A 122599-nucleotide genomic window follows, 5' to 3' on the forward strand; every position below is an offset into this window, starting at 1 on the left:
AATGAGCCAACTCATCGGGTTGGCTCGTAACCCGACTAAAATGAGCCGGGTTGAGTTAGGAAAAATGAGTTAATAACTCGAGTTAGCCCGACTCATTTCAGCTCGAAAAAAACCGAGCCAACCCACGGGTCAAAAGAGTTGGCTCGCGAGTTATGATTTTTTTAAATATAAAAGTATAAAAATTAATGAACGTAAAGTGGAAAGCTAAAACCTAAAATTCCAATTCCAGACCCAAACAAAAATACCATGTAGCTGTCAATAAGTCCAAAACCGTGCATTAGGGACTTTTTTTATAATATGTGACAGTGTGAATATGGTGCCAACCAAGGTTGTTAAGATCGAGATCTTACTTAAGATCGGAAGGGGATAAAAAATCATAAATCGTAGGATCGACACAGATCGTAAGATCGTACCTGTACATATAATATATATATATATATATATATATATATATATATATATTTTGGTACATACATATAAAATATTAAATTTACACAAATTTTAAAAGGAGTTTTTTCCTAAGAATATGGTAATAACCTTTTATATTTTAAGACGGTAACCTTATTATATTTTATATTTATGTTTTTTACTCCAGAGATTCTTAAATTACTTTTAATAAAAAATCTTACCAAAGTAACTATTATTATATCATATATAATATAACTACATCACGTTCAGTTTGATTGCATGCCTTTCTTAAGTCCCAAAATCATCCCAAAAAGTAATACTTGATAGAAAATATTGTCCACAAATGCCTTTCAATATGGTCCACAACTTTAAATACGGTCCACAAATGACTTATTTTAATAAAAAATAGTGTTGTCCTTCTCCAATCTCCAGTTCTCCTTCGTATGTGAACATTAAGCTTTGCTGTGAATTTAATTTAAGATTCCCGTATCACAAACTCAAACGAAAAACAAGAAGAAAATGAAGGAAGAGATTAAGAGACTCACAGACACAGTCGCACAACAGCTTAACACTCCAACACCGGTGAAACTCACAGACGGCGGCAGCGGCACTGTCACACAACTTGAGCTTAGGGTTTTTGATTTGGGGAGAATAAAAAAGCTGACTGAGTGTCTTAGACAAAGTTGTGATTTTTCAACTGTGAGCTTTTTTTCAGATGGGCTTTGCCTTTTGTTGTAGAACTGTTCATAATTTTTCTTCAATCGCAAACACGCACGTTTCTACGATTCTACGATTATTAACGTCGTTTTCATAAAATCAGACACCAAAACGATAGAGCATACGAGTTGACTCGTGAGAATATAAAAACTCGTAAAATCGGTCGATCTTACGTTTTTTCGCTCGATCTTAGCAACGATCTTAGCAACCTTGGTGCCAACTGCCAATAAGTCCAAGTCCAAATGTAAAAGGAATTTTCTATGATTTATCTGTATAATATCTTTGTATTGAATGAATTAACAATTTAGGAAAAAAATTTAAAAGTTACAGCATCAATGAATTTTTTTTTTTATTTTTATTTTTTCGAGCCAACCCGCGAGCCAACCCTAACCCGACTCGGGTCGGATTAGGTTGAGTTTTCTGGCTCGTTTATTTTTCGAGCCAACCCTAATCTGGCTCGTTTTTTCCGGGTTGAATGCGGGTTGGGTCGGGTTGAGCCGGATTGACCCGTTTTGCCAACCCTACTGAGAGGTATAGAGTACTGCTGACTATTCTATTGCAAAGTGTGTGACCACCCTGGATAAGATTGAAGATGTTGCAGATGACATCTACGCAAGAGCTTTGCAAAAATTTATGAAGCCTAAATGGAGGGAAGTGTTTCTTAGCATGTTTACTGATAGGAAAAATACATGGCTAGACACACTTCTATGAGAAACTTTGCATGTATGACCTGTTCTTTTTGGTTGGGTCATATTATGCCGTAGTATGCCACAACTTTAGTTTTAGTTAAGGTGTTGCTCTAGTGTAGCTTTAGTTTTTGTTTTGCATTTTTGGTATGATCAGATTAACTTTATTGTGGCTATAGTTTTTTGTTTTGATGAAACTTTGATCTGATCATTTTTGTTAATATGGATATAAATATGATGACTTTGGTATGATCAGATTCAGTTTCATTAGGAGCTCTCTTGTATTTGCTGAACTTATTTTGAGTATATCCTGAATTATCCTATTAGTAGTTTAGTTGTATCTGTCCAATACAGATTTCCATTGATGAATGTTTTTACCACACAAATATGTTTTTACTTGAGAGACAGAATTCAACCACAAAGCTTTTATATGTACATTATTTTGTTATAGCTCAACTGTGAAAGCTTTAAATTGAGGATGGTGGTTAAAACTAATATGCATGCATGTTATGTTTTTGTTAGAGAAGAGCATCACCAACACATAACTTTGTGTAAGCTTTATTCAAAAGAATTGAAAAACAGATAAATACTAAATAATAACAAATTTCACTAGCGTCAAATTGATAATTGTTAACAAACTCAAGGTATAAAACCAACCAAATGCACTTAAAAGCAAAATCTGGAATTTTCACTGCAGTATAGATTTCTTTAACTTGTAAAATAACATACATTAGCTTATAAAAAAATTATTTGTAATATAATTTGCTTTGGTCTTGAAATTTCCCCCCCTAAAATGTATCTAAAACTTTACATATAATTAAAGAAATCGTAAAATAAAATTAACAAAAAAATAACCAATCAAACAGGTTTTTTTATTTTTTTTTTATTCTGAAAACATGTTTTTTAGAACAAATTACCAAGCAAAGTTTTTTATTTTGTTATTTTTGAAACTCTTTTAAAAACAATTTTACCAAATGGATTTTTTTTCTTTTATTCTCAAAATCAAATTTTGCAAATTATTTTATAAAATAATTTTAACAATAAAAAGGCAGAACACGATTAAACATGCTCTTAATTTTCTATTTTTCCTTCTATGAAAGTGGTGATGTATGTGGCTTTGTACATGAGTACTCTGAAGTCTGAACTTACTTACATTGACAGAACTATACGACCTTATAATTGGGAGCATTTTCGGTACACTCCATATATTTATGACTTTCATTCAAAAATTAATATTTGGATTAATTTTTTTTTCTTTTTCGTACATATATCGCATAAATATTATATTTTAAGTGGTCCGTCATACCGAGTCAATGGTGTGATTGATATACCAGTAAGTTTTTCGCTTATAATTATATTCTACAAATCGAGTGCTGACTTTACCATGGTTATTGTATGTTCAGTATGGAAATTTTCCTTTAAATCATGGGAAAGTGAAGTGGGCTAAATTTATTTCTAACATTTGATATGAGAAAACTAAATATAATCTTAGGAAATTTTTTTTTCATTATTTCATTTTACACATCATATTCTCAAACAAAAATACCATCTGATATATGATATTTTTATTTTCCTATAACATCAGTAGAATTAATCCAACATTCTCAGAAAATTTTTGAATCTACCAAACATCTTTTCGTAACTTACCTTCCAGAATTTTTTTTTCCCAGTAAAAAAAAACTTTTCTACCTTATGTTGCACAGACACTGACACGAGACACGGGACACGGGATACGACACGACACTCGTTAATTCTAAAAAATATTAAATTTTGACACGTTTTGATATTATATAATATTTTTAATTTATGTAGTGTATATTATATTTAGTATTCAATAATTTAACAAAAAACTAAAACAACTTACAATACCCATCAATTTTGTAAAGAAACATAATATATTCTAAATATTTATATTAAACTCAATAAAATCGTAATCTAACGAATTTAATAATTAGAACTCAATATGCAACACAACGTAATATTTGAATATTTTTTGAGCCTTTGCAATGAGTATTGGAGTGTCCGACATGACACGTTTGAATTTTAAAATAAACAAGGATAAACAAAAAAAAAACCTGTAGAAAGTAACTTTTGGTGGAAACAAAAAGGATAAACAAGGGAGAAAGTAAAGGAAAAGTAACTTTGTCTATCACCATGCAGACAATTGGAAATTTGGAACCGTTACAGCGATATATAAGTTTAGCACACCATGATTAAAACCAACCCGTGAAATTACATATTTGTTACCAAAAAAAAAAAAAAAAAACCAACCTGTGAGGTAGTGTTTGCTTTCAACTGCAATGTCGAAATTTAAGTTATTTCAATTCTTCTTTATTATATATTGGATTTAATATTTCTCCAAACTTTTTTCTCTCCCTGCAGTGAGTGGGTAGTCCCTGTGAGGAGGAAGAGAGAAAAAAAAATAGACTCCATTCACTCTCACAATAAACATTAATTAAATCCTTAATTATTATGTTATTATTGGTCATTAATTATATTAATCTTAGATATATAATCCTACCCTTTAAACGTTGGACCATCCCAGAAATTCGATTATGGACATTAAGAGATGTATCTTCTAGACAACAATTTATTTTCGAATAATATATAACGTGTTAATGAAGAAAATATTTTTGATCCTCCATTCTTTTATCAAATATAGTGAAAAATAATTTTTTTATACTACTTTTACCTTTTTATATTTATTTCCCTCAATATCCCATATTTTTTCATTTTTGACAATGGAATATATACTGATTATACTCCCAGTCCAGTATACTGAAAATGAGCACCCTAATGAATCCCCTCAGTAATCTTTTTAATATTTAAAAAAATTTAAAATTTTCAAGACATGAAGTATTTTTACCATTTTATTAAATACTTGTGGTTTAAGTAATTAAAAGATGTAAAATATCAGATTTATTAGGAACATAAAATGTTATTCTTTAGTTCTTATACGATAAATATATTTTAGGTTAAATTATTCCTTAATTTAGTAATTAAATTAAATATTATATTATTAAGATTTAAAATTTTTTACTTAAATAAAAAGTTTTGAAATATTTGTTTTACGTGTTTGTAATTATAATGTGATCTGTGGAAACTGATTATAATTCTTTTAAATTGTAATTATTATCCGAGATATTTTAAAATGGAAAGCAATAGTAATTAATAAAAAAATATTTTAGTTATTATAACCAAAAAATTCACTTTCCTAATAATTAATTTTATTTCATACACTTCTAACTGTTTATACAACTAATAAGAAAAATTAAGTAAAAAAAGTTAAACATAATTCGCAATCCACCCTTATATATTACGTTAGAGTATACTCTTTTGAGAAAGGTTTAATTTTAGTCTACCTTCATGTAAAAAATACCACATGTCATTCTTAACTTTTATTTTTATAAATTTTCCATTTAAATTATTTTAAATTAATTATATCTATTTTTACAAGTTAACAAAAAAATTCTCTTTAAATACCTAGTTTTTAAATTACATATACTTAAATTGATTATATGAATTTTTTAACATTATATTTTCGTATTTTCAAATACTTAAATTGATTATATGCGCTTTTAAATTATTTTCAAATTTTTTCAAAATTATATTTTTCATATTTGACCTAAATTTAAAAATATCTATGTACGTAATACATAGATTCTTGTTACTTAACAAATAATGTTAACATTATTTACGTAAATTTATAGTTTATGTGCGAAATGTAAAAGCCGTCAAGCAAAGCCCATCATTATAAAGTGAAGTTTCCAATTGTAATCGAGTGTCGCAACGGACACACGGTGCTGCCTTTGAATTTGGTGGAAGCTCATCACTCGCCGGAATTAATCTCTACTCTGTCTTCCTTGACCCGAACGAGGTCGTTTTTTCAATTTGCTAAAACCTCATGATCAATAGTGCAGCTCTTGTTCTTGAAACCTTTACAGTACTCACACATCTTTTCATGTGAGTCGGCGGAACATGGCCCCAAATTCCCCTTTCAATGCATCCATCATATAGTCCATTGATCATGATCTCCCGAACGTTGACATTATGCCATACCTTTTTGCTAACTTTTTCTAGTATTACATAATTAGCATTTTGGGATATTACTTTCACAATAAAGGACTATGCTTTGACTGATTAAATATAATATATAGACATGAGCTTATTATGAAAAAATAAAATAAGAATCTTACTTTGCTAATAATACAAACTAAGTGGGTCCACCCCACTACAAAACCAAACCCCAAAGGTTCGCAAGCAACGAAGGAAGGAAGGAAGGAAGGGATTTGGTGCTTTATGTGTCGGCATAGTTATCCTCTCATAACATAAATTTAACAAGAAACATTCTCGCCGTACCTTCATATCCATCAATGGGAAACTGCGTGTGCAAAGGGATCACAAGTGATGAAGGCGTTTTGGATGACATGATGGTCAAGGTGGTAACCTCGCACGGAGGCATCATGGAGCTTTACACTCCCATAACCGTGGAGTGCATAACCACCGAGTTCCCTTGCCATGGAATCTTCCGAAGCAACCGCACCATGTTCTCGGAGCCTCTTCACCACAACGAAGAGCTTCAAGCTGGCAAGGTCTACTACCTCCTCCCTCTAAACCCTTCTTCTCGGTTGTCATCTAGCAAGACCATCACCAGACAACTGTCCAACACTGCTGCCACCTTAACGCCGTATCGGGTGTCTACCTTGGACAAGAACAACAACAACAACAACAACAATAAGATGTGGTCGGAACCGGAGGTGTTTCCAAGGTATAACAGTACGGGAGTGTGGAAGGTGAAGTTGGTAATAAGCCCGGAGCAGCTGTCGGAGATTTTGTCGCAGGAGTCGCGGACGGAGGCGCTGATAGAAAACGTGAGAACGGTGGCCAGATGCGGCAATGGGGTGCCTTCGATGGCCAATTCCGACCACTTGAGTGTCTCCAGTGGAAAGGGTCTTATGAACGAGAATCTAGGTTTAAATAGTTAAATTACTTTTCTCTTTTCTCTTTAATTAATAACCCAGATTTGTGCATCGAGATGTTGATTTTTTTTTTTTCTCCACTTATTCTGTTTCCCTTTAATCCTATCGTAATTCGTATATATGACACCCAAAAATAAAATAAAAAAATTGCATCCTATATAAGCATATATATATATATATGTGTGCATGCAAAATGATACTTTCATGTCAGATTTTTTATTTTTTTTTAAAAAGTTGCATGATATAATTGGGCCTTCATGTTTGACTACAAATATCCCTTTAGCCTCGTTGGAATTGTACCTTTCATTTATTTATTTTTAATTTAGGGAGTGTACAAATACTACTGGATTTAGTTGCTGATTAGATGAGTATTTCTGGATTTTTGTTTTTGTTATTATTACGCATTTGACATTGCTTTAAAATATTTCAAGGAGGTGATGAAGATGGGAATGGGTAATTTTACATTAAAATATTTCAGCAACATTATTGATGCAACAATTTTTTCTTTTCTTCTTTTTGTTTTGATCTTCCTAGAGAATCTATGCAAGCCCATTCCTTAATTAAAATGAAGTTTAATTTTGAGCACCAACACAGGGTGAGAGAATTCACGAGCTGAATTTTGGCAATGGCTAAAGCAATGGAACCAGTGCAACACCCCTAATTTTTTCTCCATTTCATTGATTTCTTATAAATATTTTTTTTGGTACATATTATAAATAATTTTTCTGTCTGTATGTTATATATAATCCTTAGTTCTTGGATTTGGATCACTCACCGTTTAATTACAAGTGCAATTAGAGAGAAAAATAAAGAGGACATGTGAGTCTCACATTTTTAAAAATTGTGGATTCTTCTTATTTTTTCTTTCTCCTCTCTCCAACTGGAGTTCAACAAGAGCCAGTAATCTAAATCGTAATTATTAAAACCGGACTGATCCGGCCGGATCAACCCGGAAATTGATAAACCGGTCATATAACCGGTCCGGTTGAAGCAACGGACCGGTCATGTATCAAAATTGGTGCGACCCAGTTTGACCCTGCCGGTTTTCATGAAAACCGATGACCCGGTCAGTTAACCGGTGACCCGTCCTAAAAAAAAATTCCAATTTTTTTTTTTCAAAAAAAAAAGTTCATAATGGACATATTTGAATATTTTTTTGCTTATTGACTTACATAAGTTACGTACCTACAACATTAATATTATCTCAATCATGCATTATGCAGAAAATTTTGATTTGATTTATAGTTAAAGATGTCATTTTCTGAATTTAAAGCTCCGTATCACAATCATTATATGTTTATTTGATCACTTATTGGATAATAGTATGTGATTTATTATTTTTTATATTAAAATATTTGAAATTTTTATTATTATTTTTAGATATTTGAGTATGTTTATAATTTTTTAATATAAATTATAAAATTACATATAATTATCGAGTCATGCGGTTGAACCAGTGACCTACTGATTGAACCAGTGACCCACTGACCCAGTACATCGACCGGATCAATAACCGGGTCGGTTTTAATAACATTGATCTAAATCCTTAACTTTTAGCTTTTAATTCAAATTATTTTGTTTAGTTATTTAAAGACTTATTTTCAACTATCTAAATAATAATATAAAATTTTACCAAATTGGAATCAATTCCCCTTACAATACTAGTCATAGAAACTAAATTGGTTAGATATATTTTATGATGGGAACAACGTCTATCATATCTTATTCACTAAATTTTAGGCTAAACATAGATAAATTCTTTAAGTGCTTATATATATGTAGTTTTTTAATGTAATATTTTATTATTTTTCAGTCATATATAGCATCATTATTATTATTTTGAATTTTCAAAATCAAAATATAAAATATAATAAACGTTATATTTTGTTTAAATAATGTGAAGTAGAAGTGTCATATTACATGACACAAATTCTTTTTCCTACACACTTAAAAAGGTGAGGAATCCACTCCAATTTTTTTTCTCTTTTTCTATGCAGTAGGAACCACAATATTTATATTTATATGTTTATGACATAGCGCAAGAAGTTTCATACAACATTATATTCATAAAACCCTTAAATAATATTATAAAACATATAAAAAAAAACTTTATACAATTTGGTCCTAATTATTGCGCTTAGATGAAAAAAGGCCTAATTAAGCCCATCCCTTAGACAGTGTCCTGAAGCCCTAATAATCAATATTTGGACCAATGCTGTATAAGGGAATGGCCCATACTTGGCAAAGAAAAAGTTGGAAAGGCTGTGCTCTAAATTAAAAAAGTAAAAAATAAAATGAAAGAACGTTCATATAGCCTGAAACTTTCTTAAACGTCAAACGGGACTAAAGTTCATTTTTTTATTAATGTCTGAAGCTTTCTCCTGTGCTCCTTCGGCAAATGTATATCCCGGGGAAAAGATTGGAAAGGCTTCCATTTAGGAAGACAATATATATATATATATATATATATATATATATATATATATATATATGGGTAAATATTTTTATCGCCACTTTAGATAAGATTATTTACAGCTATCTAAAAATTACGTCGTTTTGATTTATAAAGGGTGTTTATGTAATTTTAGGTGAATTAATGAAGGATGTTTCTGTAAAATGCATATGAAAAAAAAAATTACGGAAACATCATTCATTAATTCACTTAAAATTATAAAAACATCATTCATTAATCAAAATGACGTAATTATTAGGGTAACTGTAGATAACTGTATCTAAACTGTCTGTAGAAATATTTACCATATATATATATATATACATATATATATAGGTAAAATTATTTCTGCAGCCGCTCTACGTACAGCAACGACAGGTGTATCGTTATGATTCCTCATATTTAATGCTTTCATCCTTTGTATGATTATGATTCCCCGCATTTAATGCTTTTTCAAGTATATATATGATAAGTATTTGATTGCTGCATGTACAACAGCTGTAGAAATATAAACCCCTTTATAATATTAAAGAATTCGGTTTTTCTGCAGTTACTACAGATAAGTTATCTGCAGTAAGCCCAATACAACGTCGTTTTGGGGCAGAAATCATAGAGTTTTTGTATTTTAATTTATTTCAGGGTTATAATAGTCTTTATATTTATATTTTTGTAATATTTCATTTCCAAAATGACGTCGTTTTGGGAGTAAATGCAGATAACTTATTTGTAACGACGTCATTTTGGGATTGAAATATTAAAAAATTATAAATATAAAGACTATTATAACACTGAAATAAATTAAAATTACAAAAACTCTATAATTTCTGTCCCAAAACGACATCATATTGGACTTACTGAAGATAACTTATCTGCAGTAACTGCAGAAAAAGTGAACTCATATATATATATATATATATATATGGAAAAATATTTCTGCTGCCACTTTAGATAAGGCTGTCTACAGCTATCCCTTTTTAATTAAGTACGACCGGTCGTACATTAGAAATGCATTTTCTCTCTCCGCCACGTCAGCCAACAGTGTATGAGGAGAGAAAAAAAAGAGAGCAGCTTTATTGTTATAACTAAGTACGACTGGTCGTACTTCGTTAAGAAGGAGTAGCTGTAGATAACCTTATCTAAAGTGGCTGTAGAAATTCTTTTTCCATATATATATATATATATATATATATATATATATATAGGGTCAGGATCATTTTACACCGGTGTAAGTTACACTCTCAATCTTGTCCATTAATCTCACTTATATCTAAGGGCTCTAATTTTTTAGTAATATTAGCCATTGAATACAAGTGGATCAATGGTCAAGATTGAGTGTAAGACTTCCAACTCTTACACCGGTGTAAGAATATCCTGGCCCATATATATATATAGGGAAAAACATTTCTCAAGCAGCTTGAGATAAGTTTATCTCCGGCTATCCCAAAATTACGTAGTTTTATTTATTTATTTTCTTATATTGATTGATTCACCTTTGAATGGTTATGATTTCTTTTTTTTCTCTCTTCCTTTATCACCATTGATCTATCTTTGTACGATTATGATTTAGTAGCCGGAGATAAGATTATCTCAAGCAGCTTGAGAAACGATAAGTATATATATATATATATATATATATATATATATATATATATATATATATATATGGATATGGGGAAGGATCCGTTTACAAACTTTTTTTACAAATACACTAAGTTCCCGGGAGAAGATAGTGTGACCTAGTGTTCTCTCGGGAGAAGATAATGTAGTTTGTAAGAGTTTGTAAACAAAAAAGTTTGTAAATATAACCCTCCCGTATATATATATATATATATATATATATATATATATATATATATATATATATATATATATAAGAAGGAACATATTGGCTTTTTAAATAGAGTGAGGATATTCTAACTACCAAAAACTCTTACTACTAACTTACTACCCATCACATCACCATTGTATCAAAGAGAGTGAATGTTAAAAAGTTTTGGAAGAGAGAGAAAATGTTAATCTAATGGTGATTAGATAAGTAGTAAGTTGGTAGTAGAAAATTTTAGCAGTTAGAATATCACTCCTCTTTTAAATAAAGGTGGAACATACACACCTACTTCACGTGGAACTGGTAGTACTGAGATTTGAAGGGGTATCCTTCTTTCTTTCTTCAGTTCACAAGGAACACAGATCCTTAAGCCCCGTAAATAAAGTAAATCTAACAGTCCATTCCCTTCTGAAAAACCACAGTACCACAAAAATGTCATGAACCTTTTCTTGCTCTATACTCAACCAACATATCTATATATACTTGTGAGCTAGCGAAAGGCATGTACGGTCTAAAAGATAATAAACATTGAGGTTTCAAAAGTTGCAGGCTTGCAGCCATGCCTTTGTTATGCTCAAAGCGGATATCACAGCTAACCTTCACACCCATTCTTCTCTTTCTATTTTTCTATGTGGCGCTCCCTATTCCGGAGGATCCCATAAAGTGCTCTTCAAATAACACAAGCTGCACTATCACAAACTCCTATGGCATCTTCCCTGATCGAACCATATGTCAAGCAGCACAAGTGTTGTACCCTACAACAGAAGAAGAGCTTGTGAAAGTGGTTGCATATGCAAATCAAAACAAAAGGAAGATGAAAGTTGCCACCCGTTTCTCCCACAGCATCCCCAAGTTGGTCTGCCCTGAAGGCCAAAATGGGTTGTTAATAAGCACCAAATATCTGAACAAGATATTGAAAATTGACGTGGAAGCAATGACAATAACGGTGGAGAGTGGTGTTACATTGAAGCAGCTCATCAATGAAGCTGCAAAGGCCAATTTGGTATTGCCATATGGGCCATATTGGTGGGGCTTGACAATTGGGGGCCTTATGGGAACAGGTGCTCATGGAAGCACATTGTGGGGTAAAGGAAGTTCAGTTCATGATCATGTCGTGGAGCTTAGAATTGTTACGCCCGCAGGCCCTGAAGATGGATATGCTAAGATTCTGAGCTTAACTGAAGAAGATGAAGATCTCAATGCAGCAAAAGTATCACTCGGCGTGCTCGGAGTGATTTCACAGGTATAGTATTATATCGTTCTCCTTCACTGTTCATATCATCGTAAATTCGTAATCGTCAATTAAGTTTCATATGTTAGTATCTCGCTTTTATATATATGACTAAATCCTCACACAACATGCAAACGGTAATAATCAAATCAAATCAGTCTCCAGAAAAAAAATAAAAATGCTCGATCCAGACTCTAATCCTACTTTTCTCAAGAAGGATGTGCCGAAGAATCTTCAAAAAGAAGCTTCCTGTTTCACCCAAAGGTAAAAAGTATAACCTGACTACCACTTAAAAAAATAAAGTATAACTCACTAGTCTAACGGAGCAAAGTGTCCCACTCTTTCATTATAGAAACTTCTAGGTATCTTCCTTTAGATATATTTGTTTTTTTTTTTTTAACTTTATTATTGTTTTCAACAATAAAAGATAAAAATAATTCAACCAAAAAATTTAAATTAATAAGTGAAAAGCAATTAAATGATTGGAATATCTAAAAAAATAAAAATCAAAAATCAAAAACGATAGTACATTAACTTGTTATTAAAACAAATGGGTAATTGTGGTTCGACTGAAATAGTATTTTATTATGAGATTCAGATTAACCATCTTTTTAAGTACAATTAGAGTCTCTAAAATTTTAATTAACTCACATTTTAATACAATAATATATTTCTTTACATGTATTAGTTTTTAAGCATCAAGTTAATTTTTACTAAACATTAAAATGAAAAAATCATGATTGATATAATACAAGTTTTATGGATTTAGAAACTCATTCAGAAGTATAAATAAATCTAGAAAATATACTACATACAAGTAGAAAATAATTCTAAAGACAAAGTTTTTTTTTTTTTTTTTTTATCATAGTTTGGTTTCAACATTTGACGTTTGCTGGCAGGATATACCCTTAATTCTAATAATTAATAATGCTTAAGGAATTTGGTATGCATCAATAAATAAGTAAAAAATCTTTGTACTTTTGGATCCCATTTTTTAAAAGTAAAATTATATACGATAACGTTTTATACTACAAAATCTATTATTTGTATGAAAAATTACACAATTTGTATTATTTCACTCTTACAAAAAAATAAGTTCCACACTTTTTTTTTTATCTACTCTTTTTTCCCCATGATTGATTTTTTTTTCTCACTGACACAATTTTACATACCTTAAAATAACACCCACTTTTCTCTATTTGTATATACATTTTGGGTAAATAATTTCTCCAGTTAATGGAGATAACTTATAGCCCAAAACGATGTTGTTTTGAAACAAAAATCAAGGTTTTTTTGTAATTCTAATATATTGCAGGGTTATATTAGTCTTTATCATTATAAGTTTTTAATCTTATAACTCAAAATCGCGTCATTTTGAGCTCAATCGAAACCAGAGAAATACTTTTCCAATACATTTTTAGTTTTTCTAATTGTGGAATCAAACAGGAAAAAAAAAAACTGAATATTATATTACTATGCTAATTGCCTATGACTTTAAGCAGATTACTCTGAAACTGGAACCTCTTTTCAAGCGATCCATTACCTATTTGACAAAAAGCGATTTGGATTTGGGAGGTCAAGCAGCTGTATTCGGACAGCAACATGAGTTTGCAGATATAATTTGGTACCCAAGGCAACGCAAGGCTGTATACCGTGTTGATGATCGTGTACCAACCAATACATCAGGCAGTGGTATCTATGATTTCATCCCTTTCCGTTCCACTCCTTCACTTGAATTGGCATTCATCAGAAGCACAGGTCAGCTTTGCTTTATTGACATGACAATGTAAACTACATTTACTCTTTTTATTTATTTAAATAAAAAGTGTTTTTGGTTGAGTAAATGGAAAGTGTAAATGTGAAAAAGTGATTTCAACCAAACAGAGATATGAAGTAATTTATAAATATTTTTGTTATGCCAAGCAAATATAACTTAGTTTTTGTTTTGAAATTTTCATTTTAACAATTTGTAACTTTTCAACCAACCACACCTGTTTTTACAGTTTACCCTTTTTGGCTTTTGGGTATGGGCTGCAGAGGATTTTCAGGAATCCATTGGTGATGCTAACGGAAAGTGCTTACTTGCAAAGGGAGTAATGCATGCCCTTGTAGCAACTGCTTATGGACTAACTAACAATGGTGCTGATTTTTTTATTTTTATTTTATATATATGCCAGTCAAATAAGCACTTTTTAGAATTACTTTTCATTTTTTTTTCCATTAGTTAAATATACGTAACTTCGATTTCAGAAGCTGAAGCACTTGTTTTATTTTTGGTACTTGCAGGTACAATCTTCAGTGGATTCCCTGTTATTGGATTTCAAAACCACCTTCAGTCATTTGGGTCATGCCTAGATGGACTTAAGGATGCAATGCTCACATCCTGTCCTTGGGACTTTAGGGTGAAAGGAGAGTTCTTTCACCAAACCACATTTACCATTGGCTTGTCTGTTGTAAAGAATTTTATTGAAGATGTGCAAAAGCTAGTTGAATTGGAACCAGAGGGATTTTGTGGCGTAGAGATCTACAACGGAATTCTAATGCGTTATGTCAAGGCTTCAAGTGCCTACTTGGGGAAACAAGAGGATGCTATAGACTTTGATATCACATACTACCGTAGCAAAGACCCGATGACTCCAAGGCTTTATGAAGACATCATTGAAGAGGTTGAGCAGTTGGGAATTTTCAAATACGGAGGTCTACCCCATTGGGGTAAGAACAGGAACTTGGCATTTGAAGGAGTAATCAAGAAGTACAAAAATGCTGGGAAATTTATTAAGGTTAAAGATGCGTATGATTCACAAGGTCTATTCTCTAGTGAGTGGACAGACCAAGTTCTTGGTTTAAAAGAAGGGTTAACAATATCAAAGGATGGGTGTGCACTAGAAGGGCTGTGCATATGTTCGCAGGACAACCATTGTGCACCAAGCAAAGGCTACTTTTGCAGACCAGGCAAAGTCTATAAGGAAGCAAGGGTTTGTACTCGCTTATGAGCTAAACAAATGTAACAAGCTTCCTATGTATGTTTGGGACAAGAGGAGATCTATGCCTTTTAAGCGTTGCGAGTTTTAAATATGTAAAAAAGAAAAGAAAAGAAAAGTGAATGAGTGTATTTTTTGCAATAAGAAAAGAGAAAGTGGATAGTTAAAACAATAACGGAGTTAAGACTAAGAAAATAGATATGAGTGGAGGGAGAAATTTGTTACTTTATTCTGAAATATAAATGAATTATTTTAAAATAACTAGAGGAATGTATCACATCTTCAATGAAACCGCTTTTACCTTTCCATTCTTTTCCATTCTTCGTGACATATTTATTCCAATATTCTGCAGATAATTTGCATTGATCGTCTTCTTTATAAAACAACATACGTCCATTAGGGCAACAATGTATCTTCTTTCCTCCAAGATTGAGGTTTTTCACCAATTTTTTAACTCTGTAAAAAAATTTGGGCACGGCAGATGTCTTTTTTTGCGAAGCAGATGTCTCCCTATTTAAGTCATGGATGTATAAAGTGATATACATCTAAACATTGCTTTTTTAATAAAAATTATGAAAAAGTTGTATTTTGGAATCTATTTACGAATTTGTAGCAACCAGTCGTGCACGAAATGGGGCGCAACCGGGTTGTATTCCATTTTGGACGCGACTTACACTATGATAACACGTGAAATAAAATTTTTAACAATTTTATTTTAAAATTTTGAAAGATCATAACTCTTGACTCAGATATCTGATCAGATAATTTTTTTTATTCTATATAAGTTTTTGAAATGTATGCACTGACAAATTTCTGTAGGTATCTATATCCCATATAATCAGCATATTTATTTCATCTCTATTCAACAACATTCCTCACCGCATCTTCTGCATTATTACTGAAGGGACTGTGTAATATGCGTCTTCATCATTACCCTTTATAAAAAGTTTTACATCTGGTGAGTGAAACTTAAAAAATACATATTTTATTGTAAAAACAACTTTAAAACCCTTTTATTTTATTATCTATTTTTTTCCGTTGGAAAAGCCATATAATCATCACTAATCAGTTCTCAAACGTCAAATTTGAGTTGAAGTTCCGTCTCCTACAAACACGATTTGAATTTGCAACAATAACTTTAAAATTTTGAGATACGGATATCTATTTTCTAATGAGTTGAATAAGTTTTACATAATTTCTCTTGTCCATTAAAATAATAAGTCACGAATATTTGTTAGTGTTGGAAAATAAAAATAAGCATAGAAATTAAATAACGTTATTCACATTCACAGATATAAAATGTGGCAAATAGGGCACAAGGAAGCATTTTTTTTTTACCAAATCCACTGTGAAAATTTTTTGCGAGTAGATCTCGAAAAATTACGTGGAACAAAAAAAATCACCTAATTCGAACATTCGAATCACAGAGATATTGTCTTTTTGCGACCAAACCCCCTAGCGTGCCTGGAATTAGGCACAACTGATTGCTTCCTATTTTGAACGCCACCGGTTGCTACAAATTAGTAATTAGATTTCAAAATGCAACATTTTCAAAAAAATTAATTAAAAAATAATATTTAAATTTTTTTTGGCCTACGACTGTCCGTTGAATTCCTTCGAAACTGCCGAACTCAGTACTATTATTTTACAACTCTTTTTTTTTGAATGTAGAATTATGTCAATATGTCAATGTCCATCGGCTGCAATTCATATGCGAAATAGTCTTTTTTTTATAATTAATTACCAAATTGACCCTGTTTATAAATTATTTCAAAAATTTAACCTCTTCAGAAAACATAACACCAATCTGCCCATGTTTGACCGTTGACCATGAAGCCTACCCGGGTACACCCCTCCCTACCCGGGTATATTCTGAAGTTTTTTACATACCCGGGTACACCCCTCCCTACCCGGGTATATTTCTTGAATCTAGAAAAAGTTTGAATTATTTACCCGGGTAGGGAGCGGTGTACCCGGGTAAATAATTCAAAGTGTTGTAACTGGCCATTCCTTTGGGATTCTTCATAGCCAAGTCTCGTGTTGTTGCCATCTCCAACAGAGAAGATCAAGGGTCCTACATTACTGACAAAATTTTAACTGTTCTCTACTCTATATGCTTGTCATGCATATAGATAATGAGTGGTCCTATATGCTCTGGATTTTCTAGCTTGTTCTTTTGAGTTTGAAGTCTTTCTTTTAATGGTTTATGTAAATGAGGGATAGAAAAACAGAGGGCTTAAGTAGGAGACAAGAAAGAGGGCATGGTAGGTACCTCAGTCTCCATTCTGCCACCCACAAATATTATCATACTTTCACAAAAAGCTTGGTCTCTGATCTCTTCAACAGACCTCGCAAAGCTCTCTCTCCTCACCTCAGAGTTGATATAGGCATATAGCAATTGTGTATTCCATCAAAAATTCACTTCTCAGTTTTCAGATCTCGACCACAACTCAGTTTGCACAGATCTCAATAGCAAGGAATGCAAGCCCAAATTATTATGCCAAATTGGCACTGATTGCAAGTGGTTCTTATTCTTCCATTATCCCCTAATTCAAATTAAGAATCCACACTTTTCAAGATTACAAGCAAGTATGAATTATTTACCCGGGTACACCACTCCCTACCCGGGTAAATAATTCAAACTTTTTCTAGATTCAAGAAATATACCTGGGTAGGGAGGGGTGTACCCGGGTATGTAAAAAACTTCAAAATATACCCGGGTAGGGAGGGGTGTACCCGGGTAGGCTTCATGGTCAACGGTCAAACAGGGGCAGATTGGTGTTATGTTTTCTGAAGAGGTTAAATTTTTGAAATAGTATATAAACAGGGTCAATTTGATAATTAATTATTAAAAAAAAGGCTGTAGTGGTCAAAAAGCTTCGAAATGCCGCATTTGCGCTCCATGGACATGAAAAATGACTAATGCGGGCACGCTTCACGCCATTTATTATTGATCAAATATCAAACTTATTTAATCCATAATAATTGAGTCCGGTGGTAGTTATTTTATTCGTCAAATAAAATTTAATAAAAAAATAATATGAGATGATGTGCGTGCATTAAATTGCCTGTACATCACTGACCACGCCATAATTCGCTCATAGTCAATGATATTTTCTTCAAGCCACCAACGACGTCCATATCCCTCTCAGTGCTCTCACTCTATAAATAGCATAATGCTGGGTTCAAGGAGATAAAATAAGACAAAGAAAAAGAGAGAGTAAACTATGAGAATGCTATGCTCTAAAAAGATGAGAGAACAAGTAGTATTCAAATCCACTCTCATCTTCCTCTTCATCTATAGTGTGATTTCAACTCTTCCCGAGGATCCGATTAACTGTTCTTCAAATAATACAAACTGCACTATCACGAACACGTACGGGGTCTTTCCTGACCGAAGTATTTGCCAGGCTGGTGAGGTTATGTACCCAACCACAGAGGAAGAGCTCATATCCATGGTTGCATCAGCTTCTAAAAACAACATAAAAATGAAAGCTGCTACACGCTTCTCTCACAGCATCCCTAAGCTTGTTTGCCCTGATGGCCAAAATGGGTTGCTGATAAGCACCAAAAATCTCAACCAGATATTAAAAATCGATGCGGAAGCAATGACAATGACAGTGGAGAGTGGTATAACACTGAGGCAGATCATCAGTGAGGCTGCTAAAGCTGGATTGGCGTTGCCATATACACCATATTGGTGGGGTATAACCATTGGTGGCCTTATGGCTACAGGTGCTCACGGAAGTACATTGTGGGGTAAGGGAAGTGCAGTTCATGAGTATGTTGTGGAGCTTCGAATTGTTAGCCCCGCAGGACCTGAAGATGGTTATGCTAAGGTTCGGGACCTTAACGAATGTGACGAAGATCTTAATGCAGCCAGAGTTTCTTTAGGTGTTCTTGGAGTCATTTCTCAGGTAATTTGTCTTTATACCTTTTCTATTTCTAGGTATCAAGAAAAAATAGATTATAATTAATATGAAACATTTTTTTAATAAATCTTGTTGGTCATAATTTCAATAGGTTTTAAACATAAACTAAATGCTTTCTATATTTCACACATTCTTCAGATATATAAAATCATTAATGTAGTCTCGTCCAATAGCTTAAGTTTTTGGATTGAATTGGTTGTTTACATGGTATAGAGCTTCGGTGTACCGGGTTCAATCCTCACCGCCCCTACTTTCTTTCAAGCCCAGTGAGCTCTCGTGTGAGGGGGCAGTATATAAAATCATTAATGTAGCCTCATCTAATAGCTTAAGTTTTTGGGTTGAATTGTTTCTTTAGATACATGATTAATAAATATAGTGATAGTAACTTTAAAACTTGGGTTAACGGTCCAATTGATATGTTTGGTTATCATTTTTTGACAGGTTACCCTGAAATTAGAACCACTCTTCAAGCGATCTCTTACCTATTTGAAGAAAAATGATTCTGATTTAGGAGATGAATTGATTAATTTTGGAAGAAAGCATGAGTTTGCTGATGTAACATGGTACCCAAGTCAAAAAAAGGCCGTGTATAGAATTGATGACCGTGTCTCCCTAAATAAATCTGGCAATGGCTTATATGATTTCATCCCATTTCGCACTACACTCTCAGCCGAATTAGCAATTGGCAGATCTACAGGTTAACTTCCTTTACATATTAAAAACAGAGGATTTTTTTATTTTTTTTTAAATGGCACGATTCATATTAAAAGAGGATTAATAAATGCTGCTCGCACAATCATTCAGGTCATAGAAATGGACAACCATCTATAAATAGAACTAATTCGTTGGGATATCATGAAGTGTCATATTAATTGGCAATATAAGTGAGAGAACTGATAAATCTAATGTGTTAAGGTTTTGAATTTAGACACGGTCGACCAAAATGATATGCAAACAAGATGGATCTCTTAATAAAATTAGAAAGTTTTCTTGAAGTTAAGTTTCTATAGTAGAGTGGAATATTGTTCTGTTTAAAATAGTTTAACTTTCTATATTTTCTTACGGTAGAGGAGTTTCAAGAAGCAATACAAGATGCTAATGGGAAGTGCGTTAGTGCAAAATTGACAACCGCAACACTGGAAGTCGCTGGTTATGGATTGAATAACAATGGTACTTATATGTAATTTGTTTTACGCATTCTAAAATCAGTAGTTTCCTTGTTCTCTTTAATATGTATAATTTAAACAAAAGGGTAAATTTTGACTTTCAAATAAGAAAACTTTCAATTTAAAATATAAAAATATTAACTACGTTGACAAATATATAATAGGACTCTTCTCTGGGTACCCTGTCGTTGGATTTAACAACCGCATGCAGTCATCGGGAACATGCTTGGATAGTTTAAATGACGTAAAGATCACAGCATGTCCATGGGACTCAAGAATCAAGGGAGAATTCTTTCATGAAACTGCATTTAGCATTCCCTTGTCTGTGATAAAGAACTTCATTGAAGATGTGCAAAAGCTTGTCGAGTTGGAGCCAGAGGCACTGTGTGGCTTAGAGCTATATAATGGAATCCTTATGCGCTATGTTACGGCTTCCAAAGCATACCTTGGAAAAAAAGATGATGCTGTGGATTTTGACATCACATACTATCGCAGTAAAGACCCATTGGCTCCTAGGCTTTTTGAAGACATACTTGAAGAGATAGAACAAATTGGATTGTTCAAATATGGAGGGTTACCCCACTGGGGAAAAAACAGAAACATAGGGTTTGTGGAAGCAATCCAGAAGTATCAAAATGCAGACAAATTTTTGAAGGTTAAAGAGGTGTATGATCCACGAGGACTTTTCTCCAGTCAGTGGACGGACCAAGTGCTTGGACTTAAAGAAGGGTTGACAATATCGAAGGATGGGTGTGCATTGGAAGGGTTGTGTATATGCTCACAAGATAGTCACTGTGCACCCGACAAAGGCTACTTTTGCAGACCAGGCAGAATTTATAAGGAAGCAAGGGTTTGTACTTTGTGCACCTGATGTTCAGAATACCAAAGGAGAAAATGATGAGAAGAACGAGCTGTGAAGTTATGACCTTTTGTGGCAGATGTTCTTCTTTGTTGCTTTTTTTTTTTTATAGTATTTCTTTTAGCAAAAATATTCTCAATTGTCAAAAAAGTGAGTATATTTTTGAGGTAAAATTGTTTTGAGTGTCATGGGATTTATTATGTTATAATTTGCTCTATTTGTTGGAATTATTTATAATTCTTATGTGCTACACTCAATTGTGTTTTTATTATTTTAATAAAATTTAGATAAGTCATTGTATATATGCCGGTGCATAATCTTAACGTGCTTCATCAAATGATTTTTTTAGTTTGACTTAGATGTTCATAACGCTGATTAGTATTAATAACGTAGGCCTGACTTATCTATCTATCTATATATATTCTAAAGTTAAACCAAAGCAAACTCTCTTTATGTTCACACTTGAAATCCTCTAAAACGCTGAGGTGTCAAATTCTAATTCATGCTCAGCTGTGTGCTCACACTTGTGTTCACACTTGCATTAACATTTAAAAAAAATAAAATAAAAAATCGTAATAATGACTTTTTATGAAAAAATAAAAAATCAAAATGGATGATTAATGACCCATCATCATTAATTGTTGTATGAAATGAAAGGTTTTTAAAAATTGCATTGGAAGATTAAAAGTTTTTGCAAAAATTTATTGAACCTTATTGGAAGCTGAAAAGTTTTTTTAAATTGAACCTTAGTGGAAGCAGAAAAGTTTTTTTAAATATTTAATGTGCAAGCCAAATTTAATGGTGTATAAATAGAAGACATATGGGATGGGGGAGTTGTTCTTTGGGAAATCGTCTGTGCTCATATTTTTCATCTCCACTACTTTCTTCATCTTCTCAACCTATTCTTCTACGTTATCTATTATTATATCGTTATTTATGTACTCGAAATATGATTTTATAAAGGATCTTAATCCATCTAAGGAGGGATGGAGGATTAAGGTTAGGGTGGTTAGGACTTGGAATGTTCCTAATTTTCAGAATAAAGGTTTCGACGATAACATGGAGATGATTCTTTTGGATGAACATATAATAGTTTTTCTCTTACCATTTGCAATTCTATTGTGATATGCTTTTTTTAACTATTATATGTATGCGTTTTGTAGGGTGGAAGAATTTATGCTATTGTCAAGTTGTTCTTCTATTAGATGAACATGTAATATTTTTTGTTTTTTGTTTTTTTTTGCAGCTCTGTTGTAGAGCAATGTCGACGAGATGTTTTAGAATCACTAAAATATGTACTTCTGTACTTCCTCGGACGAAGGTATGACATTCTTCTCTATATGTTTTTTCTTCTACAAGTATTTTCTCCATAATTCTTTTCATTTTTTGAATATTATAAAATAAATAAATTGCACAATTGAGTTGATATTGTTCTAGAAAAGTATCTTTTGGCATGATATATTATATAAAAGTAAATTTTTTAATATATACAATGATTTCCCACAACCACTACGAAATATGGATCACAAGAAAGAGTGTACTTTTTGGGAGCGGTATATAGATCAAGTACAAATTTTCTAGGCAAATAATTAATCTTATCAATGAGAAAAAAGTGAAAAAGGCATAATAGTGGAAAATTAAAAGATTAAGGCTTTATAACAGTGAAAGCAAACAATCTACTATAAAATCAACATCATCAATGAAATTAGGGTTAAGAAGAAGAAGAACGGTTTGTGAGTATATTAGATGGAAGAAGAAGATATGAGTTACCCTCTTTTAGGGCCTGTTTGGTGTGACGTATAAGGCATGATAGTATAAGCTTATACTATACGTTATGACATTTTCAGTTGTTTGGTGTGACCATCGTATAGTATAAGCTTATACAGCATAATCCCTTAATACATCAAAACGATGTATAACTTAATCCGGCCTAAGGGTGAGGGATAAGGCCTGATAAGAGATTGATGTATTAACATCGTTGACCAATGTAATTCTCAAAAAATAATATATTATTTTAATATTAATCTATTAAAATAAAAATTTATTTTTCAATATATTAATTTTTAAAATACTAAATATTTTTATTTTTATAAATATTAATTTATATTTTGGACACACTGATCAATAAAATTTTCTAATAATTAATATCATATGACATTTTTTGAAGAATTATATAAATTATTTATTAAAGGATATTTTTATTAATTTTTTATCATATATAGTATTATACAATGCATTACCAAATACTAGATGATATTATCTTATACAATATATTATTTTATACAATACCGTGCCAAACGCTGGATAGTATTAAAATTCAATCAGGTCTTATACAATCAGGCCTTATACTATCAGGTCTTATACTATCAGGTCTTATCCTATACTATGCACCAAACATGCCCTTAGATTTTTAACTTTGCAGCTTCTTATTTTATTGGTGGCTGTTATAATTAGCAATAAGTTGTATGCATTTTTCTTTTTTTTTAGCCATCCTCATTTTAACATAGTCTACTATGACGTATTTTTTTATTTTCATAACTCATCGAGTAGATAACTATATTTGATTTGTATAATATTGATCACTCAGGATAGCAGATTTTTGTTTATGGTTGATATTTGCAAAGTTCTGTGTCAATGTTGTAATTTTTCCACTTGAAATATAGAACAAGATAGTAACACAGATTTTTGTAAGTATAAGGTTTGCAGTGTAATTAACCAACCACGACGGACGAAAAATATTTTAATCTTTTTTCTCCGTGCATCGCACGGATAATACACTAGTAAGTTTATGATAGAAAAATGGTAATGGTGTTAATAATTATAGCTATGACTTGTCTGAATTTATTTATATAACTAAAAACGATGGCTGCACAGCTTGCCCCATAATATTTGTGAACAAAAAATGGAATGGACTGTTGAGGAAGCCCTGTCCTTCCTTTTTGCATAACTGTCTAAGGACACGTTTGGATGAGTTTTTTTTCAGAAGTTGCTTTTTTTTTATAAAAAAAGCAATTTTCATTTTTAGTCCGTTTGGATGTCTACTTTTAAAAAAAGCAGAAGTCACAAAAAAAGTCAAAAACTTATTTTTTTTCTGAAGCTAAAAATTTTAACTTCTAAAAAAAACAAAAGTCAAAAGTCAAATTTTTTTTTCAAAATCTAAATATTTTTATAAAAATATAAATAGCTTTAACTTTTGTAAAAAGGACTTCTAAAATATGGAAGAGATAAAAGTTACTTTTTTCAAAAGTGCAAACAAACGGGCTCTAAATCGCTCGGCGGAAATTTCTTGAATTCTATGTCCACAATTCAGATTTCGTATAATCTCATTAATTTAATTTTTTTTCACTATTTCAATTAGGGGTGTTCGGGTCTGAATAGAATCGATTTTGGAAGAAAAAATTATCTGATGTAATTCCTTCGGTTTGGATTTTTTTCAAATTCGATCCAATCCAATTCAATTTTTTTGGGTTTGGATTAGATCGGTTTTTGATTTTTTTTTTTAAATCTAAAATTTGTTTGATGAATATTGTGCAAATAACATACTTTTTATATGTATCAGTAAAGGATAATCTAATTTTTTTTGGCAATAAAATATAAAGCTCTACATTGACGAAATTTTGCTGATAGGGTGTAGCTAAGTTTTTTTCTTAGGTTTAGCTGATAGTTTAATGGGTCTTGGATTTAGAATTTTTTTGCTATACTAGAGAAAAATCCAAGTAAGTAGAGAAAAATTAATATATTAGATCATTTTAGATTGGATTGATTTTCACTAACCAAATTGAAAACTGATCCAATCCAATTAAAATTTACAAAAAAAATTATTTTATTTTTGATTTTTAAGTTATTGATTAATTCAATTATCAAATTTTTAATTCGATCTTGAATCGATTTAGATAGATTCATCAACAGCCTAGTCTTAATATTAAAATGGGTTTGTCTACTCTCATGTTGGAGGAGAGAACATATCTCATGCTAAGACACAAAATGATGGGACCCACCACTAAAAAAAAGAAAAAGAAAAGAAAAGAAAATAGTAGCACATTTATCGAAGTGTCTATGACATAAGATAGTAGTCTTCTACAACATGAGACTCCTATTTTCCTATTAAAATTTATGGATTGTCAATAGTCAAAGGTTGTGAAAGAAAGAGATTGTACAACACCCAATCAAATGGGATTACGTTATCTCCTTGAACTAAGTAGTCCACATGTGACATGTGTTGTTTATTTCGTGTAGTTGTTCTGGATGACCGTGGGTAAGTATGAAATTTTCACCTTTGACCAAAAAACTATTATTCCTGTCTATGAGATATAAAATGAGTAATGCGGGCTCCCTTCACACCAATTCCTATTAATTAAATATCAAATTTAATGGTATTTAATTAATCCATAATTTTATATATTTGACCGAGGACTTAATTTGCTGTAAGGATTGTATCTTAGTACAAGTGGTTTTTATTAATTAAACAAGCAATATTTATTTAGTAAAAAAAGATAACGTGCGGACGTTGAGTCTTATTGTCTTTTGCGTATACTTGTTGTAAAACTAATGTTATAGGCATTCATTTAATCATGATCTTAGCCAATGGCTATATGCGCATCCGTTCTTAGTCAAATCTTTTTTCATCAAGCCACCAAGGTCGACCATATCCCTCTCCCTCTATAAATAGCAGCACAATTACTTCAAGACTCGAGGAGATTAAAAACAAAAAGTCAAATATGAGAATGCTATGCTCTAAAAAGATGAGAGAACAAGTAGTATTCAAATCCACTCTCATCTTCCTCTTCATCTATCGTGTGATTTCAACTCCTCCCGAGGATCCGATTAACTGTTCTTCTAAGAATACAAACTGCACTATCACGAACACGTATGGAGTCTTTCCTGACCGAAGTATTTGCCAGGCTGGTGAGGTTATGTACCCAACCACAGAGGAAGAGCTCATATCCATGGTTGCATCAGCTTCTAAAAACAACACAAAAATGAAAGCTGCAACACGCTTCTCTCACAGCATCCCTAAGCTTGTTTGCCCTGATGGCCAAAACGGGTTGCTGATAAGCACCAAAAATCTCAACCAGATATTGAAAACTGATGCGGCAGCAATGACTATGACGGTGGAGAGTGGTGTAACACTGAGGCAGTTCATCAGTGAAGCTGCTAAGGCTGGATTTGCGTTGCCATATACACCTTATTGGTGGGGTATAACCATTGGTGGCCTTATGGCCACAGGTGCTCATGGAAGTACATTGTGGGGCAAGGGAAGTGCTGTTCACGAGTATGTTGTGGAGCTTCGAATTGTTAGCCCCGCAGGACCTGAAGATGGTTATGCTAAGGTTCGGGATCTTAACGAATCTGACGAAGATCTTAATGCAGCCAGAGTTTCCTTAGGTGTTCTTGGAGTTATTTCTCAGGTATTTTATATTCTCCACACCTTCTCTATCTCTGGTATTAAGCACAAAAAGGTCGAGATTGTTAGACAAATCACATAACACAACACAATCATGCAATATAATTTAAGGAATAGCATATAATCTTGGTATAAAATAACGTTCCATTAAAATATACATTCTAGATCTTTCAAGCTAATTGTGTTATGGGTTAGTAGAGAGCTTAAAATTGATTATGTAATTGTATCTTGAATGAATACAACATGAAAAAAGACAAGGATTATTCACCCCACACACACGTAGATATCAATCTACCAAAATAATATTGTAATTGTATCTTGAATTAATGCAACATATATAAAGACAAGGATTATTCACCACCCACACACACACACTCTGCCAAAATAATATTGTAACTGTATTTTGAATTAATGCAACATAAATAAAGACAAGGATTATTCACCACCCACACCCACACACTCTACCAAAATAATATTGTAATTGTGTCTTGAATTAATGCAACATAAATAAAGACAAGGATTATTCACCACACTCTACCAAAATAATATTGTAGTTGTATATTTAATTAATGCAACATAAATAAAGACAAGGATTATTCACCACAAAAAAAGAAAATAAAAGACAAGGGCCAGTTTGCTAGTCTAATTTTGTTTTGATAGAAGAAAATATTTTTATAATTCCAGATCGAGAGTGATGGCATGTAAAATCCTTTAGGTAGTGTTTGGTTGAGGTGAAATTTTTTAATACTAGGGAAATGTAAATACTAGGGATCTGCAGGGAAAGTGAGTTAGATAGGAAAGTTTTAAAAAAGTTGTTTGATTGGGCAAAATTTTATCAAGAAAATTGAATGAAATTTCTGTAATGTGTGTTTGGTTGAAGATAAAATATTGATGAAAAAAGTTAATCAAATTACAAAATTATCCTTATAAAAACATCTTGGTTTTATTGCAACCTTCGTGTCTTGTCTTCCTTATTACAACCCAGAACTTGAATCAAGAAAGTGTGTCTGAATAATCAAAGGCTGTCAGCATATTCACTTGAAGATTATTAAGTTGTTCACAAACATGATTGGGTCCCTTGACTGCAATGCTTGCCTCAAATCATTCCTCAAGTTGAAAACAGTAACCATCCAAGTGGTTCTGTCTTAGCTCCCTCAATGAAGATCTCATTTCACAAAGTGAATAAACATAAGGCCACATCTCTGTTCTCCTTTGCTTCCATAAATATACAATTTCTTCGATGTCTCGTTTGCTTCCTTTTAAGAAGCTGACAAACATCCTCAGATTCTGCTTGCAAGGAGGGTAAATTTGTCATATTTTTCATCCCAAAAAAGAGTTGTCCGGTATTCACAACAATACCACCATCCAAAAGGGCTTCTTCAACAGTGCAAAACTCTAATTTTTACACGCGGATGTCGATTGTTAGGGAAGCTACTTTGATGGACAAATTTCAGCTTATCCCTCAACCAAACGTGGAGAAATGAGATATCCATATACACTTTGCTGGGATAATCTCCAGAAGGCCCGAACCAAACGCTACCTTATAAAATTGTAACGTCAATATTCAAATCCCTAACATTGTCCTGCAGCCCACTACCGATCAACGACAGCTGCCTTATTAAAGTCTAATTGATATGTTTGGTTATCATTTTTTGACAGGTTACCCTGAAATTAGAACCACTCTTCAAGCGATCTCTTACATATTTGAAGAAAAATGATTCAGATTTAGGAGATGAATTGATTACTTTTGGAAGAAAGCATGAGTTTGCTGATGTAACATGGTACCCAAGTCAAAAAAAGGCCGTGTATAGAATTGATGACCGTGTCTCCCTAAATAAATCTGGCAATGGCTTATATGATTTCATCCCATTTCGCACTACACTCTCGGCCGAATTGGCAGTTGTAAGAGCCACAGGTTGGTTAGCTTCCTTTACATATTGAAAATGGAATATCAACCCCTCCCAAAAAAGGACAACCATCTATAGATATCGTTTAATTTAACTTGTATTGTCATCTGCTTTATTCTATAATACCATGCGCAAATAAGACCACTCATTGAAGTTACAAAGTTTTCTTAAAGTTAAATTTGTAGATAGTAGAGTAGAAAATCACTCTGTTTTAAATAGTTTAACTTTCTATATTTTCTTATATTAGAGGAGCTTCAAGAAGCAACACACGATGCTAATGGAAAGTGCATTGGTGCAAGGTTGATAACAGCGACACTGGCAGGCACTGGTTACGGATTGACTAACGATGGTACTCATTTTTTTATTTTTTTTACGCATTGTAAAATCATTTTACTAGTTTATTTGTTCTCTTTGTCTGTAAAACAAAAGGGTAAATTTTGACTTTGAAATAAGAAAACTTTCGATTTCTAATATAAAAATATTAACTTCGTTGACAAATGATAGGATTCTTTCTTGGATACCCTATTGTTGGATTTAACAACCGCATGCAGTCATCGGGGACATGCTTGGACAGTTTAAATGATGCAAAGATCACAGCATGTCCATGGGACTCAAGAATCAAGGGAGAATTCTTTCATCAAACTGCATTTAGCATTCCCTTGTCTGTAGTAAAGAACTTCATTGAAGATGTGCAAAAGCTTGTGGAGTTGGAGCCAGAGGCACTGTGTGGCTTAGAACTATATGATGGAATCCTTATGCGCTATGTTACGGCTTCCAAAGCATACCTTGGAAAACAAGAAGATGCTGTGGATTTTGACATCTCATACTATCGCAGTAAAGACCCATTGGCTCCTAGGCTTTTTGAAGACATACTTGAAGAGATAGAACAAATTGGATTGTTCAAATATGGAGGGTTACCCCACTGGGGAAAAAATAGAAACATAGGGTTTCTGGAAGCAATCCAGAAATATCAAAATGCAGACAAATTTTTGAAGGTTAAAGAGGTGTATGATCCACGAGGACTTTTCTCCAGTCAGTGGACGGACCAAGTGCTTGGACTTAAAGAAGGGTTGACAATATTGAAGGACGGGTGTGCATTGGAAGGGTTGTGTATATGCTCGCAAGATAGTCACTGTGCACCAAACAAAGGTTACTTTTGCAGACCAGGCAGAATTTATAAGGAAGCAAGGGTTTGTACACGTGATGTTCAGAATACCAAAGGAGAAAATGATGAGAAGGACGAGCTGTGAAGTTATGACCTTTAGTGGCAGATGTTCTTCAATTGTTACTTAACAAATAACAAGCAATATGTTTCTTCTGAAAAAAAAATAAACTTCACAATTCTCAAAAAAGAATTGATTATCTTTTTTGAGATAGAATTGTTTTCAATGTCATGTAATTTGTTGTGTTATAATTTGCTCTGTTTCAATATTAAAATTTATGGATTGTCAGTCATCAAAGGTTGTGACAGAATGATATTGGACAACACCTGATCAAATGGTTTTGTTTTTAAAGTTGAAAAATGGGGTTTATTTATTTTGAGATCATGTTATCCCCCGCGTACTCAGTAATCCACAGGTGACTAGGTGAGGACGTACGGTTCATTTCGTGTCCTTGTTCTTGATGACAATTACATAAGTATTAAATCCGTGAAGCCAAAAACAAATAAACCGTGAAGCCATTTCATCTCGTTCCTAACTAAAACTATCAAATTAGTAAGGGAGACAGTTAAAACTCGTCATGCACAAGACTACAAACCAGAGGCACGCCGAGAATTCTAATGGATCAACAAGAATTAGCTTAAAATGATGAAATGAACATGAATAATTTTATGCTATGGAACTAAGCATTGTGCAGGTAAAATGATGCACAACTAAGGCAATGAGTGCATAGAGTAGTGCCCATTACCTCTGCTACTGAAACACTGATCGGCTACGGCAGCTCTACAATGGAAATACAAGTTTGTTTGTTTAACTAACTGCAGCATCCTGCAAGCCTATCAAGCTAATTTGAAATTCAACCATGTAGAGCTGCAAGAATTTCAAGATGTCAAACAACATAATACCAGCTGAATGGCTTTACTTTGCTGTGTTATATGCATATTTTATTTCTGAACTGATCAAATGAAGGACTGAGTCAATTTCAGGATTTTATGGCGAACTGATCAAATGATTTATTTAGAAATATATGACTGCCAAATGTATTTGTCAACAGATGTTCCAAATCTGCGTGCATTTTTTGTTAAAGGCAAGAATATAACAAGAAATCCGATCTCAGAGAAAAACATGAATAAAACAGACAGACAAGGAATATGGATTAGCTTGGAAATTCCAATGTTAACACGTACTCTAGTTCCATATAGAGACACACATCAACATAGCAGTTCAGTGGAATCAACCTAACAATTAAAATTATGTCCCAAATATAACAGAACAATAACCAATAAGGCAAGCATGTAAATTAAACTACGAAATTCTGTCATTTTCGGTTAATTTATCAATAAGCAATTTAAATATGCCATTATATATAAAATTAACAGAAAATCCAAAGCAAAAATTAAAAAAAAAAAAAAAAAAAAACATATTTCTCATATTAACAATGAAAAAAAAACATATTTCTCATATTAACAATGAAAAAAAAAAACTGTTGTAATGTAAAATAACAAGACTGAAAATCAAATGGTATGTGAAAGCTCGCAAAGACGTTTCTCCAAGTCATCCAATTTAGCACCCCAGTGGTTATTTATGCAAAGTGGGCGAACATTGCTGTAGTCCGCAGCACTTTCTTCCATGCGACTGACCGCAGAGGATGATCCCCTCCGTTGCTCCTGCTTATTCTTCTTCTTCTTATGAGCACTTGCTCTCTGCAACGCCCAAAGTACATCTGACCCTCTAATCTGCGCTTCCCTGCCTTCTTGCTTTTGTTGTTGTTGTTGTTGTTTTGGAATTGGAAGTGGATTGGATTGGAGAGTGCCAAGGAGGGTGTGACCTAACTCCTCGGCTTGTTGGGTGGTGGAGACGTCGGGGAGGGGCCGCCGTGGGAGAGACGTGGCTGAGACGGAGGGAACAACAGGCTTGTTAAACGGCGTGGCGTGTTTTGAGATGACAAGGTTGCAAGGCCTCGTTGGACCGACGAACAAACACCAACACTGCATCTTTAATCCTTATCTTGTGTTCTCTTCTACGCTTCAACAACCTTTGCACCTTTTTTTTTTTTTGGTTCAAATATTAAATTTCAATTATTATATAATTTATTCTTTTTAATTTTTTTTAAATATTGCTATCATTAAATGGACGTTATTGACATTTAGCCATTACAACATCCTCACGCAAACAATTGCGAATAACGTATGGCGTTTAGTATATAAGGGGGGGCCTGTATCATTTTGTTGGGTGCGAATGAATTCTCAATTGCTTTCTTAACAATGTATTGGGTTGGGCCGCAGCATTTGTGGTCTACAATATGGTAATTGTCTATTCATGTCAAGTCCTTAATAAGAGTCCATAAAACTTTAGGAGGAAAATATTTGTCATTTTTTTTTTTTGGTTAACAAATATTTGTCATTTTAAATTATATAATTTTGTGTTGTTTTTAATGAAATTATGTTGTTTTGATGTGTTTTTAATATATTTTTTAAATCAAGAAGAAAAAAAGAAAGTGAAGGAGAGAGAATATAAAAACACACCAAAACGACATAGTTTCATTAAAAATGAAATAAAAATGTGTCATTTAAAATGACAAACACTTTTACAAAAAAACACATTCGTTTTGATTTCAAGAAAATTGAAACACAGTGATTTTTCACTTTTCATACTCATTTTTATGAGTAAAGTATCTTTTGGATTCTTAACAAAAATTACGAGACCTATTTTAACTCTCTAGGACAAAAAAGTCAACTTGTGGTTCATCTGAAATTCAAAATAGATTCAATTAATCTTTTGTCTATTTTGAATTTCAGAAAGATCAAGTGTCAAACGTCTTTTTAAGAGATTAAATGGAGCCCCCGTACTTTACACTTTTTATATTACAAAGTTATAAATTTTAGAATAAAATAGTTCTCAATAAAAATTATGGACTTAATTTTAATCTTATAGCCTGTTATGTATTGACGATGTGAAATTATGAGGGTGGTGTGAGTAACGGTGAGTAGTGTACTATAATTTTGATGGTTTGAAATTTTCCAAACTCAAGCCTACGTTTATTCCATCCAATATACTCCCAATCCCCATACACTTCCATCCCCAATATTCTTTTTAAAAAAAAAAAATCATAAAACCATTTTTAAATTACTTCACTGAATAAAAATATTAAAAACTTATTTAATAAATTTTATTTTAGGAATAAGTTTAAAAAACTTGAAGGCATATTCTCTTTCTATTTTAAAGTTTTGTCATCCTTTACGACAAGAATCTATTTTTCTTCGGAGACAGTAGACTATTCAGATAAATTTATTGGTTCACATTTATTTATTTATTTATATAAATTGGGTAAAAAAAATAACAATTTCAAATAATTTATATAATTAAGTTTTAATAATTTATTAATTATTTTTCTTAAAGATTTAAAATTAATTTTTAATTTAAATAAATAAGCATTTATTTTATACATAACATTAGGTAACAATAAAAAAAAAGGAAATACAGTAAATATAATGGTCATTTTTGACAATTTTGAACGTATGGGTGAGCCCAGGTTACTTTAAATTTGTTTGTGTCAGGCTACACCACATAAAACAAACAAAAAAACAAAAAAAAAAATTCTTTAATTTTGGTGAGTTCACATATTTTGTAAGTTATCCGGGTTAATCCCTTAGGTTCAATGCATTTTGACACTCCTATAGCATTCCTCTTTAACAAATAAGGACATTGTGCAAGAGGGTATGTTCAATTGTAAATTGAATACTACTTTGATAATGTTGTGAGTTGAAAAAGAATTTGTTGGTTGCTAATTATATTTAATAAACTCCCAAAAGATTTATTGTGCAATTAACGATGAATATATATATATATGGGTAATGTTTTCCTTCTTTTACATGACACAGGCAATCTTTCTACACAAACATAAAAGTGGGCCCATCAATTCTTTTACTTTTCTTTTATTTTAAAAATAGTGACCCCACAATCTCATGTCTCTATAACATGACCTAAGAACTTTCCTACAACATAATATTAGTTTTTCCCTATATATATATATATATATATATAAGATTTTATAAGGGTTATATTGTAGGAAAAGTGATTGTGTAATGTTATAGAGATTCGTTTTGCGTGCCGTAGTTTTTTTTTGTTTCGAAAAGTGTGGGCCCCACAAAATGTTGTGTGTGTAGGAAACTTTTTTATGTCATGTGAAATGATAAATGCAAACCCTATATATATATATATATATAGTTCACTTTTTCTATCATCAATGTAGATAACTTATCTACATTGAGCCCAAAACGACGTCGTTTTGTGGCAGAAATCAAGGTATTTTTGTAATTATAATTTATTTCAGGATTATAATAGTCTTTTTCATTATAGTTTTTAACTTTTTTACCCAAAACAACGTCGTTTTGGGTAGGGGTGTTCGCGGTCTGGATTGGATCGGTTTTGAAGCAAAAAACCATCCGATCTAATTCCTTCGGTTTGGTCATTACATCATCCGATCGGTTTGAATTTATTTTCAAATCCGATCCAATCTGATCCAATTTTTTTCGGTTTGGATTGGATCGGTTTTCGGTTTTTTGAAAAACCAAAAAAACAGAACTTATAAGAATTATTTTTAGAAAAATGAGTAGTATTATTTGTCATGGATCTTTTTGTATTGGTAGTAGCAGAAAATTTTGACAATACCGTAGTAATAAATCTTCCAAAATCACTAATAAAAAAAATTATTGATCGATGTTCTAATAAAAAAAAGTAATGAATTCTTTTACACAAATCACTGTTTTACTACTTATAAATTATAATGGATGCAAAAGTGGCCACTATGAACACTGGCCAAAACACAGCTTCTACAAAAAACTTAACCATGTATACTAGATTAACGAAAGTAATCCATAAATTCCATAACATAGTAAACTTAACACATAAAACTGAATTCTTCTTACCCATACCTAGATCATTGGCATGAATACTACATTAACAAAAAAAAAAATTGGTAGAAAATAAGTTTGGATCGGTTTTCAACATCCAAACCGAAAACCGATCCAATCCAGAAAAATATTTGCGGTTTTTTTCAGTTTTTGGTTTTTCGGTTTTCGGTTATTTCGGTTTTTGGTTTTTCGGTTTGGTTTTTGCGGTTTGGATCGGTTTATGAACACTCCTAGTTTTGGGAACGAATGCAAATAACTTATCTACATTCACTATAGAAATGTTAAAGCATATATATATATATATATATATATATATATATATATAAGATTTTAATATTTTTATTTTTATTTTATAATTTTTTTTCTATCACATTCATATAAAAGTGAATAAGTGTCATTATAATGAGAAAAAAGAAAAAAAGTTAATATATAATATTGAAATCTATTATGAAGAACTTAAGTGGTTCCCACTTCCTATCCAGAGCATCTCATTCCACCACTCTCCCCTGACTTCTATCCACTACAAATAATCATTCACTAAACATTGCATCACACCATTAAGTCACCAGCAAGCTATCCACTGGGGGCACAACCTCCTAGTGCATTTCATTTATATATAACCCTTTATAGCTAATAATGAGGGAACTCATCTGATAACCTATCTTAGTATTTACAAAATTTGCCACCATGGCTACAATCTATACATCTGTGCTCAGAGCACATCCTATCTACTAAGCAGATGACTCACACACAATCTATACATCTGTGCTCAGAGCACATCATATCTACTAAGCATATGACTCACACACAATCTATACATCTGTGCTCAGAGCACATCCTATCTATCTACTAAGCATATGTCTCACACACACCCATTGTCTGACATCTTTACCATAAGTTCCGTAGATACAAATACTAACTATCCTGCTAAACATTAATGTTCACTCTAGAACAAAATCCTTTCACTTTTATGAGTGAATAAGTGTCATTATAATATTTTTCATATATATATATAGGCTTATCATTTCTCAAGCTGTTTGAGATAATTTTATCTTCAGCTACTAAATCATAACCGTACAAAGATGAATTAATGGTAACAAAGAAAAAGACAAAAAATGAATCATAACAATTCAAAGGTGAATCAATTAATATAAGAAAATAAATAAATAAATAAAATGACGTAATTTTGGAGTGGCTGAAGATAAACTTATCTCAAGCTGCTTGAGAAATGTTTTTCCACACATATATATATATATATATTACAAAACACGCGCGCACTACCTTAATTTTATAAACTCATCTTAAAATGAGATTTCCTATTTTTTTGTGAAAATCTTAAAATGGGAATATAACCTTCGTCAATATTGACATTAAATTTTATTAATATTATTTAAATTATATAACTTTTGCCCTCTTTCGGGTGAGGGTTTTGAAAAACCCGCATCCATTCACTTTTATTAATATTTTTATAAAAATATGTTGATAAGAAATTAAAATTATATGGTCCTATTAATCTTACAATATTTTATAACAAGACAATTCTAAATGGTCGAAAGACACATTAGGAATTATTGCTATTGACATGACACCGAAATACTCTAGATACTAAAAATAGACTAAAAATTTTATTGGAAATGCAAACGGACAACACAAAATTAATTGTCAAATCCATGGTTGATATATTATATCACCTTCACAATATAAATAAAAATATTTGTTCCTTAATTCCTTTTGCGTAGATTAGATAAGGTTGATGAGTTTCTAGTAGCAAAATAGAACACAGAGTACGACCACTGACATTAAGCAATGATGTACTTAAGTAACAACACTCGCCCCAAAGAGGTTAAAAATTATATAATTTAAATAAAATTCATTTCTAAGAAGCAGCGGCGGGGACAGTAACAGGGTAGTCATGGACGGAATCATCCCACGGGTTGCCCCGCCAGTCCCCAACCACAGGCATGTCCCTCACCGCCTTCCACACGGCGCTGTTGCACTTGAAACCCGACCCGAATGCAATCTGCCAGATCCGATCCCCCTTCGCGACCCGACCCTTTGCCTCCGTGTACGCCAGCTCATACCACAGGGAGCTGCTGGACGTGTTCCCGAAGCGATGCAGAGTCATCCGAGACGGTTCCATATGCCACTCACTGAGTTGAAGGTTCTTCTGCAACTCGTCCAGCACCGCCCTTCCCCCAGCGTGGATGCAGAAATGCTCGAAAGCAAGCTTGAAGTCCGGAATGTAAGGCTTCACCCTCGACCCCTTCAGCAACTTCCTCCGAACCAACGACACGAAGAACATTAACTGCTCCGAAAACGGCAGAACCAGCGGCCCCAACGTTGTTATGTTTGTCTTCAATGCGTCACCGGCCACCGCCATTAGTTCCCTCGCCAAACACACCCCGACTTTCCCCGTGTCGTCCTCTCTCTGGTAAACGCAGTTGTAGTGCTTGTCGTCGGCACCCTTATGGGTTCGAACCGTGTGGACAAGCTGGTACTTGGACCGGACCCGGTCCGAGGATTTGTTGGAAAGGAGTATAGCGGCACCACCCATGCGGAAAATGCAGTTGCAGAGGAGCATAGAACGGTCGTTGCCGAAGTACCAGTTGAGGGTTATGTTCTCTGTGCTCACCACCACAGCGTAGGAGTTTGGGTTCGCTTTCAGAAGGTCCTTCGCGAGATCAATGGAGATAAGACCAGCGCTGCAACCCATGCCGCCAAGGTTGTAGCTTTTTATGTTGGTCCTGAGCTTGTAGTGGTTGACAATCATTGCAGAAAGAGATGGGGTCGGGTTGAACAAGCTGCAATTCACCACAAGAATGTCAATGTCTCTGGGGTTAACACCTGTTTTGGCAAAGAGATCATCCAATGCTCCGAACATAACGGCCTCTGCTTCCAAACGCGCTTCCTTCATGCACAGATTTGGTGGCTTCGACATGATTCCTCTCGATAGGTACGTCTCGTCTCCCAAACCGGCCCTTGTTGAAATTCGCCTCTGGAATTGAAGGCTCTCTTCCTCGAAGGCACCACTCTCCTCTGTCATTTTCAGGAACGATTCCACTGAGATTTTTCGCTCCGTCTCTGGCTTGTAACAGGCAAAGTCCACGAGGTAAACCGGCGTGGACCGCTTCGCCCAATACAGGCCGATGAGGAAGAGTAGAACGGCTGAACCGGTGACCGTATCAGGGTCGAGTTGGACCGTGCGGTTGGACCAAAATTGGGACAGGTGGTGGAGTTTGAGACCGGTTAGTTGAACCAAGAGGTACAGGAAGAGAGGGACTATGACGGCAAACATGAGAACGGTGGCAGCGTTGCATGTGTACCCGTACCCTAACTTAACATACTTGAGCTTCACCGACTGTAGGAAATCCGGCAACCGTCGCCGGATTTTGATGACGGCGGAGGATGAGTCCTTGAAGTCCATCTCAGCCGTTAATCTCTCCTTATCCATGTCTATGCTATCGCGACCCATTATTTTTTTATTTTATTTTTTCTCACCCGTGTTTTGTGTTTGTTTCTGTCAGCGTGTGTGCGAGAGAGAGAGGCTCGCTCTGTTTGAGTCTATAGAGCTTGTGAGGGACTTGCGTTGGTTTATAAAGGAGGGGACTGAGATGAACAATAATTACCCTCTTTGAAAAAAAAAACAAATGCGGCTATACTTGCACGCTACATGGGGCCTAGGATATTAACCGCAAGAAAGCTATTATTGTTTTTATTCGTGTGATTTAATTTTGGAGGAAGTAGTTTCAAAAAAGATGGATGGATAGCTCAACCACTTATAGAAAACCATCCTATTTTTAAAGCAACATACATATTATATACACATAATCTTAGCTGGATTTTGCGTTTTGTAATTTGTGTTCTTAATAATATATGTAGCGTGATTTGTATATAATCTTAGCTGGATTTTGCGTTTTGTAATTTGTGTTCTTAATAATAAATGTAGCGTGATTTGTATATAATCTTAGCTGGATTTTGCGTTTTGTAATTTGTGTTCTTAATAATAAATGTAGCGTGATTTGTATATAATCTTAGCTTGATTTTGCGTTTTGTGATCTGTGTTGTTAATAATAAATGTAGCGTGATTTTTATATAATCTTAGCTTGATTTTGCGTTTTGTAATTTGTGTTGTTAATAATATATGTAGCGTGATTTGTAGTGGATAGACAATTGAGATTTGAGACTATAAGAAGGGGACGAGAGGGTTTTGCTCAGTAATTTCTATTTGTGTTATTTTGCGTGTGCCTTTGAAATAAAAAAAATGGGGTAATCACACGCAAATGTGAACTGAAAAATATTAGTAGGGTCCAAGATGAAGATCACTAATGCGGGGAGAAATCGTGTATCAGTCAGCAAGGAAAAGGGAGATGGGGAAAGAGGGGAAATTTTCCTAAATTGATGGAAAGCCGGTAGTTGTTGGTGGCTGGTCGTCTAGGAACAATTAATGGTCTTGTGCTAATTTGTCAAAAGTTCAACCCCATTAAAAAAACTTGAAAATAAATAAATCAGTTTTGAGTTAAATGAATCCGGTCACAGGAACTTTTGTTTGCACTTAAAATTGATGATATTTACTGAAGATTCGATTTGTTTTTGTCTCTCTTTAGCAAAGGTCAATATCCTTCATCACTATCCAAAGATGTACTGAGGCAACAAAATTAAGGGGTATTAAGTGACTTCAACATGTTCACGGGGATAATAAGTCAATCTCTTTGTACTGCCATGTTTTTCTTAAAAGAAGAATTCATTTCAATCTTTTCAAAACAATCAAAACTGATAGGATACAGAAAGTAGGAGAGAGGAAACCAAACAAAACAATAATATGAAATGTAAGTAGCTGATCTAAATTATTAAACTGTTGCGCCGAATCCAGAAATGCAAGGAAGTTTGGTGGTGGATGGTGGAGCTAAGAAACTATTTGACTTTTCCGAGTAAAGTTGGTATATATTTATCTAAGTTGGTGGAGAAATGGTTTAGGCCAACAAATCGAAATGGCATAACCTAGTCTACCTAGTTTTACAAATTCATTCCTCAGTCAGCTCAAAACAGTAATACCTGCATTCCTACGGTTCAATGTCTCAGCTTATGTAATGTTACCCATTTTTTTGAGTTTAATTTTACAAAAGTTTTGGTATGTGGTTGAAATTTCAGCACACCGAGAGAATGGCAAAAAATAGCTCTGTTGAGATATATAGTTTCACGTTGATTGGTGGGAAATTAATATGGCATTTATAAGGCCTTGAGCACTCCTACCCTTGAGCTAGCTTTTAGAATGGTGTATCCCAAGATTCTTTACATAGTATCAGAGTCTCATTGTCCCCCGTTTTAAAAAGTGAAATTAAAATAAAAAAAACACAAGAAGGTAAACAAAAAATGGGTCTGTCTCTTGCGTGAGGGGGCGTGTTGAGATAAATAGTTCCACATTGATTGGATGAGAAACTAATATGGCCTTTATAAGGCCTTGGGCACTCTCACCCCTTGAACTAGCTTTTCAGGTGGTGTATCCCAAGGTTCTTTACACAAAATTAGAATTGGCCCCAATATTAGGATTAGATGTACCCAAGTGAATATATCAGATATATTAAAAAAAAATTCCCAATATTACGGGCACTGATCATAAAGTCCTCATTGGAAATTGCAAATCGTTGAGTCTTTATGCTGTCATGCTTCAATTCCTTTTTCAACACGACTTACATGCTGAAGCCATACCTGAGGCATGTAGCTCACCGACCTCGTTCAACTGCTCTTGCATTTCGGATTTGGTTGACCACAAAGTATACATTTTACGGTCATTGGTTCAGCTAATATGTTAAGACTTGTGCAGCATTTAATTTCTTTAATATAAATTTGATAATCTTTGATAAAATAAATATAAAAATCACCTGCTCATATTTTTGCGAGTTACAAGCGCTAGTATAATGAATCTTGAATCTGTTAAAACTCACCCGTCTGATTTTTTTCATTTTCGATTATCATCTCACACTTTACTTTATGAAGTATATTTTTGACTTAATTGTTGGGCATCAAATGCTGAAAACAGGTGTATTAGGATTGAGCATGTGATGTGATAGATTATAATCAAGTTTATCTTTGGTGATACGTATATATTTAGTTTCAATTCTAAATGGAGTAGAGGTGGTAAACCGTTGTCAAAAGGGATGAAAACAACATATCCTTGTAGATGCTGGCTTGATCCCTAAGGTAGGACCCTTTGAACTGGCAACTTGACAATGGTCCCTCTAAACGTACCGCAATGGATTTATGTACTTAGTTAGCAAGTGAGATTAAAGCTTTTGGGTCCCATTCTCGTATGTGTATATGGTGACATAGACAGGGAGTTTCGCCCATCACATCACATTTGAATCTTGCTTTTCCAACTAGAAACTGATTCAATCAATGTTTTTTTAAATAATGGCGTTGATAATCAATGTGGTCCGTGGTTGGTTCCAATAAATCAATCAAAATAATCATGTGGTCGGTGTTTATCATGTTTTCCAAAGTTATTTTTAATACAAAATTTATCATTTTTTTTTAAATTCTTATTCTGTAAAATAATTTTAAAACATAATTTATCAATTAAAAATTTTCAAAATTAAAAAAGAAGAAGATATTTTAACATTGTTTGAATTTATTTATTTATTTTAAAAAAGCCATAGGAATAGAAAAAATATAAAAGAAAATTTGGGAATGAAAAAAAAAATCTTCACAGAGTTAACCCTTGGCTAAGGGTGTAAATGAGTCCTGCGAATCTACGATCCGACTTATGTCATGTCAATTTTTTTTTTTCTTTTGATACAAGTCAGACCAAATTTAACATAGTATATTTAATAAAATAGAATACACTTAAATCTTAAAAATAGCTCATTCAGAAAATATGTCATATGTCTAGTTTTACAAGGTCTAGTCTATAAGCATATAGGTCGATCGATATTATATATTTATTTTAATTAAAATAAAATATATATTTGATAATTTTAATTAACAAAATGATATTATTATATTTATTTATTTTAATTCTTAACAAATATTGAAGGGTTAAATAGGTTAACAAATCTAGGTCAAATCTTTTGATTCTTTGATATAAGTCAAGCCAAACATATAATTTAACTTACACCAGGTTAACAAATTCTATCAGTTTCAAAATATTTTGCATAAACCTAATTTATTTATATCAAAATCTATCTGACCATCCATTTACATCCCTAGCCATGGTCAAGTTAAGTTTGAACCAAATTAATCGAATAATTGTTGGACTAGTTAAAAAATTATAAAATATAATTTATTTATAACTTGTTTTTGTTTTAAAAACTTATTATCTATAATTTATATTTAGGGGTTTTACTTCTCTAGAGAGAAATTATTTTATATTAAGAGACATCTTTTTATGTGAGTGTATTATAAAAGATAAATCTCATGCAACATAATAATATAATTTTTCTTTATTTTTAGAATAAAAAACATAAACATTTGTTCAGTTATCCCTGCTGTCATTTGAAATGACAAGATTGTTGTGATTACTAAGGCTGCCAGAGCATCATCAAATTTTAAAATTTTATTCTGAAAATAAAAGTTATCAAATAAGAGTTTTAATTGTTTATTAAAACAGTTATATGAAAAAATTTCCAAAAACAAAAATAAAATCAAACAGACTCTTTTATTTCGTAAAATAAATCTTAAAAAAATACATCAAATAATTTTTTTAAAAAGTTGAAAAAAAAAAACAATAACACAATTAAACAAGGCCTTAAGCCCTTAACTTTTCTTTTTGGGTTATTTTTTCTCTCTATAGGACATCGAAACAGACTCGATTTAGCAAGAACCACAAGAAGTGCATTGCACTAGAAACTGCAGCACAACAAACGAACTACGAATCAATGAAGAAATGACCCTAATATGATTGTCCTTCAGCTTGACGCGGACAGAGGTGTAAATAGGTCAAAATGTGTTCTTTCATATCATATAGCACATGGCATGGGGAAATAGAGGAAAATGATACCTAATTCTTCATTTTTTTTCCCTTTCAATATGCCACAATATATGTCTTGCAACCCTGATGACAAGTTTTTGTGGAACTGGTATGAATCAGAATCAAAGATGGGGTAGCATGTCAATCACAAGAGAACTTGGATCCGGAAATGATGACATTGTTCTTTCCTTGTAAAACAAAGGAAAAGAGACAAAGAAAGAAATGTAAAACTTAGAGCTTGTTTGAATACTTTTTTAAAAATACCTTTTTTTTATACCAAAAAAAAAAAAAAAAAAAAACTTGTTAGATAAGTCCTGTTTTATAAAAAAAAAAAATTATAACTTTTTTTATTTTTTAAATCAAATTTAAAAAACATATCTAAATTACTTTTGTTTTGTGTTTCAACTTTTAACTTTAAAAAAAATAAAATAAAAAACACCTATTTTATTAACTATTCTACAAAATAATTAAAAAAATATAAAAATAAAACACAATCAAATATACTCTTAATAATTTTCATTTGTTAACTTAACTAGACACAAAGGTTCAACCAAACTGAGCAGTAGTAAGAAACCCAAATGAATTAAACTTGGGTTGCAGATTTCCAAATATGAAAACTGGATTTTTACTTTTTCTTGTTCTTCTGGAACAGAAGCGACACTAAAGGAGCATTTGGTACGCGGAATTTTTCAGAATTATTGAGAAACTAATTTTTTTTAAATATTATATTTTCGGATATTATCGTAAACTAATTATAAAAATTATATTTTTAAAAATCGAGATTTTTGAATAAAAAAAAATTTCTCCTTTACCAAACGCTCCGTGAGAATTTTCACATGTGCAAGGAGGGAGCCACTTCAAAAACCTGAAGCCAAGGACAATCATTTAATTTTTTTTTTAATTTTACTTTTAATAGTCAGTTTAGCTCAATCAATTTATTTATATATAAAGTTTAGTATTTCTCCTTATAACTTTATCTTTTGCAATAAGATAAAAACTTTTTGTATATATAATATAGAGTTTAAAATTTGTCATGTGGGACTATGCGAGGAGAAGATAGAGAAAAAGAGAGTAGGTCTTACATATTTTTATGGGTGTACATGTAAGAGATAAAATTATCTCATACAACGTCAGAATTTTAAACCCTGTAATATATTAAGATGCAGTGGTTAAACCAAGTGGTTAAACCAAATTATCATGAGGAAGGTTATACTTACAACTTTTTTTTTACAACCTCTTACAACCATATCTTAATATCGTTGATTTCCGTCAATCAACGGTTATCATTTATTGTGAATTAATAATTAATTAATGAATTTAATTTGTAAAAATTATAACCGTTGATTGGCGAAAATCAACGGTGTTAAGATATGATTGTAAGAGGTTGTAAAAAAAAATTGTAAGTATAACCTTCCTCAATTATAATTGTTTGTTGTTTATTTTTCTTCAGTTGCGTTGAGAAGTTAGTTTCAATTAAACTAATTGAACATATTTTTATTGTAATGATTACAACATTGGGAAGCCCAAATTGAATTATCAATGGTAAAACAAAAATTGTATTTTCATTTTTCAATAGAGGGAAAAATAAGAAATAAAATTATGAACATTATATAAAAAAATGGCCCAATAAAATTGGATAAGGCGAAAGGTCACAGAAACTTTGTATGGACCAAATTGGATCATATATGGATCAAATTGATATATGAAGGCCTGCTAATAGCTATTTTGGAATTATGGACGGAATTCAGATTTAGCCTTTGGGCCATACAAATAGCTAATGAGATGGCTTGCTTGACGCAGGGGTTTGCAAAATGTTTAAACAAACATTAAGGTAAAATTTTAATTCACCAAATTTTTTTAAAAAATTCAATTGATAATAAGTGAGTAATTATATATCAAATAATTTAATTTATTAGTGGATGATTATGGATAAGTCCCTATAAGTTTTGTCTTTTTTATTAGAGCCCTAAAGAAAGTAATTTCATCGTTGACAGGCTCAAGTGAAACTTACTTTAAAGGGAAATATAAGAGTTATGTAACATGAAAAAAAAAAAAAATTCCTGCACTCACAAGTCTCTTCGATAAGAGTGCCTCATTCTCTTCCTTTTTTTTAAACTCGTGGATCCCACCAAAAGCTATTTCTGTAGGAAATTTGTTCTCCTTCATGTTACATAACTCTAGCATTTCCCTACTTTAAAATATTGGTCCCGTAGAATGAAGATATACAACACATATATTGTAAATATTTAATTTGGATGCCAAAGCGCTGGTGTTATGGGGAAATTATTTGTGCTTTAAAAAGATATAAGTTGTGTTTTTTTTAGTTTTTTTACTCTGTATACTTCCGGTAGTATATAATTATAACATAAAAAGTTTTTTTTCTCTCCTCAATTATATCAGCTGACGTGGAAAGTAAAAAAAAAAGTAATTTTTCATGTTATAACTATTAGAGATGTATGCGGTCTAGATTGGATCAGTTTTGAAAGTAAAAATCATCAGATCTAATCCCTTCGATTTAATCATGTAATCATCCATTTAGTTTGAATTTTTTTTCAAATCCGATCCGATCCAATCCAATTTTATTCGGTTTGGATTGGATCAGTTTTTGATTTTTTGAAAAGCCTAAGATTTGTATGATGATTATTTGGCAAATAATATATCTTTTATATGTATCGGCTTTGTAAAGTTTGTATGATGATTATTGTGCAATCTAGAAGCATTGTACAACAAAAGGTTAAATTACCATCTTTTACTTTCAACAAAAAATTTATAATATGGTTGTGTGAGATACGAAGTAACCCAAATTTTCATCCTATAGAGAAGCTGTCGTACAACAATAACCTATGTAATAAAAATATATTATGTATCTTACAAAAAAAACATAACATAGATCAAGCACAATCCACTTTCTCCAATGTGATGGGTTAATGGGTCTTGGATTTAAAATTTTGCTAATGGTTTTTGGGTTATGATTGAGGAAAGGCTCGAGTAAGTAGATGGTAAGGTTGGGGAATAATTGGATCGGTTTGGATTAGATTGGTTTTTACCAATCCATCCAAAAATCGATTCAATCCAATTAAATTTTGCGATTTTTTTTATTTTCGATTAATTTGGTTTTTGATTTTTCGATTCGATGACCGTGATTTGAATTGGTTTGGATTGGTTGATGAACATCCCTAATAACTATATACTACGAAAAATATATAGAATAAAAAATTAAAAGTACATAACTTTCATATTTTAAAAAGATACACACTGAACGCATAAAACAATGTTTTTGTATTCTATCAAGTATCAACGGTTTAGTTATCGTAAGCTTTTCAATTTGGTGTTACTTAAAGTGATACCATCATTCATTAACGAAATGAATATCTCCTCGTAATGCAACTCCATTATGGACAATGATTAATTATGTTTTATACGCAAGTTCAAGTTCCCATCCAATGGCGCAGTCGCGGAGAGGCACACAAGTCAAAATCCACCCATTTTAGCTATGGTTTTAGGTATGTAGAAGATACACTGCTGGTTTAAAGCTTATCACTTGACCCCATTAGTTCTTGTATGTTTACTAAACAAATTAGGTTAATATTTTCTAAAAGCCTATTGAATTAACAAAAATAAGTTTCATGATATTTTAAAGATCTATTACTAAATAATAATTATAATATTGTTATTATTATATTAAATCTTTATAATAATATCTTTAAATCATATATTTATTTAAAGTCTTAGGTCGACAAAGTTACATAAATGGTTAAGCTATTAACCTATTTAGGTATATACATATTGGTCTATTAAGTTATTCATTACAACATGGATATCAAATAAAATTTCAAGTCAGGCTTTACTTTTAAAAAGATCAAGTCAGATCTTAAAAAGAAACTTATATATTATTGTCATGTAAATAGAATAAATTTAAGTCTTGTGTTTAAAACTTGTCACGCCTGTTTAAAGTAAAGTCTTGCTTGAACTATTTAATAGAATGATTGAATATTTTTCAACAATGTATGAGCAAGTAAATAATGATATAAGATTCTACACACACACAATAGTGATATAAGAGTTTAATTTTAAATTAAATAAGAAATAAACTTATTATTAGTGTTGAAATAAATGAAAATATAATTTTTAATGTTTACATTGAGTTTGTAAATGTTCAATATATACCACCACTTAAGCATGTAATAGTGTAGACTTTGATCAGAGTTTAATTTTAATGCAGTGTTTATTTAATTAATAATTTTAATTATGTTAACAATTACATGCATGAAGTGACAAATTCATTTAATATGACAATATATTATTAAATTAAAGTACAAAATATTTTTATTAATAGTGCATAAAAATTATATTCTTTTAATGATATTGGAAATTTTTATCATTCAATATAAGCTTAGCAAAAGCTAATACAAATATGATCAAAAGAAAAAAGAGACAAAGAACACAAAAAACTTAAAACAAAAATTTAAATAAAAAGATTCGAGGTTAAGAAGATGATAAAATTTAAAAATAAAAAATTACTATTCTTAAAAAAATATAAAAACTGTTAAAAACAAATACTATTCTTAAATTTTTACTTAATAATCAAAACTTTTAAAATGTTTTTTTTAAAGTACTTATTAAATTTAGGGATTAATATATCTTATGTTATAGAAAATTATCTGTTAGACACATAAAAATACATAGGGTTCATGTAAAAAAAAGAGAGAGAAAAAAATATGAATCTTACACATTTTTTTTTTTTTTGATAACAGAATCTTACACATTTTTATGTATGTGTAATTGTGTAGGGAAAAAAATATCTCTTAGGAAGACATTAAATCCTTAAACTTGTTACTTTTTGCAATGAGTACAGATTTTGCTCTGATTGTGACAAATTTTAAGTTTATTTTTATACTTAATTTTGTCACTTAAATTATTTATTTTTTTAATTTGGCGGGGGCCAATTTGGAAAGCTAAGCCACCGCCAGCCATTAGGCACTTCGAGTTCCCAAACAACAAACCAGTTGTCAAAATTGCAATTGTATTATCAACCTATATATATATATAGAAATGGCAATTAAATAACGAACCTCTATATATATATATATAGAGAGAGAGGATTAGTATGCATCACCGCAAAATTTACTATTTTTACACTATTTAATAATTTCATATAAATGTGGCTTAAAAGTACTTATAGTTTTAATTATTTCTTATAAAATTTAACAGCAATAAAAATATAATCAAATTATTTTTACCTTTCATATATTTTAAAATATACATCACTTTAGTATTAAATAAAGTATTAAATAATTTGAAATTAACATAATATTTCACAAATATGATTTATATCATAAAAATTTTTAATTCAATAATGGATTCAATTCGAAAGAAAACTATATAATAAAAAGTTATTAGAGAGAGAGAGAGAGCAATCTACCCCAGATAATTCCGCCATTTAAAGTGTCAAAAGCCTGAGACGTAATCATTATATCAATAGCAATCTGCCCCAGATAGCCTTCCCCCGTGAAGAGTATCAAACCCTGAGACGTAATCAATAGCAATCTTTAATAAACGTTAACAACTTTTTTAGGTAAATAAACGTTAACAACTTTGATATTAAAGAATATATTCCCTTAATACAACTAAGGAAGTAGAGTTATGAAACATATATATAAACTTTTAGTTTTCTTCCTCCTCATTCCCGAAATTTCCCCGTAGACTTTTCCAACGACCCACCCTCTTCCCATAAAAAAAGAATGACCCCTTAATTATAGCTCATCAATAGGAACTTGCTTTGTTCGTATGACTCTTTTAGAGAAGCAGAATCCCACGTCATGGACCTCTTGCCCTCTTAGCTTCCCAACACTTTTGCTTCTTCCATAACACTTGCAGGTAAGTTTTATTGTTTTGTTATTCATATTGGGTCTGATCCTTTTTAATTTAAAACAAATGAGAAATTAGTTTATCTTTAATTTTCAGTTTCAGGGCAAGTCTCTCCTCTTCTATCTGGGGGCTGCAATTAGATGGGATCAAATGAAGGAGAAGGAAATGGAGACTACAAGAAAAGCAAGTGGATAACAAAGCCATACTTGAGTGTTTTCTTAGTGTCCTTTTTAATATGCATAGGTGGAGGTTCTGTGCTTGGATGGTGGCTATACAAATTTCATGCAACAAATAGGCAGCTATGGATGGTGCCCTTTGGCTTCGTCTTCTTCCTCACCCCACTCATTATCTTGATCTCTATAATCATTCCTGATCAGGGTATTTCCAAAAGTGATGAAGAGAAAGCTTTTAACACGGGTCAACGCACTGATCCAGTGGATAACTCACTTTCTGACCCAAAGAAATGATCTTTGCATATATAAGCTAGCTGTTTTATATATTAGTTCTCTGCTTTCGTTCTCCTGCTTTTAAGACAAGTACCTCCTTGTATATTTTCTGGTTTTGACTTTGCAATATATGAAACTGTTCAAGAGATTTAACTGGAAAGTAGTTTTCTTCAATCAGGAAAAACCCCTTTTGGCAATTTTGTGTAAAACAGTTCAAAATGATCCTTCGGTTGATGTTCCATATACTTGATAGTGTACACTACAGCTTTCTTGTTCTTTTGTTGTTTTCTGTTATATGTCTATAAAATATTCATCAAACTGAATTTCAGTAATCTTTTCATAGTTTCCGTGGATTAAATGAAAGACAGCTACAGCAAACCGTGGTAGTTCAATTGACAGTAAGGGAGTTGAAGAGTGGAAAGCAAAGGGATTCAGTTCGATTCTATATGTCACGTTTAGGAGGGGTTTAAATATCTTTATAACTGACTTTTTCTGCACCACGAATTAGTCTCATAACAGACTCAAAGAAAAGAACCGAAACTTGTGGAAATACTAGGGGAAGCCAACTCTCCTGAAAAAAATAATACCAATAAATCACAGCTACATCATTTTTCAGCATTTGTTCACTTTACTCTTTTTTTGTTTTTTGTTTTTGTTTATGACAAAAGATATTAGATATCTTAGAACATGACAGGGGTAGTTGATATCTGGGACAAAACTTTCAAGTATTATTATTTTGACATCTTTTATGAATAAAAAAAAAATGGCTACAGGGATTATCTAAGAGAATCTAGGTCAATTACGTGATTTGGAAGCGGCATGGGATAACAGGGCTGCAGGGGTAAGCAAGTCTCAGATGTTCCCTTCACCAGATTTTACAAAAAGATTGGAATTGACTAGGCACATATGGGAAGTCTTGTAAGCTAATGGTAGCTTTCAAGATAAAGTATTTCTGCAGCCGTGCCTTGATCCTCTATTATTTTCCAAGAGATGACGTTGCTTTCAAATAATACAACCATTTAAAAAAGCAAATGTGTAAGACTACAAGTAACCAACAGCTACTTAATCCAGCCAAGTTTCAATGAATAAAAAAGGCCATTTCAAGTCAAATTTCTTGGAATCCTCACAGAATTCAACGAGTCATTCCATGAAAAAGTTAAACATGTTTCATAAGTGATTGAATTATGCAAATGAGAGCTTTGCCCACAATTACTTAAGATTTTGTTACATTGAATAGTCATGGTGGTCAATGGCATTACAAGGTGGGTGGGAAGGAGGCTCAGTCATCAGGAAACTGGAAATCATAAATTACGATGCATTGAGTTTCCATTTTCATCTAGCAAGAAGTGCCAAGAATATAGTAAAGTGGACAATATGGCCATCCGTCATCTAGCGTGCATATGGTGATATAGTTCCGAAGTATCTTTTAAAATAAAAATAGAAGGGAATAAAAAGCTTTTCCAGTAATAATTTTGTGGTCGATGTGAAATGCAAAACGTGTTTGAACAACAATTATTTTTCTTTAAAAAATAAAACAATGGGTTACCAATGAGGATATTTGCTTTACGCCTTCCTTATATTTTATTAAAGAGTAACGTTATAAGACCTACTGTTTTTTTTATTCAAGAGTAACGTTATAAACATGAGGGGCGGGAACAGTTGGTAGTTGGTAGTGAATTATGCTCCAAGGATAGGGTCGTGTATTCGATCCTTGGTAGATGTTTTTTTGTGTCAGAAGTGATACAACTATCTAATGCATCCACAGTATTAATGAGGAGCTAACTCTAATGGTGGTACTCCTATACAACAAGATACATATCTTTAATTAATAATATAATCACAGGATTTTTTTATATTTCATAATAAAATCCCATTTCGTTTCAAGTCAAAGAGATAGATAAATAGACACATCTCATTGCACTGATCGCCAATGGTGGTACTCCGAGAGCAAGATGATTAGAAGGGTATTAAATGAATCAAGGGCGTTTGGCTCAGTTCGTGAAGATCTGAGCTTACATGTCTAAAATTGGTTGTTGGCACTACTCCAATTCAAAAATATATTATTTTATATTTTTTATACTACTTGTTATAGTCCTCTCTTTCTCCTCAATCCATTTCACCCCCATTTTATTGGTTCAATAAAGTTTTTGAATGATTTTGTTCTATATTATGCTGTTTGGATATGCCTTGAATTTATGAATATTTATGAAATTACTAGTATTGTTGATTGTATATTCTGTTTGGATAAATTTTTGTTGTCTTATTTTTTTTTTTAAACAGGCTAAACTAGGCTTTTATTTTTTGTAAATAAGTTAGGCCACAGACCGATAATTATATTTATAATAAGTAACAGGTTTGGTCAGAATAACACGTTTAAACACAAGCTTAATATTTTAAGACCAAAAATCGACTTGGCTCGGCCCGTTAACACCCCTACCTCCATATTAATACTAAAAAAAAAGAGTAAATTATATTTGTCTTATAAGTTCTATAAACATAGGAAAAAATATATAACATTTTAAATGATGTAAACTTATATCATTTTAAGTGAGAAAGAGATAGATCATGAAAGGGAGAGTGGACAAAAACATAAAAGGTGTGGATCTCACTTCTTTGTGAGAGTGAAATGACAAAAACTATGTCATTTAAAATGACAAACACTTTCCCATAAACATATTCTTTAAGTACTAAGAATTTAAGTATTAATAAACCACTAAGTTTAATTTAGTGGTAAAAGATTTGAGTAGGTTGTATTAGGTTATGTGTTCAATTCTCACTTACTTGTATTAGTTGTATCCAAAAAAAGAATTTAAGTATTAAATAAAAAAGAAACATTTAACATCTAAGAACCAAAAAATTATATAAAATTCCTTCTTAAGATTATTACCAGACTTGTTTACCAAATATATGCAAAGTATGAGTGAAGGTAACCCTTCTCTAGATATAAACTTTGGGAAAAATTAATATTATGTAACATGATATAAAAAATTTTACCCACTCACACATTGGTTTCCGCACTAGCATTTTTTATTTTTTGTTTTTATTATATGTATGGGACCCACATGCATCTTTATTTGAGTAGGAAAAATTGGTTAGATTATGTTAAATGATAGTAACTTTACCCATAAACTTTATATTCATTGTATATTATAACGGTTACTTATCTGGATCATTAAGAGTGCGTTTGGATTCACTTTTAAAAAAAGTTACTTTTATGCCTTACTTATTTTAAAAGTGCTTTTTATAAATATTAAGACTATTTATTTTTTGAAAAAAAAAATTAACTTTTGACTTTTGCTTTTTTGAGAAGTTAAAATTTTTAGTTTATGAAAAAAGTAAGTTTTTGACTTTTTTTATGACTTCTGTTTTTTTTAGAAGTGGCATCCAAATGCACTTTAAACTAAAAGTGCTTTTTTTTGGGGGGGAAATAACTTCTGACTAAAAAAAACTCATCCAAACGGACCCTAATACAATTAGTTAGGATAAGAACAAAGTGTGCTACTCAATGGCTTCCACGAGAGTCTAGAAGGAATTTATAATAAAGTATACGCGGGTATTAATAACTATCATCACAGTGCAAAACTATCCCCAAACTACGAAATTTTCATGATATGCCTTTTTATTTATTAAAATATAAATTTAACGCTCTTAAAATAATTTCTTTTGCCCTCCCAAATTTTTCATCCTAGTTTACCCCTGCTAGATGAAACATGCTTTGGAGTTTCAAAAGAATCCCAGAGTCTTGTACAACAAAAGCTTCTACCATGCACGAATCATGTAACCTGAACGTCACCAATTTCAGCAATTTTTTTAACATTCTGAAACTGATTTTAATGGCACGGCTTCAGCTCTAAGAACTTCACTGCTTATAATCCAGTATGTTTCAGTATCTTATTTCTCCAACGAAAGAGAAAGCAAGAGTTTCCATTCATGAAATTTTAACACTAAAAAAAAATCATTCCCCTTCCTATTTGGTGTATCTTGTTGGTTAAGTGAATAGTGGTTGGAGTCATAAGAACTTGACCAATATTAAGAATTAAATAAGACAGTTTCTTGACTCCTTGAACCCAGTTTATTCCCACCCAATTTTCAATAGTTCCATCTTTCCCAGTAAAATTTTGGATTCCATAATACCTTCACAAGTCGAATGTTTGGATGATCCCTTTGTTAGGAACTCGGTTCCCTCAGATCGGCTCAGGGGCCTTTGTGTGGAGTAACGTGAAAGGAGGCACCGGAGTCAACAATCCAGGTGCAGTCATCATATGCAACATTCAAATAATTATCCTCACCAAGGAGGAATATCTCGGCATCCGGGTTGGCAGCTACCGCAGTGGTGCTCTTATGGTCTGTCTTTCCACAGTAAAAGCACTCCAACTCGTATTTCGGCTTTGACCGACCTCTGGACTTTTCTCGTCTGTCACGACCTCTACCCCGGCTTTTGCTTCTACCCCGGGAGTCAGATTTCCCTTTGTTCTCAGCAACATTAGCCTTAGACGTACTTTAAGTACCTCGTTCTCTTCTCCTCGATTCTTCGCCCAGGAGGCTGTCTGTCACGACATCCATCTTCAATTTTCCATCTGGAGTCGAGTTATTCAGGGTCACCACCAGAGTATCCCAACTTTCTGGCAGCGAGCTAAACAGCAGCAATGCCTGCAATTCTTCATCAATTTTCATATCAGCCTTTGACAGCTGATTCACAATACCTTTGTAGGTGTTCAGGTGTTCAATCATGCTCATGATGTCCTTGTATTCAAGCATAACAAGTCGGTGAACCAGGTGTGCTTTGTTCCTGGGAGTCTTCTTCTGAATCATGGACTCCAGCTTCGTCCACAACTCATACACGTTCGTGAATTCGGACACGTGCTCAAAGAGACTTTTATCAATATATTTCATGATCGTGGCTACCGCCTTCTGACTCAGGATCTCCCACTCCTTATCGGTCTTGCCTGCCGGTCTCTCATCAAGGGTAATGGGCTCATATAGATCTTTGCAGTAGAAATGATCTTCCATCATCGGTCTCCAATAAGTGAAGTTGTCTACGGTCAACTTGAACATGTCTCCATCATTGGTTATGCCACTGGTCTCCATCTCGTCTCCCTCAGAACCCATCGAACTCGGGCTCTGATACCACTGTTGGGAACTCGGTTCCCTCAGATCGGCTCAGGGGCCTTTGTGCGGAAGTCAATCTACAAGATCCTGATCTCAGATCTCGGCAATACCTCGGCCTGAACTTCACCAGGTCAGGCAGCGCAGCGGAAATATCAAAACGAAAAATCTCAAAACAGGAGAGAGAAAAGAAGAACACAACCAGATTTAACGTGGGAAAACCTTCTCCAATGAAGAAGTAAAAATCCACGGGACCTAGTCCAGATCAAAAATCCACTATGAAAATAATGGTTACAAAGAATCAGAATACACCAATGTGGTGGTTAACTCAACCTCTCCAACAATGGTGATAATCAAACTACCCTAGAGATGTTTCACTCAAACTCTCTCTAGAGATCTCTCAAATGCAAAGCAGAAAGCTTTGCTCAAACAATTTTCTCTCAAATATCTGTCAAATAAAATTCTCTCATATGACCTAGCATCCACCCACAACTAATGAGTATATATAGAGGAGGTGAAAATTAGGGTTAGGGTTTTTAGGAAACCCCTCAAATGGGCTTGGACTTAACATTGAAGGAGGAAGCCCAACACCCTTAAACTCCTTTTACAATGAATATTAGTGAGTACAATATAGAAATCAGATTAATAATGCATCAACTGATAATAGTGAAAATTCCACTCTGATCAATCAATTCCACATACAAATCTACAACAGCATTTCGCTAGAACGGTGCAATAATCGATAGGTCAAAACACTTGGAGTGAATTTTGAGCTTCGAAAGTAAATCTACATTTTTTCCTCAGATTACAGATTCTTTGACTGATTAAGAGAATAATCAATACAAACTGAACCCAAGACTACATATATACATATCTACTAGACCATTTTTTCATTTTAACATCTAAATCAAGAACAATGCAATACTTTCATGCCTTACGCTGCACCGTTATAACCTATTATAAAGAAGGTTTAAACCTATAACCCCAAGCTTCAGACATCAACATCTGAGCGTGTCGGGAACTCAACGCCCCTTAATGCAGGTATGTTGTCTAAATCCTCTTTTGAAAACAAGGGTAACAACCATAGGGCCTTCTTTGTGCCAAAAACCTTGATAAGAAAGAGGTCAAATAGAGAAGAAAAAAAAAGATAGTGAATAACTATATTCACAAGCTATTAGTTTTATCAGAGATCAGGCTACTACTATTACATGAAATTTTTTATTTTGATAAAAACTATTACAGGATTTATTCCTCAGTATAATACTTTTTTGTTTTTTGGTGTAGCCTCAGTATAATACTTTATGTTAAACTAAATTAAAACATCATATTACTTAAGATCATATTTTTGTCATTAAGAGGAGCTAAAAGCTAATAGTTTAATTACAGATCATGAGAATATCATTACAGGATTTTTTCATGATAGCTACACCTCAGCAGAAGACTTTATTTCATGTTGAATTACATAAAAACATCACATTATTAAAATTAGGTTTTGGTCACTAATACGGGGGAGGAAAAATTCTTACATCCACCTAGAGTAAGAATTTTCTTAATCTTAACTTCAACATCGATTTTTAGGCCACTGCTCTCTCTCTCTCTTTCATATCTTTAGAAGCAACGGCTAGAGATCCCCTCCTGGAGTGAAGAAATTTTTTACTACAACAGGATGTAAGAATTTTTATTTTTTTTAGGGGGCGAGAGGGGGAGGAGTAGGAGGACTGAAAGGTGTAAGGAATTTTTTTTTTAATTGTACATTCTCTCTCTCTCTCTCCCCTCTTCCTTTTTTAAACTTGGTTTTTGGAAACAAAAACAACTATTTTTTAAACATAAGCTCTTCTTGGAATTTATAGGAACAGAAAATATAGGAAAATTAGGAATCAATGTCTACCGTTCATATCATTTACTCTTGTTCGGTATAATTTAATTCATGGAAACAAACTCCCCATCTAAGCCCTTGAAACAATTCATTAACACATTTGTTTTGGACCGGCCACACTGACTGAGTCCAATGCGCAAGCCACTAAGGCCCATTTAAGGGGTCACATTCCTACATCCCTAAAGTGAGATTTTTAGACCCTCATTATAAGATCTCACTCCCCTATAGCAAGTACCAACACAGCTCACACCTCACGTACAGTGGGACCCACTAGGACAGAAACGGTTATGGCCCGTTCTCACTCATCATTAGGGAATCTTTCCCACCCATAAATACTCCTCTTCAGCCATTGAAGAGGCACCTTCTAAACATTAATTTCAAAGTTGTTACACTACCAGAATACACTCAGAGCCATTGTGCCCTTGGACACCATCCCCCTTTCTCTCAGCCTTTGTGTGAGACTGCTCACGATTACTCTTCATAGAACCTTAGTCTATACAATTGCCTCTTAGATCACTATTATATCGAGATACTTTACCTCTTTGAGGGAAATAGTACCTAATCTCAACAAATTATCAATTCAACATTATTCTTCACTCAACTAATCCATGTTTAGTGTTCATACACTTGCACCAGAGATATTACATACATACATTTTTATTTTTTTATTGTTAACTGTTAACTCATGAATCATATATGTAATGTGTGCTTCCTAAATTTATGAGCTTTAAAGTAGTTTAATCTTGTTAGACATGTTTGTTTCGTTGTTTTACTATCATTCTGTAATCTTTTGCAACTTGATATTAGATATTACCTGCTCAAAATTCTTCTTCCTGCCCAAGTCGTACCTCCACCTGACTCCTTTTTTCTTTTCATGAACCTAAAACATCATTTTCCCAAATAATCTTTTAGATAAAAGAAGGTACTAAGCAGTATGAGAAAGATTTGATAAGAAACAATTCCTCTCTCTTAGTTTTTGAAAACAATGTCAATTTGTTCTCAAAGTTATAAGGAAGTTAGTGTTCCAGGCTTTCTTCTAGTTAAAGGTCAATGAGATAATGAGGAATTGATACTTGAATCAGTACCTCATTGAAACAAAAATAAACCCCAAGTACATAACCATCTTATCAAAATCAAAGATGGCCTTATGAATCTCATGATTCTGATGTAATAGCTTAAAAATAGCCTGGCATGTTTCGTATGCCACTAGAACAGGATATGCTGGGTCTCAGACACAGGTTAACAATATTATTACCACATACCAGTTGAAAGAGGGTAAAGAGAAAATAACATTGCATTGATTACCTCAACTGATGTTGTGTTGCTTAACAGGAGAGATACATGCATAACTACGAAACACAGAAGACTCAGTGCAAAGGCTAAATTAAGAACTGCATCAAGGCACACAATCTGTAAGAAACATTAATAGTTATGAGAATGCAATAAAAGCTATTCAGAGTGACTTGATTTGAACAAGCGCACTTATACTTACTAGAAGCCAAAAAGATGACCCCAAACTCCCCAGGAGACAATGAATGATTCTTGGCTCCATCAAAGAATCTGATAAAACTAGGGACCAGAGCTAAGCAATCCAGCGTTGTCTCAAGGAATGTATACAACTATGAATAGGTGGAGGGGAGAGAAATCAAAATTAAGAAAAACAAATACTAGGGTCTAGAAGTAGCAAGTAATTTAACCCTTTCCCAATTCCAGTTGATCTTCCCTCCTTTCCTTCTAACAGTATGCACTTTCACTACTTTCAGATTTTGTTTTCCTCTAAAATAAAAGTTCAAGTATGTGCTTCCTGTTCACATTCAGAAGGCACTTTCTGTTCATGTTGAGAGAGGAAATATAGTTGATTTGAATGATATAGTAGTAAATCCCCAAATCTCTCATTCTAATTTTTAGTGTTAAATGCACTTCCCACCTACTGTCACTAAACTTGATGATCAATGGAATGTTAACTGGCAATACACTGAACCCCATACATCTAGTTAAACAGAGAAAAATGGGAGGGGAGAACATTAAATTTTACTTGTAGGTCAAGCTAAACTAAGAAATTAGGTGGAAGGAAGAAAAGAAATACATTTACCAAGAAGAGGAGAAAATACTTGTAGTTACGTGCCCCAACACAATTGACAACCCAAACACAATGATGATCCATCTTAAGAACACACCTTTGGCCTACAAGAAGAAGCAAGATGGTTTTATGGTATGTTTCATTATGTACTGAAATTATAAGCTAACCCAAATAAAGGCATCGTTGAGACAAATAACAAACAAATTTATATTAAATATGGAAAGGAATACAAAAAAAGGCATATCAGAAAAAACAGATTGGAAGTGACTTACAAACAGAACAGTGATGGCAACGCGGTGGCTTGCCATTTTGGCAACGAGTACAATATCCGGTGGAGGGTCTTGTCTCCAAATCCAATCCATCGGAAGCGTGAGATGCAACTACAACTTCAGCTTCAGCTTCTAAATTGTGTTCCTGCACCTCTACCTCTACATCTACATCTACATCTGGTCTCCAATTTTGAGGAACAGAACCGGGATCGTTGACTACCACCATAAAGTAGGACCATGTTAATAGTATAAGCTGCAAATAAAACATTTAAATTGAATATTTAGAAGAACGATGTGTGAGTCAGAAATGAAATAGAAGAAAAGGGAATTCGGAGACACGGACGAGGATGTGAAAGAGGAAGAGAATAGAGAAGGCGAAGAAGGAGGAGAGTCCTCCGGCACGAAACAAGAGAGGGCCCCAGGTGATGAAAACGACGGCGTAGTAAGTGAGGGAAACAATAGCAGCGAACAAGAGGATCATCAAGTACCCCAAAACTCTGAGGCCAGAGCACAGCTTAAACAGGTTTATATCCGTTCCCCTTCTGATTCCCATTCTTAATCTTATGTTTGGAATTGGGAGTTGAACTGAGAGAGACCTTCTTCTTCGTGCCGGGAATAGCCGTTTCCAGATATCCGAAGCCAGGATGGAATTCCGGTTTCGAACTCGATTACCACTTTAGGTTAGGGTCGAACTCACGCTTCCGGATGCAGAGAAGAGTAATACAAACTAGTTTCCTCACACTTTTCCACACAACTTTATTTGGTTTGGAATCTTTGGATAGCACAAATTCGGGTCGGGTCGGATCTAAATCACAAAAATGAAATATCTATCTATATCTATATGTGTTTTATTAATGTTACTGACATAATATAAAGGTAGTTTCTAACTTACATAATGATGAAGAAAGAGAAAGTGGAATGATGAAAGAGAAAGAAAAATATATGGACCCCACCTCTTTAATGTGTGTGTAGGAAAGTGAAGTTATGTTATGTAAAATAATAAACATAAAACCCTATCTATATCTATATTAATATATAACTAGAAGAGAGAAATTATTGTAGGACAAAAATGTCACGTATTTACTTTAAATCCTATGAATCAGATTTATTTTCACATTTAATCGGTTAATAATAATAAATTAATAAAAAAAATAATAGTATAGTGAAGAAGATTATACTTACAACTTTTTTTTTACAACCTCTTTCAACCATATCTTAACACCGTTGATTTTCGCCAATCAACGGTTATCATTTATTGTGAATTAATAATTAATTAATGAGTTTAATTTGTGAAAATAAAAACCGATGATTGACGGAAATCAACTGTGTTAAGATATGATTGTAAGAGGTTGTAAAAAAAGTTGTAAATATAACATTCCTCATCATATATATCCTTAATGGGAACTAAATGAAAAATGTAAATTAAGTGAAAACGAAAATTAACTGAGAAACGAAAACTAAATGAATCAGCAATCGCAGAAGATTTTCATCCCAAGTTTGCCTCAAATGAAAAACATAAACTAAATGAAAACGAAATAACATGAAAAACAAAAATTAATTGAGAAACGAGTCAGCAATAAAAGAAATTTTTCATTCCAAGTTGGGCTCAAAAAACAATAGTATATACCCTTAATCCTTAATGAGAACTAAATGAAAAACATAAATTAAATGAAAACGAAAACTAAAACAAAAATTAATTGAGAAACATAAATATCATGTGTCTGCTTTAAACCCCGTGAACCAGATTCATTTTCACACTTAATCGGTTAATAACAATAATAATAATAATAATAAATAAATAAATAAAATATAATAGTATATTCTTAAATGTGAACTAAATGAAATACGTAAACTAAATGAAAACAAAAATTAATTGAGAAACAAAAAATAAATAAGAAATGGAAACTAAATGAGTCAGCAATAGCAGAAGTTTTCCATCCCAAATTTGGCTCAAATGAAAAACATAAACTAAATGAAAACGGAAATTACATCAAAAACGAAAATTAATTGAGATACGAAAAATAAATGAGTCAGCAATAGCAGAATTTTCTCATCCCAAGTTGGACTAAAAAAAATTATAGTATATGCACTGAATGAGAACTAAAAGAAAAAAAAGTAAACTAAATTAAAACGAAAACTACATGAGAAACGAAAATTAAATGAGAAATGAAAATTAAATGAGTGCAATAGCAGAAGTTTGCAATCCCAAGTTGGGCAAAAATAATAATAGCATATACCCTTAATGGGAATTAAATTAAAAATGTAAATTAAATGAAAATAGAATTAATGGGAACTAAATTAAAAATGTAAATTAAATGAAAATAGAAAGTACATAAAAATGAAAATTAAATGAAAAATGGAAATTAAATGAGAAACGAAAACTAAATGACTAACAGAAGCTAAATGAGAAACGATAACTAAATGAAAAAACGTAAACTAAATAAAAAAGGAAACTCAATGAAAAATGAAAATTAATGAAAAACTGAAACTAAATGAGAAATGAAAACTAAATGACTAACGGGAGCTAAATGATAAACAGAAGCTAAATGAAAAACGAAAACTAAATGCAAATCAAGAATTTGCACAATAAAAAAAGAAAAACATGGACGAATAGAGTAGTATCAAAGAAAACATAAAGAAACAAAATGAACAAATTGATTATTAATCTCCGGATAACGCTTCTACACAATTGTTTTCTCTTTTATATACACACTTGGGCCTAACTAACTAATGTAACTCTTGCTTGCAGTTTTTAACTGCTTAACATATTTCTAATACTATTACATTGCACTTTACACCTACTAACACTTGCACTAATAACATCAAACAATTCTATATGATCTCATGAACGTAACATTGCCTTCTTTTCAAAAACAGACCTTGTCCTCAAGGTCCAAGTGGGAGAAACCTTGAGATCAACCATAACCATATGGTGGAGGTAGCCAATGAAGCAATGTTGCGAAGCACCTCCAAATAAGTTCCTCTAACTGTTTCAAACCATTGCTATCTATCGCTTGGTCACACTTCCAGACTAATGCAAACAACCCAGAAACTATTTCTTTAACCAAAATAATGGTGGGTGTTGCTAGCTTGATTAGGCAAGGAATGTTCAACTCAATGTCTTCTTGAAAAGAATATTGGACCAGCAGATTACAGTAGCCAAAATTCTTGCGCAATGAACGAGGTTTTCTGGATAGAGCCAATTGCTTGAATTGTGATTGTGAATGCTTCTTCTTTTCAAATGGCACAATCACAACAAGATTTGCTAGCATTTGGACTTTTAGGTGATAACCCTTTTCTTTGTCGTCATTCTTATAGAAATGTGAAGCTGAGCTGGTATTCAAACTTTCTTCCCCATTACTGCTCACCATAATATTACTTTTCTTGGCTATGAAATTACTTTCAGTAGTGATGTGCAATGCAGAGTACACATTTGGTGTAAAGGCACACCCATAGGAAGGTAGTTGAGGTGGTGGTGGCTAAATGTTGTGTTGTCTCAATGACTCTGTGAATTGGCTGTCCTTGGCAAAGACCAAGTGGCCATTCTTTGGGGAAATCATGCTGGTAAAGTGGGGGCCATTGGGTTGGAAAATAGGCTTCTTTGCATCATTTCCCTTTGAACAAGGTAGGGAATTTCTTAAAGCACCAAAAACAGAGGCGCAACTCTCTTTTGATCGAACATCAGAATTTCTTGGAGGAACCTGCATTGCTCTTTGATCCAACAAAAACTGTATTGATTTTGCTCTCAAAGCATCAGTACCCAGATGGTTTCTGTGTGGACTTTCGTCGAACACTTTGGGTTCATGGTGGGTGAAGAAGCCTTTAGACCCAAATAGTGGCTGAGTTGATTGTGAGCAATATTGTGATGATTGCAATCCACTTGGTACAATGTTAGGTCTCCTGGTGTGAAGTTTCGTGCCTTTGAAATTTGACAACTCCATTCTTGCGAACTTGTTCGGAGTTCTTTGATCCAACGAAGATGGCGTTGATCTTGCTCTCAAAGCGCCAGTACCCAGATGGTGTTGATCTTTCTCTTTCGATGCTCCTATCGTTGTGTATATCATCTCATGTGGGTGGTTTAGTGGTAGTTCCTGAATGGGAGCTAAAAGGATCGATGATGGGTTAATACCCAGAATTGCAATGTGAATTTTCTACAATAGATTCGTGATATTGGAGAACAAAGCTTGATCTTCGCTGCAACCTTGCTTCATTCTTGTTTTCATCTTGAATCACTTGATACATTCGACGAAGATGAAGGTTCGTGATGAAAGCACCAATGATACAAAATCAAGAATCTGAACAATAAAAGAAGGAAAATAGGGATGAATAGAGTAGTATCCAAGAAAACATAAAGAAACAAAAATGAACAAATTGATTATTATTCTCTAGATAACCCTTCTACACAATTGTTTTCTCTTTTATATACACACTTGGGTCTAACCAACTAACTAACGTAACTCTTGCTTGCAGTTGTAACTTCTTAACAGACTTATAATACTATTACATTGCACTTTACACCTACTAACACTTGCACTAACAACATCAAACAATTCTATATGATCTCATGAGCGTAACGAGATGTCAATTCGGTCAAATATGGGAGATATTATTCAGACACCTTGGGTATCAAATAGAGGGAACAAATTGTCTTAAGGAGACAACATCTGTTGGACTCAGATTTCTTTCATTTTTCCTGCATCTGTTCTTCGATATTACCATGTTTTCTATTGTTTATTTTTGGTGCAGATTTATAATTAAATAATATTGTTCCATCGTGATTACACAGACTCAAACTCTACCTTGTAAATTCAGATATATTTTGATTTCTAAATGTCTTACATAAACAACAGTTTTTGAGGTGACTTAGTCGTGTCATGCAATACGCAATGAGTGGTTATATATAATGGAGAAAAATTGAGAGAGAGTAGGAGATTGAGGTGCTTTCGTGTAGTAGGGATAAAAAATGAGAAGCATTGAGTGGTCGATAACAGGATACAGGCGTAGTACCGCAACTGTACGTGCTGCCAAGTGCCAACCTATCACTTCACCCCGCTCATTTACTACGAAAGCTGTTACATCAAGATTTCGATTTCGCAAAGAATTATTGTAAGGGACCATACATAATTTTTTATTATTTCACAAAAAAATGGAAATATATTTTTTTCTTTCGAAAAGAATTGTAAACTTTTGGACCCCTCAAGGATTAAAAGGAGCCACCCCCTGTCTGTAACGAAGTTATAAACTTAAATCACTAAATACATACCATGCCATTGTCTTGTCTCAACTCAACCGAGCTTTTATTAAAAATACATAATAATTAAAAAAACCACTACTCAAATATATATTTAGAATTATTAATCCTTATAGTTAATTTATAAACGTTCTTAACCAATGTGAAATTTAGAATACCTGGGCAAGTAATTACATATGGGATATGGTGATCATCTTTAAAGTTTATTTTAAGAAGTTACGAGGTTCTTAGATTTCTCATATAATAATAATTGCGTAATTGAAGATACGAACTAATTAAACAGAACAAATTAACAATCGTTTCGGTAGAGGACAAAATGAAAAGGCATAAAAGAATTTAGAGCATTATTACAAGACGTACGTACGTTACACATAATTAATCACCATGAATGAAGCAGGTAGCTTTTGAAGATCCGTTGAGTGTCGTTACTTACTGATCCAAATCCAATCTCCTGAGAATCTCAGATTTAAGAGCTTCTTCGCTTCTCATCCCCTCAGGAACCTTAACCAAAACATCTTGAAGCATAAGCTCATTAACAGAAGACATACTCGCATGGTGCACTTGAAACTCTAAGTCACGCAATGCAACCATTAACCTGGCCCCAGGGTGGTTCGCAGTCTCCGATTGAACCCTTACCATGGCATCTGGCCCAATGATCTTCACCTCAAGTTCAAGCGCAAACCCATTCGTCCCCGTTTGGTCAACGGAGGAAGTTGTGGTGCTATGGTTGTCCATATTGTCACCCATTTCCACTTTCACCTTCTTGTTAGACTCTTTCTGCAACTGTCCCTCCATTTCATCCACCTTTGCTTTGAGTTCGTTGATGTAAGCCACAGCATCCGATAACAGAGAAGCTTTGTCCATTCTCGAAACGTTCGGCACCACCGCTCTCAACGCGTAGAAGCGGTGGTTCAGCTTCTCTCGCCGCTGCCGCTCTGCCTCCACGTGGTTCAACGGCGTTTCACGGCCAAGACCTGGCTTTCTCCCCCTCTTTTTCGGTGCTCTTTTCTCTGTCATGAGTGCACAATCCGAGTCAGAATGTTCAGAATCTGCATAAGAACGTTGACGTGACCCGAACTTGAGCACCGATGACTCCTTCTTATTCTTATTGGGATCTCTTTCTTTTCTCTTCTTTACATCGTCGACGTTGGAATTGTCTTCTTCTTGAACGCCGGCGATAATGCCGATGTCTGCGAATGAGATGTTCTGGTCGTCGAAGAATTGAATTGGGTTTAGTTGCTTATTGTGTGGCATGCTTATAATGAGATCGGATCCAAACAGAGATTTGGCATGTTGGAGTAGTCCCCAGTTTTCTGTGATGACATCGTTGGAACCCATTTCAAGAACGCCATTGCTGGTTGGGATGTAGATTAGAGTTTGGATCCCATGCACGTAAGCCTCTTTAGCTCTTTCGCAGTTGGAAAATTGAAGCTCGTGATGATCGCTTTTTAACCAAATCAAAGAACCCGAAGTGAAGGCCTTGGCTGGAAGTGAAGAAACATCTCCAACGGAGAAAGTGCGAGTCAACGACATGACATAGAACCATTCACCGTCATTGCACATGTTGTCGTTGATGAGAGATTGGATGTCTTTCATGAACTTCATTCGCTCTGCTAAAATGGGGTAATGATGGGGAAGCCTAGGAGAGGTGTCTTTGGTTCCTTGGAAATGGCCATCTCCCCATGATAAGTAGAGGTTGCCATTGTCGTCGTTTGTTGTCTGCCAGAAAATGGCATACACCCACCAATCTGGTTGACTCTGGAGTAAGAATTGAAGCTTCTGTTGGAGGGTTGGTGTGTTTTCATGGGGCAGAGAGACCAAAGAGGACGATGAAGAAGGAGATATTATCAAATCCTCCATCGACTAGGCAAATTAGTGATGAAGGGTACAGATTATACGGTAATAAGTAATAACTACGAGAGAGAAAAAAAAATGTGTTTTGAAGGGTGGTGACTGGTGAGAATTGGAAAATTGGAAACAACTAAATATATAGGGGCTGACCGCTGACAAAATGAGGGGGCTTTAATAGAAAAGAGAGAAAACTTCTATTTTGTACGAATCATGTCATGATATACAAACAAACACACACACACAGAGAGAGAGAGAGAGAGAGAGAGAGAGAGAGAGAGAGAGTTGAGGGAATAAGCTAAAGGGTTGGGAAGTGGGGAGATTATATGGGAGAGCAGGTAGTAGAGAGAGTTGGGCGTAAAGGGTGTTTTTAAGGGTGGCGATGGTAGGGGACAGCGTGTCCAAATCAGCTTAATAGGCCGTCACTCTTGGGCTCCACTAGCACGTGCAAAGAAAGCGAGAGGCTCTGTGACATGTTTATTGTCAGTGCCTTTTTTTTGAATTTATTTTTAAGAGACAAAACATTATTAACAAAATTATGAATTTTTGGATTGTTTTAATAAAATGTAATTTAAGAAAGAATACAAATTTTTTATTACCCATTAAATTAAACTATATAATATTGATCATACTACAAAAAAACCAATCACTAACCTCTTACTTTTATTTCATGCAAAATAACGCACAAGACATGTGATGTGATAATATGATAATAAATTTATGTTATTTTATTTATGAAATTACGCAATTCTTATTTATATACATTTGTCTCTTATTTTATCTATTCTGTTTATAATTTAATTGAATATGCATCAAACTCAGCCATTTACTCATGACAAGATATTTGTGGCATAGTAGGAAAATATAATAAAACCAAATTAAATAAAATAATTACTCCCTCTCGCCTATCATCTATCTTGTCCTTTTATTGTACCACTTTCCTTGTGATGGGAATTAAGAAGGGGATACGACTTCGATAGCGTTATACAACCGAATCAAACAGTTTTTGTGGTTGAAATTGTTCCAGCACTTAATGTTACGACATTAAATTGTTTGTATATAAAACGTGAATTTAAATGTCGAGAATTGATCTGGGGTTGCTGTGGGTGGGATTAAATTGTGACTCAATATATCATATCTTGGGGTTACCTTAGAATCAATTTCATCACGATTTACCCCTCGTTTCGATAGTTTTGCAATAAGCTCGAATCTTCCATAATTAAATTAGCGATTGTAAAATCAACATCAGACAACACAGCGCGTATTTGGATCCCTGACTATTAGTAGCAACTAGCAACTATGCTACTTAAAATTCATATTTAAATATGTGCTTTTACAATTTTATGATTTTTTTTAATTTAAATTCCAAATATTTTTATATTTTTATGATTTTTTATGATTTTTTTTATGTTAGGATTTTATTTTTTATGATTTTTTTATCCTCCTTTCGATTATAGGTAAAATTCCAATTTTAATTACCATACTAGCAACAGCTTGTTTTTGGAAAGTCATCCATACTTTAGGTACAAAAAAAAATAACTAATTAGACATTTGTTCTCACCGACCTAATAGACTAGCCCAATATAGCAGGCCCAATGGCAAGGCTCAAGTCATCTTAGTCCTATCGATACTGTATCGTCAACCCAACTGCCCCAACACTGTCATCCCTGCTCATAAGGATTAGCTTTTCCAATATTAGACACTAAGGACATGTTTGGTGCACATGCAGTATAGGATAAGTCTTTATAGTATAAGATCTGATTGTATAAAATTTGATTGTAGGGTTAGGATCATTTTACACCAGTGTAAGTTACACTCTTAATCTTGTCCGCTGATTCCACTTATATCTAATGGTTCAAATTTTTTAGTAATGTGAGTCATTCGATACAAGTGGATCAATGGTCAAGATTGAGTGTAAGACTTCTAACTCTTACACTGGTGTAAGAATATCCTGCCTCTTGATTGTATAAGACTTGATTAAATTTTAATACTATCCAGCATTTGACATGATATTGTATAAGATAATATCATTCAGTATTTGATAATGTAATAGAATAAAAATAAATATTTAAGAGACATCCCTATAGTAATCACAACATCCTTCTAGATGACATATTGGGCTCTCTTGTTTCCGGAATGATTCAACCTTGTTGTCTGATTCTTATGAAAATAAATCCTCTTATTTGTTATTTACTATAAGAGATGATTATAATCATTTACAACCATTCTTATACTACAAAACCAGCTTGATGGCATCAAACTCCTAGAGGGTGTTTGGTACGATGGAAAAAAATATTTAGCCAGGAGAGTGGGGTGGGGAAAAAAGTTGGCTGTGTTTGGTACGTGGAAAAGTTAAAAATTGATTTGGAAACATTTTTAGCTGTCAAACACATTTGCACTTGTTTTCTTTATTAAAGTTTCCGTCCAAAGGTATGGTAAATATTCTTTCCCATGCGGTGGGAACAAAAACTGAAATTTACAAGACAAAAATACCCCATGCTTTATTCTTCCATTTTGTGTGCTCTCTGGTGTGGCTACGACTGAGTACTGCATGTTGTATCCGTTCCCAACTCCTATCCTTTTTTTGTGTATGACTTGCGGCTTTGGCAAAGGAGATAGTTGTCAATAGTTGAATTTAATCAGAAAAGAACAACTGAGACATCTTTTGTTACGGTTCTATACCAACCTGGTGAAATTGAAATAATGTATCTAGCAGATGCTTTTGTTTTATGCTTTACATTATATGAAGGATATGTAACCATGACTTACAAGTCCATTGGCTTTTGTAATTATGGTTTATTTGTATACTTCAATTATGCAGAATATGCAAGTTTCAACCAGTTTTAGTTTCAGTTTCTGAGATCAACGTTTTTCATACGGGTAGTGCCATATAATGACCTTTTTCATACTGTTAATTAGTAAAGGGGTTATGTAATATAAGACTGCACATTTATTTATTCAACATTTGTTATGTCTTATTGGGCAAAAATGTATACAAAGAAAGATACGTGTAAAAGAGAGACACACAACCCAGTTGTCAAATAATAACGTTTTTATGACAAACACGTTCAATTTTCAAATTGGGGGTTATTAGGTAATTTTGGTACTTTTTCCCATTAATATTTTACAATCATCCAAACATAATATCAGTAAAATTCATCTAACTTTCCCGGTAAAATTTTGGCCTACCAAACACTTTTTTTAACTTACCCGGTAAAAAAAACTTTCCACTTTTTTTCCAACAAATATTTGTTCCCAGCAAAAAAAAATTTCTCCCGTACCAAACGCTCACTGATAAAATATTGCGGATAGAGGGATAGATGTACACCAACACCATTCATTAACAGGGCTTACCATCGGAAACTGAAAGGGCCACAGAGGAAAAGGGCTCCTAGCAGAAAACTACCGCACCAAGCATTTCAAAAAGAAGGTCAAAATTTTGAAATTCAAAGATTCAGATCTGGCTTTTTGGGTCTTTACCAACCGCTGAAATTGAATTTTTTTTTTTTTTTTCAATTTCAAAAGAATGGGGAAGTAGTGATTAAACTACTGGTAGTAGGGGTATTCATCAACCGATCCAGACCGATTCAAACTGCGAAAACCGAAGCGAAAAATCGATAACCGAATAAATCGAAAACCGAAAAAAATCGCAAATTTTAATTGGATTGTATCGGTTTTCGGATGGGTTGATGAAAACCGATCCAATCCAAACCAATCCAATATATTAATTATCCTCTACATACTTGTCCTTTCTCCAATCATAGTCCAAAAATTTCTAAACTCAAGACCCATTAACTCATCAACTAAACCCAAGAAAAAACTTAGTTACGTCTCATCAACTATAGTATTGTTTACTGATGTTTTTGTATTTCATATTTTTTTTTACAAAGTCAATATTTACAAAAGATGTTATTCGTACAATAATCATGAAACTAATTTTAGGATATTCAAAAAACCGAAAACCGATCCAATCCAAATCAAAAAAATTGGATTGGATCGGATCGGATTTTAAAAAAATTCTAAACCGAATGGATGATTACATGATCAAACCGAAGGGATTGGATCGGATGAGTTTTGCTTCCAAAATCGATCCAATCCAGACAGCGAACACCCCCTAACTGGTAGCATGTTAGGGTGGGCAATGGGCATTTCACCCAACTAAACGTGAATTCAAATGCTCTACTCTAACTTGCTTTTCTTCATATTTGCACCTGTTTGGTTTCCCGTTAGGACATCGGCTCAAATTTTATTTTTAGCCCCAAACTTGCTTTGGCACTGAACACGTTGCGAATTCATATCAAAATCAATTTCTAAATGAAGGTATTTAAAAATATGGGAATAGATCTACTTATCACTGCAAAAGTTTACCACTCTTTCAACCAATTTAATTAATTTTCGTTAATCTAACGGTTATAATTTATTACAAATTAACAATATTTATTGTGTCACACTTATTAATTAATTATAAATTTTTAATAAATTATAACCGTTAGATTGACGAAAATTAACAGTGACTAAATTGATTGTAAAAGTGGTAAACTTTTTTGGTGGTAACTGGTAAGTGGATCCTGCCTCAAAAATATAAATTAATTTATTTCATTTTTTTTGAAATTAAAATAATCTAATATCAAGTTTGTAAAAATTACATAAATACCATTATAAAATTTCTAATATCATATGTCATGAACAAAGTTCTCTCTAGCTTAAGTTGTTGATCAAACATAAATGAATGATTTTATTTTTCTTTAAGCAGTCAGAGGCTTTGTAGCATCGATACCGACACGCGACACGGGACACGACACGATACGTCACTCTGACACGTTAATTATAAAAAATGTTAGATTTTGACACGTTAAGACACGTTTTGATATTAAATAATATTTTTAATTTATGTAGTGTATATTATATTTAATATTCAATAATTTAACAAAAAAATGAAACTAAACTTATAATAGTAATCAATTTTGCAAAGAAGCATAAGACATCTTAAATATTTATATTAAACTCAATAAAATGGTAACTATAATCTAACAAATATAATAGTTGGAACTAAAAAATGCAACACAACGCACCCTTTGAACTTTTTTTGAGTCTCTACAATGCGTGTTGAAGTGTCAGGGAGTGTCGGAGTGTCGGAGAGTGTCGAAAAATATCAGACACGATACGTCAGGGTTTTTGAAGTGTTGGTGTTTCATAGATCAGAGGTTAGAGTAAAAATAAAAAGTTATGCGATTACCAAAAAAATAAAAAAATTATGCTTTCCGAAAAAAGGAGGATTATATTGATAATTTTTTTTACAAGCTTATAAGTTATATTATGTTTTATCAGTAAAATTTCACTCAAAAATATTTTATCGATAATATATAGTATAATTTGTAAATATTTTTAAATAAAAAATTTGTAAATATAACATTGAAAGTTATGCTTACCAAAAAAAAAAGTTATACAAGGCACATGAGTAAAAATGAGGCAAAATATTTCAGGGGGGTAAATGTGCCTGCTGAAAGTCCTTCAAACTCTCACTAGATTATTACAATCTCATTATAAAGTTTCTTTAGGCTTTGTTTGAGAGTTGGTTTTACGAGGAGAAGGAAAGGAAAAGAAAGATTTTAGAAAGTTTTTTCCTTATTTGTGAGTTTAAAAAAATAAGGGGAAGAAATTAGAGATTTTTACTAAACCCTCTAAAACTCTCCTTATTCTTAAAATTAAAGTTCCCTCAATTTGAGGGGTTTGAAGGGGAAAATATAAAAAAATTACTTATCTACTCTTAGTATTAAAATGTGAAAACTACATAAATATGTTTCATTTTTAAATGAGACATTATTAGAAAAGTCTCAAATACCGACATAATTTATCGACAAAAAATATTTCCTTCAAAATTTGTGACTAAAAACATTTCTGTAAAAAAATTTAACGGGAATTTTTTTTGTCAAAATTCTTTATGGAATCTAAATTTTGTAAAAACAATTCCCTCAAAATATTTCACAAAAAAAAGTATTCATAAAAATTTTGACGAAAAATATTTTCATCAAAATTTTCAACGAAACACATTTCCAAGGAAATTTTTTGACGAAAAAAATCACATTAAAATTCTTTACTAAATTTTGTCGAAAATTTTCTACAGAAACATTTTCGCTAAACTTTTTGACAAAAAAAGTTTCTCTCGAAAATTTTTGACGGAAAATATTTCCGTCAAGTTTTTTGATAAAATACATTTCCATCAAAATTTTCAACAAAACACATTTCTGTCAAAATATTTCTTTACAGAATCTAAATTTCTTTTTGACAAAACAATTTTCGTCAAAATTTTAGTCAGAACACAATTTCATCGAAATTTTGAACGGAAAATATTCCATCAAATTTTTTGACGGAATTCTTTTTTCGTTTAAAACATTTGATGGAGGAAATCATTTTTGTCAAAACTTTTGACAAAAACTAAATTTCGTCGAAAATTTTGATAGAATTTTTTTTTTTTTGAAAAGTTTAATGGGAGAAAAAATTCCGTCGCTTTTTTGACGAAAAAATAATTTTGTAACAAAATTTTCATCGTTTGCAACGTAGAAATTTCGTTGAAAATATGATTTTTTTAGTATTGTGAATAGTACATAAATAATTTTGTTATAAATTTTAAATTTAATTTAATTTGTAAAATAAAATAAGTATATTTATTTTAAAAATGGGGTAAAATGGTAAAAATATCTAATTAACCCTCTATTTTCCTCCCTTACCATTTTTTAACTTCCAAACAAGGGAAGAGAATACCTTTCAATTTTTTCTCTTTCTTCCCCTCCCTCCTCCTTGGATCCCCTTCCTTCCCCTCTCCTATGTTGCACCGACACTGACGTAAGACTTTGGATACGACACGACACGACACTCAGACACGTTAATTTTTAAAAAATGTTAAATTTCGACACGTTAGAACTCATTTTGATATTATATAATATTTTTGATTTATGTAGTGTATATTATATTTAGTATTCAATAATTTAACAAAAAAATAAAGCTGAACTTATAATACCAATCAATTTTGCAAAGAAACATAATATAATCTAATTGTTTATATTAAACTCAATAAAATCCTAATCGTAATATAACGAATCTAAAAGTTGGAATTCAAAATGCAACGTAATCTAACGAATCTAAAAGTTGGAACTCAAAATGCAACGTAATCTTTGAACATTTTTTGAGTCTTTGCAACAAGTATTGGAGTGTCAGAAAGTGTCGGAGTGTCGAAAATGATACGTCAAGATTTTTAAAATGTCTGTACTTCATAGCTCCTCCCCTCCAAACTACAAAAGACATAGCAAATAACTTTAATGCGGGGTCTTATGTATATATAGGCTTTTTTTTAATAAAAATCTAAAAAATTTAATCGTTACTTTTATAAAAATTTAAAATTAATCATTACTTCAATAAAAATCTAAAAACTTAATCATACTTATCTTAAATTTCTAAGATATTTTGTATAGTTATAAATATATTTTAAAGTCATCGTTTAGTCAAAAATTTCAAATTGCCATTTTAAAAATATTTTCAAAGATACCAAAATATATTATTATTATTTTATTTTTGAATATTACAATTATTAAAATTCTATGTTTTTAGCTTTATATTAAAAGTAAGTTTTAGTTAAAAAGAAAAGAGAGGTGCTACACATTCTCATAAAATGTTTTTTAAGATGGGATTTGAATCGGAATCAATCGGCAGTAAGAATATCTTTAGTGCTATAGATGAATTGAGTTTTTAGAATATTTTTCACTCATAATATGACATATATTTTAATTTTGTCAAATTATTAATAAATAATTTATTTTAAAATAAGATAAGGGAGTAATTTAATTAAAAATAAGATACATATCATATTATGAGTGAAAAATATACCAAAAATTTGATTCATCCGTGGCACCACAAAAATTTTCATCGATTGCAACAATTTTTCAATTAAAAGCTCTTTTGGCAATATTTTAATTTTTTTTTTCAACAAAAAGTAAAGCAATCTTGACAAATACGACAAGGGATCAATCTTCGCATATAAGCTACGATTTCGGGGGAACAAAAGCACCATACCAAAAAAAAAGACGACGAGGAAGGCTGCGGCACAATATAACACGAAACAAAAAGCAAATTTTGTCGGATTTTGTTTGAAAATTAGTTTAAAACGTTTTTTCTTCTGTAAATCATCATCTAGTAACGGAGGAATAGCCATTTAAAAATACTTGTAGAAATACAAAGAAAATTTGATTTTTTAATGAACAATATCATTTTCACATTAATTTTTAAGATAATAAAACAAGAAAATATGCTTTGTAATACATTTTCTTAATTTATTTATTTGAATCCAAAAAAATTGGGTGTGATTAAAGATGTAAGAAAATGGTGTCCAATAATTCCTTCTCCTTTTTTATTTCTTAATAATTTTTTTTCTTTCCATAATATTTGCCATTGCCATTTCTGTTGGCTACTAAGGCTTTGTTTGGGAGTTTGGAGGTGAAGAAAAGAAAAGGGATCCAAGATGGAGGGAGGGAAAAGAAGGGAAAGAAATTAAAGAGTATTATCTTCTTTTGTTTGGGAGTTAAAAAAATAATAAGAGAGAAATTGAAGAGTTAATGAGATAATTTTACAATTTTACCCTTTTTTAAAATTAATATAATTATTATATTTTACAAATAAAATAAAATTTAAAATTTCTAAAAAAAAAAATTTATGTATTTTTCACACTACTAAAAAAGATTATATTTTCAATGAAAATTTTATGTTGCAAACGACAAAAATTCTGTCAAAAAATTATTTTTCCATCGGAATACTTTTCAACAAAAAGCGACTGAATTTTTATCCGATGAAATTTTTTATAGAAATAAAATTTCAGTTGAAATTTTCGATGGAATTTAATTTCCGTCAAAAGTTTTGACGAAAATAATTTCTTAAATTTTTTAATGGAAAAAAGAATTCAGTCAAAAATTTTGACGGAATATTTTCTGTCCAAATTTTTTTATGGAAATGTGTTCCTACGAAAATTTCGATGAAAATTTTTTGTCAAAATTTTTTAGGGAAATATTTCTGTCGAAACTTTCGACGGAATTTAGATTCTGCAAAGAATTTTGAAGGAATATTTTTTTTGTTGAAATTTTTTATATAAATGTTTTTCGTTAAAATTTTTTACAAAAATATTTTTCATCAAAAAATTTCAATGAAAATATGTTCTGTTGAAAATTTTGATAGAAATGTTTTTTATTGAAAATTTCGACGAAAATTTTTTTTGTCAAAAAATTTGATAAAAACTTTTCCTTAGAAAATTTTAGACGAAATTTAAATTCTGTAAATAATTTTGATGAAATTCTTTTTCCGTTAAATTTTTTTACAGAAATATTTTTAGTTACAAATTTTTGCAGAAATATTTTTAATAGAAAATTTTCGCTTTCCGTAAACAAATTTAACGAAAATGTTTTCCAAAAAAAGTTTTGACGAAATTATTTCCTTAAAAATTTTCAAAGCAAAAATGTGTTTCGACAAAATTTTTAATGAAAATATTTTTCTTGGAAAAGTTTGACGGAAATATTTTCTTTGAAAATTTTGACGGAATTTAGATTCTATCAAGAATTTTAACTGAATTTTTTTTTCGTAAAAAATTTATGCCAGTGATTATGGCTAAATCTTGTTGCATCTCTAATTTCATCTTTAGTTTCAACGAAAATTTTTTTTGTCTCTATTTTCGACGTAATATTATTTTCATCAAAAAATTCGTTACTATTTTTGAAGAAAATTTTTTTGTCGATATTTGATACTTTTCTAATAATGTCACATTTCAAATTGATTCAGATTTATGTAGTTTTCACGTTTTAATGCTATGGGTAGATAAGTGATTTTCAATATTTTTCTCCTCGAGCCTTCCAAATTGAGGGAACTTTAATTTTATGAGAAGGGTTTTGGAGTATTTTGCAAAAATCTCTAATTTTCTTTCCCCATTTTTTTAAACTTACAAACAAGGAAAGAGATTAATAAAATTTTCTCCTTCTTTTGTTTTCCCTCCTAAAATTAACTACCAAACAAAATATAAAGAAACTGATTTTCCGGTGTACATAAATGGGAATTATATGTACTAATGTACCAATGATTTCAACTGTTCTATGCGCGTACATATTGAATGTACGTGTACCCAAACGATATCGCAATTAGCAAGGGAGGTGGGTTTGATTGGCCCTCTCTTGTTTAACAATAATTTAGATAAAACAGACAGTCTAGAGAGAAAATAGAGAAACAAAGTTATGAAACTTTCAGATTGATTGTGACAATCTTTTCCTTTCCTTCTTAATTGCAATGTATTATAGCATATTGTAGTGACAAAATAGTGTGTCTATGTACGAACTAATAATAAATATTTTAAAAGCATCTGCATATCATATTTTGAATCTTTCGTACTTATCAGCGTAACATATATAACTTTTTTGGAAATCATATACCAAAACCACGATGTTAACCACATTAATTGTGTATTGATCACAAAATTATTTTTTTAATGGATGATGTCATTGTACGCGATATTTATAAAATGTTAGATAAAATGGCATGTTTATACACGCGGCATGTCTATATATATATAACACTTTCTTAAATTGATAAAAAAAAATTAAATTAATTTTTTTAATTTTTTTACTGTTTTCTTTTTTATTATTGGACATTTGCATGTAATTGACAGCAAAAAAAAAATTATTTATTTATTACAAATTAAATAAAAAATTATGAATTTATTACTGTTTGGACGTGATAGGTGATACCAAAATAAGGCGTTATTCATGTAAGATGGACGCTTCCTTTAGGCGTAATAGGTGACACCCAATCAAGGGGTGACACACTGCTACACGCGTAGATAATTTCACTACTACTCATATTTTTATACCATATTATTACCTTAATATTAAGGAAACAAATGAATAGATAAAAACGTATACATAAGTCGCATGATATCCAAATAATTCAAAGCATAAACAATTGATAAAAAAAAATATATCAAGTCTCTAATGTATTTTGAATATCTCATAATTCGTATACCTAATAAATCAATATCAAATTAAGGGCAAGTGAGTGTCTCTAGCTAATTGGTTTGCAATATTTTTTTAAACAATGATTATTTCGATCCCTTGATTTGGGGCCCCCTCCTTCTCTATAGCTATAGTTGTTGAATTTCTGATGAAACGTTGGGATTGTCTTCATCCCTTTATTCGCCGTCAGCATGAGGAACAAATACAAGTCAAACAAACAGGAGCACCAACCATGATAGAGATGTATTTTATTAAACCAGAACTCTCAAACGAAAAAAAATGAAAGAATTTAAACAAAAAAGGTCAAAATTAAGGTTCACTGTTCAATTCTCAAAACCAAAAGATGTTTAACTCTTGGTTCTCCACTGCACGAAATGGAGACTCTAGGGGTAACTGGAAGATAAATAGAGAAAAATATATGGGAGATAAACACTAATGCGTGGGAAATTTTATAACTTTTTTCATAAGAATATATATAACCAAAAGGGAGGGGAGGGGAAAAAAGAAGGAAAGGGACAATGTTTTAAAGAGATTGAGTCATTGAGAGAATAAGAGGAGAAGAGAAGTTTGCTTGATGGGTAGATGACAACCTAGTTGGAAATCGAAGGAGGCAGAAGAGATGTGTATCAGAGAGTGACAGAGAAGTGTTTCTTTTTTTGTGCTTTGGAATAAAAAGACAGAAAAAGTTTCCTTTTTTTTGTTCCCCATAATAGAAATTAAACTAGTTCATTCCTGTGCATAAAAACATAAATAGGTTTTGTCTAGCATTGTTTCTAACTACTTTTGTTCCCCAGAATATTTTTTTTTTTAAATTGATTCTTGAAATGTTGTCATGCACACCCTTAGTTGCACAGGATGATATTTGCGAGACGTCGAGATATGATCTTGATGCAATGTCGTTTAGGTATGTGGGACAGATTGGGGTAGGTGCAAGGCACTTGACACTCACGTCAGTATTTGAGTAATGAGTTTAAGTAAATTGGAAGAAAAGGATCATACATCTTTGAGTATTTCTTTTATAGTAGCGGCATGACGTGTTTGTTTTCTTGCTATGTCACCTTAGTATGGCGGGATGTCTCTCATTGGTAGATTATGATGGCTTTGTCAGCTTATCTTGTCTGTAGAATGCCTTTTAGCGGGCTATGAAGCCTAAACATAAATGGAATCTCGTATCAGTTCTTCAGAAATTGGTTATTAAGAAGGTTTATTAGGCATGTGATACTATTAATCTAGTTATGGATTATTGGATTGCATATGTACGTGATATATTATGAACTCAATTCCCTTAACTCGGCACTAAAGCGTGCCATAAATCAAATATCGAGCTCAGCACAATCAGAGCTCGACCTGATTCATCAAGTCGGCCAGTGCAGCAGAAACAATAAAAATACAAGAGGAGAAAGAGAGAGAGAAAAACACAGTAATCTTTTAACGTGGGAAAATATTCTTCAATATGAAGAAGTGAAAACCTATGGGACACTAGTTCAGAATCAAACTTTTACTAAGAAAATAATGAGTACAAGATATAAAACTTCACCAATAACGGTGGTACACTTAAGCCTTGCCTACAATGGTGGTATTCAAACTTTCCTAAAAAGGTCTCACTCAAACTTCCCTCTAGAGGTGCTCTCTAATACAAATATTTAAGCTTTTTTCAACTCACTAAAGGTCCAACCACCTCACTTTCACACACCACAAGTATATGTAGGGGAGGAGTGAAAATTCTAGAATATCAAAATTGGGAACTAGGGTTTCTTGATCCCTAAGTTTCTTGAGCCCCACAAAAGTAACATTGGGCATTGTACAACATTGAGGAGGAAAATCCCAACAAATCTCTCTCTTCCAACTTCAACGTGTCGGCTTCATCAACAACAATCCGACACCTTCACAAAAAGCTTCAAATTTTCTTGTTGGTACTGACTTTGTCACCATGTCATACCAATTCAGGTCCGTGTGCACATTGACAAGTTCGAGCTCTCCATCTTCCACCACATCTCGGATCCAGTGATACCTCACATCAATGTGTTTAGTGTTGGAGTGATAGGTCGAGTTCTTCGCAAGATGAATTACGCTTTGATTGTCACACTTCAGCTCGTACTTGTCTAGATCATGACCGAGTTCAAAGAGAAACTTCTTCATCCATAGCATTTCTTTGCTTGCCTCAGTCGCGGCCATGTACTCGACCTCAGTTGTCGAAAATGCCACGCACTTCTGCAATTTAGATTGCCAGGAGATAGCTCATCCTGCAAATGTCATCAAATATCTCGTCGTCGACTTTCTCGGGTCGGCGATCCCCCGAAATTAGCATCCGTAAAACTTTGCAACTTGACTTTGCCTTCTCCAAATCAGAGGCATAATTTTGTGTTTCTTCTGAGATACTTGAAAATCCATTTGACAATTTCCTAGTGCTCTTTGTCGGAGTTTGACAAATATCGGCTTACCATTCTAACATCATGCGTAAAGTCGGGTCTCGCACAAACCATTGGATACTAAGCCCAGATATTGGTTTTTCAAGCCCATCTAATGTTGTTGCTTACTTTGCCCATGGTTGATGATTTTTCCTCGCCATGAGCTCCCCCTGCACAACCCAACAATTGGTTTCAGAGCTAATAGTGGATTGACCTATAGTGATTCGAGTATGTCTTAATGTGGGAAGCCAAGGTCTTGATAAGTGTAGCCCTTTTTGGAAGACCCAATGTTTGACGAGAAACCAATTATTGAATAACCTCATGAATACTCGAAGAAGCTTCCCTTGAGGGGGAAAGAATATGGGCCTAGGACTCACACTTGAGGGGGAGATGTTGAGGAATTCAAGTGTGAATGATTGAGTAAAAAAGTTTACATTAAGAATGAACTAAGTGAACCCATGCACTTAATGCATTAGGATTTGTTTGGGAGTTGGTTTTTGGAGGGAAAGAAAGAGAAGAGAAGGGTTTTATTAATCCATTCATTTGTTTGTGAGTTTAAAAAAATGGGGAAAGGAAATTGGGAATTTTTACAAAATCCTCCAAATTCCTTCCCACCCTTAAAATTAAAGTTCCTCCAATTTAGGGGGTTTAAGGAGAAAATATTGAAAATTACTTATTTATCCTTAGCATTAAAATGTTAAAACTACATAAATATGAATCACTTCTAAATGTGACATTATTAGAAAAGTCTCAAATATTGACATAATTTATGGATGAAAAATATTTCGTCAAAAATAGTGACGAAATTTTGAACAAAAATCACATTACGTCGAAAATAGAGACGAAACAAGATTTGGCCATAATCACTAACATAAATTTTTTCGGAAAAAAAATACAATTAAAATTCTTCATAGAATCTAAATTCCGTTGAAACTTTCAACATAAATATTTCCGTCAAACTTTTAAAGGAAAAATATTTCCATCAAAATTTTCAACATAAAACATTTCAAGTGAAAATTTCCGACGAAAAATATTTTTTAAAAAAATTCTGATAGAAAATTTTTTTTTTGGCAAAATTCTTTACAAAATCTAAATTTCGTCATAATATTTGACAAAAAAAACATATTCGTCGAAATATTCGACGAAGAATATTTTCCTCTAAATTTTTAGCGAAACACATTTCCAATGAAAAATTTTCGTGAAAAGTTTTGACGAAAAATATTTCGGAAAAAAATTTTGACGAAAAAAAATAGTCAAAATTCTTTGCAAAATCAAAATTCTGTCAAAATTTCGACGAAACACATTTCCATTGAAAATTTCTTACGGAAAATATTTTCGATAAAAAATATTTCTATCAAAATTTTCAATGGAACATATTTTCGTCAAAAAATTTAGACGAAAATTATTTTCGTAAAAAAATTTGACGAAAAAAATATTCCGTTAAAATTCATTACAAAATCTAAATTTCGTCGAAAGTTTCACAGAAATATTTCCCTCAAAATTTTTGAAAAAAATATTTCCGAGGAAATTTTTATTGGGACATATTTTCATCGAAGATTTTGGACGAAAAAGTTTTCATCAATTTTCGAAGGAATTCTTTTTTCCGTCAAAACATTTGATGGAATTTTTTCGTCGAAAATATTTCTCAAATCATTTTCGTCAAAACTTTTGACGAAAACTAAATTCCGTCGAAAATTTTGACAGAAAATTTATTTTTGTAAAAAATTTCATCGTATAAAAAATATTTTTGTTACACAATTGTTGTCGTTTGCAACGTGGAATTTTTATTGAAAATATGATCTTTTTTAGTAGTGTGAAAAATATATAATTAATTTTTTTTAGAATTTTAAATTTAATTTAATTTGTAAAACATAATAATTATATTAATTTTAAAAAAATGATAAAATTGTAAAAATATCTCATTGACACTCCAATTTCTCCCTTACCATTTTTTTAACTCTCAAACAAGGGAAGAGAATACCCTCCAATTTCCTTCCCTTCCTTCCCCATAACATGAGCAATTATTGGATTGAATTATGGTATTTCAAGCCCACTTAATGTTGTTGTTCACTTGACTCATAATTAGTGATCTCTACCCACCATGAACCCCTGCACGGCCCAACATGATATAAATGTTTTTTCACTTACTAAATTTATGTCTTTGGGTTTTTGAGCAATTATTGGATTGAATTCTTTACCCCACTTAATATAGGTCTAAATTAAGTGCTATATATTTTGTATTTTAAACTACTAGTCATTTTCATCTTATATGCGTCGGTTTGTTGTCGACGTTTATGAAATTTAGAATTATTAAGAATTCAGGTGTTGCAACTGGCCTAAAGAAACATATAACATCTTTGAGAGGGACACATTAATACATTTACATCTAGAGGGAAGACAGGAGCAACCCATCTACGTCCATAACTTTCATAATTTCAAGATGCATTTATATATAGAGAGAGAACATATAACAAAAATTTTAACATGGATAATGAATTAAAATTGTTTTGGAGGTTTCCGAGCAAAAATAATAATGTAACCTACCATCCAATACAGGACAAACAATAAGTTTCCAACATAGAAAAGTTCAAAAATCTCCCTTTAAGTTGTTTTAAAATTATTTAATTTTCTTGTATTTTTTTCTGTTATTTACTTATTTTGTGTTTTTTTTTTTAAATTCTCCCTTGATATTATTAAATATCAGGTTAAATTATTCATTTTGTTCCGTAAACAAGTAAAAAAAAACATGGGGTAGATAAATAATTAAAAAATAAAAATACAATGAGGTAAGTGATAAAATATTAACCATAGGGAGGGTTTTAAGCTTTAACCTTGGAACAATTTTTTTAAAAAAAAAAAAACTTAAAGGCGAGGAACAATATAAAACCGAACAAGCTAATGAAGTATATGGCTAATGCAAATAAATGGTGTTTTATTCAACATCCATTATGATTTGTTCCCCAAGAAAAAAAAAGTTAATGTCTCGTGGTGAAAAAAAAAATAGAATTGAGATTGTCATTGTTAGGTTTTCGACACTCTTGTGATTTATTTAAATTATGGTTAGGTGATGTAAAGTTTTTTTTTTTTTTTTTGTAAAATATAAGCATATTTTTTATTGGTGCTATATTTCTATTATTTTAATCTTCTATTGTGTCAAATATTAAATTTTATTTTACTAAAAAGAAAGATATAATTAAAATAAAAAATTAAACTCTTCAAATAATAATAATTTTTTTAGCAATCATCTACATGTATAGGAATGATGTATTCAAATACAATGATCAACAAATATAAAAGACACATATCAGAGATGCATGTGGATGATATTTAAACAGAAATTTTTTATTTGCAATGGTCATATACTTCATTAGCTTATTCAGTTTCATATTGTTCCTCGCAATAATTTTATTTTTATTTTTTGAATTATTGCAAGGGAACCCCTCTCTGTTTTATTTTTTTTACTATTAATAAGGGAAAAATAAACAGATTAACCCAATATTTAACACGTTAAGGGTGAACTTAAATGAAAAAATCACTGAAATGAGATAAATGATAAAAATAAATAAATAAGATTAAATAATTTTGGAGGAAACAGGGATATTTGAACTTTTTTATTTTTTATTTTTTATATGGGAGTAGATATTTTTTATTAAAAATAAAAAATGAAATTAAAGTTATATTAATTATAAATAAGTGGATGAAATAAATATAATTAAATAATATTTTTCTTAACTAATAAATGATACAATGATATTATTAAAAAATATTTTTGGAAACCGCATCTTCAATCAATTAAATTAAAATCAGTCCATTAAATGCTTCGGAACTGTAACAAATAGACAGTGACGCTAGCCGGCTGGATCGATACGTAGATTATCTAACGCTGGTGTGGTGTCACCCCATGTTCGATCGTCTGATTATATATACAAATATACAATGTCTTGATCCACTAGGAAAGATATTTCCAAATGGCATACCCGAATGCATGCAAGACTATGCAATTATATTTATTTATTTTCTTATTTTTATGTAATATATTATCATTATAATCTATACGATACAAACTTTTAATCCAAAGGCGAATTTTTGATAAAGTTGTCCAATAGAAATTTATTCATCAATATAAGTTAAATCGATATTGCTTCAAATGATGGCTCAAATGGTCTGTAAGATTTTTATTCATACACTTTTATATATATATATATATATATATATATATATATATATATATATATATAAAATATTTTTATAGTCACTTTAAATAAGGTTATTTACAGTTATTCTTTATAATTATGTACTACTGGTAGTACATAGTTATGACATTAAAATTATTATTTTTTCTTCTGAATCATTTTTCAGAACAGAGAGAGAAAAAAAAATTTAAAGTGGCTGTAGAAATATTTACCCTATAAATATATACAATGGCGGACCCAGGTGAGTGCCATTGTCTGCACTTGCAGACATAAAAAAGTTAGGGGAAAAAAATTTCACATAGGATGTGTGATTCAGGCCTATTAAAAAAATAAAAAAATAGGAAGATTGAAAGGAAAAATAAAAAAATAGGAAGATTGAAAGGAAAAAGGTAAAGAGTGGAGAAGATTTTTCACGATCTTTTGTGAAATAAAAGTAGCCAACTTTGGATCAAATAGATATGTGAGATTTTGATCTATTAACCCCTACAATTATACTATATTTTACAAATATCTTTTTGTGGTGTTATTTATTTTTTAATTATCATTATCGATTATTTTCTTAAAATTTTGGTGATTCACCAAAGCTTTACTTTTGAAGTGAAAGTAAAAATTGAATCATGATCATGATCCTTTAAAAAAAATATCAGGGACGGCGCTCCCGAACCCCCACCCTAAATGTGCAGGCATAAAAAAAATGTTCTCGCTCCACCACTGAATATATATATACTCGTATACCTTATTAAGCAATTGGATTTGTGATTTTATGTGTACCCACACATTATATACTTGTCTACAGCTAATTAACTAACCTTGGAGATAGAGTGCAAAACTATTTAATCATTATTTTGTTAAGGTTTAATTTTAATTTATTTACAATATTATTGACAAGCGATAATTGCTTCAAATATTGACATGTTAATAAATGAGTGGTAACCTTATTGTGCAGATATTTCGGTTAGTAAAAGAAAAAACGTATTGGTGCACGGAACTAGGGGAGTAAATAGGTCAGGTTGGCCCAGCCCAGCCTACGGTCCGGCCTACATTGAGCTCAGTCTAGGCTCGGCCTTTTAGAAAAGTAGAGTAGACTTAGGCTTATAAAATTTTTTTTTTAATAAATAGGCTATAGGCCAATTTTGTCAAGCCCGGCCTACAGCCTTGTAGGCTGGCCTATTTAATTTATTAAAATAAAATAATAAAATAATACTTATGTTTTATGTGGCAAAGACACAGAGTATCAAATACCAATATCTCTTACTTTTTGTGCTATTTTATTTTATGAAAGTAAAACTTGTCTAATGTCTCCAAATTTCACATGCTGTTGCAGCTTAATACCATGGAGCAATGGGTACCTTGCTGGATTATGATGTTACTGATAAGATCTTTCAATAATACTCTTCTTTCCCTTGTCTTGATGGTGGTTTAAAGATTTTTTGATGAATGACATTCTCTTGTAGACTTTATTTCAGCATCCAGTAATTGTATTTTTCTTATTTTTCTCATTTCTTTGACTCTATTCTTCTATGATATAGATTCTAGAGCTGAGGTATTATGTTGACTCTTTCTTGTTTGTCATTTTTTTCTTATGAGAAGTACTAGTGCATGCATGAATAGAACTTTCTTTGCTCTATACAATTTTTTTTTTTTGCTTAGTATATATAGTGGGAGGCCTACAAGACTTGGAGGCCATGTCAGGCTTTCTTGTTTTTGAAAATGGACCGGGCTTGGCCTACAAATAAAGCCTTTAATAGACCAGTATGTCAGATAGGCTGAATTTTTTTGACATAGACTTGAGCCAGGATGGCCAAAGCCCAACCCAGCCCATTTACACCCCTACAGAACCATAACATATATGTTTCCACCATATCATTGATCACAATATTGAGTATTTTCAGCTCACATCAGCTTCTTTTTCAATTGTCCATATATAAAAGTACATACAGGGCTGCACATTTTTTGCTTCCTGATTCGATCGCTTTCCTTTTCCTTTCTAAAAAATTTAGTTAAACATGTTAAACTTATTGATGCCTTCGAAATTTTATTTCTATCAGTATCATGTCTATTTATACAGTTCTTGTTTTAGTTTTGCTTATTTGTTAATATTGATTTTAGTTTGTAATAAGATAATTCACTGAATTACATGAGATTTGAACGTGTTATTTGCATCAGTAGTTTGGAAATATCTCTTCTCACTCTTTGTATTTTAAACGAAATCATATTATTGATGTTGTTTCTTTTACAAATATTTTTTTGTGGACTCGAATCCTTAATATTGCAAAGTTTTCTACTTAGCCACTCAAATTTACCAAAACTAGTTATCATCTTACAATATATTTATATATTATTGACTTTTGTTAAAAAAGAAAAAAGTAACTCCTTGTTTTGTTTTTGGTTATAGGTAGGGAGATGGAACACCCGAAACTCTACCATTGGCGGAGGGGAATATCACATGGCCAAAAGAGCGTTGCACTGTTTGCAAGAATTTATAGTTCCGTACGTGTGCAGAGATATGTTCTTGTCTTAATAGCGAGCCCTGAAATATTTAAATATGTTACATGCTAATAGGGAGTAGTTATAACTCTCCACCAAACAATACAACAGCTTGACGTAGCATTTATTCACGTCTATTATTGTTTTGAAAATAATATCCTGTAATTTCCAAAAAAAATAAAAATAATAATATCCTTTCCCCTGAATTGGAGTCCCTTCCTTTCCCTTTCAATTCAATTCAGAAGAGGGGATAATAAACCGGTCCCAAATTTGTCATAAATCCATCTAACTTCTTGAAGCAATCCTAAATTACAATGGCGCAAGCCATTAGGATTGGTTTAATATTCAGGGGTTTGAGTATCTAAAAAAACTACAACGGCGGCGCCCGTTAGTTCATTCCTCTCTCTCCGTTGACAAACCCCAATCTATCTTCCCTTCCCTGTTCACTACTCTATGTTCCCTTTCCTGTTCTTACCATTATCCATCTTAAAATAGTAAAAGCTTTCACCAAATGATAATAGCTGAGTTGCTAATAAGAAAATTGAGTTAATGTAAAGGAAATGTTCTCGGTTCGATTTTATATGTTATTTTTGGGGATTTAAATATTTTCATTCCTAACTTATACCGTATTTTGACTTAGTCTTATAACCAGTTCATAGAGTTGAAACTTATGAGATTTCATGGAGATCAATTCATCTCAAATAAATAATTAGGGTTGAGATGTTGAGTTAACTCCAATTTTTTTTTTTTTTTTTGTGAAAGCAGTACTCTTGTTTTGACATGTGCTATTCAATAGTCATTTTTTTAAATAAAAAAAGTTTAACATTTTGTCTTTTATTATAGAAATTTTTTTTCTACTACACTCACGTAAAAGTGAGTGAGTCTTATTTTAAAGGAAAGAGAAAAAAAAATTAGTGAAATAAAAGCTGAATTATTATAGAAATCAACCAACTTTTATGTGAGTATAGCAAATAAAAAAAAATTATGCAATAAAAGCAGAATTATTAAACCCATATAACATTTCTACAGTATCATTTTTTGGATTCTCTGTTTGTATTTCCTCATGATAAGTTAAGATAGGAAAATGTTTGAATTATTTCTCTTTAATTAAATATATCATTAGACTATAAAAAATTAGTGTCTTCTTAAATTCTTACGTATAGGAAAAAATGAAAAAAAATTATGAAAAATTAAAAGGTTATATTAAAATCCTCTTTATTAAATAGAGAAACATTTAAAGCATAGAAGGGAGCTCTCCATGGCATTTATAAATTGGAGGTGAAGAGAAGGCTTAAAGCACCAAGTAAAAGAGTAAGTAATTCTTAAGCATTTGAGAGGGAGACTATTTTTATTTCATTCTTCTATTGGGTAAGGAATGGGGAGTAAAACTCTAAGTTTTATATAAGAGAGAAATATCATTTGTAATCCTATTTATGCATTAATTTGCACAACAATACTCACGTTGTCCACCTTGTAAGTCGATTTCTGTCAAACTTAGAATGAAATATTAGGTCATTATTAAATAAATACTTAGATGTCTCTAAGGTACAATTTAAAAGTGTTTGTGTTTTGGTAAAGAAAAATATGAGTTGGAAGTATACTCGGATCTCGTCCAAAATTGGTGTTTGGATACTTAAATTGATGTTGAAAGTAGGGGAAGGATCTGTTTACAAACTTTTTTTTTCAATCTTTTACAAATTGCACTATGTTCTCCCGGGAGAAGATAGTGTAAGTAGTGTTCTCCCGAGAGAAGATAGTGTAGTTTGTAAGAGTTTGTAAACAAGAAAGTTTGTAAATATAACCTGCCCCGTTGGAAGTATACTAAAAATACTTTTGTAGGGGGAGTTGTATATTGGCAGTCTAAGCTCCAAAAATATGTTGCCCTACCTGCCAGTGAGGTCTAGTACATCGCAACAATAAAAGCATGTGAATGATTTTTTATTTTTTTTGCTCAATTAGGTCACAAGAAAGAAAAGTATGTGTGGAAATGTGACAATCAAAGTGAAATATACTTTCAAAAAATTCAATCTATCAATCTTGCTCAAAGTATATCAGCATTCTTTACCATTCGATTTGAGATGTGATATACGAGAAATATTTTTAGGTTAACAAAGATCACATAAAAAATTCACAAAAAAAAGAAAAGAAAAAATTACATTAAATTGAATTGGTCCGACGTGATGACCAAGGTTGATCCGACAAAAAAGTTCAAAGATAGCTTGAAAGGAGCTGGTGTGGTAATTCACTCTAATTAATAGGGGTGTTCGCGGTCTGGATTGGATCGGTTTTGGAAGCAGAAATCATCCGATCCAATTCCTTCGGTTTGATCATATAATCATCCATTCGGTTTGGATTTTTTTTTCAAATCCGATCCGATCCGATCCAATTTTTTTCGGTTTGGATTGGATCGGTTTTCGATTTTTTGAAAATCCTAAAATTTATTTCATGATTATTGTACAAATAATATCTTTTGTATATATTTGCTTTGTAAATTTTTTTTTTTTGAAATACAAAAGCATTAGTAAACTATAATATAGTTTTTTTTTGGGGCAATGAGATATGAAGCTCTACAAAGATAAAATTTTGTTATGAGATGAGATTAAATTTTTTCTTAGGTTTAGTTGATGGGTTAATAGGTCTTGGGTTTAGAAATGTTTAGGCTATGATTAGAGAAAGACCCAAGTAGTTAGATGAGAATTAATATATTGGATCGGTTTGGATTGGATTGGTTTTCATCAACCCATCCAAAAACCGATCCAATCCAATTAAAATTTGCGGTTTTTTTCGGTTTTCGCTTTTTCGGTTTTCGGTTCATTCGGTTTTCGGTTTTTCGGTTCGGTTACCGCGGTTTGAATCGGTTTGGATCGGTTGATGAACACCCCTACTAATTAAGTAGAAGAGGAAGAGATTGGTAGGAGTTATTTCTCTTTAATTAAATAAAGGTTATTATTATTTTTGTTTCTAGTATGGGAAAAGTGAAAAGAGTTCACGAAAAATATATAGGTTGCTTTGAAATCCTCCTAATTAAATGGAGAAGATTCTAGAGTATAGAAGAGAATCCTCCTGCCATCTGTAAACAGGGAATAAAGAGAAGGTTTGAAACACCAAGCAAGAAAGCAAGTAATCCTCATTGAGATAGATTCTATTAAAGAGAGACTATCTGTAATCCAGTCTTCTATTGGGTGAGGAATTGTGAGTAAAACTCTCAATTTTATAAGAGAGAGAAATATCCTTTTCAATTTCATTTTCATAGTGAATGCTTTTCTTATAGAGTAAATATCATTTTTGGTCTTCAGTTACCTGTTTTAGTCCCTAGCAAATAAAAAGGCCCATAGTGATTCCTCAAAAATTCAAAATGAGCTCATTTAGTTGAAATTATGGTCTCTCGCAAATTTAAAAAAGAGCCATATTAGTCCCTAAAAGGATTAATATGGGTCCATTTTAAATTTCTTACGGACCACGAAAGGCCTTTTTAATTGCTAGGGACTAAAGTGGGTATCGTGAAATTTGCTGAGGACCAAAAATGATATTTACTCTTTCTTATATTTGTTCCCATGATTTTTAATTCTAGAGTAAATATCCTTTTTGTTCCTCATCAAATTTTACGATACCCGTTTTAGTCCCTAGCAAATAAAAAGGTCCATCGTGGTCCCTAAGAAATTCAAAATGAATCTATTTAATTGAAATCGTGGTCCCTCACAAATTCAAAAAAGATCCATATTAGTCCCTAAAAAGACTAAAATGGGTCCATTTTGAATTTTATAGGATCACGATGGGTCTTTTTATTTGCTAGGGACTAAAGCGGGCATCGTAAAATTTGTTGAGGACCAAAAAGAGTATCTACTCTTAATTCTAACATTGAGGGGATTTTCTATCTTAAAATGTTGTGTATTTCTATTTTATCTTTTACATTTTATAATTTATTTTCGTTTATTCTATACGTGTGATTTTTCTATAAAAAAATCATAATTGAAAACATATTAATGATGTTAAAATGTAAATGAAAACATGCATTTTCTATTAGAAGGTTCTCGGGGGTGTTTGGTAGGTAGGGATATTTTGGATTCCTAAGAAAGTGGGATTGGGAATGTTATTCTCTCACATTTGGTATAAGGGAGAGGGAAAAAATTTATGAAAAAATTATAATCTCAAAATTTTAAATTAGACATGACAATCCCACCGAAGATACCATATAACATATGGTATTTTTTTTTTTTTTGGTATGCATAACGTATGGTATTTTAAGGCAAAAGTATTTGTTATTGTAAATAACACAAAGTTATGTCATTTTAAGAGAGATAGATACAGAATAATTTTTTTGATTCAAAATTTAAATTAAAAAAACCAATAACTTTCTCTCTCGTGATTTTTATTTTTTGCATTTATTTTTCTCCTAAAATGACATAAGTTATATCATTTCAAACGACAAATCGATCTGTTTTACAAATCCTATGGGTGGGAAAATTTATCAATTTTTTCGGACAAAATTATTCCTCATTTCTTCGTCCCTGTTCTTCTTTCTGTGAGCATCTCAGTGTTTTCCCCACAAAATAAGGAACAACATTGGACTTCATCGCCCACTCTCAATGCTCTCTTCAAACTCAAAGCAACTCTTTCTTTCAGTGCTGCTTCTGCTTCTGCTTCTACTTCCTATTCGTTAACTAAACTCCGCGTGGGTGAAGATTTACCAACACATTAGGGTGATTGGTTTCCCAAGCCCCAACCTCACCTTATCAGAAGAGCCGGTATTCTACTCCATCTGACATCATTTCGAGGCCCTAATTATGGGATTGGCGATATCGGAGACGAGGCTTTTCGTTTCGTGGATTGGCTCCATTACGCAGGTTGCTCTGTTTGGCAGGTTCACTTTCTCTTTTAATAACATTCACATAGAAAAAATAATAAAAATCATTTGTTTTCCTCAAATTATTTAAATCTGAATATGCAATATTTGCATTGCATGTGCTTCCTCTTGAGCCTCTTGGAAGAAAGGCTAACGAAGAGGGATCCCCTTACACCATCTCTAACTCTCATATACATATAGTTTAAGCTGATAGATTTATGTGTTTTTTTTTTCTTTCAATTTTTCATGTCTTGGTTGATTGATTTTATAAGTATGTGAAGTTTTGTGACTAAAGATGTACTTGAAAGAGCAATTTGGGGTTAAGAGACAGTAAAGGAGAGAAAGGAGAAGTCAATAATTTCGAGGTTAGTTTTGGAAAATGACTGTACGCTTTGCTAAGAAACGTCCACGAGAGAAAGTGGGAGGCGGCGAGGCTCTGATACCATGTAAAGAACTTGGGATACACCACCCCAATAGCTAGCTCAAAGGGTGAGAGTGCTCAAGACTTTATAAACTCCACATTAGTTGCACATACAACTAATGTGAGACTATATATCGCAACAATGACAAAATACAAAGTTGTTAAAAAAATCGTAATTTTATAATCTCCCAATATAATTCCACACTTTTTTCCTCCGAAATGTAACTTCTACTTTGTAAGGCCCAAATCTATTGATCAGATTAACTTTTTAAATATTTTTATACCCATATCACTACAAAAGAAGAAGTAAATTAGCTATAGTAGTCAAATAAGTCATTTAATCGTGGTTGCGCACCGAGAGTAAACACAACTTACCTGTGGCGCAAATATGGCAGTTGCGTATCTCCTTTTTGCATAACTAGTTGCACTCCCTTTCATAACTATTACATTATTTCGGGAAATAATTTTAAATGCCTTCATTAAGCAATTGATTTTTAAAGTTACATTAATTAGGTGGTTTTACCATGCTTTACAGCCAAACCTGCCAATGCACCGCGTGTGTTCATCAAAGTCCTTCAAACCCAGCCAACTAGTATGATATTGATATTGATATTGATATTGATATAGATTTTGGGCTATAAGAAAACAAAAGTGTACTTGGACTAATAGTTGTAACTTCTTGCTTAGTAAAAAGCTTTTGATTCAACAATTGAATCATGGGGGAGTCATTTGCATTGCACGATGTTAAGAGTGTTAGTGTTAATAGTGTAGAAGTCCCACATTGAGTGTATCTCTCTGTATTCTTCAATTGGTTTGCTATATAATAGCACCAATGTTGTGTAGTTTAATACAACAAGGATTACTATCATTTCCTCTTGTATCTATGATATTCAACATAGTATCAGAGCTTGAGGTTCGATCCTCACCGCCCCCACTTTAAAGTGGAAGCACAAAAAAGGTAAACCAAAGATTGGGCCTGTTGCATAATCCACGCTTCAAGCCAAGAGGGTTCTTGCGTGAGGGGGCGTGTTGAGATATATAGTCCCACATTGGTTGAAGAGCAACTAATGTGGAGTTTATAAGGCCTTGAGCACTCCCACCCTTTGAGCTAGCTTTTGGGGTGGTGTATCCCAAGGTTCTTTACATGGTATCAGAGCACCGAAGTTCTGACATTGTCTCCGCTGATGTTAATTCCGACACCGAAGTTCCTCTTGAGGGGGAGCATTGTCCATGTTGCTGATGGTCATTCCAGCACAATTGTCTCTTTTTCCCTTCCTCTCTGTGGTAGCTAGGCCTGGTAGCATGGTTAACGGTAGCATGTTTGCTAGTCTTGTCGGACTAGGAGCTCTACTAGGCTTGACCGTGGGAAATGGACTTATTATTGCTCAAGTCAAGTGGACTTTCATTTGGCTCTAGACTACGATTCGATAGAGAACGATTTGGCACATCTTGGATTTCCTGGTATGAAAGTAGTTAGGCCTTTGCCCATGATAATTTCGGCACTGTTTAGAAGTTCCTCTTGAGGGGGAGCACCGTCCATGTTGCTGATGGTCATTCCAGCACAATTGTCTTTGCCGATGATCATTTCGGCATCTTCCATGTTGATGTTCATTTCGACGCCATTTTTAGCACATTGTTGATTTTTGGTTTCTCATTTAGGAGATTTATTTTGATGTTATGTTACTTGGTCTTTCTTGTAATAAGCTTGTAGCGTAGTCAAGGGGAAACCACGGCTGCTCACCAACTGTTAAATGAAATGTCTGAGAGGGATCTTGATGTTGATGTCCTGGTCAGCTCAGTTGTCTTTGCCGATGATAATTCCGGCACCATCCATGCTCTGATGTCCATTCCAGCACTGTCTCTTTATCAGCTCTTCAGACTGATGGTCATTCCAGTTGATTTGTTGTACTTAGTCATTTCATTTCGTTGATGTAGCATTGTTGTTTTTGGTTCCTAATGGGAGTATTATTTATGTATCAAGCTTGTAGCATATGATCTATATGCTACAGCTTGAGGGGGAGTGTTAAGAGTGTTAGTGTTAATAGTGTAGAAGTCCCATATTGAGTGTGTCTCTCTGTATTCTTCAATTGGTTTGCTATATAATAGCACCAATGTTGTGTAGTTTAATACAACAAGGATTACTATCATTTCCTCTTGTATCTATGATATTCAACACACGAGATCTCATGAACTTGCATTCTTCTAAGATATGAAGCAACAGTTACAAGTGAAGCTGTGCTACATACAATCTCAGGCAAACATGTATACATGTCAATCTCAATCACACAAGCCAAGCCATAAAATCAGAGCATGGAGTAGTTATTTTAGGTCCAAGCCTCTCCACTTGCTTACCTAGTATTTATAATGCCAAGACCAGCAGGCTTCTTAGTTGGCCTGCTGAATTGAAATACAGGGTGCCTGCATAGCCTGCGCACTCCTTTTCTCAATCTCAGCCAATGTTCGCTGTCATATCTATTTTCTAAAGCATGATTACTCTCATATCTAGAACTAGAAGGTGAGCTACCACCTGAAACAGATTCAAATTCCAGGCTTCCATTTCCCTTCTCCTCAGAGCTCCAAAGTTTCTCCTCAATACACCATTCTATTCTTCCCAAGGTAGAACAAGTCCTCCATAACTTACTCTTGACTGTGGCACAAGTATCCTCTGTTTGCTCGCAACATCCCTCACTTATAATTTTAAAAGGATGTGAATCGCCTTTGCAGGAGGGAGATGAAAACTCTGTCGCCTTGGCAATTGATTCATGTCTCTCTCGAAGGGTCTTCAGAACCAATGTCTTAAGGAAGTTCATGACTTGCACTGCATGAATCAATGCAGTCAAAGGGTCGGCCATCTGCATAGCACAGGAAAACAAGCATTTAAATTAAACATGCTCTTACCATAAATAACATGTACATACAATGCCGGTCATTGTTCATCATTATACCATGCCCATTAATATTAGTATTATTAAGAACCAATTCAACCCAAAAGCTTAAGTTATTAGGTGAGACTACATTAATGATTTTATATATCTCAACGCGCATCCTCACACGAGAGCTCACTGGGCTTGAAAAGTGGACAATGCACAAGTCCACCTACATGTGCGAAGAAAGAAATTCCACTTGAAAGAAAGTGGGAGGCGGTGAGGATCGAACCCGGTACACCGAGGCTCTGATACCATGTTAAGAACCAATTCAACCCAAAAGCTTAAACTATTGTGTGAGGCTACATTAATGATTTTATATATCTTAACAAGTATATTGAATACTCTAAATTTCAATTGCTAATTCTATCAATAACATATTTCTGAAAACAACTATTTTTTCATTGTTTCTTTAAAATGATGGAAAAATGGTTCAAACATAAGAGAACCAATGAATAAATTGAAAATATTATATGATATTAGGTTGTTCAACTAAATAATGAGCCTAACTATAAAGCAGAAACAACAGAAGGAACAAAACCATACATCTTTGATTATAATGTAACTAACCTGTGTCATGTTGGGCGCAAAAACCATAGCAATATTGCGTGCATTCATCTTGTTGAACTGTTCATTTTCAACAACGTCTGCCATCAAATTGATTGCCCAGTCAAGCAGTGCAGCTTCTGTTGAAGGAAGTAGCTTGACAAGATTAGTACAATCCTCTTCTGAATTGCAGTGCATCACCTGTTCTGGGGTGAGAGAATCAAGTACCCCAGTTGGAAGCTCTCTAAACCAAGCCTGCAAGCCATGAAAAACGTACCTCGTTAACAGTTTAGGAAAATTGTCAACATCATAACACTAAAATATTTATTCCATGCAGGCACTGAGTTGTTTATAAGAAAGAACCCCTTAATAATGCATTTTAATATGTACCTTCATCAAACCAGATAAACAATGAACGTCGATTCCACGTGGCACTAGACCTCTGTTTAACTGATTACGAACCAACTCTTCTTGGCTGTTATCAGCATTTATTCGAAATATTCCTTCTGCCTACAGGCATGGCAAGCATGAAATTAGACCTCAAAATAATGTAAAAGTAAAGGGGATTTATTCAGTACTCAAGGTAGGTTGTCAAATAAATTTCATTGGTGATCGGTTATATTTAATGAATTCATACACATTTATAATAACGCCAAACAACCAATAGGGGTTTCATAATTAAGTCAATGTACCGGTATACGGTAAGTACCGTAGCAATTGCCATAAATAAAGCCAATTAAATGCTTTTAAAAACTAATTCGACACAAACAGAACATACCTTAAGGCCTCCCTCTGAATACAATCGCTTTTGCATCATCAGCAGAATCGTTGGGACACTGTTCCCCCTTTCATCGTAAGAGCACTGCATTGACTTTGCCGAAACTCCAAATACCTTTGCACTGCATGATGATAAAACTCAAGTCAAAGATGGATTTAAAAGAAAAATAGAGTAAGAGTATAAGAGAATAATATAAACCATTAATAAGGTCACCACTTAACAATTTTAGCTTTTGATTTGAATTGGTTTTTTCCATATTGTATTCAATGACCACGAGGTCACAAGTTCAATGCTCACTAGGGATGTGCATGAGTCGAACCGAATCGAATTTTTTGAAAAACTGAACCGAATTGATTTAAATGGTTCGGTTCGGAAGTGGTTTGGTTCGGTTCAAAACTAGTTCAGTTCGAAAGTAGTTCGGTTCGGTTGGAAACGGTTCGGGTCGACCCTTTTTTTGAAAAGAAAAGAAAAATTAAAAAATAAAGTTATAAAAATCAATTTGGTTCGGTTTGAAAATGGTTTGGTTCGGTTCGGAATCGGTTTGGAAACGGTTCGGTTCGAAGTGGTTCAGTTCTTAAACTGATTTTAAAAACCGGTTCGGTTCATAAACTGATTTTTAAAAACCGACTATTTTAAGGAAGGTTCGGTTCAGTTCATGGTTCGGTTCAGTTTTTTTGGTTATTTTGCACATCCCTAATCCTCACAGCCCTCACATTCTAATGGAATTAAATCAACAAGATAAGCTTGAACTCCAAAGAGCTCTTGTACGAGAAGGTGTGTTAGAAAATAATATAAACTATTAAAAATCTCTCGCCCACAGCAATTGAATTTCCTTATCAGTAAGCAGCGAAGAGGCAAGTAAGAAATTCACAACCAACAACCACAAAATCAATCAAAGAGCCTTTCTAAGTTGTATTCAGTTTGTAGCCGCAAGCCCACAAATCCAGAGACAACGGTTTTTTTTCACCTCAGTTTTAAGTGATCAGAGTATTTGAGTGAGAGATATAAGCCGATTGATTTATCAAACATAAATGGGACCATATTCCTTTCGCATTCAGCCTAACCAACATTAAAATTTTAAACTTCCGATGTGCAATCAAAACCAAAGGAAACCTTTGATGGATTCACAGCTATCAAGCAATTTTTTTTAATTAAAAATCAATTCAAGATTTGAACTTTGAACTGATGCCAGCCAAGTGATAAAGCCAAAATCTGACCGAAGTTTAAAAGTGGGTTGGGAACTTAAAACTTACACTGAACCACCTCAAACAAAACCCAAAATCTTCTCCGTTCAGAACATCCTGTTGGATGCAAAAATGGCAAACAATTCTGCATCTGAAGATGCATTCCAAATTGAGGCCATTTGGTTAGCAGGATCTTCATCAATTAATCCAAACAGATTCAAATCGCATTGACCGAATCGAAAAACTGATAATCGAATTAACCGAAAATCAAAAATTCAAAAACCGAAAAAAAAAACTGCATATTTTAATTGAATTTGATCAATTTTCGGTTTGGTCAATAAAAACCGATCCAATGTATTATGTATTTATTATTTTCGAAATATGGTGATTCATAATTTGAGTGTTATTGATAGCAAATTATCTTGTTTTATTTTTTATTGTCTATTAATCTATTTTAATTATTTATGAGTTTATGGTTTTATTTTGATATAACAAGTTATTAAATTTTAGGATTTTAGAAAAACTGGAGACTAATCCAATTCAAACTGAATAAAATTGAATTGAATTTTAAAAAAAATTCAAACTGAATAGACGAATAAATAATCAAACCGAATGGATTGAATCCAATGATTTTTTCTTCAAAATCGATCAAATTCAGATCGACTCTGTTGCCTAGTTCATTACAATCTTACTGATACACCGAAAAGACAAATGTATCTAATTCTAAGAAATCACAAGTTAACACTCTATCTGATCAGAACGAAATCTCAACAAAGTTGAACATTTAGTGTTTAGGTCCATTACCCAATTTGATGTTCTGTTATCTGTTATTAAGTAACAGCTAAGATTAGTTAAAAAGAAGAAAGGAAGAAAAGAATAAAGAGTTCACCTGGCACTAGGCACCCTCCTTGGAACCTCGGGCTCTAGCTCAGTGGGCAAACCAAGAAAGCCATGGAACCTATCAAAGGTAACATGAGAGACATGGCGAACCTCCGTTGGCCAGCTAATATCCAAGGAAGAAGAAACATCCTCCCTCTCCACACTGCAACTAACCAATGACTTCTTGAGCGCAGCCACCAGAATATCCAATATGGCAAACTGGTGCTGATTTTGTGATTGGAAGCCACGACCACCTGCTTTTGACACTGGATTGATGAACGGCGTTGAAACGGGGTTGCTTGAATCATCTTCATAGTCGTCACTATCTTCTTCTTCTTCGTCCTCATCTTTCACATTGTGAAAAAATGGACTTGGCGGAGAAGGGTTGAACTCGACCAGTCCGCAAGATTTGGATCGGAATAGCCGAGTCATTGTCTTAATTAATGAAGAAGCAATAATGGGTTGGTGTTAAAAGGATCTGAATGTGTGTGTGTGTGTGTGTGTGTGTGTGATGTGAGAAAGAGAAATAGTATTAAAATGGGGCAGTAAAACTGAAACTAAAAGGGAATACTTTTAAAGGCAATTTGATAATCGAGTTGGGTTTGGTTAAGGTCGATGGAGACAAGTTGCTGTTGTTTTTGTTTGTTAGTATTATTATGTTGGTGTTACTTTGTAGAGAGTAAGAAAAGGTCGGGTTAGTGGGAAAAACTCTAGGTAGCCTCGTGACTTGATACAGAGACGGAGCAAAATGATCAACAGAAACACAAGTCTATTTGAGAGTGACCCTTAACTGGAAGAGTTTACGGTAGTTTTATACAGTTTTGACATTTTTGCAAGTCGTTGATTTCAGACATGATGCTTTCACCTAACTTAGTTATAAGTAAGATGATGTAAATAAATAAATAAATAAAAACAAAGAATTTAAATAATAGTCTTATCAAAATTTGTATTTCTGTTTAAAGTCTTTTTTATTTTATTTTAAACATAATAATGTTATGTGAAAATTTATAATGGAATAATTCATTGCACGTCGTTGCCGCATTTTGATTCGTCCATCTATATGGAGTACAGATTTATAAAGGAAAATAAAATGTCTGATGTATCTTTCACCTCACATCAAGAAAGATACTCAACCTTCTAACAGAGGAATAACAGGGTGCCAATAAAAAGCTGAACAGAAATTTAGGAAGAACTAATCACGCCGTTTTCCATGCTTCATCATATAGGGGAAACTTTCTTAGATTATTGAACAAGTAAAATAGAAAATTTTCAACATTATAATGGATTTTTTAACAGCTAAAAAGTAACGCTGTTTTTGGTATTGGCTTCTGAAGTCCCACGTGGGTACATGTAGTTTTGTTCCTTCCTTGATGGAAGCTGAAAAACTTTAATTGCTGCTTTGGTTAAAGAATGAATTCTACAAAGTTTACTTCAATCAAGTGGAATTGTATTATATTTTCCATGGTGGCCCAATTGGATGGGGGGCAGACTCAATTAAATATCCATTGTAGAAAGATGGTGGTGGCATGAGAACATGTCCATGCATGCATGATGAACACATCATGCAAATGCACTTTCCTGTCCTGTCGTTACTATGCCATCTCCGCGTGCATGTTTTCTAGCCCTGGCGTTTCTTTGGTCCCCAACCTTACACATCACATGTATTGTTTGCTAGTATATCATGCTACAAGGTGTAAGTATAACCATATATCTTGTTTGCTTTGCTTATACCGATGGAGTCAAAAAAACTAATTTCTTTATATGAGTTCTTTAATCCTAACGTCACAGAAGTGAACTCAACATTATCTTCTAAACACAACAAATTTGGAACTTCTATGTACTAAAATAAGAGTTGGGACTTCGTTTTTATCTCGATTAGAGTTTTATTATTATATTAATTTTATAAATTTTCTAATGGCAGACATTAGTTTGTTGTTGTTGTTAGATGTTAGATCTTGTACTAGTTATTACTGCAATGCCATCTGTTTTTATTTAGGATCCAAGTTAATTAAATCAACATCAACATTAACAACACTTTTATCTCAAATTAATTGGGGTCGGAGATAGATAAATCCAAATAAAAGATACAAAAAAAGTTGAAAAAATAAAAATAAAAGTAAAAAAAATAAAAAAAAAATAGAATAGTAAATATATATATAAGTAAAAAAGAAAGAGAAATGAAGGGGAAAAAAACTAAAAAAAGATCATCATTAATTTTCTCCATTCCGTTCTAAGATATACCATTTGCCAATCTATATCTCACTCCATTAAATTTTATTTTATTACCTTTTCCCAAGTAAGTTTCGGTCTACCTCTACTTTCCCCAAGTTTAATTAAATATCTTAGGAAAATTAAAATGCAACTATTTGAGTTAAAATTTAGACATTATAATTTAAAATATATTTTATGAATATAGATTTGTAAAAAAAATTGTATATCTTCAATTCAATGAATCAGTACTATCTGGCCTTGGGAAACCAATCTAGAATCTTGGCGGGGAAACGTAAAACGTAATCAAAGGGTACAATCTGTTTTCTCTATGTACACTCGGCACCCTGCCCTGTGGTTCTTGACCATCACTATAGTTCCGAGCCACCCCTGCTTCTATAAAACACTCCTTTCTATTGTAACTTACATATAATCAGTTATTGCTTAGAAGTTGCTTTTGCATACATTGCTTCGAATGATTGATGATTGAATATATATGTACCGATGATTAATTATGGTCATCATTCCTGAAACACCCACCATCATTTATACTGTTCAAGTCATTATCATGTGGTTGCCTCTGAAGCAAAAAATAACATACATTACCCATTCCATGCATATATTCTATATTGGCTAGGAGTTACTTTTAAGCTACTCCATTACGAGCTTCTTCAAAGTTCAAACCCTCCACTAAGGGCGTTTTCTTTGGGGGATGAGAATAAAGATATTTGGTGGAGGTGTACGTGTACGTGAGTAACAGTTTAACTAACCACACCAACTACAACTAGCTAGAATAAAACTTCTTAACGAATGAAAAGTGTGAGCTCTAAGGTATTGAATTGAATATATATTGGGCGGCATACAAGTTGAAATAGCTTACGAGATGTCAAAGTTATTTGTACTCTTATAACCTTTTGGAACCTTTTTGATGCGTTGTTTTACAAAACATACAAACAGAAGAAGTTGACTTAATCCAGGCCGTCTCATCTTATCGGTACAATATAAAAAATTATATGACCCCAGCAGATATGACGTAAAAGTTCTTTTATATAGTCTTTATTTTTAAATTTTTTTTCACTAGTTAATTAATTATTCGATTATTCCAATCGAATCGGACAGAATTACTAAGGATAATAAATCTTTTTGTACCTTTAGCCATCACTGTTCCCTCGCAATCTTTTGTGTAACATGCTTCATCTTAACTAATCAATTAAAATCTCAATTTATGTAGAGTTCATTTACTTTCTTTAATCATACTTTTATTTCTTATTAAAAACTAATATAGTTGTTATGCTTTCATATATCACTTGTATACATATATACATATGATACAAGTGTAAGTTTGTAAGAAAATAATATATATCATAATAAAATAATTTATATGTTAAATATTTTCTTTAATTTCACTCAAAAAATTAGGTCAAACCTCAAATTAATGATGAGTGTCAGTGTGAATCATAACTTGTGTTGAAATGCAATAATTCTTTATCGATCCATGAACTTTGGCTGAAAACTAAAGCATGTTATATATATATAGATGATTCCGCTTTAGCTTCAATCTTCTTTTACGACATAACATCTTTTCTATTTATTCTGATGAAAAACCTAAAATGAAGATCTTGTATAAATTTTGGGTGATTGGATACTAAATTCTGTGAAATACTGTTGTTACCTTTTACCTGTGTCAATTAAGATATCTATACTATCTTGAATTTAAGACTTTAAAAAAAAAATATTGTTTGTAGAATCAGAAATCAGAATTGGGCAGAACAGTAATGGGTGTGCATCATAAACTATCAAGTCGGGCAGAGGTAGATTCTGGGCTATGATTGGGCTGGATGCTAAATTATAATTGGGCTGTCTAAATATATTTGCACAAAATTTTAGGCCCGAAATTATATGGTCAATTATTTTTGAACTCACCTCCCTGTGGACTGCACTAACTTGCAGTATTAACATTTTCTGTTTTCACTTATTTTCAATGACCAACAATTTTAATTTTACAAAAACAGAAATATATCTTTAATTCATGAAGAGAAATCTGTCAACAGTGCATTGCAAAATGAACTTAAGAGGTTACACCAAGTAGTCAATCCTGGCCATACCTAAACAAGCGACAAGCAATATCACTGATCTCTCAGCATAACTATGGGCAAAATTACTGAGCAGTAGCTCCAATATCATATCAAACAAAACTCAATTCCGAGCAATTAAGACAGTCAAAAGATTCAGGACTCATTTTTAGATCATTTACAATATAAATTGAGTGTATGAATAGTGATACTGAGATAGTATGTATAAGTGGCAGTGCATCAGATATTTAATTCAATGTCTATGATTTACGTACCCACATTCCCACTTTATTATAGTTTTATTTATTTTATTTTGTTTGAAATCGGCTATTTCGAAATAAGGATTGCAATTAATAAGATAAATACAGAGTTATAATTGTTCATTGAAAAATTAAAAGTTAAAATTATAATGAAATATATGTACATTTACATATATAACAAATTAGGGAAAAGTTCAAAAAATTCCATATACTTTTGTTTTGAATCAGTTACCCTTTATGATTTTTTTTATCCAAATCCATCCTTATTACCGTTATAGACCTAATTAATTTTCTTATTTTACTCTTCTTAAAGGGTAAAGAATAGACTGATGACAAAAAATAAAGAGAAAAAAAGGCAAAAACGAAATAGAAGAAACAAAATCAATATTATAAATTTGTAACATATTTAGCTTTATTTTTTCTTCTATTTTTTAGTCCTCAATTTTTTTTTTAATCAGATACATTTGTTCTTTTTTTCTTCTATTTTTTTAATTTTTCTTTTTTAACACTGTTGAAAGAAATAAGAAAAAAAAAAGAAAAACAAGAAATAGAAAAAAAAAATTAATTTTGTAAGTTTCCAACATATCTGGTCATATTTTTTCTTTTATTTTTATGTGCTTAGTTTGTTGTTGTTTTTTTATTATTTAAACATATATAATCTTATTTTTTTTCTTTTATTTATTTTTTGTCATTCTATTTTTTTTATTTAGACTATTTTCATTTATTTTTTACTTTTAGTTTTTTATCTTACTAGTTTTCAACATATTTGGTATTATTTTTTCTTCCATTTTTTGTTCTTGATTTTTTTTTTAAATATATTTTGTCTTTTTTCCTTTTTTTTAAATTTTTTTTCCTTTTATTCTTTAATGTAAGTGTTCTAATTTTCAACATATTTGATTTTATTTTTTATTTTTGTCCTTAATTTTTTTTCCTTCTAAGATGGGTAAAATAGACAAATTAATTAAGTTTCTAATAATATTAAGGATTTTTTGGATGAAAAAAATCATAAGGGGACAAATGATTAAAAAAAAAGGGTAAGGAATTTTTGAACTTTTCCCAATAAATAATGAAGGTGTTAAAATGTATCGGTTGATTTTTATTTTTATTTTTATACAATAATCGATTAATTGTAGCTATAATTGGTTAATTTTAAGAGAAACAAATCCTATTCAACATAGATGTATTACGCTGGACTAACTTCCAACTTTCCTTTTATTTATTGAAATTGAATCGGCTGATCTGCCTTTAATTAAGGCTTTTATATCAAGTTAATTAGTTAGCGGTTGAATTCATGAGAAGGTGGAATAGTTCAAGACTACCAGACTATCTCTTTCTCTTTAATGGACTGTTACGAAAGTTTCTTTTTTATATATATATATCGAAAAATATTACTCTCCTTTCGTATAAAATATCTTCTTTCATGTTTTGTGACTTCGATTTTCGCATCTCACCTTTTTTTTCTTGTTTCTTGGTAGGATCCACTTATTTTTTTCTCTACAACATAATATAACTATCTTATGTGAAAGGAGAGAATAAATCTTTGGTACTACTGTTGCACCAAAGATTCAGTACATCCCACTAATAAAAATATTACATATTAGTTAAAGTTTTCTTTTCTATAATTTTTTCTCTCTCCTATGATGTGTAATACTCCCATTGGTGGGATGCACTGAATCTTGGTGCAACAGTAGCACCAAATATTTACTCGAAAGGAGACTAATAAAACCCATATATATAATATTAACAATTGTTTTGTTTTAAAAAAATCAAAAGTCAAAAATTCAATAGTTTAAATTATTCAATACAATATCAATGAATATTCAAATTTTGTATTGTTTGTAATGAATTAAAAATTTTAAAAATCAAATTAAGTAATAAGTAATTTATAAATTCTTTTGTAGAGTAAAATATGAATAATATTTAATTTTTTCAATAATTAAAAATTAAAATTTAGTTTCTTTTAATAACTTATTTTTTGGTATTATAGTATGAAGTAATGTCCATCTCAATTTGTTTAGTTTGACCAATTTACTTTTCCGTTCTCATCCTATATATATATGTTGTATTATATTATATTGATAGTTGATTATATTAATTTGACTGTATATGTGAAATTCTTATATAAATTTAGTGCAGCCAACTGTTAACACATTATTAATAAAAAAATACAGTTGGGTGTACCATGATATTATATTTATTTAATAATTATTATAACTAATGATGTGTTAAGATAGTATTATCCTAATATACTCAATTTAGTATCTAATAAATTATGCTAGAAATTCTATAAAAGATAATAAAAAGTTCAGATGGTATCAAAAAAGAAAAAGAAAAGAAAATGATGACGATCGCTCTCTTAGGAAATGAACTGGGTAATAATTGTGAAAAAAAAAAAACTGCTTACATTATTGCTTTGTTAGGTGGTTTATAAGGCTTTGACACATACATAGATCAATATTTTTCTTTTTACATAAAAATTTAGATTAGGAGAGACACACTCCGTGCAAAGGCAGACGAATCACTCGATGATTTATAGTAGGATTACACATTTTCTATCAAAAAGCAAAAGATAAAGAATCGAATCCAAGCCACGATTAATGTATGCTCAAGGTTTGAACAGTTGGATCAACTCTCGTTGGCACATATTAATAATTGTGGACATATTGATTTTGTGTTTTTGACATCACTTAGTGAAATTAAAGAGATAGAGTTTAGTTTAAGAATATCAAATCACCAAACACGTGTATCTAACTAGTACGAGGTTATTTCAACTTAACTAGTAATCTCGAGTTCAAGTTGTGGATATGCAACTATGTTAAAATCTTGGTAGGGAGATATTTGTCACCTTTGTAATATGTTTGACTCAATTAGTCTAGTAATCTATATATGAATCAAGGAAAAAATATCCCCACATGGGTGAGGAATAATATATCAATGTAATAACTGTCTAATGAAAATAAAATATGAGGGAACCAAAACTTGAATGGGGCCTGAGTGTGCTAGAGCTTAGTATATGTATGAGTTCAATGGAGATAGGTGTGTGTTTACGGATATGGAGAGACAAACTAAGGTTATTTGGAGATTGTTTCTTTCATGGGTTTTATAAGAGTTATGTTGTAGGAAAAGTGATTGTGTTATGTTATAGAGATTCGTTTTGCGTGCCAGAGTTTTTTTTTTTACTGCGGGCCCCACAAAATGTTGTGAGTGTAGGAAAATTTTTGTGATCATGTTAAATGATAGATGATAAACCCTTCTTTCATATGGAGATGTTATAACCTAAGGGATGAAGAATAATGAGTGGTTATTTCTTATAAGGATCTGTCTGAGTAACAACTTTGTCAGATTCATTGGATATCCAAGATTTTTAGTGACCCCTACATGATATAAGGGCTCTTTACTCATGAGGACATGAAATACATGTATTAAGGATATGTTTGTTGCATAATATAGGATAAGACTTGATAGTATAAGATCTGATAGTATAAGGTATAAGGCCTGATAGTATAAGGTCTGATTGAATTTTAATACTATCCAGCATTTGACATGGTATTGTATAAAATAATATATTGTATAAGATAATATCATCTAGTATTTAGTAATGCACTGTATAATACTATATAGGATAAAAGTAATTATTTTTAATAAAAATATATTTTAATAAAGAATTTATATAATTCTTCAAAAAATATCATATGATATTAATATTTATAAAAAACTATTGATCAGTGTGTTCAAAAAATAAAATAATTTTTATAAAAATAAAAATATTCAATATTTTAAAATTTAATATATTGAAAAATCAATATATTAAAATAATATTTTAATTTTTGAGAATTGCACTGGTCAACAATGTTAATACACTAATCCTTTATCAGGCCTAATCACTCTCCTTTAGTCCGGATTAAGTTATACATCGTGTTGATGTATTAAGGGATTCTGCTGTATAAACTTATATATACTATACGGTGTCACACTAAACAACTGAAAATGTCTTGACATATAGTATAAATTTATACTATCAGATCTTATACGTCACACCAAACAGACCGTATTAAACCTGAAATGAGTTTTTAAGAACAAGCCTACCAGTCAGTTTAAGATTAATATGGGGAGCGATCCAAAACAAATAGTGCATCATTTATTAAGTTTAAAGATGTCGTGTGATGTATATGATGTTTGTGTTACACTCATAACTAAAAGATTAATAATGTGTTTTATTTTTTTATTTTTTTTGGTAACGTTGTTTTAAATTTTTTTAATAATGCGTAAGAATGACTTGAATTTGTAACAATGACAATAGCCATGGGAAGAATAGTATAACTAAACTAAGAAGAGGTCATAGCGAAAACGACCCCATAAATAGATAGTAGTAAAATAAGATTAAGAGTAAATATTTTTTGTCCTCCACAAAAATCATGAAATTTATTTTAATCTCTTAGAAAAAAAAAAAAAGTTGACTTGTGGTCCATCTAAAATTTCAGTTTTTAAAAATTGTGATCCATCTAAAATTAAAAAAAGATCCACGTTAGTCTCTTAAGAAGAATTAATATGGGTAATTTTTTTCTAAGCGATTAAAATGAGTTCTGTGTTTTTTGTTGAGGACCCAAAAGAATATTTACTATAAAATGAACTACGCTATTTAACAATAGAATAAAATACTTTTGGGTCATCAATAAATATCACGGGACTCAATTAAATCCTTTAGAAAAAAATTCATTCGTGGTTCCTTTAAAATTCAAAATAGATCAATGTTAGTTCTTTCGAAGACTAATGTTGGTCTTCTTTGAATTTTAGAAGGACCATAATTTTCAATAATTGGGTTTATTTTGAATTTTAGAGAAATTACAAATCAACTTTTTTCCCTGAAGGATTAAGATAGGCTCCGTAATTTTTGTTGAGAACCCAAAATATACTTTACTCTTAACAATTTCAATAAGGAAAGTGGTCTACGAAATATTGATTCTCGAGCACCAATTATACTAAGTGATTGTTTGAGAATATATATATGCGTTTTATTAATCTCATTTTACATAAGATATGTATCTTATGTTGTAGAGAGAAACTAGGTGGGTCCCACCATTACAAGAAAAAAGAAAAAAGAAAAAAGTGAAGTGCGAAAACTGAAGTGAGAGAAAATAAGATAAACTATCTCATGTAGAAGGAGACTAATATTTCCCTATATATATATATATATATATATATATTTTAGTTTCTCTTCTTTTTATAACTAGAAGTTAGGCCAATTTTTTTTTTATAAAAGTTTTTATAATAAAAAGAGTTTTTTTTATAATAAAAAAGTGGATTAATTTTTTCATTTTACATAAGAAAATTTTCTCACGCTACACACTCAATACATAAGAAGGATCCACAAAAAAGTGAGAAGACAAAAAATAAAGAGGGGACCCATATTTTAATTGTGTGTGTAACATGGGAATTTTTTTTCATGTAAAATGAAAAAAATTAACCCAATAAAATAATGTCGGATTTGATGTTTGTCATTTTAAATGACATAAGTTATGTCATTTTAGGAGAAAAATAGACACAAGAAATGAAAATCATGGGAGAGAAAGTGAATGGCATTTTTTTTAATTTAAATTTTTAATAAAAAAATAATTTCTTGTGTCAATCTCTCTCTTAAAATGACATAACTTTATGTCATTTAAAATGACAAACACTTTTCCCAAAAATGTAAAAAGCCCAAAGTTTTTAGAAATAATTTTTTTAAGTGCATCAATTTTTTTTTTGAAATGAACAACTTTTAAATAATTTTAAGTTAATTCTTTTTTATATAATTGTAAATTTATTTTTAAAATCCTTTTTTTTAGCATTAACTTAAATAACTTTAAAAAATAAAATAAAATTGTCAACACAGGCTCTAAAAAAGTTAACTTATTTAACCAGAAAAACCGAAGAGTAGGTTTCTGTAGTCGACATAGATATTTTGTTTATATTCCCATCTTAATTAAATAGACGCATAAAATGCGCGAAGCAGTTGATTCAGTGCTAGTTAGATATACATTGACTAAAGAAACAATCTTTTCGAGGACTTTACCTATCAGCTACGTGACAACAATATAGATCAATGCGTGAGGTCATATTAAAATGAGTGACTATTAACTAACTACTAACAACTCCTCCTTGTTGAAAAGAGATACATCTACATCATCTACACTACCCACTATATTTATTATCAACATTTGTTATTGCTGTAATTTACATTTATATATTAAATTAAATTTATTTCTTAGACTAGTTTAATTAATTGTTTAGTATATTTTTTAAAAAACTTTTCAGTTAATTTTTTTGATTATAAATTTATATTATTTTGAGTTAATTATGGAATTTTTCGTTTTTCTCTCTCTAAATTTTACCTATTTTAATTATGCATATATCTTATATTTTTATATATTTTTTCTCTTAAATTTTTTCTTATAATTTAAATTTTTATCTAAATTTAAAAAGAATAAAGTATCTTTTGGGTCATCAAAAAATATCACAGGACCCAATTTAATCTTTAGAAGAAAAAAATCGACTAATGGTCCCTCAGAAAATTAAAAAGAGAACTAATATAGATCGTCTTTGAATTTTAAAGGAACCACAATTTCGATTAACTGAGTTTATTTTGAATTTTAGATAGATCACAAGTTGACTTTTTTTTAAGGGATTAAAATGGGTCCCATAATTTTTATTTAAAACTCAAAAAATACTTTACTCTTAAAAATATACTTACAATAGACCAAATAATTGCCAATTTAGTATATTAATTTTAATTGAAGCAGTGGCATTCCGGTTATAAGGATAAAGACGGATTAAAATGTGCAACTCCTTCCAAGATTCTTTGACTTTGAGCAAGTCAAAACTAAAGAATAATCAAAAGATATATTTAATCCAAAAGAAATATAAATATAAGAATTGTAAGTTATTTTTAACTACAATTGTAAGTTACAAGTGCGATTAATTCTTTTAGGAGTTACAATTTAAATGACGTTAAACATCTAAGCATTTATATTATTTATAAAAGACAATGTTTTTATTTATTTATTTATTTTTTAAATGCGCAAGATCAATCTTCTCAATATGAATTAAAAAAAAAGTTCAACTAATTGATGGTTTTTCATGAATGGTCAATATTAATGAACGAGCAATATATGAAAAGATTCCTTCTTAAAACATAGGGGGGAAGGTGTGAATTCATTATCATTAATTCCTGTTGAATCCCTACCTAATTTAATCACATCCATCTCTCAGTGAATAAGAAGTAACCACATGCAATGGCTCATCATAAAAGTCACAACCCATTGCCACCAGGTCCCTTCCCCATCAGGGGCGCACGCACGTTTATGCCTGTGTCTGCACTTCCAGAATTTTTTTTTTTTAAAGAGAGAATGATTAAGGTCAAGTAAAAAAAAAATATTTAAAAAGATTAAAAAAAAAAAGTAAACATAGATCGAATCATGATAGTTAAAATCGAAATCTTACCTAAAATCAGAAGAAGTATAAAAGATCGTAAAAAATAAAATCTTAACGTAAAAGAAATCATAAAATCGTAAAAGTGTTTAGAATTTTGAAAAAATCGTTTTAATTAAAAAAAAAATCACAAAATCACAAATTTAAATCAGAATTTTAACTAACATGGGTCCAACTCAACCCAACCCAACCCAACCCCTGTTGTATCATCTTATTTGACTCTTGATTATTTTACTCTTAAATTAAAATTTTCACATAAAAAAAAATTTCTGATCCGCCGGTGTTCTCCTTACAATACAATCCCTCTTCTCTTCCTTTCGAAGCTTCGGACCAGGCTGTGTGTGTTCTATTACTGCCACTTCGTCACCTCTGATTCCATCGAATCGTCTTTAGCGAAAGCACTTTTATCCACTACCATCCGCTCCACCAACCCCCGTCTAGTCCCTCGCCACCTGTCACAATTAAGCAGAGCATGGCCCACCAAAAAGAATAGAAATCCACGTTCCCCCTGAAATTACAATATAACGGAAACAAAGGGGGCAAAAGATATGTATAATAAAAAAGTAAAAAAAAGTAGCAAAAGACAAAACTAAATAGAGAGATAGTATTCGATGGTACACCAATGGCCCTGATTACGCGAACAGACACGAATCGAACGTCGTCAGGGATTTGCAGATCTGCACTGCGAAGCAGCTTATAGTTCCCAAACTCACTAGCCATTTTGTTTTGTTTTGTGTCACACTCGGCTTTGTTTGTTACTTGTAAACACTTAACAGACCTTGTTTTTGCTTTTCTCTGTTTCTGTCTCTGTCTCTGTCTCTGTCTCGTTCTCTCTTTCTCTTTCTCTCTCTCTCTCTCTCTAAAACTTTCTCACTCTACCTGACTGAAATTCTCTGGTTTTATCGTTTTCCCGGAAGTAGATCTCTGTCTTTCGCCGGCGGAAATAATCGGATCCGGGTGGAAGGGTCGAATCCCATGTGCGGACTTTGACTGTTGCCATGGGACAGTGCTACGGCAAGACCAATCCCACCGCGGAGAACGAAAATGAACATGACCCAAACACAACCACCATAATTGCCACCTCCGGCAACGATGACGGACCTCGCTCTCCGCTTCCCTCCGACGGCGGCTTCTCCAACGGGTTTCCGTCGGTTAAGAACACGCCAGCTCGGTCCTCCTCGCACGCCAGCCCATGGCCGAGCCCTTACCCTCACGGAGTAAACCCGAGCCCGTCTCCGGCGAGGGCCACGACTCCCAGGAGGTTTTTCAGGCGTCCTTTTCCGCCGCCGTCTCCGGCGAAGCATATAAGGGCGTCACTGGCGAAGAGGCTTGGGCAGGCGAAGCCGAAGGAAGGGCCAATCCCGGAGGAGGGTGGGGCGGAAGCGGAGCAGTCGCTGGATAAGAGCTTTGGGTATAGCAAGAACTTTGGAGCTAAGTATGAGTTGGGAAAGGAAGTGGGGAGAGGGCATTTTGGTCATACGTGCTCTGCAAGGGGCAAAAAGGGTGACCTCAAAGACCATCCTGTTGCTGTTAAAATCATTTCCAAGGCCAAGGTACAATGCTTCAATTCGCCGCTAATTTTATCCATCAATCTCTTTCCACAATCTGGTATTTTGCGAAAAAAAAAAAAACAAAAAAAACTTTAATGGTATTTTATATAGTTTTTTTTCCCGTTCTTTCTTTTTTGTATTTGTATTGTCTGTCTGAGCTAGTTGATTGCGATTGCTTTGGACACTTATGATGGCATTTGGACATTTCAAGTTTATTTTTTTTTATTTTTTTTTCGGTGTCGGTCTCTGGTTGATTCATTACCAGGAATCTATGAGATTCTTGGGCTATTGTAGCATGACATGATGCTTGTCCTGTAGTTATGCATTGTTTTTATCCCTTTCTTTCCTAGTGGTGATCGAACTAGGGACTGATTGGAATGTTTTCTGGCAAGAAATTAAGAAATTTCCTGCGAGGTTGGAGTCTTGAAAATCATATAACCCGTGTGTTCTGAAATTTATTGATTCCAAAAGTTTCTGTCAACGCTTAAACTGTTATCAAGGGACATTAAAAATAATGGAACATAGCACAATGAGATAAGGGGATAAGTTCTAAAACCAAGGTGCTTAGGAAAATTGTCGAGACAATGACTCGAGTGAATTTTTCCTTGAAAACAAAATATATTTATGAAAATCATGAGTGTGTGTCTGTAATAGCTGTCAGAGTAATGTTCAAGCTCTGTGAAAATTCTGCTAGTTTCCTTGTTATGAATGAAACCATTGTCCTTGCTGGATTTATCAAAACATCTATTTGATATTTTCGCATGTTTACCCCCTTAAATAATATGCGACATTGTTATTGTCAAATGAAACCACAGCTTATTTTTTCAATTTTTGCCTTTTCGAATATGTTTAGTTGTGCCTGCGTAGCCTCTAGATCTCCCATCATCTTTTCTCTTTCTTAACTTATGGAACTTCAACTAAGCAGTAACACTTTTTTTCCAAGTCCTCTGTCTCTTGCCATGTCAGCACAGTTTGTAGTGTGTTTGACTGTACACATATGTATGACTGTCCGTTGGTACTTACATGCAGTTTTGAGGTTTTTGACCGTACCAGTTCGTTTTTCAAAAGGTTTGACCGGATTAAGCTTTTGGTCAAACTTATTATCAGACTAATGCAGAGAGACGTGGCACTTGACATGCCGCGTCTAAACATGGTAGTCTACCTACCGCGTTTAGTGCTGATAAGAGACATGGCACCTGATATGCCACGTCTAAATGTGGTAGTCTACCTGCTGCGTTTAATATGCCTTCGCCATGTGGCATGGGAAAAGTGTTTATATTTGTCGTTACACTAAACGTGGTAGTGTGACTATCACATTTAGACGTGGCATGTCAGGTGCCACGTCTCTTGTCAACACTACACGCAGCAAGTAATCTACCACGTTTAGACGTGGCATATCAGGTGACATATTTCTCTGCATTAATCTGGTAATAAGTTTGACCAAGAACTTAATTCGGTTAAACTTTAAAAAACGAACTATTATCAAAAAGCCGCTGTTTTGTTATTTGCAAATTACTCGTATACTGAATACCTTTACTTAATTCTGGCACCATATTTATTTATGGGTTTTATATTTCTCATTCAACATGAGAATTGAATTCTCATGTTGTAGAGACAAAAAGTATGTGGGATCCGTATGTTAGAAAAAATTATGTGTAGGACCCACGTTGGCACGAAAATCGAAGTGTGTGTAGGAAAATTCAAATTCTCATGTTAAATGAGAATTATAAAACCCTTTATTTATTCGCAAAAGAAACAGGTTTGTCCGTCTTGTACTTTATGAAACCTATTTGGTACTATGTCTTAAAACAAACTTGCTATTTGGGCCAAAGAATTCTTTATGATATATATATGGGAAAAAGACTTCTCATGTTGCATGAGAAGTCTCTTCTTCTACCACTCTCACTTGTTGTTCGTGCCAATCACTTTTCTATTTTTTGTTTTTTTTCTTTAAGGTGGGCCCCACCCCTTTCTCTCTTTGTAGGAAAACTTGAATTTCTCATGCAACATGAGAAATTGCAAGCCATATATATATATATATCGGGTTTGATTTTCTCATGTTGCATGAGAATTCAATTCTCATGTTGTGACACAACTAGTGGTGGGCCCCACATTTATTAAAAAAAAAAAAGCTTTACACGCAAATCGAAGGGTCACAACATGAGAATTGAATTCTCATGCAACATGAGAAAATGTTTTCCCTATATATATATAACTGTAGTTATTACCACGTCATTTAATTCATATAGTCATGGCTTATGTACTATATTTATTTAATCGATGCTTAACTTTTGATTAATTGGTAATTTGGTGATATGTTTAATCAACTTTTTACTGCATCTTAATAAGATTGATTTGACAGATGACCACAGCAATAGCGATTGAAGATGTTCGTAGGGAGGTGAAGCTGTTAAGAGCTCTATCTGGGCATAAGCATCTCGTCAAATTTCATGATGCTTGTGAGGATGCCAATAATGTGTACATAGTTATGGAGTATGTCTTTTATCTTGTTTTCAGTATTATCTATAATGAGAATTTGGGGTTGGATTTATAGAGAACTGAATCTTTGTTATATTTTCACTGTACATGTTTTCTCATTGAACTATGGAAAGTAATTGTTGCTCTTATACCCATTGCTTTGCTGTCAGTCTCTGCAATTAATTTCCAGTTTCTCAGTTTTATGATTCTTTTTTATTCATGCTTTTCCTTGTTAGAATTTTTCTCTGCATTCAATCACACCTTTGTAATACATGATAAAATGCTTATAAGTCTCTGCCCAAAATATTTGATGGAGGATGCTTTATGCTTAGTTATAGTTGAATTGTGGGAGCATGCATCTTCTAATGTGGCATCGTCACATATTAACACCTTTTGTGCTATTTTATTTTCTCGTCAGATTGTGTGAAGGTGGGGAGCTTCTTGACCGAATTTTGTCAAGGTTAGTTTTTACTTTTATATTATATTTGTGATATGTGATTTTCTAAGGGGGTGCGCTTTAAGGCAACCATAAGGGGACTTTGACCATGTTGCTACGTTTCCCCAAAAAATTTACCTGAATGCCACATTGCCTGGAAATTTTGCCAAACTGCCATGACATCAAACTTGTTGCCAGTTGCAGCGGGTTTCATTTGCCACATGGCACATTTCTTGAGGCCACCAAACTCGTTGTCAGTAGCAACAACTTTGAGATTCAAAGCAACCAGAGTACTTTCTACAACAGGGACACGTGGCAAGCAACTTGAAACTCGCTGTCAGAGTCTGACGTGTCAGACAAGAACTCGCTGCCACTAACAATGAGTTTTGTGCTGCCTGACACACGTCATAAACTCGATAGTACTCCTAGCGGGTTTCAAGCTATATAAACCTCTACCCCGCTCCCCCATTCGCAACATCCCTCCTTTGAGTAAATAAAAGGCTCTCATTCTCCCGATTCAAAACATCCCACTGTTTTTGTCAGTGTTATTTCTTTCTCCTGGGTTTTTTTTTTTTTTACAAAATGAGTGACAAAAATGATTCAATAATTGCCATTCTGTGCCACAATAAGAGGAGATTTTTTGGTTCTAATGGTCGAATTTTTGAAGCAGATGTGAAAATGTTCCGCATGAGCTCCCAGTGTAGTTATAATGATATGAAGAAGACAATATACCAGAAGTTAAGATTACAACGGGGTCAATCTATGTCTCGGTTGACTGCTAGATGTGCCTCGGGTAAAGATAATTGATTTCTTGTGGAGATTGTTGAGGATGAAGATGTCGCATTAATAACAGATGCATTTTGAAATCAACGAGACTCCACATTTATTAAACTGTATGCGGAAGTAAACTTTGGTGGACAATCTAGCAGTCAACATCCCCTCCCTTCAATTCAATCTATTGACATTAACATGGAGCTGCATATAACCAAAATAAAACATGCCATCTATCCTAGGGTTTCAAATTCTAACCTATACTAATAATGTATAACTAAAAAGAGAGAGAAGCTAACCTTGAGAGAAAAGACAACCTTGATAGAGAGAGAAAAGACAACCTTGATAGAGAGAGAAATTTTTAGAGAGAAACTTTTGTAGAGATAGAATGAAAGTGGAGAATGAAGGGTGGGGAAGGGGAGGAAATCGGTTGGGTATATATAGTGATAAACGCGCTGCCAGTTGCAGCGGTTGTTGTATAGTACTCACTGCAACTGACAGTGTCAGTGTCCAAAATGCAGAAAATTATTTGACCGTTGTCAAATAGTGGTCGCTGCAACCCCCTCCCCTCCCCCCCCCAAAAAAAAATGAGTTTCTTTGGGCTTGCCACGTGTCTCTGCTTCAGTGTTGTAGTCTGATTGCTTTGACCGTCAAAGTTGTTGTCACTAATAGCGAGTTTGGTGGACTCACAAAATGTGCCACGTGGCAAACGAAACCTGCTACAACTGGCAGCGGGTTTGATGCCGTGGCAGTTTGACAAAATTTTCAGGCAGCGCGGCATTTAGGTAAATTTTTCTGGGGAAACGTGGAAACATGGTCAAAGTCCCCAACTAGTGCTCACAGTTTCTAGTTGTGGAAACAGCCTCTTTGTTTACTGGGTAAGGATGTGTACATCTATCATCTGCCCCTCTTCAGACACCATAATGTTCTGACATTGTGTACTTGGTTGTCTTTTTTTTTTTTTGGTGATTTTAACTTGATATAATCTTTTAGTTTGATTGAAGAGTGTTCCCTTCTATTCTAGGGGAGGAAAGTATACAGAGGAGGATGCGAAGATTATAGTTTTGCAGGTTCTAAGCATAGTTGCTTTTTGTCATCTTCAGGGTGTTATGCACCGTGACCTGAAACCCGAGGTTTGTCCACTAAATCTTCGTTCCTGTAATTTGTATCATCTAGTCCTTTTTTTACCTCACGTGTGCTTAATTATGTAAGGAATGTTGCTGATTCTTTGTCTGATAATATTTGCTTTTACAGAATTTTCTCTTCACTTCAAGAAGTGAAGATGCTGATATGAAGCTTATTGATTTTGGTCTGTCTGACTTCATCAGGCCAGGTAATAATTAGAGTGATTCTCAATTTTCATTTTCCTTGCAAAACAGTCCTTTTTTACTGTTAATATATTAAATAGGCTAGTTGCAACTGAATGCACACTTTACTGGTGCTGCTTACTTTTGCATTACATTGTGTTGTGGCTATCGAAACTATAGTAGTGGTCGTAGTTCTAAGCATTTAGCCATTTTATTTTATTCTCTTCTAATTTTGGCTGCCTATTGAAAATTCACAAGGATTTTATGTCTCACCACAAGGTTCCACTCCTCATCCATCAATGAGTGTCTTAAACATTTTAAAACTGAAAACAACTGAAAAAATTGACTGACATGATCAGCTTGGTTTCCTAATGAATTCTTCACATTTTACATACGCCGATATGATGAAGGAAAGGAAATTCTTAATGATATGTGACACTAGAAACCACTTAGTTTCTTAACGGCTGGGTTATAGTCCTCATCCTTAATGCATATGTGACACTAGGAAGTGCTTATAGTATCTAGTATTTTTGTCTTGGTGGTCTCGTCCCTTTTAGTCATTATCCAAGACTGCTGTTGCCTTTCATTCATTCTCTGTTAGATGTTTGTGGATATAATGTCAATCATCTGAATTTTCCCTTCATGCGTGTTGCCGTACAGATGAACGTCTGAATGACATTGTTGGGAGTGCATATTATGTTGCACCTGAGGTCCTTCACAGGTCATATAGTGTGGAAGCAGATATATGGAGCATTGGTGTAATTACCTACATCTTATTGTGTGGAAGTAGACCTTTCTGGGCACGAACAGAATCTGGAATTTTTCGTGCAGTGCTCAGAGCTGATCCTAACTTTGATGATTTACCTTGGCCATCTGTATCTGCAGAGGCCAAGGACTTTGTTAAAAGGCTGCTAAACAAGGACTACAGGAAAAGAATGACTGCTGCCCAAGCTTTAAGTAAGTTGTCCTATCCACTTGGACTGTATGGCAGGTATTAGATGCCTGTGTAATGTTCCTTTATTGATCATCATGAACTTATTTTTGGTAATCTCACATCAAAGAATAGCATTTTGACATTATTATTATAAATTGAAATATTGGTTAAATACATCCATCTTGGTTGTTTGAGGAATTTCACACCCTAGCTATCCTTCCTCAACAAGATGGAGAAAATAAATCAGCATTGTGAAAAACTCTCAATTGTGTTTCTGCTATTTCTACCATTTAGCAGAGGAGTTTATGTTATGGCAGGTAGACAGCCAAATGATAACTTATTTTGTTCTATAAGTAGTAGATGTACATAATGGTAGTAAATAAGTTATTGCAAATTGAATTTTAAAACTAATTGATGCACGCTTGTGCAATTGCAGCTCACCCTTGGTTGAGGGATGACAGCCGTCCTATCCCTTTAGATATATTAATTTTTAAATTGGTGAAGTCGTATCTTCATGCGACGCCATTCAAACGAGCAGCACTGAAGGTATTGTTTTTTTCATTTCCTTGAATATATGCTTATGCTCAGTTGAACTTTTAGTGGATGTGTAGTTTGTTTTTTGTTTTCATTTTTAATTGATATATTTTCTTTAACAATCACAAAAATGCCAATTGTTTTTGTTTTGTATCTTGTTTTGAAATTTTTTAATTGTATCTTGTTTTCACCATTTCCTTTGTAAAGTTTTTAAACCAGGAGACAAAATGAAAACAAGATAGAATTTTTGTAATTATTAATTAAAACACATAAACTGAAAATGAAAACAGAATACAAACCTAACATCCCCTTAGCTTCTTTGATTTTTTTCTTCCTTCCTATTTTGTGTTGCACGTGTCTGCACTGAATTTATATGCATTTTTCATTGTATATTTTACTTGTTTTTTCTATGCAATTATTTCTTCATCCCTTCTCAACAGATGTTACATGCTTATTTCATTTTGAGTTTTTACTATATTGATCTATATAATCATTATGATGTTTAGGTGTGTATACTACTTTAATATGCTTCATGTTAATGAAAAAACAATTCTGTGGTGTTAAGGGTCTATTATAAATTATGATAGTTGTATGACAAAAATTTTGAGGGATTGTTCTCTCTCTCTCTCTCTCTTTCTTAAATTTTCACACATTCATTTTATGAAAGCTGATATTAGAGGATTGTCTATTCAAGTTTTTTCCTTTTCTTTTTTCTGCACTTGACTCAGACTCGTCTTTTATCCAGGCCCTTGCAAAAGCCTTGACAGAGGATCAGCTTGTGTATCTTAGAGCGCAATTCATATTGTTGGAACCAAATAGAGATGGGCATGTCTCCCTTGACAATTTCAAAATGGTTATCATCTGATTCACTGTTAATTCTTCCAGTTTTGTTATGGTTAATAGAATCAAGTTTGATTTTTCTTTCTGTATTTTGGGTGTGTGAGAGAGAGAGGATGGTCATTTTATTGGCACAACTTGCTCATTTCTGCATTGTTTTTTTTTCTTCCCCTTGTTCATACCTGTTGAGTTTTTCCTGTTTTGAAAGTTTGTGGTCTTTCATTGCTCCCTATCATTTCTCTTATGACTTTTGATCATTATGAATCAGTTTGAAATTGAACTTTGCAGGCTCTTGTACGTCATGCAACTGATGCCATGAGGGAATCAAGGGTTCTTGACATCATACATGCGGTGAGCCATTATTCTTATATGATATGTATGAACTAAATATCTTTGGCCATAGCTATGCCATTGTTTTTGCTTTTTTGTTTGTATCTGTTCCTAGCTATTCATTTTTGGAAATTTGGCCCAAGCAACGAGTATTCTGACCAGTGTTTTAAAACTCGGCTTGGTCGTTGATTCGGTCGAAGTACTGAGTCATTGGTTCAACCGAATCTACTGTTTACATATGAAAAAAGTATAAATATATATTAAACATTCACGAAGAAAACTAGCTGAGAATTCCTGCATCCTTTGTTAAAGTTGGCTGAGAATTCCTCTTATGAAAAACATGTAAAGTATTGATTCCAAATCCATTTTAACAAACCAAAAAATGTCATTGACACAAATTACTGAACAACCCCATTATTGCCATCAAGTAGCAGACAAAACCACAGACAAGTATCAATGTTATGCAAGTTGAATGTGTAGTACTATAGTTCAGACATTTTATCAAACAGATACAGTGCATCTTGTACTGAAATTACTATGTACTAACCCTCTATTGTATATGCATGCCCAAATTGAACTACAATAACCAAAATCGATTCATCACTAGCTCAATAGAGAATTTGACTAGAAAGATCCGCTTTCAATAATCATAGAAGATCTTCATAATTCAAAATTCAAAGAATCAAAAATAGTATCCAACATGATGCATATCAGCATATCCTTTGTCTAGAACAATATAAGAAACCCAAACCTCAAATGCGCCTCTGTTTTCCCCTCCAAAAGCGTTCTCAGTTGTTGCCCTCCAAACCCCACCTTCTCAAGTGCTAGCACACTTTCCATCAACAGCAAACCAAAAAGGGAATGCAAGAATCCTTATAACTACTTCTCAATTCACAGTGGCAATAGGAGACATACTCAGAAATAATAGAAAATACCCAGAAAAAATTTAACGAACCTGGTCCTAGAGGTTGAGGCGCTTCCCCCAGCCACAGGGGAACTGCAAGTCGAGATCCAATGGCAGCAAAGTTTATGTGATGAAAGCTCGTCCTTTATTCAAAACCCGGTTGCTGTTTGTGCCATGGCCTCAAAGAGAAGCTTCAAGCTGCATTCTTGCTCTCTGGCCGAGTGGGTTACCAGCAATCTTTGATTGGATGTTGGGTTTTTGATTTTGATATTGGGTTTTCTCATAGACTGTCACTAATGTTCCACTTCCACATCGACCACGACATGAAAAAGAACTCAATTTATAAACCTTTCGGATGAACTTATGCCAACTTGCGTTGCTTATCTTTTGTTGAGATATATAGTCCCACATTGGTTGTATGAGCAACTAATATGGCCTTTCTAAGGTCTTGGGCACTCCCACAGTTTGAGCTAGCTTTTGGGGTGGTGTATCCCAAGGTTCTTTACATGGTATCAGAGCCTCGTGTCTCGGGTTCGATCCTCAATGTGTGAGGGGGCGTGTTGAGATATATAGTCTCACATTGGTTGTATGAGTAACTATGCTAGCTTTTGGGGTGGTGTATCCCAAGTTCTTTACATCTTTCATTAGCTGCTGGGTTATTAACGACCGGTTAATGGACCGGTTTTTGGGTTGATCCGGCCGGTTCAGCGGAGTTTTAAAACACTCTGCATATAGAAAGTATCCAATGCACATTAGATTCGTGATGTACCTAGCCATAGCTATGCTGTTGCATTTGCTTTTGTGTATTTATGTTCCTAGCTATACAATTTTGGAAATTCGGCACTAGCAACGAGTCTTCTTACTAAATGTGAAGAACCTGTTCTGGAAGTAATATCCAATGCACATTAGATTGGTGATGTACGATTGCATTTGCATCGTTGTTTATAAGATCTTATTTGAGCTAAGTGTTGGGAATTAGACTGTTAAGTGCCACAATCGCATTATTGAGTGCATGTTGTTACATGGTTATCATTCCTTATTAATCTTAAAATTACTTCTTTAGTTGTAACACGTTGCTTATATCCCCTAGACTTCTGCTTGTTGTTTAAATATTTATTATTTTATTCTTACAATAATGGGGAAACTGCTCTAGACCATAATTCCCTGTTTTGACCAAACATCTTTCATTTTCGTGCTTGAATAATTTTATAGATGGAACCACTTGCCTACAGAAAGATGGATTTTGAAGAATTTTGTGCAGCTGCAACTAGCACATATCAATTGGAGGCACTTGATAGGTGGGAAGATATTGCCAGCACTGCTTTTGAGCATTTTGAGGGAGAGGGCAACCGGGTGATATCGATTGAAGAATTAGCAAGGGTAAGTGTTATAGTTTCTTTTCTTTAAATAGTGTATGTCTACATTTTTCAGGTTTGACCTGGACTTTGGAGTTATGCTGGTCTGTTTTTTTATCTTTTATTTTTTATTATGTCATCAGGAACTGAATCTTGGTCCTTCATCTTATTCAATTCTCAAAGATTGGATACGAAATACTGATGGAAAACTTAGTTTACTCGGATATACAAAATTTTTGCATGGCGTGACTCTCCGGACTTCAATCCCAAGACCCCGTTAGTCTTAAGCCCTTCGACATATAAAGGTGGGGAAAGAAAGATCGATAGGTTTTTAAGGAAATTTTTTTCTTGATTTTAATTTCTGGGTGGGGGAAAAGAAGAATGTGTATAAATTAATGTGTTAGCAAAGCTAATATGGGAAATGTTGAGTCAATTCCCTTGCCCTATTTTGCAGATGATATGTTCCTACGGGTTTGAGCCCATGCTTATTCATTTGTTTGTGAATGCCGAAAAGGACTACAAAGTCAAAATTAAAGTAATTTGCATCAATATGGCTTTTTACTGTCATTATCTGGTAATTAATTTTATTACGTTTCTGAAGATTACACTACTATAAAATTATCTGAGAGCTAATTAAAGTTTTTTCGTGTGCCATATTGAGACTATGGTTATAGTATGTGTGTAATCAACCAATTGGGTTAAAGTGAAGACTGAAGACTGCGAAGACAGGACGTAAGCCTTTTACATATTTGATGAATATGAACAAACAACAAGAAGCTCTCATATAGTGTTTTAAAACTCGGACCCGGATCATTGAGTCACTGGTTCAACCGGGTTGAACCAGATTTACTGTTCACACATTAAAAATATAAAAATATTACTTATATTAATAAAAATTCACATAAAAAAACTATCAATGAGCTTCAAAAAAATAAATTGATTTTCAATGATAACAAATATTATATACTTCTAAGCTTCTAGCTCTAGACCATATCCTAATATTGGATGAAAATTACAATATAAGTTAAATGCACCTTTTATGCTTGACATTATACGGATAAATTAAATCATGATAACAAATAGTATGCATGAAATATACACTAAAAAAAAAATGTCACCGTTATCATGATAACAAATAGCATGCATGAAATATACACTAAAAAAAAGTGTCTACCATTGAGATGAGATAACGAGACTATCAGTGTTTATCACCACTTAACTTTATGAGATCATTATAAGATGCAACTAAATTACATAAACTTACTGCATTAATCTAAAATATCTTATTATTTTCACCTTACTTTTAATCATATTCATCATAAAATATAAATATAATTTAATTCAAGAGTTCTTATCAACAAAAAAAAATTACTAAAAAAAAAGGAATAACCGGTCTAACCCGGGTCGGCCGGGTCACCGGGTTTCGGTTGAGTCAACCGGTCCAATCTGAGTTAACTGCAAAAGCAGTCTAATTACCTGCTCAGATCAGAGAACTCACCGGGTCACCGAGTCACCGAGTTTTAGTTCGACCCGGTCGGTTTGAGCCGAGTTTTAAAGCACAGCTCTCATGTCAAATGAGTCAACTAGTGCTAGTATTTAGTCAAGTTTGTTAAAGTCCAGCGTTTATCTTTCCTAAGAGAGAGGAAAATTTGACGAGCTTGCTTTCCTGAGCTTGTCTTCAAATCAATATGATTGGCTGCTCACGGTAGTCATCATTGCTCGTCATTGTAAAGGAAAGAAAAGAAAATAATCTCTCATTTAACTCGCGTGCAAACCAAGAGCGTAATTATTTCTAGTTGAGTTTGGACTCTTCTAATAGGCAGATCAAGGCTAGTAAATCCTATGCCTGAAAATTGTAATTGAATAAATGATTGTGTTTGGTTCGGAGCTTTTAAGCGGATATATATGTTTTTCAAGTATGGCTTTTAGAAATACCATGTTTGTTTCAACGTATTTTCACCAAAAATCCATCTATCCAATTTGTATGGATTTATGAGAAACATAGATATCCGCACTGTTTAGAAACCCAATTTGAAGGTGGGATTTTTTGGAAAACCGATTATCTGGCTTTTAATGCACTGTTGATTTCATAAAGTTACCTAATTTTTTCAGTAAAGTTTTTCCCCACCA

At 32.6% G+C, this 122599-nt stretch overlaps 9 protein-coding genes and 1 pseudogene across 13 annotated transcripts; 5 read left to right on the top strand and 5 right to left on the bottom strand.

Annotated features, from left to right (window-relative positions):
* The first annotated feature begins 6184 nt into the window (after positions 1-6184).
* Positions 6185-6674, top strand: LOC133315272 (uncharacterized; annotated as a pseudogene).
* Positions 6675-11686: 5012 nt separating this feature from the next.
* Positions 11687-15291, top strand: LOC133315318 (probable L-gulonolactone oxidase 6). Its single transcript, XM_061516916.1, has 4 exons — positions 11687-12310; positions 13801-14056; positions 14336-14437; positions 14585-15291. The coding sequence occupies exons 1-4, from the start codon at positions 11882-11884 to the stop codon at positions 15289-15291; spliced, it is 1494 nt and encodes a 497-aa protein (XP_061372900.1). The 5' UTR covers positions 11687-11881.
* Positions 15292-18512: 3221 nt separating this feature from the next.
* LOC133315312 (probable L-gulonolactone oxidase 6) lies at positions 18513-21248 on the top strand. Its single transcript, XM_061516911.1, has 4 exons — positions 18513-19196; positions 19653-19908; positions 20280-20381; positions 20542-21248. The coding sequence occupies exons 1-4, from the start codon at positions 18513-18515 to the stop codon at positions 21246-21248; spliced, it is 1749 nt and encodes a 582-aa protein (XP_061372895.1).
* A 4626-nt stretch (positions 21249-25874) lies between these two features.
* Positions 25875-29797, top strand: LOC133315296 (probable L-gulonolactone oxidase 6). The gene is made up of 4 exons (XM_061516894.1): positions 25875-26644; positions 28300-28555; positions 28795-28896; positions 29052-29797. The coding sequence occupies exons 1-4, from the start codon at positions 25955-25957 to the stop codon at positions 29795-29797; spliced, it is 1794 nt and encodes a 597-aa protein (XP_061372878.1). The 5' UTR covers positions 25875-25954.
* Positions 26516-31773, bottom strand: LOC133315281 (uncharacterized). The gene is made up of 2 exons (XM_061516875.1): positions 30456-31773; positions 26516-26675 (listed from the first exon to the last, which is right to left on the bottom strand). Exon 1 carries the CDS (start codon positions 31699-31701, stop codon positions 31222-31224), a length of 480 nt encoding a protein of 159 aa, XP_061372859.1. The 5' UTR covers positions 31702-31773; the 3' UTR covers positions 26516-26675; positions 30456-31221.
* A 4481-nt stretch (positions 31774-36254) lies between these two features.
* Positions 36255-38195, bottom strand: LOC133315319 (3-ketoacyl-CoA synthase 1-like). Its single transcript, XM_061516918.1, has one exon. It carries the CDS (start codon positions 38090-38092, stop codon positions 36497-36499), a length of 1596 nt encoding a protein of 531 aa, XP_061372902.1. The 5' UTR covers positions 38093-38195; the 3' UTR covers positions 36255-36496.
* A 9675-nt stretch (positions 38196-47870) lies between these two features.
* On the bottom strand, positions 47871-58960 carry LOC133315282 (probable protein S-acyltransferase 12). 5 transcript variants are annotated; one of them, XM_061516876.1, is made up of 7 exons: positions 58572-58960; positions 58232-58481; positions 57966-58063; positions 57372-57498; positions 57185-57270; positions 56694-56759; positions 47871-48108 (listed from the first exon to the last, which is right to left on the bottom strand). In XM_061516876.1, exons 1-7 carry the CDS (start codon positions 58779-58781, stop codon positions 47980-47982), a joined length of 966 nt encoding a protein of 321 aa, XP_061372860.1. In that variant the 5' UTR covers positions 58782-58960; the 3' UTR covers positions 47871-47979. The 5 variants fall into 5 exon arrangements, with proteins under 5 accessions (XP_061372860.1, XP_061372861.1, XP_061372863.1 ...); XM_061516877.1 differs by having other exon boundaries at positions 47874-48108; positions 57972-58063; XM_061516879.1 differs by lacking the exon at positions 47871-48108 and adding an exon at positions 54688-55111 and having other exon boundaries at positions 57972-58063.
* Positions 58961-63908: 4948 nt separating this feature from the next.
* On the bottom strand, positions 63909-65339 carry LOC133315297 (transcription factor MYC2). The gene has a single exon (XM_061516895.1). It carries the CDS (start codon positions 65337-65339, stop codon positions 63909-63911), a length of 1431 nt encoding a protein of 476 aa, XP_061372879.1.
* A 27700-nt stretch (positions 65340-93039) lies between these two features.
* LOC133315298 (rho GTPase-activating protein 3) lies at positions 93040-97458 on the bottom strand. Its single transcript, XM_061516896.1, is given in 5 exon segments — positions 93040-93567; positions 94210-94440; positions 94576-94695; positions 94964-95084; positions 97037-97458. Coding segments are annotated over 5 exon segments (1422 nt in total).
* Positions 97459-109842: 12384 nt separating this feature from the next.
* LOC133315323 (CDPK-related kinase 3) lies at positions 109843-120980 on the top strand. The gene is made up of 11 exons (XM_061516921.1): positions 109843-110586; positions 112946-113076; positions 113480-113521; positions 115293-115401; positions 115523-115601; positions 116236-116532; positions 116946-117055; positions 117789-117896; positions 118169-118231; positions 120327-120494; positions 120613-120980. Exons 1-11 carry the CDS (start codon positions 110032-110034, stop codon positions 120748-120750), a joined length of 1800 nt encoding a protein of 599 aa, XP_061372905.1. The 5' UTR covers positions 109843-110031; the 3' UTR covers positions 120751-120980.
* Positions 120981-122599: the final 1619 nt, after the last annotated feature.

Source organism: Gastrolobium bilobum, unplaced genomic scaffold (genome assembly GCF_033153095.1).
Source record: "Gastrolobium bilobum isolate Gb01-03AN ecotype WA unplaced genomic scaffold, APGP_CSIRO_Gbil_v1 utg1030, whole genome shotgun sequence".
Taxonomy (NCBI): Eukaryota; Viridiplantae; Streptophyta; class Magnoliopsida; order Fabales; family Fabaceae; genus Gastrolobium; species Gastrolobium bilobum.

Coding starts and splice junctions, on each gene's coding strand:
- LOC133315296 (XM_061516894.1), top strand. CDS start 25,955: ATGAGAATGCTATGCTCTAAAAAGATGAGAGAACAAGTAGTATTCAAA. Junction 26,645..28,299: donor TTCTTGGAGTTATTTCTCAG/GTATTTTATATT, acceptor ATTTTTTGACAG/GTTACCCTGAAATTAGAACC. Junction 28,556..28,794: donor GGCAGTTGTAAGAGCCACAG/GTTGGTTAGCTT, acceptor TTCTTATATTAG/AGGAGCTTCAAGAAGCAACA.
- LOC133315281 (XM_061516875.1), bottom strand. CDS start 31,701: ATGCAGTGTTGGTGTTTGTTCGTCGGTCCAACGAGGCCTTGCAACCTT.
- LOC133315323 (XM_061516921.1), top strand. CDS start 110,032: ATGGGACAGTGCTACGGCAAGACCAATCCCACCGCGGAGAACGAAAAT. Junction 115,402..115,522: donor ACCGTGACCTGAAACCCGAG/GTTTGTCCACTA, acceptor TTGCTTTTACAG/AATTTTCTCTTCACTTCAAG. Junction 117,056..117,788: donor TCAAACGAGCAGCACTGAAG/GTATTGTTTTTT, acceptor TCTTTTATCCAG/GCCCTTGCAAAAGCCTTGAC.
- LOC133315319 (XM_061516918.1), bottom strand. CDS start 38,092: ATGGGTCGCGATAGCATAGACATGGATAAGGAGAGATTAACGGCTGAG.
- LOC133315312 (XM_061516911.1), top strand. CDS start 18,513: ATGCTATGCTCTAAAAAGATGAGAGAACAAGTAGTATTCAAATCCACT. Junction 19,197..19,652: donor TTCTTGGAGTCATTTCTCAG/GTAATTTGTCTT, acceptor ATTTTTTGACAG/GTTACCCTGAAATTAGAACC. Junction 19,909..20,279: donor AGCAATTGGCAGATCTACAG/GTTAACTTCCTT, acceptor TTCTTACGGTAG/AGGAGTTTCAAGAAGCAATA.
- LOC133315318 (XM_061516916.1), top strand. CDS start 11,882: ATGAAAGTTGCCACCCGTTTCTCCCACAGCATCCCCAAGTTGGTCTGC. Junction 12,311..13,800: donor TGCTCGGAGTGATTTCACAG/GTATAGTATTAT, acceptor GACTTTAAGCAG/ATTACTCTGAAACTGGAACC. Junction 14,438..14,584: donor TTATGGACTAACTAACAATG/GTGCTGATTTTT, acceptor TGGTACTTGCAG/GTACAATCTTCAGTGGATTC.
- LOC133315297 (XM_061516895.1), bottom strand. CDS start 65,339: ATGGAGGATTTGATAATATCTCCTTCTTCATCGTCCTCTTTGGTCTCT.
- LOC133315282 (XM_061516876.1), bottom strand. CDS start 58,781: ATGGGAATCAGAAGGGGAACGGATATAAACCTGTTTAAGCTGTGCTCT. Junction 57,499..57,965: donor TTCTCCTCTTCTTGGTAAAT/GTATTTCTTTTC, acceptor ACCTATTCATAG/TTGTATACATTCCTTGAGAC. Junction 48,109..56,693: donor GGAAGAAGAATTTTGAGCAG/GTAATATCTAAT, acceptor ATTACGTCTCAG/GGTTTGATACTCTTCACGGG.